The sequence below is a fragment of the Mobula birostris genome, chromosome 2 (genome assembly GCF_030028105.1).
Source record: "Mobula birostris isolate sMobBir1 chromosome 2, sMobBir1.hap1, whole genome shotgun sequence".
NCBI classification, from domain to species: domain Eukaryota; kingdom Metazoa; phylum Chordata; class Chondrichthyes; order Myliobatiformes; family Myliobatidae; genus Mobula; species Mobula birostris.
Genome location: NC_092371.1, coordinates 202,674,119 through 202,818,297, shown reverse-complemented (window position 1 = coordinate 202,818,297; position 144,179 = coordinate 202,674,119). Strand labels below are relative to the sequence as shown.

Here is a 144,179-nt window from a genome sequence, read left to right as displayed (position 1 = left end):
TGGAAGGGTTTTACCCATAATGTACTGTGCCAAATCCATTACCTTTTGTAGTTTTTTCCACGCAAAGGCATTGGTGCTCCTATACAAGGCCATATTGTAGCCAGTCAGCACACTTTCCACCACACATCTATAGAAGTTTGCCAAGGTTTTTGATGACATGCTGAACCTCTGCAGATAGCTGAGGAACTACAGACACTGTCGTGCTTTCTTCACAATAATATTTATGTGATAGGTCCTGGACAGGTCCTTTGAGAAAGTGGCACCCAGGGATTTAAAGTTATTAAACCTCTCCACCTCTGATTCTCCGATGGTTACTGGCTCATGGACCTCTGGTTTCCCTCTCCTGAAGTCTATAATCAGATCCTTGGTTTTATTAACATTGAGTGAGAAGTTGTTGTAATTACACCACTCAGCCAAGTTTTCAATATCCCTCCTTCCTGTATGCTGATTCATCATCCCGTTTGATACAGCCCACAGCAGTGGTGCCATCAGCAAATTTGTATATGGTGGTGGAGCTGTACTTAGCCACACGGTCATCAGTGTAAAGTGAGTAAAGCAGGGGGCTAAGTACACACCCCTGTGGTATTCCTTTGCTGATGGAGATTGTGGAGGAGGTGTTTTTGCCGATCTGAACTGACAGGGGTTCTCAAGTGAGGAAATCCAGGATCCAATTACCCAAGGGGGTATTGAGGCCCAGGACTTGGAGTTAACTGATTCGTTTTGAGGGGATGATGGTATTAAAAGCTGATGAAGAGCATCCTGATGTATGCACCTTTGTTGTTCAGATCTTCCAGGGTTGTGTGAAGAGCCAATGAGATAGCATCTGCTGTGGACTTGTTGCTTAGGTAGTTGAATTGGAGCAGATCCAAGTCACCATTCAGACAGGAGCTGATATGCTTCAACACCAGCCTCTCAAAACACATCATCACTGTGGATATCAGTTATACTGGGTGTTAGTCATTTAGACATGTTCTTCTTGGGCACCGGTATGATTGAAGCCTGCTTGAAGCAGGTGGGTACACATACTGCCAGAGTGAGAGGTTGAAGATGTCCATGAGTACACCAGGTGGTTATTTGCACAGGTCTTCAGAACTTAGCCAGCTATTCTGTCTGGACTGGATGCTTTCATTGGATTCACTCTCGTGTCATCTTCAGATACTGAGACCAAAGGGTCACCGGAAGATATGGGGGTTCACAATGGTTCCTCCTTGTGCTAGTGGTCAAAGTGAGCATAGAATGCATTAGGTTTATCTGGAAGTGAAACTCTGCTGTCCTCCATGTTGCAAAATTTAGCTTTGTAGGAGGCTATAGCATTTAAACCCTGCCACAGCTGTTAAGCATCCCTGATTGATTCCAGTCTAGTCTGGAATCTCCACTTCACCCAAGAGATGGCTTTCTGGAGATCATACCTGCACCTCTTGTAGCATTCTTGATTTCCAGTCTTGAATGCCTCTGATCTGGCTCTCAACAGGTTCTGGATTTCATTGTTCATCCAGGGCTTCTGACTGGGGGAAACCCTGAATGATTTCATGGGGGCACACTCATCCACAGCTGTTTTAATAAAGTCTGTAACAACCATGGTATAGTCATTCAGGTCCTCAGATGAGTTCTTGAACATGGTCCAGTCCAGTGACTCAAGGCAATCCTGTAACCATTCCTCAGCTTCCCTCGACCACCTCTTAGTTGTCTTGATCTCTGGAGCCTTGATCTTTAGGCTCTGTCTGTATGCAGGTAGTCAGAGTATAGCCAATGATCCGACTTGCCAAGATACAGTATCAAGAAGAAATAATAGGCATTCCTTATAATGTAGCAGGGGTCTAGTGTGCTGGGACCTTTGGTGTAACAGGCTATGTGCTGATGATAATTGGGCAGGGCTTTCTTCAAACAGGCCTGGTTAAAGTCATCGACTATAATTTGAAATGTGTCGGGATGGGCCATTTCTCGTTTGCATACAGCATCGTGCAGTTTCTTGAGTGATTATAATCGAACGCTGCTGGTATGCAAACTGTACTCAGGATCACGGATGAGAAATCCGGAGGCAAGTAGAATGGTCTACATTTAATCATTAGTTGTTCTAAGTCAAAAAGCTGACATAACCCCAACATCCGTGCACCAACGAGAATTGACTGAAAAGCACCTTTTTGCTTGCCAGAATTCCAGGTTCGATCCATTCTGAAAATCGTAAAATCTTCTGGTCGGATAGCAGCATTCTGTCATGTTCGCTGTTAACCAAGTCTCAATGCAACTAACGATTGAGATCAGCCTCATCTGCCTCTGATACAGTAGCCTTGCCCTGAGACCATCAATCTTATTTTCAAGTGACTGTACACTTGCTAACAAGATGATAGGCAGAGGAGGCCTCATCCGCCTGCACTTCAGCCTGCTTTGAATACCATCCATCCTGCTGGATTTTCAGCCTTGGCCTTGGCCTTGGCATTGACACTTAGAGGGACCACACTTAAATACACCACATTTAACTGTTGAACATGAGATCTGACGATCATTTATGTAATTTCATAGTCCATCGTTAAGAGGAAATTTACATGCTGCAGACTGAAGAAAAAGTAGTTCAAAAGGAGTACATTTAAGAGGAAAACTGGTACAATTTCCTGCAGCCCACAGAGAATCGCCGAAGTACACTGGCACCATCTCTACAGTGGTACAATACCACAAGACCATAAGACATGGCCTAATTCTGCTCCTTTGCCCGAAGAGTCTGTTCCGCCATTGCATCATGGCTGATTTATTACCCCTCTCAAGCCCATTCTCCTGCTTTCTCTACTGTACCTTACAATTTTTAATATTAATACACTTTAGTTTATTATTTATGTGTGATTCATCTGTAGATTTTATTACTACCTTCTTTAAGTTATTGTGTGTCATGCGTACCACTGTGTTTTACACCCTGGTTCGGAAAAACATTGTCTCATTTCTATACACATGTCATGGTTATACACAAAATATACATGCATATTATGTAATGACAATAAATTTGACTGGAATTTCTAAGCATGATAGCTATACAGGATGAACTCGTACATGACAACTGTGTTGCCCAGCAAACTAGTCACATCTGCTTTCCTTTGCCACACAACCCTATAAACCTCTCCTATCCATGTACTTTTCTGGATAGATTTTAAATGTTGCTGAAGTGCCTGTTTCTGGCTGATCATTACAAATGTGCGCCACCCTTTGCATAAAGAAACTGCCCCGATGTCTCTTATAAATCTCTCACCTCTGATCTTAAACCTATGGCCTCTTGGTTTTAGCAACCTCTCCCTGGGAAAAAGACTATGTGCTTTCACTTGTCCATGTCTCTCATAATCTTATACAGTACATCTCTATCAGGTCACTCCTCAATCAAGGAATGAAGTCCTTGTCTATGCAAGCTCTCCTTATAACTCGGGCTCCCAAATCTAAGTGAAATCCTGGTAACTTTTCTTGCATTCTTTCTAGTTCAATAATTTCTTTCCTATAATACGATGAGAAAAACGGTGCACTGTGCTCAATGTACAGCCTCACCAACATCTTATATAACTGTAACATAACTTATTAACTTCTGTACTCAATACCCTCACTGATGAAGGCCAATGTTCCAAATGCCTTCTTCAGCACCTGATCTGTCTGTGACATCACTTTTAGCAAACCATACACTTTCACTCCTAGGCTCTTTGGTTCTATAACAGTCACCAAGTCCTTATCATTTGCTGTATAAATCCTACCCTGATTTGATCTCCCAAAATTCAATACCGCACACATTAATTGACACAACTAGTTGTAATAAGTGAAAGTTGTATATACCACTACACTGCACAACCGAAGAATTAAATTCTGATTTTGCCATATGAAGACTTCCTGAAGGAATTGTGTCAGGTAATGTTCAATAGTACAAATTGTTTTATGTACAAATGATTCATACAGAACAATGCAATAAAACACTATTTCACTTGTCCAGATGGGAAAGGTTAAGTTGCATGGTGAAGCGGACACTGAAGAAACAGGTTATGAAAGAGGTTGACTGAAGTTTATCATGAATATTGATGTAGCACTTTTCTTATGCTATAAGACAACACCATACTCCACAGCAAAATATATGGTGGCTGAAATGATATTGAATTATGGACTCAAAAATGATTGACCCTTATCAGTCCTAGTATGGATGAGAAAATGGAAGAGCCACAATTAAAATAGAAAATGCATTACAACCAAGCCACAAATAGAATAACTTCAACCTGCATGTTGGAGATTGTGCATGGAATCCTCACAGCAGATCAGAGAGGAGAATATGGAAAATCAGAAAATAGTAAGTAAAGGAATTACCTGTAAAAATTAGAGAAAAATTCCCTAAAATTCATGTAAATCATTCAATCCTTAATGCAAAGGATTCACCAGGAGAATAGCAAAGACTGCAAAGCTCCCTTCAAATGAATCAAATGTGATATTTCTAATGAGAATTGAAGTCAAAGTACATTTCAATTCCAGAGATAGATGCCACTTAAGCAGAAGTGGTGAATCTGCAACACCAGCACACCTGTGAAGATCAAAGTGCAGAAACCAATGCCTCAGTTATATTAATACCATATTAAATCAATTTAAGTTTATTAAAAATAAAACAAGGGAAATAAAGTGCATGTGCTCAATAAGTTCTTAAGCTGTAGCAAGATCCATTACACCATACGTCAAAGTATGAGTGTTTATTCAAAGGCTTTTCATAGACTGTGGAACTTTGTAAAAAATATTGTTGCAATCCACAGAGCTTTCAGTCATGCAATACAAACCTTAAATCACTAACAGAAAAAACAATCACAATTCACAATAAGAGATAGATAAATAGATATAATAACTTAGTATTCTTGAACAACAACTTAGGCAGGTAGTCACACTGGGACCTGGGGAGACAGATAAGTGGGTAAAAGTCAGGAGAGGGAAGGGCACGAGTCAGAGGCTAGAGGCTGAGAGCATGCCTGTGGCTGTACCCCTTGTCAAAAATTACACCTGCTTGAGTACTACTGGGGGGACAGCCTACCTGGGGGAAGCAACAGTGGCCGTGCCTCTGGCATAGAGTCTGGCTCTGTGGCTCAGAAGGGTAGGGAAAGGAAGAGGATGGCAGCAGTGATAGGGGACTTTATAGTTAGGTGGTCAGACAGGGAATTTTGTGGACACAGGAAAGAAGCACAGATGGTAGTTTGCCTTCAAGGTGCCAGGGTCCGGGATGATTCTGATCGCGTCCATGATATCCTGAAGTGGGAAAGAGAACAGCTAGAGGTTGTGGTACATATTGGTACCAACAACTTAGGCAGGAAAAGGGAGGAGGTCCCGAAAGCAGAATACAGAGAGTTAGGAAGAAAGTTGAGAAGCAGGACCACAAAGGTAGTCATCTCAGGATTGCTGCTTGTGCCATGTGACAGTGAGTGTAGGAATAGAGTGAAGTGGAGGATAACTGCGTGGCTGAGGGATTGGAGCAGGGGGCAGGGATTCAGATTTCTGGATCATTGGGACCTCTTTTGGGCCAAGAGTGACCTGTACAAAAAGGACGGGTTGCATTTGAATCTCAGGGGGACCAATATCCTGGCGGGGAGGTTTGCTAAGGCGATTGGGGAGAGTTTAAACTAGGATTGCTGGGGGTGGGAACCAAACTGAAGAGACGAAGGAAGAGGCAGTTGGCTCACAAACAGAGAAAGCTTGGAGACAGTGTGAGGGGTGTTGGGATAGGCAGGTGGTAGAGAAGGGACACGCTCAGAATGATGGTTTGAGATGTGCCTATTTTAATGCAAGGAGTATTATGAACAAAGCAGATGAACTTAGAGATTAGATCAGTACTTGGAGCTATGATGTTGTGGCCATCACAGAGACTTGGATTGCTCAGGCAGGAATGGTTACTTCGAGTGCCAGGCTTTAGATGTTTCAGAAAGGACTGGGAGGGAGGCAAAAGAGGTGGGGGAGTGGCACTGCTGATCAGAGTTAGTGTCACGACTACAGAAAAGGAGGAAGTCATGGAGGGATTGTCTACGGAGTCTCTGTGGGTGGAAGTTAGGAACAGGAAATGGTCAATAACTCTACTGGGTGTTTTTTCAGACCAGTGGTCCCCAACCACTGGGCTGCGGTCTGGTACCGGGCCGTGAGGAAACAATATGATTTGGCGACATGACTGTGTTGCTGACTTGCCAGTTGCCGCCTTCTTGCCCAGACTTTCGGCGGCAGAAATATTGCCAAATATAACTGACCAAAAAACATTTTTCTTAAAGGAAAATATTTTAGAAAAAGGATTTTATGTAATTTTCATGCAGATAATTTCAGCATGTAAAAAGCCAGGAAAAAGCCAAAAACCCAAATGAATTTCCTGACGCCGACCAAATTGGAAAAAAGTCAGATTTCTGGAATTTGACGCCAAAAAAGCCAATCTGGTAACCCTGTTATGAGTCAGCTGCACTTTTCCTCATTCCCTGTCATACCCTCTGTTGAACGCACGCAAGGTCATTACGCACGTGTCATCCATGTCAGCACAGGAAGTAGATCAACTCCTCAAGCTTGCAAATGACGATGGGCTGAAATGCTTGACATAACATCTCTGCCGGCATTCTGGATCAAAGTCAAGTCTGAATATCCTGAGATAGCCACGAATGTACTGAAAACGTTGCTTCCATTCCAACATCATATCTCAGCAAAGCGGAATAGACTGGACATAACGAACCCCTTCGAGTATCACCCCTCGATGGGATCATCTTGTTGCAGGGAAACAAGCCCAGGGATCCCACTGATTCAGCGATATTGCTGCGTTGCAATGATTTTATATGTTCACACGTGGAAAATATGTGCTGTGTGATTAATATCCAAACGTTACTTAAAATGTTATGATACTATTGACTTATAAGTGACATATCATAGTCATAGTCATACTTTATTGATCCCGGGGGAAATTGGTTTTCGTTGATCACTATAATTGACTTATCACTATATTCATGCGAGAAAAATATGCACCATGTATTTAATATTAAATTCGTTAGATAAACCCTTTTAGAAACAAAATTGAGTTTATTAGCCACTTATAAGTGACTTATAGTTAGAACATAGAACATAGAACATAGAATAGTACAGCACAGTACAGGCCCTTCGGCCCACAATGTTGTGCCGACCCTCAAACCCTGCCTCCCATATAAGCCCCCACCTTAAATTCCTCCATATACCTGTCTAGTAGCCTCTTAATCTTCACTAGTGTATCTGCCTCCACCACTGACTCAGGCAGTGCATTCCACACACCAACCACTCTCTGAGTAAAAAATCTTCCTCTAATATCCCCCTTGAACTTCCCACCCCTTACCTTAAAGCCATGTCCTCTTGTGTTGAGCAGTGGTGCCCTGGGGAAGAGGCACTGGCTATCCACTCTATCTATTCCTCTTATTATCTTGTACACCTTTATCATGTCTCCTCTCATCCTCTTTCTCTCCAAAGAGTAAAGCCCTAACTCCCTTAATCTCTGATCATAATGCATACTTTCTAAACCAGGCAGCATCCTGGTAAATGTCCTCTGTACCCTTTCCAATGCTTCCACATCCTTCCTATAGTGAGGCGACCAGAACTGGACACAATACTCCAAGTGTGGCCTAACCAGAGTTTTATAGAGCTGCATCATTACATCGCAACTCTTAAACTCTATCCCTCGACTTATGAAAGCTAACACCCCATAAGCTTTCTTGACTACCCTATCCACAAGAGAGGCAACTTGCAGGGATCTGTGGACATGTACCCCGAGTTCCCTCTGCTCCTCCACACTACCACATTACCTGCCATTTACTTTGTACTCTGCCTTGGAGTTTGTCCTTCCAAAGTGTACCACCTCACACTTCTCCGGGTTGAACTCCATCTGCCACTTCTCAGCCCACTCCTGCATCCTATCAATGTCTCTCTGCAATCTTTGACAATCCTCTACACTATCTACAACACCACCAACCTTTGTGTCATCTGCAAACTTGCCAACCCACCCTTCTACCCCCACATCCAGGTCGTTAATAAAAATCACGAAAAGTAGAGGTCCCAGAACAGATCCTTGTGGGACACCACTAGTCACAATCCTCCAATCTGAATGTACTCCCTCCACCACCATCCTCTGCCTTCTGCAGGCAAGCCAATTCTGAATCCACCTGGCCAAACTTCCCTGGATCCCATGCCTTCTAACTTTCTGAATAAGCCTACCATGTGGAACCTTGTCAAGTGCCTTACTAAAATCCATATAGATCACATCCACTACACTACCCTCATCTATCTGCCTGGTCACCTCCTCAAAGAACTCTATCAGGCTTGTTAGACACGATCTGCCCTTAACAAAGCCATGCTGACTGTCCCTGATCAGGCCATGATTCTCTAAATGCCTATAGATCCTATCTCTAAGAATCTTTTCCAACAGCTTTCCCAGCACAGACGTAAGGCTCACTGTTCTTTAATTACCTGGACTATCCCTACTACCTTTTTTGAACAAGGGGACAACATTCGCCTCCCTCCAATCCTCCGGTACCATTCCCGTGGACAATGAGGACATAAAGATCCTAGCCAGAGGCTCAGCAATCTCTTCTCTCACCGCGTGGAGCAGCCTGGGGAATAGTCCGTCAGGCCCCGGGGACTTATCTGTCCTAATGTATTTTAACAACTCCAACACCTCCTCTCCCTTAATATCAACATGCTCCAGAACATCAATCTCACTCATATTGTCCTTACCATCATCAAGTTCCTTCTCATTGGTGAATACCGAAGAGAAGTATTCACTGAGGACATCGCTCACTTCCACAGCCTCCAGGCACATCTTCCGACCTTTATCTCTAATCGGTCCTACCTTCACTCCTGTCATCCTTTTTTTCTTCACATAATTGAAGAATGCCTTGGGGTTTTCCTTTACCCTACTCGCCAAGGCCTTCTCATGCCCCCTTCTTGCTCTTCTCAGCCCCTTCTTAAGCTCCTTTCTTGCTTCCCCATATTCCTCAATAGACCCATCTGATCCTTGCTTCCTAAACCTCATGTATGCTGCCTTATTCCACCTGACTAGATTTTCCACTTCACTTATCGCCCATGGTTCCTTCACCCTACCATTCTTTATCTTCCTCACCAGGACAAATTTATCCCTAACATCCCGCAAGAGATCTGTAAACATTGACCACATGTCCATAGTACATTTCCCTGCAAAAACATCATCCCAATTCACACCTGCAAGTTCTAGCCTTATAGCCTCATAATTTGCCTTTCCCCAATTAAAAATTTCCCTGTCCTCTCTGATTCTATTCTTTTCCATGATAATGTTAAAGGCCAAGGAGCGGTGGTCATTGTCCCCCAGATGCCCACCCACTGAGAGATCTGTGACCTGACCCGGTTCACTACCTAGTACTAGATCTAGTATGGCATTCCCCCTGGTCAGCCTGTCCACATACTGTGACAAGAATCCATCCTGGACAGATTTAACAAACTCTGCCCCATCTAAACCCTTGGAACTAATCAGGTGCCAATCAATATTAGGGAAGTTAAAGTCACCCATGATAACAACTCTGTTATTTTTGCACCTTTCCAAAATCTGCCTCCCAATCTGCTCCTCAGTATCTCTGCTGCTACCAGGCCGCCTATAGAATACCCCCAATAGAGTAACTGCTCCCTTCCTGTTCCTGACTTCCACCGATATTGACTCAAAAGAGGATCCTGCAACATTACCCACCCTTTCTGTAGCTGTAATAGTATCCCTGACCAGTAATGCCACCCCTCCTCCCCTTTTTCCGCCCTCTCTATCCCTTTTAAAGTGCTGAAATCCAGGAATATTGAGAACCCATTCCTGCCCTGGTGCCAGTAAAGTCTCTGTAATGGCCACTACATCATAATTCTATGTATGTATCCAAGTTCTCAGTTCATCACCTTTGTTCCTGATGCTTCTTGCATTGAGGTACACACATTTCAGCCTTTCTGCCTTACTGTCTTTACACCGTTTATTCTGCTTCTCTTTCCTCAAAGCCTCTCTGTATGTTAGATTTGGCTTTACTCCATGCACTTCTTTCACTGCTCTATCGCTCTGGGTCCCATCCCCCTCATAAATTAGTTTAAACCCTCCCAAACCATGCTAGCAAACCTACCTGCAAGGATATTGCTCGCCCTCGAGTTCAGGTGCAACCCATCCAATCTGTACAGGTCCCACCTTCCCCAGAAGTGATCCCAATGATCTAAAAATCTAAAACCCTGCTCCCTGCACCAACTCCTCAGCCACGCATTCAACTGCCATCTCCTCCAATTCTTACCATCACTGTCACGTAGCACTGGCAGCCATCCTGAGAACGCCAACCTTGAGGTCCTGTTCTTCAGCCTTCTGCCTAGTTCCCGAAACTCACACTTCAAAACCTCATCCCTCTTCCCAACATGTATCACGACTTCTCACCTATACACCTATATTCCGGTTGTGACTAACGACACCACCCCACCCCCCCGTCGGCCGGTCATCAGTGCAAAAAAGTTTGGGGACCCCTGTTTTAGACCACCCAATAGTAACAGGGACATCGAGGAGCAGATAGGAAGACAGCTTCTGGAAAATTGTTATAATAACAGGGTTATTGTGGTGGGAGATTTTAATTTCCCAAATATTGATTGGCATCTCCCTAGAGCAAGGGGTTTAGATGGGGTGGAGTTTGTTAGGTATGTTCAAGAAGGTTTCCTGAGACAGTATGCAGATAAGCCTACAAGAAAAGAGCCTGTACTTGATCTGGTATTGCGAAATGAACCTGGTCAGGTGTCAGATCTCAGTGCGAGAGCATTTTGGAGATAGTGATCACAATTCTATCTCCTTTACCATGGCATTGGAGAGGGATAGGAACAAACAAGTTAGGAAAGCATTTAATTGGAGTAAGGGGAAATATGAGGCTATCAGGTAAGAAATTGGAAGCATATTGGGGCTCAGACCTTCTCACAATACTCCAAGTGAGGCCTCACCAATACTTTAAAAAGTCTCAACATTGCATCCTTGCTTTTACTGAATATTCTAGTCCTCTTGAAATTAATGCTAACATTGCATTTGCCTTGCTCACCATAGACCCAAATTAACCTTTAGGGAAATTAATCTTTAGGGAAAAATATACAAGGTCGCTCAAGTCCCTTTGCATCTCAATTTTTTGTATTTTCTCTCCACTTAAAAAATAATCATCCCCTTTATTTCTTCTACAGAAGTGCATGACCATATACTTCACAACATTGTATTCCATTTGCCATTTCTTTGCCCATTCTCCCAATCTGTCTAAGTTCTTCTGTAGCCTCTCTACTTCCTCAAAACTACCTGCCCCTCCACCTATCATATCATCTGCAAACTTTGCAACAAAGCCATGAATTCCATCTTCCAAATCATTGACATATAGCATAAAAAAAACTGGTCCCAACGCAGACCCCCGTGGACCACTAGTCACCGGCAGCCAGTCAGAGAAGGCTCGCTTTATTCCCACTCTTTGCCTCATGCCAGTCAGTCACTGCTTTATTCATGCCAGGTAGAGAAGATGAGTGAAGGTGAAGTTGCAAGAGTGTGGCAGGTGAATTAAAGACAGAAGCAGGCAAACCGAGAGAATAAAAAGAGGAAAAAAAACAGATGGAGCAAAGTGGAGTGAAGGGAGTGTGAAGATGGGAGACAGCTGATGGAGGAAGATAAGCAGGAACACAAAGCACTACCAGAGCTGGATTCTGGTAAATAAAGGAGATGAGAATGACAATCATTAGAGGAGAAGAGAGCAGTGAATGAAAATTGAAAGTATATAGGTGTGGTTAGAGACGATTCCTGTGTGAGAGTGAGTGCACAAAACCAGGACGGGGGCAGGAAACAAAAATGGGTGAGAGGGACAGGGGGGTAGTTTGGGAAGGTGAACAAAAGGGAAGACTGGATAACCTGAGGAGGGGGGAGAGAGGAGAGGGTTGTCAAAAATTGGAAAGCTTAATATTCATGCCATTGGGTTGTACAATACCAAATGGAATATAAGGTTTTGCTTCTTCAGTCAAGACCAGGGATAGACTAGTCAGTGTGGGAATTGGAATGAGAGATGAAATCGTCTGCAAATGGGACATCAGGGTGTCCACTGCAGACTGAGTGTGGTTGTTCTGTGACACTGCAATATTACTTCCTGAGTCTAGAACTCTGTGCACAACTAATAAAAGGAAGCATTCCATTGCCTTCTTTATGGTTCTGTTGGCTTTTGTGGCCATTGCCAGAGAGCATTAGACTCAAGATTCCTCTGTGATCAATGCTAGTGAAGATCATCTCTGCCTCTATGCACTCTTCTTCAGCAAGGATTCCCATTCTGCTTTGATAATCCCTTCTCCCACCTCAAGTACTTGTTGGATCCTGATGCTTTTATGATCCAAAGGTTCTACAGAAGAATGAGGCATAAAATTTATTGCTTATGATAATTTTATTAAGACTAAAAAGTAGTGTATTCTGCTCATACAAGACTACTGACAACAGAAATTCTGTTGACAACAGTTAACCAATAGGATTTTCAGATTCAAGTAATGTGACACCTGCCACTGAAACCAAAAAGTTTCCAGTAAGGTACAGGCACAACTACATCCATTGGAAAACTCACTGAAGAATTCCATGTATATACTGTAGGTGATGATATAAAAACTCAAACAAGCATAGGGAAGTTAAACTACAAAAAAAATAACAATTCTACACCCCAATCCAACACACTCCTTCTGCTCTTAGACCAAAAGACCATAAGACACGGGAGCAGAATTAGGCCATTCAGCCCATCAAGTCCGCTCCACCTTTCCATCATGGCTAATTTATTATCTCTCTCAAGCCCATTTGCATGCCTTCTCCTTGGAACGTTTGACAGCCTGACTGATTGAGAACCTATCAAACTCAGCTTTATACTTGGTCTCCACAGCCACCTGTGGCAATTAATTCCACAGATTCACTCACCAAGGCTAAAGAAATTATTCCTCATCTCTATTCTAAATGGATGTCTCTATTCTGAGGCTGTGTCCTCTGTTCTTAAACTCCCCCATCATAGGAAGCATCCTCTCTAAAACTACTCTACTGAGCCCTTTCAACATTCGACAAGTTTCAAAGAGATTCCTCCCTGATACTTCTGAATTCCGGTGAGTACAGGCCCAACACCATCAAATGCTCCTCATATGATTAGCCTTTCAATCCCAGAATCATTTTTGTGAACCTCCTTTGAACCCTCTCCAATGTAAGCACATCCTTTCTTAGATGAAGGGCCCAAACCTACTCACAATACTCCAAATGAGGCTTCCTCACCAGTGAAGCCCTAACATTACATCCGTTTCTATTCGAATCCTCTCAGAAGGAATGCTAATGTTGCACTGGCCTTTGTTACCACTGTCTCAACCTGCAAGTTAAACTTTAGAGAATCCTGTACAAGAACTCCCAAGTCCATTTGCACCGCTGATTTTTGACCATTTAGAAAATCAGTCTACTCTTTCATTTCTTCTCGTAAAGTGCGTGAGCATTTACTTCCCTACACTATATTTAATCTGCCACTTCTTTAACCATTCTCACAATCTGTCTAGGTCCTTCCGTAAACTCCCTGCTTTCTCAACACTATCCCCTCCACCTATCTTCATATCTCCCACAAACCTGACCACAAAGACATCAATTCTGTAATCTGACCTTCAGCCAGAATAAGACCCATCCACCACTACACCACAAACTTCTATGGACAAATGAATTCTGAATTCCCTCTGACACCTTTCCCACCATTGCTGTGAAACTTACCGGCTTATAATTTCCAGGATTATCCCAATATCTCTTCTTGAACATCAGAACAACATTAGCTACTCACCAGACCTCGAAGATCTAGCTCTGTCAGTAGACATGGCACAAAAGAATATGGTCAAAGCCACAACAATCTCTTTCTAAAAGTTTGCTTTCTCCTTCTTTTCTCCAAACTATTAAAAAACAGAGAAGATAACATTTATAAATGTTTTGGAGCTAAGGATAAAATTAAAAATTGAGATTAACTGATATTCCAGTTATTAACAATCCATAATACAACAATAACCATAATAAATTAAATGAAAAACCACACCAATTGGATGTTCAACCAGTGTGCAAAAGTCAACAAACAGTGAAAACACAGAAAGAAAGAAATAATAATAAATAAATAAGCAATAAATTTCGAGAACATGAGAGGAAGAATCGTTGAAAGTGAGTCAATAGATTGTAGAAACACTTCAATGATGGAGCTAGTGAAGTTGAGTGAAGTTATCCACTTTGGTTCAAGAGCCTGATGTTTGAGGGATAATAGCTGTTCCTGAACCAAATGGTGTGAGATCTGAGACTCCTGTACCTTCTTCCTGGTGGTAGCAGTGAGAAGAGAGCATGGACTAGGTGGTGGGGGTCCCTGATGATGGATGCTGTTTTTCCTCAATACTGCTCCATGTAGATGCACTCAATGGTGGGAAGGGCTTTACCCATGATGGACTGGGTCATGTCCAATACTTTTCGTAGGGTTTTCCATTCAAGAGCAATGATGTTACTATACCAGGCTGTGAGACAGCCAGTCAATATACTCCCCACCACATGACTATAAAAGTTTGTCAAAGTTTTAGGTGTCATGCCAAATCTTCACAAACTCCTAAAAAAGTAGAGGTGTTGCCATACTTAATTCATAATTGCACTTACGTGCTGGGGCTAGGACCAGTCTTCTGAAATTAATACACCAAAGAATTTAGTTACTGACCCTCTCCACCTCTGAACCCCTGATGTGGACTGGTTCATGGAGTTTTGGTTTCCTCCTCCTGAAGTCAATAATCAGCTCTTTGGTCTTGCTAACATTGAGTAAGAGGTTGTTATTGTGGCACAATTCAGCCAGATTTTCAATTTCCCTCATATACGCTGATTCATTACCTCCTTTGAATTGGCCTAAAATAGTGGTGTCATCAGCCAACTTGAAAATGGCATTGAATCTGCAATTAGCTACATAGTCAAAGGTGTAAAGTGACAAGAGCAGGGTTTAAGCACACAGCCTTGGGGTGCATCTGTGCTGATGGTCACTGTGGAGGAGATATTGTTGCCAATCAGAAAAACTGGGGTCTGTAAGTGAGGAAATTGATGATCCAATTACACAAGGAGATATTGAGGCCAAGGTCTTGAAGCACATTGATTGTTTTTTAGGCCATTATAGTATTGAATGCTGAGCTGAGTCAATACAGAGCATCCTGATGTTTGTATCTTTGCTGTCCGGAAGTTCTAGGGTTAAGTAAAGAACAAATGAGATAGCATCTGCTGTAGACCTGTTGTGCAAGTAGGCAAATTGGAGCGGATCTAAGTCACTTCCCTGGCAGGAGTTGATATGTTTCATCACCAGCCTCTCAAAACATGACATCACTTGTGGATGTAAGTGCCACTGGATGATAGTCATTGAGTCAGGTTACCACATTCTTCTTAGGCACTGGTATAAATGAAGCCTGTTTAAAGCAGGTGGGTGCCTCAAACTGCCAAAGCGAGAGGTTAAAGATTTCAGTAAGCACTCCAGCCAGTTGACTAGCACAGGTCTTTAGTACTTGGTGAGGTACCCCGTCTGGGCCGGATGCTTTTCATGGGTTCACTCTCCTGAAGGGTGCTCGCATGCCAGCCTTAGAAACAGAAATTCGAGGATCATTAGAGTCTGTGGGATGGTCAAAACAAGCATAGAAAGCATTCATCTGGAAGCAAAGCCCAGTTGTCCCCTATGTCACTTGATTTTACTTTATAAGAGATGATAGCATTCCACCCCTGCCATGACTGTTGAACATCCTTCGTTGATTCAAGTTTAGTCTGGAATTGCTACTTCTCCCATGAGATGGCTTTCCAGAGATTGTACCTCAACCTCTTACAACTTTCTTGGAAACTTGAATGCTTCTGATCTGATCCTCAACAGATTGCATTCTCATGGTTCATCCAGGACTTTTGATGGATAAGATTCTGAAAGATTTTGAGGGGAAACACTTACCTAAGTCCATGACAACAATTGTGTATCCATTAAGATCCACAAATGAGTCCTTGAACACAGCCCACTCCGCCAACCTGAAGCAATCCTACTGCCTCTGACTCCCATGATTAACTCTTTATTGACCTAATATCTGGAGCCTTGCTGTTTAGCCTCAGCCTGTATGCAGGTAGGAGAAGGACAGCCAAGTGATCAGATTTCCTGAAATGTGGTTTGGGCATCAATTAATAGGCATTCCTTATTTTGACCTGGTGTGTTGGGACCTCTGGTGCTACAGGTATATGCTGATGGTAATTGGGCAGGGATTTCTTCAAACAAGCCCCAACTATGGTTTGACATTTTTAGTTTCTAGGACTTTTGTTTTTTTATTAGAGTTTAGCAAAATCAGTTATTCTTGGCTACTAGAGGTATGTAGTAGTAGTGGTCATACTTTATTGATCCCGGGGGAAATTGATTTTCGTTACAGTTGCACCATAAATAATAAATAGAAATGGTAATAGTAATATTACTATTAGTAAATAGTAGATAGTAATAGTCCTGGAAATAATAAATAGTAATAGAATAGTAATAGAAAATAGTAATAAATAGTTGAATAGTAATTTGTAAATTATGCCAGTAAATTATGAAATAAGTCCAGGACCAGCCTATCAGCTCGGTGTCTAACCCTCTAAGGGAGGAGTTGTAAAGTTTGATGGCCACAGGCAGGAATGACTTCCTATGACGCTTTGTGCTGCATCTTGGAGGAATGAGTCTCTGGCTGAACGTAATCCTGTGCCCACCCAGTACATCATGTAGTGGCTGGGAGATATTGACCAAGATGGCATGCGACTTAGACAGCATCCTCTTTTCAGACACCACCGTCAGAGAGTCCAGTTCCATCCCCACAACATCATTGGCCTTACAAATGAGTTCGTTGATTCTGTTGGTGTCTGCTACCCTCAGCCTGCTGCCCCAGCATACAACAGCAAACATGATAGCACTGGCCACCACAGACTTGTAGAACATCCTCAGCATTGTCCGGCAGATGTTAAAGGACCTCAGTCTCCTCAGGAAATGGGGACGGCTCTGACCCTTCTTGTAGACAGCCTCAGTGTTCTTAGACCAGTCCAGTTTATTGTCAATTCGTATCCCCAGGTATTTGTAATCCTCCACCATGTCCACACTGACCCCCTGGATGGAAACAGGGGTCACCGGTACCTTAGCTCTCCTCGGGTCTACCACCAGCTCCTTAGTCTTTTTCACGTTAAGCTGAATTAATATGAATTTTCACATTCATATACAGTCAAGAGATACAGTATGTCAATTCAGCATGTACAAGGTGCAACTCAATTGAAATTAGAAATAATATTTTAAAAACATCAGATTCGTATTACCTTATTAACATTTAGTGCTGTTTATTCTATTAATACTACCACCATCACCTTACTGACTTCTAGATCCCACAAACGAATGGAAGTGTTCAGTTTGAAAGACGCAAGCAGTATTTTTAACATTTTTGGTGCATCACAAATATCAATTTGTCACATCCTCAAAGAACTCCAATAAATTAGACAAAGAACTCTTTCCTGTAAGCTCACATTAATTCTGCTCAATCTGATTATTCTTTTCAAGAGTTTTGTTATCATCAACTTCATTATAGATTCTATTATTTCTGCTATCACTGATGTTAGTCTAACAGTGTAATGGTTCCCTAACTTCTTCCTTTCTCACGTTTGTTGCCCTCCAATCCATAGGAACAATGTTGGAACCTTGGTGGAAGATAATCTAGTAACTGTACCACTACTTCTTTTAAAACTCTGGAAAGTAGATAATCAGGATCTTGAGATTTATCAGTTTAAGATCGCCAACTTCTCTAGTACTATCCTGTTACCGGTGTAGGCTTGGGACATGGACTGTTCTACGTAGCCAACAAAAAAGCAGGAATAACTGGGGCCTATGCAAGTGCCTGTGGCATCTTCATGATGAAAGGTCTTGGCCTGAAATTCCCTCCATAGTTGCTGCTTGACCAGCTGATTTCCTCCGGTATTTTGTGTGTGTTCACAATATATTAGCACATTGTTAAAGGTGTATCCCTACCACTTAGTGTGCAGTTCAAGACAGCTCTGTTTTGTCATTTAATATATTCTGGCTAGTTGTGTATTCAGGGAGCCATCCCTCAACACTGTAACAAAATGGGTATATTGAGGGCTGAAACTAAGCAGTGTCTGATATACTGTGGGAATTACTTGACTCAAAGGCTGAAGGTGCTTGGAAATTTGCATGCCAATTTTGCTCTAATCTTACTGAATTAATTCCTGGATCTTAAGCAAAGGAGAGAAAAAAATGCAAGTGCTTCAGGGAGTCTTAAATTCTTCTTTGATGTATCTATATTCATGTTGCAAGTCATTGCAACTTGGCAAAGAACGTGTGGGTAAATAACATGAGGATTTCTAGATGTTTTGAATCTGCACTTGCACGTGTTTTGGTTTTTGAGGAGCCGTGAGCAGACAAATGTGTTGGTAGATACTGGGAAAAAAGATCAGATTGCATCTTAAATGCTCTAGTACACTGCTTCCAATATTGTATGTATGAGGCCATTCCTTATATCTGGACATGCAAAGAGCAAGATTTCTGAAAAAGTCTTTAATAATATTCTTGTAGCAAAGTTTCTAGATTTTCAGTGGGTGTGAAGGTTATGAAGTTGATGAAGACAATCCTTCCATTTCTTTTCCAGAGCTCTCTAATTTATCTAAAAACATCAATAGGATTGTAATGCTGCAGCACAGTGGATACAGAATGTAGTGACCAAACCAAAACCAAAACAACTGCCGCTGCCAGCGACTACAGATTTGTTATACTTACATAATGCGCCCTCACTCGAATAATAACTGCTCCAAAGGTTGAGGATATGCATTCATTTCCTTTATTGACAATTAGCAATCATACAGTTTTGAAGTGATGAAACCTAAGCATACCCAAGTATAAACTAAGTGTAACTAAGCGTTATTGAGTGTGCAGCAAAAGATATGACATCCACCATTCCCCAGGCTATCAACTGCCATGAACAAAGCAAGAATACATGATTTATTCACTTCAATTTTGCTGCACCCCTACTCATGTCTAGTTACCATAAATAACTTAAAAAATGCATAACATAAAACGCAACGCAGATAAAGAACAGATGCATGGCTTCCTATATTCCTGCCCCCCTATTATTATACTAGAATAATTACAGCTACATGCTACCAAGACACAGGAAACATGAAATCTCAACATTTACACAAATGTCCTCTTTTGGCAAGCAGCCTATGCTCGATCGAAATCTTCTACTGACAAACCAGGTTGTTCCTCTTGACTGCATTCAGGAAAATCTGTCTTGAATTGCTGCTGCCAAAGCTCATTTAAGTTCTAAACTGAAGTCACATTAACTGCCAGCTCTAGCTGAGTTTTGTCTCTTCTACCACCATGGTTGCCTTTCAATGGTCCATTAGTAGTCCAACCCAGCATTAACTTGATTGTATAGGATCCATCATTAAAATCATGAATCACTTGCAGCTGCACTAATGCCTTAGGTGCATTCATCCCTATCAACAGCTCAATTTCTGACTCAATTTCCAGCAAATAAGCATGCTTCAGGTGAGACCATTCCTTAAGATCTCTGTGATAAAAAATGTTCCCTTTATAGATGGGCATACATTCCCCTGTATACACGTTAGACAGCTCACAATAATTTTCACTAAGCCAGACACTTCCAATCCTGAAACGACGTAGCTACTCACAACGTTCTCTTGATCCATGGTGTATAAGAACATTAGAAAGTTTTTGACAAGAACTGGCCATTCGGCTCAACAAAGCTTGCCAAATTCCTAATCACATTGTGTATTGAAATAACTACTGAGTTTAGATTTCAAAGTCTCTAAGGTACTACTCTCAGCTACACAACTAAGTAGTTTGTTCCATGTGTCTGCAACTCGCTTTGTAAAGAAGTGCTTCCTGATGTTAGTCTGAAATCTCCCCTTTACCAGTCTCTACCTATGGCCCCGTGTCCTTGATGATAAATTAATTTTGAAGTAGCAGCTGGCATCCACTTTATTTATACCCTTAATGATTTTGAACACATCTAACATGTCTCCTCTTATTCTAGGTCTACTTAGGCCAAAAAGATTTAATTCTTTTAATCTTTCTTCGTAGATCATACCCTGCAAACCTGGAATGAGTCTAGTCACCCTTCTCTAGACTCTCTCCAGTGTCTTCACATCCCTTGCACGAATGGAGACCAAAACTGTAAACAGTATTCAAAGTATGGCCTCACAAGCATATTATACAGATTAAGGAAAATGTTTCTTGATTTGAACTCCACAGAGCCCAGCATTCTATTAACTTTCTATAATTGCTTTTGTCCATTGTCTAGATATTGATAGTGATGAGTCTACCAGGATATCCAAATTCTTCCCATACAATGAACTTTCTACCTCAAGACCCTGCCCCCATTGTATATTTATATCTAATATTCCTACTCCTTATATGTAATACATTACATTTACTTACATTAAATTTCATCTGCCATTTATCTGCCCACATTTAGATTTTGTTTAGATCTAACTGTATTGATTCTGCTGCCTAAATGTTATTACCCCATGCCCCTAATTTTGTGTCATTGGCAAACTTTACTAATTTATTTGTTATAGAACATAGAACATAGAAATCTACAGCACATTACAGGCCTTTCGGCCCACAATGTTGTGTTTACCATGTAACCTACTCTAGATACTGCCCAGAATTTCCCTAGAGTATAGCCCTCTATTTTTCCAAGTTCCATGTACCTATCTAAAAAGGGTCTCTTGAAAGATCCTATTGTATTCACCTCCACCACTGTCGCTGGCAGTACATTCCATGCACACATCACTCTCTGTGTGAAAACTTACCCCTGCTATCCCCTCTGTACCTACTTCCAAGCATCTTAAAACTATGCCCCCTCATGTTAGCCATTTCAGCCCTGGGAAAAGGCCTCTGGCTATCCACATGACCAATGCTCCTCATCATCTTAATGTGCTTATCCAAATCATTAATGTAAATTAAAAACAGCAGTGGCCCCAAAACCAATCCCTACAGAACCCACTATTAACATCTTCTAGGTGTGAAAATTATTCTCTCACTATAACTTGTTGTCTATATTTGAAACAATTCTGCACCCATTCACACTCCTTACATTGAATGTCTATCTTTTGTAATTTGATTATTAACCTCTTGTGGGATACCTTGTCAAAAGCCTTCTGAAAATCCAAGTAAATGATATCAATTGCTCTACTGTTATCATAAATTTTAGTTGTCCCGTCATAGAACTCGAACATATTAGTAAAACATTATTTCCTCTTTCTAAAACCATACTGGCTTTCTGCTAACATGCCTGTTCTTATCCGCTGCTTTTCCACCTCATTCTTTATTATTGTTTCCATTATCTTGCCTGTGATACACATTAATCTTACTGGTCTATAGTTACAGAATCAGTGTAGTCGCCCTTCTTATATACTGGGACAACATTAGCCCATTGGCAGTCCTTAGGGATTTCACCAGTCTTCAATGACTTTTGAAAAATATATGTTAGGGGTTTGTATATATAATCACAGACCTCTTTATGTACGCTTGGATATATGTTGTCAGGCCCTGGAGATTTATTAACTTGCAGCCGATTCAGCTGAAGCAGGTGCTCACTTTCTAAGATCTCGAAGTCACTTAAAGCAATCTTACTTTTCTTTACACTTACTAGCATCTTCACAGGTGAATACTGCAGCAAAATCTGAGTTAAGAGTATCCACTACATCCTTCGCTGCATAACTTGACACTATTATTCCAAATACACTTGACTTCCTCCTTAACTTTTCTTCCACTGCTAAAGTATTGAAAAAAATCTCTTAATGTCAATCTTATCTTTCTCAATCTGCCTTTTGGAAATCAAAATTTCCCTCTTGACCAATGCTCTCATATTTTCATACACCCTACAGTTAAGAGCATTACTATTTTTTCTGTATTCTTTATATAGCTGTCTTTTCTTCAATAATTTTTATGATTATCTTTATTCATCAATGTAGTTGATCTACTGTTTTTATTGCTTCTCCAAACTTGGGGTAAGAACATTTTCTGCACTGTGTGTATTACCCCCATGGCTCATCAACTGACTCAACGTCAAGCAGTTCCCTCCAGTTTACTTTCTGAAGTTTTTGCTGTATCTGCATAAACTTTGTCTTTCTGAAATTCAATTCAATGGCTTTGGTTTTTACTGATATACTCTCCCAAAAAACTTCAAGACTAACAATGTTATGATCAGTAGTTCTGAAAGGTTCAACAACTTCTGCACTCAAAATTCTATCCAGATTGTTACAGAATATCAAATCTAGACAGGCCTCCCCTCTTTCTAGTGCACTAATATACAGGGTCAAAAAACAATCATTCGCTAACTCAATGAATTCACTTTCCTGTAATCCATTAGTCACTAGGTTCTCCTATTCAATATTCCGGAAATTAAAGTCACCCATAACTATAACATTACCCTCCGAACTTGCTTTTTTAATATTTTAATATCATTGTTTATTGAAATCACTGTTAGCATTAGGTAGTCTATAATATACACCCAATGTTATTTATTTTTCCTTATAGCTTTCAATTCTCACCCAGATATCTTCAGTAAGTCTCAATTCATCTCCTATCATAAGCAGCCTCACGTTTAAATTCTCTCTTATATATATGGCTACTCCTCCACCTTTACAATATTGCCTATCTTTGCTAAGTACTGTATATCCATTAATATGAAATTCATCACCATCCTTTAAGGTCAGTCAGGTTTCAGTCATTGGTATTATATCATACTTGCATATGGTTCCGGATCATTTATTTTATTCTTAGTACTTCTTGCATTTACATAGGCCATCCTTAGTCTAAATATTACTGATGTTATTTATCCCAATTCCGACGCATTTTTTTATATTTTTGAAGCCTATAATCAGTTTATATCCTAATATGTTTTTCTCCACTAAGGTGTTTAAACAGATGAGCCTGGCCTGTTCTAAGTTCCCTGCACCATGGCTCCCCCCACCCCCATTCCCTAGTTTAAACAGAATGCAATGAGCTTGTTCATGAAGCTCAATGTGCAGAACACTGCGATCCTTTCTTGATCGAGGAAAGCACAAGTAACCACTGCTTTGTTTCCCTTCTTAGACTTCACTTGAACTGCATTTATAAGAAGTTTACAATCATGATCACCAGTACCCGTAAAGCCATTAAATACCAAGGTGGTACTTGCTGCAGTGTTTACTTTATTAACGGCTTGTTTCGAATCTGCATCCTTTTCATTAGAGCGCATATGAAGTATGCTGGGATGTTTGCCACCACACACCTTGTATGAAAGATGCTTCTTGCAATCTTGCTTAAGTGTCTTTTATACAAACAACAAAAGCAGATGCCATGTTCTTTCAGAAAGGTAACCTTCTCCTTCTGAACCTTTTTTTTAACCAACTTACACCACGAATCCAAAGCATATTCACCCTGGCAGTAGAGGCAAACTTTATCATTAATTCCAGGCTCAGTTTTTGCTTTACTTTTAACAGGAGCCACAGTAGTGACAAAGCTGCTTCCTTTAACCTTAGAACAAATTCATGGTCTAGTTTTGTTCATACCTTTACTTACTGGCGGCGATGTTGCCTTGTATACTTTCCCAAACACTGGGTGTGTAGCAATCTTTACTTGCCTTTCAATAAAATCAACAATGCCAGTGAAAGTATACTTACGGTTGTGCCTTTTTTGTAGTTTACAGTCCACCAATCTCCATTTTTCCCAAAGTTTATCGGGCAATTTATTTATGACAATCCTCATATTAGCAGGCATGTCCAACTCACGATTGTCCTGCACGTCTTCCATGGCATTGCAAAGCAGCCTCTAGGAAGAAGACTGTAGTCTTGAAGAGCTTTCACATCTTCCAATTGAATATGTCACCAAGAAAAAGCCTTTTCCATGTGGCTGCAGCAATTTTGTGCTCATCACCACAATATTCCTGGAGTAAAGCTTGGGCATTTAGATATTGTTGCTCTGAGCTGGCCCACTGGCAACTTTTCACAAGCTCTCTAGGGTAACCTTCAGTGAACTGTTTGAGAAAATAGAGATGGTCACCATAATTATCAGTCTTGCCTTCAATGCTATTCTTGAAAGCCCTCTTAAATGAATCATAATGCAATGGATCGACATCAAAGACATGAATCTCTCTTTTAGGCAGAGCTGCAATGATTTGTTGTTGCATCACTATGCATGTTATTTCTTTTTACGTCCTTATGGCCTCCAGCGCAGCATTTAGACGCCGCGCCCCAGTGGACTCAATGACTACAGACCGGTGGCATTGACCTCCCACATCATGAAGACCCTGGAGAGACTTGTTCTGGAGCTGCTCCAGCCTATGGTCAGGCCACAATTAGATCCCCTCCAGTTCACCTACCAGCCCCGACTAGGAGTTGAGGATGCCGTCGTCTACCTGCTGAACCATGTCTACACCCACCTGGACAAGCCAGTGAGCACTGTGAAGGTCACGTTTTTTGACTTCTCCAGTGCGTTCAACACCATCCGCCCTGCTCTGCTGGGGGAGAAGCTGACAGCAATGCAGGTGGATGCTTTCGTGGTGTCATGGATTCTTGATTACCTGACTGGCAGACCACAGTATGTGTGCTCGTAACACTGTGTGTCCGACAGAGTGATCAGCAGCACTGGGGCTCCACAGGGGACTGTCTTGTCTCCCTTTCTCTTCACCATTTACACCCTGGACTTCAACTACTGCACAGAGTCTTGTCATCTTCAGAAGTTTTCTGATGACTCTGCCATAGTTGGATACATCAGCAAGGGAGATGAGGCTGAGCACAGGGCTACGGTAGGAAACTTTGTCACATGGTGTGAGCAGAATTATCTGCAACTTAATGTGAAAAAGACTAAGGAGCTGGTGGTAGACCCGAGGAGAGCTAAGGTACCGGTGACCCCTGTTTCCATCCAGGGGGTCAGTGTGGACATGGTGGAGGATTACAAATACCTGGGGATACAAATTGACAATAAACTGGACTGGTCAAAGAACACTGAGGCTGTCTACAAGAAGGGTTAGAGCCGTCTCTATTTCCTGAGGAGACTGAGGTCCTTTAACATCTGCCGGACACTGCTAAGGATGAGTCTGTGATGGCCAGTGTGACCATGTTTGCTGTTGTGTGCTGGGGCAGCAGGCTGAGAGTAGCAGGCACCAACAGAATCAACAAACTCATTCGTAAGGCCAGTGATGTTGTGGGGATGGAACTGGACTCTCTGACGGTGGTGTCTGAAAAGAGGATGCTGTCCAAGTTGCATGCCATCTTGGACAACGTCTCACATCCACTACATAATGTACTGGTTGGGCACAGGAGTACTTTCAGCCAGAGGCTCATTCCACTGAGATGCAACACAGAGCATCATAGGAAATCATTCCTGCCTGTGGCCATCAAACTTTACAACTCCTCCCTTGGAGGGTCAGACACCCTGAGCCAATAGGCTGGTCCTGGACTTATTTCCTGGCATAATTTACATATTACTATTTAACTATTTATGGTTTTATTACTATTTAATTATTTATGGTGCAACTGTAACAAAAACCAATTTCCCCCCGGATCAATAAAGTATGACTATGACTATTTTATCATCTGAAGCATGAATGTCATCATACTGTAAAGTAATCTTTTCTGAAACACATTGTGCTATTGGATACGGATATTGGTACAGGCTGAGGGTGAGCATCCTGAACTACCTCTTGGGGTTCAAAACCGTGGTCCACATGCATTTGTTCTTCAGATGTATCCATGCTGACATCAGGAAATGCAGGATTTTCTCTGTTCCATGTCAACTTAGGAACAGTGAGTGGATTTAACACCTCACTGGACAGCCACTTGCTAGATTTTTTTTTTGTTTTTGGCACCATTCTTTGTAAACTCCAGAGCCATAAAAATCCCAGGAGATCAGCAGTTTTTGAGATACTCAAATCACCCTGGGTGGCACCTAATTAATTAGCTTGTTTATTTCGGCTTCTTTCTTAAAGAGGTGCTGGACGCGCTCCGGCTAGCACTGCACCCCTGGATGTGCTGTCTTCATCTTTACATGTAGACACAGCCTGTTCTGTGGTTTTATAAATATTTCATTTCCTCCAGCATCCTGACCTTCAACCACACGATTGTTTCAACCATTGTCCAGCCTCTACTGTGACTCTATTAATGAGTGTATCAATGCTTACAAAATTTTCAGTCTGCTTATCTTGTTCAGAGATAGGCGTTAAAGACAACAGCAAATTATGTTGCTTAGCAACATCCTCATGAAGAATTTTTAAATCATCTAAATGAGACTGCACTCCTAAAATATCTTGTTGCCTTTCCTGTTAAAGATTTATCTTTAATGGCAATAAATCTTTCATCCTCTTAACAATTTTATTATATTCCTTTTGAAGGTTGTTTTCAAAGCGCACGAACCAGACAAAGCAATTGAAATTTAATTCAGCATTTCAACAGAACCAGGGGTTGAACTACTCAGACAAACACCAGTATACAGTTTTCAATCCCCAACTGGACAGGCAGGGCATTGAAAACTCTGTTTCAAACCCAGACACACAGCATGAACCAACAAAAGGTCATTACTTGCTGCAAACTGCTCCAGGCTGTGGTGCTTCTAATTTCACGGACACATCTAAATGCTGATGTTGGTTTGGTATAACTGTCAAAAACATTTGCTGACCGAATATTGTGACCAAACCAAATGAAAACCAAAGCAATTGCTGTTGCTGTTGATCCTACAGAATTGTTATACTTGCACAACATGACCTCACTCCGTTAAAGACTGCTCCAAAGGTTGAGGATATGCATTCAGATCCTTTATTAGCAATTAGCAAACATACAAACTTGAAGCAATGAAAGTTAAGCATACGCAAGTGTAAGCTAAGTGTAATTAAGCATTAATGAGTGACCAGCAAAATGTACGACATCCACTATTCCCCAAGCTAAAAACTGCTATGAACAAAGCATGAATATATGACTTACTCCCTTCACTTTTAACTCGCCCCACTCATATGACTAGTTACCATTATAAATATAATAAACACGCAACACAGAATACAATGCAGATTGAGAATAGATGCATGGCTCCAACACAAGACTGAACATGAAGTGGAAAAAGATAGCATCAGCAAACAACATGACCAAGAGCAAAATCCTTCACAAAATTGTTGGAAGTGTGATCTACATTTTGGCCATGTGTTTTCAGGCTGATTGAGTGATCTAGGACTTTGTTGTCTTTGAAGGTGTTCAGCGAGGTTTCCGGTGAAGCATGAGGCCTTGAGGCCAAGGAGCCTGAAGACCAGTGCTGTTGGAGAATTGTGTTGGAGGCCTGGGTGTTGGGCAGGGTTTAATCAATGCAGTTTGTGGATTGAATTTTGTGTTTCTGGTTTCTGGTTTCTCCTTTTTCATCACTATTTGGGGCAGATTTGACCGGGGCAGATTCCTAAGGTTGTCATAGCTGGGCTGGTAGTAGAGATAAGCTCCCACTACTTATAAAGTGCTCCAAATGGCGTGCGAGTCTAACAGCCTCTGACAACCAAGTCCAACTCTTGGCCTTCAAGTGTGGCTTAGTTACTAGGCCCGGCAGAACTGTTTCTACTGACAAGGGGCAAAGACACCTCAAAACCAGTTGCTTCAGGCAGGTGGAGCTCGTCAGCCTTGGATGGCAGCCTGCCTAGGAGAAGGAAAACTCTGATTTTTAAACCTCCATACCCACCCATGGGAGAGGCTTTGGGAGTAATCTCCGAGGAAGAAATCCGGAACTGGTCCCTAAGGCGGTTTGATGTTGTTTACATTTTCACTCTGGCAACCTCTGTGACGACAGTGGTGTCAAGCTGTATCGGTGCTTGCCCTTCCCTTGGACTACATCAGTGACATGGAGAGGGGGAACCTGCCGCATGGACAACATCGGGTTCTTCAAATCTTTCCGCCCAGGCTTGCACCCTGGGGAAGACACAGTTCACCAGAGGCACAAACCCACGATCCCCTGGGATCGATGGCTGGCTACGATCAGGGCAGTCTGCAGATAATGAATGATACAGTGCTACATGGAACTGAACTGAGTTGAACTGAATATACCTGGACTTTTTCGAGTTTGTGTTTTATATTCTGTTTTTTTTCTGCCCGTTTTTTGCTGCTTACATGATTTTTTTGTGTACTGGGGGTCAGGGTTTGATGTTTTTCTTGGCTTTCTTTGTTTCATGGCTATCTGTGAGGAGGACAAATCTCAGGGTTGTATACTGCATACATACTTTGATATAAATGTACTTTGAACTTTGAGCTTTCCTCACAACCTTTTCAACTCTTTGTGTTTTATGTTATCTGCCACTCTAAATGATCTTCTTAAATACACAGTAAGTTATACTATGAACGAGAGTCAACATTAATATGTATACTGGAGATCATTTTCTGAAGCAATGTAACAGTCTATTTTCTGTTGACTGCATAACTTAAAAGACTCTAAGAAACTTTTCTTGATAGTTCAACCATTTATAAGTAATATATTAAACATCTCTTTAATAATTTTCAATAAATGGATCCATATTTTAAGTAATAGCAAATAGTTGGAGATTAGGAGATTACATATCAAATGCACATTATGCAACAAGTATCAGTTATGCTATGTCATTTAGATGTACTCTCAAATAAGTCAGAAAGTTCTAGAATCAATTCCTGTTTTAGTGACTTGAATATAAAAGCAGTAACTGTGATATAGTGCAGAACTCAGAAGTATAGCATAGTGGGAAATCTTATGTTTCGGATGAGACAGCATTGCCTGCTCCTTCAACTGGATGTAAATAGCACTAATGTGAAGATGAATGTCTGAGTTATCCCTGTAGTTCTGGCTAATACAAATCCTTCAATCTGCGCTTCAACTACAGATCACCTGTTTGTAGGACATCGTTCTGCACAACTGACTGTTGTATTTTGTCATTACAACAGTGAAAAGTACTCCATTCACTCAAGGTTGAATATGAAAGATTTATGCAACTTTTCTCATTTATATCTAGATCCAAACTATTGTACTGCAATCTGTATATTAAATCTATCGGTTTCACTGAACAGAACTCTGATGTCCAATTTGAAGCAAGTAAAAGGGGACAATTTGAAGGGGACATTCATTGTAGTTAAGACAGCCGCTGAAAAAAACTACTGATGATATGATAGATGGCAGAATGAGGGTGAAAGAAGAGATTTAGAGGCATTTGTTTCTGATATCTTCCACTTGCAGAAGGCCAAGAGTGAATACAACTGACCAATGTCACCAACAGTCAATTTTTGTTGCTACCCATCTTTGTAGTGCCATCCTTTCCCATTACTGCCCACAGCTTGTCTGGGACTTGTCAGGCACAGACTGGATTGTTTTTCATGCTGCAGCGAAGCTAAGGCTTCCCCCAGACAACTTATACAGTATGGCTATGATCTGCAGTGGGAGAGGTGACATTGAGTGACTGGATAGAAGAATTTGTCAATCAAAAATCACCAGCAGTCTTTCCTTTATGAACATTGAATTTTCCGATATCAGGCAACCTTAGTTCTTCCTCCTCCTCTCTGATCCTTCTCCATTCCCCTTATTTGTCCCCTTTCCCACACTCCCCCACCTTCAGCCATTCATTTTCATTCCCATGCTAGCCACCTACACATCAGCTTTTCCCCATCTGGTCCTGCTTAAACCTGCCTTTTGCCTCTCTTCTAATGGTCTCTATTATTTCTTTCCTTCCTTATATTCCAGCAATAGTAGCCTCTATGTTCCTGTTAATTATGCTCCATCCCTGCCTCCTCCCAGCTACACGATTTCTGTCTGCCACCTAATAGTAGATAATAACCTTCCATCTCCATCCCACTGCTCCTCTACCTGGCACAAACTGCCATCATCTTTTCACTGCCCTCCAGTCCACTTATCACCTACTGCCTTTTGTCTCACCCCATCCTCATCTACTCTTAAATATTTTTATTGGTGCGCCATATGGACCATTCTATCTGGATGTATTATGGTTGGTATGGCAACTGCTCTACGTCAGTGATAGCAAAAAAAACTGCACAGAGTTGTGGACAAAGCTTAGAACATTATAGAAAACAGCCTCCACTCCATGGACTCTGTCTATCCTTCTCGGTGCCTCAATAAAGCAGCCAGCATAAACAAAGACCCCAGCCACCGTGGACATTCTCTCTTCTCCCCTCTCCCGTTGGGCAGAATCAGAATCAGGTTTATTATCACCGGCATGTGACATGAAATTTGTTAACCTAGCAGCAGTTCAATGCAATACATAATCTGGCAGAGGGAAAAAAATAATAAAATAAAAATAATAATAAACAAACAAGTAAATCAACTTCATATATTGAATAGATTTTTAAAAAATGTGCAGAAGCAGAAATACTGAATATTAAAAAAAAGTGAGGTAGTGTCCAAAGATTCAATGTCCACTTAGGAATAGGATGGCAGAGGGGAAGAAGCTGTTCCCGAATCACTGAGTGTGTGCCTTCAGGCTTCTGTACCTCCTACCTGATGGTAACAGTGAGAAAAGGGCATGTCCTGGGTGCTGGAGGTCCTTAACAATGGACACTGCCTTTCTGTGACACCACACCCTAAAGATGTCCTGGATACTTTGTAGGCTAGTACATAAGATGGAGCTGTCTAGATTTACAACCTTCTGCAGCTTCTTTCGGTCCTGTGCAGTAGCCCTCCCCCCCCGCCCACCCCATGCCAGACAGTGATACAGCCTGTCAGAATGCTCTCCACAGTACATCTATAGAGGTTTCTGTGTATTTATTGACATGCCGAATCTCTTCAAACTCCTAATAAAGTATAGCCGCTACCTTGCCTTCTCTATGACTACATCGATATGTTGGGACTAAGTTAGATCCTCAGAGATCTTGACACCCAGGAACTTGAAGCTGCTCACTCCCTCACTTCTAATCCCTCTATGAGGATTGGTATGTGTTCCTTTGTCTTACCCTTCCTGAAATCCACAATCAGCTCTTTCATCTTACTGACATTGAGTGCCAGGTTGTTGCTGTGGCACCACTTCACTAGTTGACATATCTCACTTCTATACGCCCTCTCATCGCCACCTGAGATTCTACCAACAATGGTTATATCATCAGCAAATTTATAGATAGTATTTGAGCTATGCCTAGCCACACAGTCATCTATATATAGAGTAGAGCAGTGGGCTAAGCACACACCCTTGAGGTGCACCAGTGTTGATCGTCAGCGAACTTCCGGTGAGGAAGTTGAGGATCCAATTGCAGAGGGTGATATAGAGGTCCAGGTTCTGCAACTTCTCAATCAGGATTGTGGGAATGATCGTATTAAATGCTGAGCTATAGTCGATGAACAACATCCTGACGTAGGTGTTTGTGTTGTCCAGGTGGTCTAAAGCTGTGTGAAGAGCCATTGAGATTGTGTCTGCCGTTGACCTATTGTGGCGATAGGCAAATTGCACTGGGTCCAGGTCCTTGCTGAGGCAGGAGTTCAGTCTAGTCATGACCAACCTCTCAAAGCATTTCATCACTGTCGATGTGAGTGCCACTGGGCAATAGTCATTAAGGCAGCCCACATTATTCTTCTTAGGCACTGGTATAAGTGTTGCCTTTTTGAAGCAAATGGGAACTAGCTCCCATTGCAGTGAGAGGTTGAAGATATCTTTGAATACTCCCGCTAGTTGGTTGGCACAGGTTTTCATGCAAAAACATGTACTACCAGGCTCAAGGACAGCTTCTATTGAATGATTCTCAAGTACTATAAGATTGAATTTTGATCTCGCAAGCAAACTTGTTATGATCTAGCAACACACATCAAAGTTGCTGGTGGGCCAGGCAGCATCTTTAGGAAGAGGTACAGTCGACTTTTTGGGCCGATGCTGCCTGGCCTGCTGCATTCACCAGCAACTTTGATGTGTGTTGTTTGAATTTCCAGCATCTGCAGAATTCCTGGTGTTTGCGTTGTTATGATCTAGCACCTTACTGCCGATTGATTCCCAAGTACTATAAGATTGAATTTTGATCTCACAAGCTAACTTGTTATAACCTAGCATCTTACTGTCTACTTGCACTGCACTTGCTCTGTAGCTATTATACTTTTTTTCTGGACTCTTATTATCTTACCTTGTGCTATCTCGGTGCACTATGTGATGAATTGATCTGTAGGGACAGTACAGCTTTTCACTGCATCTCGGTATAGGTGACAATTATAACCCTAAACCTATTTATCTCCGGTCGGCGCTCCGCGTCCAGGTGCAGACCCGACACAAAGGATGCTCGATTCTAGACAATTACCTGTTGGTCCTCCGCGTTCAGCTGCTCGCGCCCGCCAACCGGCGGCGCGCAGGACCAGAGCGGTGGGCGCGGGAGCGGTCGCGGCCCCGACCCCGAACCCACCCGGTAAGGAGGCAGAGCAGGTGGTGCGTCGGCGGGAAGGGGAGTTTGCGCATGCGCGGGTAGGGCAGGCGCCTGATCGCTGAGACTGAGCGAGGTATTGGCGGCACGAACGTGATGAGAGGAGGAAGGTAGAGAGAGCTGGGGAGTAACGAAGTGAGTTAAATTCCTATTCCCCATAAAGATTTCGAGTGGTGGAGAAGCTTGGCGATGATTATTTTTCCTCCGTTAAATGTTATTATTGTATTCCTTTTTGACAACTTATGGTTGGACAAATAGTTATGAATGGCAAAATGGCTGAAGATTGGGTGGCCCTGCTGAAGGGTTTCAGCCCGAAACGTCGACTGTACCCTTTTCCATTGATGCTGCCCGACCTCCTGAGTGTCTCCAGCATTTTGTGTGCGTTGTTTAGATTTCCAGCATCTGCAGATGTTCTCTTGTTTGTGAAGATTGGGTGGCCCCACTTTATTGTAAAAATATCATTATTAACCTACGACAATTTATCCTCGTTGGGCACTTTTTGACAATTTAACCGAAGACATTCAAATAAGTAATCCCTACAAGTTTCACGGGTTTGCTTTACCAAAAGAGAACATGGCTTTCATAAGACTTAAGATGATAAAATTCTTTGTCTCCTCTTAATTTCAATTACGTCTATACTATTTTGTATGTTAATCTGCCAAACACGTTCTTATTAAAGAAAGGCCTTTGTTTAAAACATTAATTTCAAATATGTTCCTGACCTGAAGTTGCCAACATATGTACTTGTGCAGTTTTTTTTTCAAACTGCTCGATCTGTTCACGAGCAACTGATGTTTCTTTAAAGTTATTGCTCGTGAAATTGAATCACTTCAGATTTCGTGCATTTGCAACGAAATGCAAATTTACAGTACGAGAGCACAAAGTATCCGCCTGATCTTAAAAATATGCAGGGAAGTGAGGGTATGAATGACCTTAATGTATCCGATTTCCTGACCTACAAATATGGATGCAACTAAAGATTGCCATAGTTTTAAGATCTCGTTTTTAAATGGTAATTTCAGTAGTGAAATGTACTACATGAAGGAATGAGAATATATATAACTGAAGGTACAATTATTAGTCTGTTTTAATTGGGTGAAAACTTTTAAAGTGGATTTGAGTTATGACTCATTTATATAATTTACAGTTTTGCAGTAGCATTACAAGTGCACACTATACAAGTATTAATAAGTAAGAAATAATTTTAAAAATTACCTCAAACAGTCTAACAGGTTGGGAGGAGGTCATCACTTCCCCAACTATAGGTTGACTCATTATAGAGCCTAAAAATGGCAGAGGGTAAGAATGACCTCATGTAGCACTCTTTAGAGCAGCACAGTTATCTTAGTCTATTACTAAAAGTGCTCCTCTGCTCAGCCAAGGTGGCATGCAGAGGATGACAAACATTGTCCAGAATTGCCAGGATTTTCCATAGGTTCCTTTGTTCTACCACAGCCTCCAGTGTGTCTGGTTTAACTCCTATAACAGAGCTAGCCTTTCTAATCAGTTTATTGAGCCTATCGGTATCACCCATATTGATGCCATTGCCCCAGCACATCACCGCATAGAAGATTGTACTGGTGACAAAGACTGGTAGAATATGTGAAGGGGAGGCTTGCATACTCCAAAGGACCTCTGTCTCTTCAGGAAGCAGAGGTGACTGAGGCCCTTGTACATAGCCTCTGTGTTGGTCTGTTTGCTGTCCGTATTCATGACACCAGGCATTTAATTTTAAAGCTCTTGTCAGTGTTAATTTTATTTGGAATCCATGTTGCGTCCCTTTCTACTTTTCTCATTTGAAGCACTTTCTTTACTTTGATTCTTTTCTTAATAGTTTTATTTTTGGAGATGCGAATGCCTTAGGTAAGACTATTTCTGGCCCTTATTAACCGTGAAAACATGGAAGTGAGCTGCCACCTTAAACTGCTGCAGTGCTAGTAATCACAGTGTTGCTTAGCAAGGAGTTTCAGATTTTGAGCAGTAATAATGAAGGAGTAAGAATTTATTGCAAAATCAAGATGGTGTGTGACTTGGAAAGGAACCTGATAGTGACTGTGTTTGTGTGTTCCTGTTTTTGTTCTTTTTGATGTGGGTTTGGAAGGTCCTGTTGCAGCAATCAAGGGAAATAAGTATACAGTATACATTTGGTTGATAGCAAACAGTGTCTGCAGTGTGTTTTGGTGGTGGATGGAGAGATTTATTGAGTGGTGCCAATTAGTTGGGTTGCTATTTCCTGGATAGTACTAAGCTTTTTGAATGTTAGTGCTGTACTTAACCTGATAACTGGAGAGTATTCCATCTTCCTGCTGGCTTGTACTTTGTTTTCCATGTCATTTGGTGGATGCCAGTGTTTTTGTTGTTTCAGAATAATTTTCTGAGAGGTTCTGCACTCAGTTTGAGGTCCTGAGAGACAGGAGGCAGAGCAGCAGTGGGAAGTATTTGAAAAAGAAACACCTTTCTGATTTGCTAATAAACAGAAAGGGTTTGGGCATCAGAATGTGAGTTGTTCACTGTAGCAAACACAAACTCTAACTTGCACTTAATGCCACTGCGTGAGGTACATTTGAAATGCTAGTCAATAGTGACCCTCACTGTTGATAGTGAGGGACTCTGATAATGCCATTGAATGCTTAAGTTAAGTAGTTGGACTTGCTCTTGTTGGAGATAATAATGGTGTGTTGATTGAATGTTGTCTGGGTATTTGTGCAAACTTGTGCTGCTTCCTTTTATGAGGAGTTAAACAGAGAATTGGCCATTGTGCAATGGCTTATGGACATCTCTACTTCTAATCTTGTGAATAGAAAGTAATTAAGTAGCCAAAGAAAATTGCCCCAATCTCTTACAATGCCTGATTGAGCTCCAATTGCAAGCAACTTGCTTTGTGTGAAGTACAACAAAACCCTGGGAACACTTTCCTTTTCCATGCCCTTTAATTTAAGTTTTTCCAGAATTCATTAATGGAAGTCTTTCTCAAGTTCATTAGTGACATAACTGGTCATTAGACGACCTTGTCAATCTTTAGAGCTGGAATAATGATGACTAAAAGAAAATCTTCCGCTGTCCATCAGTTTTAATGTTGACTGTATTTTACATGCCTTGCATGGTAATAAAATAGATGGTGTCGTACCCCCACCATACAGTCTGTCTGGGCTTCCAAATCTGATGCTAAGTGGTACACAGGAGTGTAACAGACTTCGCGGATAAGGAAGCTGCCCCGCAGTGACAACTAACCAGTCTAGAGATGCCATCCGTTGACCAGCACTCTGGTTTCTCCGCATGCCACCAAGGTGCCTGCACCATTGACCCTTTTGGATCTATTTGCCACAGGCGCCCTGCTGCCAGTGTCCTCGATGGGTGCAGCCTTTGCCTGAAGAGGCAAAACCTACAAAGTAGCAAAGGCATGCTTACCTCCTTGACTTAGCTAGCCATGATCCTACTACTAGATCTAGTCTAGTAGTATACCGATGGAACATCTCCTTCACGGCTAGGTTAGACCTGCCAGAGAACGAATCTCCACCGTACTTCGCTATGTTCGGCCGGTGTCACTCCTACGCCACAGTGAGGCACCAAGGTAGGATTTTGTAGGAGAAAATATGGTTCTTGTAAAACTCAACCAGGTTGGCAAGTAGCTTCTAAAAGTCACTTGATGACATTACTATTTACATCTTCTGTTATTTTAATGATTGGAGATTTTTTTTCTGTATTTGTTTCTTGAGGACAGTGTGTACCTTGGGTAGTTTTCCATGTCATTGGCTGGATGCCAGTGTTTTTGTTGTTTCAGAATAGTTTTGTAAGAGGTTCTGTGCTCAGTTTGAGGTCCCGAGAGACAGGAAGCAGAGCAGTAGTGGGAGTGTTTTTAAAAAAAAAGCACCCTTCTGAATTGCTAATAAATCTTTTCAGAAAACCATTTCTTATTGGCTAATTGTGAGACCTCAACCAATACAAAGAAAGCAGGTTCTTGCAGAGTGGCCATTGTGAGAGTAGACCAATGTTTGAGCAGTAACTTAAATAATCTATGGCTTGCAAGTCAGAGACACATGTCAAGTTCCTTGAATTTCCTCGGAGCATTCAGATGGCATTTAGGGCAATAGCATGCTCCTACAGGATGTGGGAGATCAGGGATTCTTCCAGCCTGTGGACTTCAGCTCTGGGAGGTGTGTCCAGCTGCAGCTCCTAATTAACCATGTAAAGGAGCTGAACTTGGAGCTAGGTGTATTCAGTCATTCAAAATGCTGAGTGTTTCATATCAATGAATTTTTTTGTGAATTGGTCACAACTAAGTTACAAGCAGTAAATAGTCTGGTAACTGCTAGGAAAGGAAAGAGGAGTATGCAGATCGTAGAAGATTCTCCTCAAGCTAATGCATTATTTTCGATATAGTTGTAGTGGTTGGGGGTGGGGGTGATGTCTCTTCAGAAAGATAGTAGCCAGATTGTGGCGCCAGGTCTGACACTCAGGTCCAGTGGGGAAGGGTGAAGCAAGAAGGACTACAGTGACAGGAGATTTGATAGGTTGGCCTTCAGGGAATTCTGTGGCTGCAAAAAGATTTTCAGAATTGTGTTGCCTCCCTGGTGCCATGGTCTAGGATGACAAAAAGAAATTACAGAGCATTCTCAAGAGGGAGGGTGAACAGCTAGATGTTGTGCATGTTGGCACAAATGATATAGGTAAAGAAAGGTATGGGTCTTTTGGAGTGAATATAAGGAACTAGGGGAAAAGTTAAAAAGCAGAACCTGGAGGTAGTAATCGCCAGATTACTTTGCTACATGCTTGTGAGGGTAAGAAAAGGAGGATATGACAAATTAATATGTGGTTGAAAAATTGTAGGTGGTTGAGATTCAGAATTTTTGGAGCATTGAGATATTTTCAGGGGCAGAATGACCTGAACAAGAGAGATGTGTTACATGTGAACTGGAGGGGCAATGATACCCTGGCAGGCAGATTGGCTAGTGCAACTGGGATCGGTTTAAACTGGATTGGCAGTGGTTGGCATCTCAAGAATCGGGTGGGGTGCGTGAGATGCCAATCACTGCCAATCCAGTTTAAACCGATCCCAGTTGCACTAGCCAATCTGCCTGCCAGGGTATCATTGCCCCTCTGGTTCACATGTAACACATCTCTCTTGTTCAGGTCATTCTGCCCCTGAAAATATCTCAATGTTCCAAAAATTGAGATGTAGTGCAGGAGTCAGAAGTTCTATAGTTATTACAGACAGTCTGTTGGATTAAATTGCATTTATTTCACTGCAAGGGCTGGGATGGATAAGGCAGACAAATGAGGCTTAGATAGCCTTGAAGGACTGGAGTATTATAGACATTATTGAATCATGGCTAAGGAAGGGATGGGACTAGCAGCTGAATGTTCCAGATACAGGTAATTAGGTTAGGATAGAGCTGGAAAAAAAGAATTTTGAATAAGGGGAATGTCACAGCAGGAGTCAGATGTAATATTACTGAAGGATCAAACAGTGGAACTTTATGGATGGAGTTGAGAAATAAGGTGATGATTACATTGTTGGGATTGTACAATAGGTCTCCAAATTAGACAATGGGAATTAGAAGAACAAATGTGCAGAGATGCAAAGTTGCAACAATAGTAAGGGTGTTATAGTTGGGAATTTTACCATTCCTAACATAAACTGGGTTTAGATGGGGTGGAATTTGTTAAATGCATTCGGGAAACCTTCCTACTAAGGAGAGTGCATAGCCTGACTGTTCTGGGGTAATAGGATGATGATAGTGGGGGATCTTGGAGATTTATCTACCTTCTTTGTTTTTTAAGACATGCAGCACATGGTTTACTGTGATGCAGACTAACTCCAAGAACTTCTCATACTATCAAAATTCACTTCGCTCTAATCTGGAACTGTGGTTCAGTTCTGCCCTTTCCATAAGTATTTTAAAGCTACTAGGACTACCGTCACTTGCACAAAGAATGATATCTGTGGAATCAAGTTGAATCATCTACCATAACTTTTAAAAGACAGTTGGACAGGTACATGGATGGAAAGATTTATAGGTTATATACTAGTAAGTAGGACTAGCTTGGATGTAGCATAAACAAGAGAAAATCTGCAGATGCTGGAAATCCAAGCAACGCACGCAAAGTGCTGGAGGAACTCAGCAGGCCAGTCAGCATCTATGGAAAAAAAAAGTACAGTCGATGTTTCACCTGGTGGTTCTCTCTCCCTTCCCCCCAGCTTTGAAATCTACTCCTCAGCTTTTCTTCTCCAGTCCTGCCGAAGGGCTTCAACCAGAAACGTCGACTGTACTTTTAAATGCTGAAATTGTCTTCCCTTTCTCCCACCCATGCCTACCACTTTCTCTAGCAGTTTGTTCCAATACCCGCCACCTACTTTAGATAAAAGATACCTCTGATTCATTTTAAATATTTTCTTTACACCTGAGCCCTATAGGTTTAGACCCCTACCCCTTTTTTTTAAAAGAGGGTTGGGGAGATTGTGACATTCACCTTCTTTATACTCCTCATGATATTTATGTACTTTATAAAGTTACCCTTCAGCTTCCTACACTTCAGGGGGGGAAATTCCCAGCCTGTCCAGTCTCTCCTTATAGCTTAAGCCCTTCTGTCCCAGTAAAGTTCTTGTAAAAATTCTTTCTGCACTTTTCCCAGTTTAGAGTGACATCCTTCCTATACCTAGGTAACCAGAACTGCACACAGAATTCCAAGTGTGATCTTACTAATGTCTTGTATAGGTGTAACATGGCATCCCAACTCTTGTAGTTGATGCTTTGATTGATGAAGTATGGCAAATGCTGTCTTCATCACTGTTTTCCTGTGTCTCCACTTTCAGCAAACTATATGCCTGTACCTGCAGGGCCTTGTCCAAGTCCTGCTCTGTTTCACTTTCCAAAATACAGCACCTTGCACTTGTCTGTGTTAAATTTTATTTACCAGTCTGGCCCACTTCCTAAGTTGATCTAGCTTGCTTTGCAAACTTGGATAACCATCTTCACTGACCATTACACCACTAATTTCATTGTTGTTCACAAACTTACTATGTTAACAACATTGAAATCTAAATTAACACTAATCAATAGTGGACTCAGCGCCAATCCCTGTGGCACACCATTAGTCACAGGCATCCAGTTTGAAAACCAGTACTCCACCTTGCCTCTTGCCTTCTCCCACCAAGCTAATTTTTATCCAATTAGCTAGTTCACCTTGGATTCTGTATGAGGTAACCTTCCAGACTAGCCTGCCAGAGCAAGGACCTTATCGAAAAGTCTGCTAAACTAGTGGTCCCCAACCACGGGGCTGCGAAGAAACGATATGATTTGGCGATATGAAACAATATGAGTCAGCTTCACCTTTCCTCATTCCCTGTCACGCACTGTTGAACTTGAACATAAGGTTGCCAACTGTCTCGTATTACCCGAGACATCCTGTATATTGGACTAAATTGGTTTGTCCCATATGGGACCGCCCTTGTCCTGTATTTCCCCTGGTAAGGTAGAGCATTCCTATGAAACCGTTCCTAAGCCAAAATGGTGTAAAGCGCAGAAGCAATTACCATTAATTTATATGGGAAAAATTTTCGAGCGTTCCCAGACCCAAAAAATAACTACCAAATCATACCACTAACACATAAAACCTAAAATAACACTAACATATAGTAAAAGCAGGAATGATATGATAAATACGCAGCCTATATAAGGTAGAAATAATGTATGTACAGTGTAGTTTCACTTAACAGAATCGGGAAGATTAAGCCAAAACCGATTTGTAGAAAAAAAATCAGCACATACACGCATGCACACGTCACCTATGCGCACGCAGGTGCCCGTGCAAGGCTTCATGGTCATGGTAGTCTTTCTTGGGGTAAGCACAAGTGTCCCGTATTCGACTGCTACCTTCGTCCCTTATTTGGGAGTGAGAAAGTTGGCATCCCTACCTGAACACCGCCCCCCCCCCCCCCCCAAGTCCGCCGGTCTGTAAGAATATTGTCAATATTAAACCGGTCCGCGATGTAAAGAAGGTTGGGGACCCCTGTGCTAAACTACGTGTAGACCATGTGCACTGTCCACCCCCTCTTTAATTCTCTTGGTTATCTGTTAAAAACAAAACTCAGTCAAACCTGTGAAGCATGGTTTCTCAAACACAAATCTGTGCTAAACATCCCTGATTAGTCCTTGCCTTTCCAAATGCTGGTCAAGCCAGTCCTGCAGAATCCCCTCTAGTAGCATTCCAACTGTAGATGTTAGGCTCACTGGCCTCTAGTTCTTTGGTGTCCTTGCAGTCTTTCTCGACTAAAGGCATTAAGTTAGCTTTAATCCAATCTTTCAGTACCTCACCCATGACTAGATGCAAGAGCCCTGGCAGCAGAGATATTTGTAATTTCATTTTTAGCTTCCTGCAATGCCATAGGATGTATTTGGTTAGGCCCTGGGGATTTGCCCACCTTAATATGCTGTAAGATTGCTGGTACTTGCTCTTTTGTAATGTTCTACTTTCTGAGACCTTACTAATCATAAAGCTTATTCCTTTGTTTGTATAACCTCCTCCATAGTAAATACGTAAGGTAAATATTAATATCTTGCACATTCCTTATGGCCCCCTGCATGGATGACTATATTGATCCTTAAGGAGGACTTATTAGCACCCTTGTTACATAAGAAATAGGAGCAGTAGGCCATCCAGCCCATTGAGCCTGCCCCCCCCCATTCAAGAAGATCATGGCTGATCTGTCTGTAAACTCAGCTCCATATACTTGCCTTTTCCCCATAACCCTTAATTCCCCTACTATGTAAAAATCTCTCTAACTGTATATTAAATATATTTAGTGAAGAAGCCTCAACTGCTTGCCTGGGCAGAGAATTCCACAGATTCACCACTCTCTGGGGAAAAACAGTTTCTCCTCATCTCCATCCTAAATCTTCTCCCCTAAATCTTGAGGCAGTGTCCCCTAGTTCTAGTCTCACCTACCAATGGAAACAAATTTTCTACTTCTATCTTATCTATCCCTTTCAAAATTTTGTATGTTTCTATAAGGTCCCCTCTCATTCTTCTGAATTCCAGAGAGTATAGACCCAGGCGACTCAATCTCTCCTCATAGTGACTAGTGGGGATCCCAGTTGTTTACAATATATATTAATGACTTAGACGAGGGAATTAAATGAAGCATCTCCAAGTTTGCGGATGACACGAAGCTGGGCGGCAGTGTTAGCTGTGAGGAGGATGATAAGAGGATGCAGGGTGACTTGGATAGGTTAGGTGAGTGGGCAAATTCATGGCAGATACAATTTAATGTGGATAAATGTGAGGTTATCCACTTTAGTGGCAAGAACAGGAAAACAGATTATTATCTGAATGATGGCCGATTAGGAAAAGGGGAGGTGCAATGAGACCTGGGTGTCATTGTACACCAGTCATTGAAAGTGGGCATGCAGGGACAGCAGGCGGTGAAAAAGGCGAATGGTATGCTGGCATTCATAGCAAGAGGATTCGAGTACAGGAGCAGGGAGGTACTACTGCAGTTGTACAAGGCCTTGGTGAGACCACACCTGGAGTATTGTGTGCAGTTTTGGTCCCCTAATCTGAGGAAAGACATTCTTGCTATAGAGGGAGTACAAAGAAGGTTCACCAGATTGATTCCTGGGATGGCAGGACTTTCATATGATGAAAGACTGGATCGACTAGGCTTATACTCTCTGGAATTTAGAAGATTGAGGGAGGATCTTATTGAAACGTATAAAATTCTAAAGGAATTGGACAGGTTAGATGCAGGAAGATTGTTCCCGATGTTGGGGAAGTCCAGAACGAGGGGTCACAGTTTGAGGACAAAGGGGAAGCCTTTTAGGACCGAGATGAGGAAAAACTTCTTCGCACAGAGAGTGGTGAATCTGTGGAATTCTCTGCCACAGGAAACAGTTGAGGCCGGTTCATTGGCTATATTTAAGAGGGAGTTAGATATGCCCCTTGTGGCTAAAGGGATCGGGGGTATGGAGAGAAGGCAGGTACAAGGTTCTGAGTTGGATGATCATACTGAATGGCAGTGCAGGCTCGAAGGGCCGAATGGCCTACTCCTGCACCTATTTTCTATGTTTCTATAGGTTAACCCCTTCATCCCTGGAATCATCCTGGTGAACCTCATCTGCACTGCCTCCAAAGCCAGTATATCATTCCTCAGGTGTGGAGACCAGAACTGCACACAGTACTCCAGGTGCGGCCTCACCAGTGCTCTGTATTGTTGCAGCATGACCTCCCTGCTCTTGAATTCAGTCCCTCTCGCAATGAAGGCCAACATTCAGTTTGCCTTCTTAATACTGTAACCTGTTGTCCCTGCAAGCCAACTTTTGCAATTCATGAAGAAGCACTCCCAAGTCCCTCTGCTATCTTTTATCACTTAAATAATATTCTGCTCTTCTATTATTCCTTCCAAAGTGGATGATCTCGCATTTACCAATGTGGTATTCTATCTGCCAGACCTTGGCCCACTCACTTAACCAATCTATGTCCCTCTGCAGACTCTCCACATCCTCTGTACAGTTTGCTTTTCCACTCAGTTTAGTGTCATCAGCAAATTTTGCTACACTACACTCAGTCCCCTCTTCCAAATCATCAATGTAAATGGTAAACAGCTGCGGGCCCAGCACTGACCCCTGTGGCACCCCACTCACCACTGACTGTCAACCGGAGAAACACCCATTTATATCAACTCTTTGCCTTCTATTGGTTAAATCCACTATCCATGCCAATACACTTCCTCCGACTCCATGCATTTATAAGTGTCCTGTGCAGCCTTATCGAATGCCTTCTGGAAATCCAAGTATACAACATCCACCTGTTCCCCTCTATCCACTGCACTTATTATGTCCTCAAAGAACTCCAGTAAGTTTGTCAAACAGGCCCTGCCCTTTCTGAATCCATGCTGCATCTGCCTGATGGAACCACTCCTTTATAAATGTTCCGTTATTTCTTTCTTAATGACAGCTTCAAGCATTCTCCCGACTACAGATGTTAAGCTCACTGGCCTATAGTTGCATGTCTTTTGCCTACATCCTTTTTTAAAAAGTGGCGTGACATTTGCTCTCTTCCAATTCGCCGGGACCTGCCCAGAGTCTAGAGAGTTTTGATAAATGATTACCAACGCATCTACTATAACCTCCACCAATTCCCTCAGCACCCTGGGATGCATCCCATCAGGACCAAGGGACTTATCTACCTTCAGGCCCTCTAGTTTACTCATCACTATCTCTTTAGTGACAGTGATTTTATCGAGGTTCTCACCTCCTATTTCATCCATAACATCCTTCTTTGGCATATTAGATGTGTCCTCCTCCGTGAAGACCAACATAAAATAATCGTTCAACGCCACAGCCATTTCCTTATCACCCAATATCAAATTCCCCTTCTCGTTTCCAAGGGACCTACGTTGACTTTAGCCACCCTCTTCTGCTTTATATATTTATAAAAACTTCTGCCATGTTTTTATATTTTGTGCTAATTTACTTTCATACTTTATTTTCCTTTCCCTTATTTCTTGTTTAGTTGTTCTTTGTTGCTTTTTAAAGTTTTCCCAATCCTCCAGTCTCTCACTACTCTTTGCAACTTTGTACACATGAGTTTTTAATTTGATACTATCTTTTATTTTCTTAGTTATCCAAGGCTGGCTCTCCCCACACTTACTGTCCTTACTTTTGACTGGAATATATTTTTGTTGAGCACTGTGAAAAATCTCTTTGAAAGTAGTCCACTGTTCCTCAACTGTCCTCCCAAATAGCCTGTGCTCCCAATCCACATTAGCCAACTCCTCCCTCATCCCGTTGTAGTCTCCCGTGTTCAAGCATAATACACTAGTTTTAGATCTATTTCATCCTCCATCTGTATGCAAAATTCAGTCATACTACGATCACTCTTTCCAAGAGGATCCCTGACTACAAGATCATTAATCTTACCTGCCTCATTGCACAGGACTAGATCTAAGATGGTATTTTCCCTTATAGGTTCACTAACATGCTGCTCAAGAAAGCCAAGTGGATACATTCTATGAAGTCCTCCTCAAGGCTTCCTTGACCAACCTGATTCACCCAATCTATGTGGAAGTTAAAATCCCCCATGACAACTGCCGTTCTGTTCTTACAAGCCTCAGTTATTTCTTGGTTAATCGCCTCTGCCACGGCAATATTTTTATTAGGTGGCCTACAGATAACACCGACCAGTGATTTTTTTTCCCTTTGCTATTCTTAATCTCTACCCAGATGGACTCAACATTCTGCTTCGTAGATCTTGTATTGTCTCTCACAATCGCCCTGATCTCATCCCTAATCAAGACCTCCTCTGCCTTCCTGCCAATCTTTCCGTATTACCTGTTACACTTGGATATTTAATTCTCAGTCATCGCCACCTTGCAGCCAGGTTTCTATAATGGCCGCTAAATCATATGCCTTGGTACTGATCTGTGCCACGAGTTTGCTAACCTTGTTTCTAATACTGTAGGCATTTAGGTAAAGTGCCCACATACTCATTGTCCTTTTAGAATCTAGTGACCTATGCGATTTTTGCTTTTTACTTTTATGCTCTCTACTCTTACTTTTGTCTTCACGAACTAGCTATGGTCTCTGCAGCACTTCCCTCTTCATTTCTGTGTGGGTTACCCTTTTCTTCTTAATATACTGGTGGAATCTTTAAGGATTCTCCTTTTATTTATTTTGTGGCAGTCTGCAGGAAGATAAATCTCAGGGTTATATACTGCATACATACTTTGATAATAAATATACTTTGAATCTTTAAGTTATCTGCCAGAGACAACTTGTGTTGTCTTCTTGTCCTCCTGGTCTCTCTTGTGAGCTTTTAAATTTCTTATACAAAAGGGTTCATTTCATCCCAGCTGCTTAAACTACTATTACATCTTTTTACCATCAGAACCTCCCTATCCTTCGTCAGCCAGAGTTGCCTAAACTTGCAAGTCTTGCTCTTCTCTCTAAACAGGAATAAGCTGCACTCTCTGCATCTTACTTATAAAAGCCTCCCGTTGCTCCCAGTTGTGCCTTAACTGAATGGAAGAATAACTCTATGATGATAGGGATCTTGAAGAAATCTGAGATAGATCATGTGCTTGGTCCTTCTGGCTAGACATTGTTGCAGATGTTTATCTTTTAGTACCCGAGTGGCCACCTTCATTTCTAAACACAGTTCTTTGAGCTGCTATAAAGGTTCAAGTAAGTTTATTGTCAAAGTACATATGCCACCATATACAACCCTGAAATTCATTTTCTCGTGGACGTGCTCAATAAATCCATAATAGTTATTTGAAGTTATTTGTTTTAATATTTTTACTGATGTGGCAGGATTGTAGGGCTTTGACTGTTTGACTGGGCTTAAATATTTTTACAGATTGCCACTACTTTAGTTGTGAGTATAATTGATCCAACAGGATGATGGAAAGACACAGGATTTGGATGGTGTAGTCATCTGTGTTAAAAATTTACATGGGCTGAAAAAAGCGGGAGGGTTAAGTTATGTTTGTGATGATCACTTTGAATGGCATTGAACAGTTTCCTGACTGGAAGATTGAAGCACCTTCAATAACTCCAAAAGACTGAAGTTGGGTAAAATACTGACAGGCTTTTATTCGCTGTACAATACGACCTCCATGGTGAGTGTCTGCCCGGGAATGAGGAGGAGGGGCAAGGCGAAATCACCTATGTTCAGGGGTCTGTGGGGGGAGCCACAGGGGCAGTCTGCAGAGAGGCGTGTCCAGACAGTTAACCCAGTTACAACATATATATGGTTTACCACATTCACCCTTCCTTTTTTTTAAAAAGAGTCCCACGGGGTGAAGTGACTGACAATATTTAAAGCAAGTATATTTACAGGTCAAGTGTATCAGGCGGTCGAGTCCGTCGCTGTGATCTACGTAGCACCGGTGGTGATTGCATTGGCGACAGCGGTTGTGCTGGCTCCGGCCTGACTTGAGGTGCCAGCACGTTAGACGTTGGTAATCCCTCGTGCGTGTGCGTCGCGCCCGGTATGGGAGTGTCATGTGGTGTCTGTGTAGGGCTTGGAGTGCGCAGTGTCTCGTGGGTACATATATCGGTGGGTACGGGGTCAATGGTCACCACGGAGTGTTCAGGGTAGGGGCCCGGTGCTCCTGCGGGCGCCAGGTCGCAGATGGAGACCGTGTCCTCCTGCCCATCAGGTAAAACCACGTACTGGGGGTTCGCATGAAGTAAGTGAACCCTCTTGACCATCGGGGAGTATTTATTGCTCCTCACATGTTTCTGGAGCAGCACTGGCCCCGGGAATGTCAGCCAAGTTGGTAGGGTGGTCCCAGTGGTCGACTTTCTGGGAAAAGAAAAGAGCCACTCATGAGGGGTGGCATTGGTGGCCGTGCATAACAGGGAGCGGATGGAGTGGAGTGCCTCGGAAAGGACCTCCTGCCAGCGGGAGACCGGCAGTCTCTTTGACCTGAGGGCTAAGGGTGTGGCTTTCCATACTGTGCCATTCTCCTTCTCCACCTGTCCATTTCCCTGGGGATTATAGCTCGTGGTCCTACTAGTTACAGTTCCCCTAGCTGGTAGGTATTGGCGCAGCTCGTCACTCATAAACGAGGACCCTCTGTCACTGTGGATATAGCATGGGTATCCGAATAGAGTGAAGAGCTTGCGCAGGGCTTTTATAACTGATGTGGTAGTGGTGTTGGGGCAGGGGATGGCAAAGGGCAACCGCGAGTACTCATCGATAACGTTAAGAAAGTACACATTGTGGTCAGTGGAGGGAAAGGGACCCTTAAAGTCAACACTCAGTCGCTCAAAGGGCGGGCGGCCTTGATGAGTTGTGCCTTTTCGGGTCCGTAGAAGTGCGGTTTGCACTCTGCGCAGACTTGGCTGTCCCTGGTCATCGTCCTGATCTCCTCAAGGGAGTAAGGCAGATTCCGGGCTTTCATGAAAGCTGGGTGACCCCCGGGTGGCAAAGATCTACATGTAGGGCGTATAGCCTGTCGATCTGAGTGCTGGCGCACGTTCCCTGGGATAGGGCATCGGAGGGCTCGTTGAGCTTCCCAGGCCTGTACATGATATCATAGTTGAAGGTGGAGAGTTCGATTCTCCACCTCAGAATTTTATCATTTTTGATTTTGCTCTGCTGTTGGTTACTAAATATGAATGTGACTGAGCGCTGGTCAGTTAGCAGGGTGAACCTTTTGCTGGCGAGATAGTGCCTCCAGTGCCTAATAGCTTCCGCTATGGCCTGGGCCTCTTTCTCCACCGTGGAGTGTCGAATCTCAGGGCCTTGAAGAGCACGGGAGAAGAACGCCACTGGTCTTCCCGCCTGGTTGAGGGTAGCAGCCAGTGCAAAGTTGGAGGCGTCACTCTCTACTTGGAAGAGAATGGCCTCATCCACCGCATGCATTGCTGCTTTGGCAATGTCCCCTTTTATGCGGCTGAAGGCCGAGCAGGCCTCGACTGAGAGGGGGAATGTGGTGGACTTGACCAGGGGGCGGGCCTTGTCTGTGTAGGTAGAGACCCATTGAGTGTAATATGAAAAGAAGCCCAGGCACCTTTTGAGGGCTCTGAGGGTGTTGGGAAGAGGGAGTTCCAACGGGGGCACCTACGGTCGGAGTCAGGGCCAATGACTCTGTTCTCCACGACACACCCAAGGATAGCAAGTCGGGTGGTCCCGAATACACACTTGTCCTTGTTATAGGTGAGATTGAAAGCTTTGGCTGCTTGGAGAAATTTTTGGAGGTTGTTGTCATGATCCTGCAGGTCGTGACCGCAGATGGTGATGTTATCCAGATATGGGAACGTGGCCTTCAGTTGGCACTGGTCTGCCATCCGGTCCATTGCCCTCTGGAAGACAGATACACCATTTGTGACACTGAAGGGGGACGCGCAGGAATTGATAAAACATGCCGTCCGCCTCAAAGGCGGTGTAAGGGCGGTCCTCCCGGCGGATGGGGAGCTGATGGTAAGCAGATTTTAGGTCTGTGGTCGAGTACACCTTGTACTGTGCTATCTGATTGACCATATCCGCGATGCAGGGTAGAGGGTACGCGTCGAGCTGCGTGAACCTATTGATGGTTTGGCTATAGTCCACGACCATCCTATTCTTCTGCCTGTTCTGAACAACGACCACCTGCACCCTCCAAGGACTTCTGCTTGCCTCAATGACCCCCTCCCTGAGCAGCCGCTGCACCTCCGACTTAATGAAAGCTCTGTCCCCTGCACTGTACCTCCTGCTTTTAGTTGCCACAGGTTTACAGTCGGGGGTCAGGTTGGCGAACAGCGGTGGGGAAGGGATCTTGAGGGTGGAGAGGCTGCAAGTGGCGTCAGTAGTGTGGCAGTTGGCATGGTGTTGGGTGGGATGTGCGTGTCGGTGTGTGGGGGTGGTCGGTAGTGGGGTATGTGACGTATCCCTACAAAACTGGTGAGTTACGACAGTAATTGGTGGGAGGGGCCCATCATACTTCATTGTCACGCTTTTCAGGTGGCTCTGGAAGTCGAGCTCCAGTAGCAAAGGGGCACACAGTTGAGGCATGACCAGTAATGTAAAGTCTCGATATTCTGTGCCCTGCACCACTAGCGTCGCTACACAACCCCCCCGGATGTCTGTTGTATGCGATCCGGAAGCCATGGTGACCCTGTGACTTACTGGCCGTATCAGGAGTCCGCAATGCTGCACCGTGTCCGGGTGGATAAAACTCTCAGTGCTGCCTGTGTCAAACAGGCAGCTTGTCCTGCGCCCCTCCACCAGGATGTCCATCATTGACCTTGCGAGCTGGTGGGGAGCGCTTTGGTCAAGGGTCATGGAGGCCAGGGTTGAGTCGCTGTCTTGATCTGGCGTGGTGGGGTGCCCTGTGAGCACCCGTTGGTTGTAGGCGGTGGGAGGGGGCACCGACCAAAATGGCCACCCCCATGTCTCAGACATGGTGGCGACGTGCAGGCAAGTTGGCGACCCCCATGTCTCACACACGGCATTGCTCGATCCCGCTCGCAGTTTGGACTTACAGACCTTGATGAAGTGGCCCTTCTTTCCGCAGCTGGAGCAGGTAGCTTGTCGAGCCGGGCAGCATTTCTGGGGGTGCTTTTCGAGTCCGCAGAAGTAGCACTTCGCGGACTCACGACTGGCGGCAGCCTAGGTCGATTCACCGGCGAGTTGCAGGGTCTGCAGCGCCCACGAGGCCATCGGAAGATTGCGTACCTGGAGAGCCTCAGAGTTATGCAGAGCGGCCTCCAGTATGTCGGCCAGCTCGATCGCCGAACTTAAGGTAAGATCGGCTTTTTCCAACAGCCGCTGGTGCACATACACTGACCTGATCCCCGTGACGAAGGCGTCTCTCACTAGGAATTCTGCATGCTGCGTCGCCGTCAGCTCCTGGCAATTGCAGGCTCCCACGAGTGTCCGTAGGGCCTGGACGAACTGAGCACTTGATTCCCTGGGCCGTTGTTGCCGTGTCGCTAAGCGATGCCGAGCATAGACGCTGTTTATCGGCCGCAGGTATTGTCCTTTGAGGGTGCTCATCGCACCGTCGTAGCTCGGCTGGTCTCTGATCAGCGAGTAGACCCGTGGACTGACCCTGGAGAGTAGAACTCTGCGCTTCACTACGGGGTTGGTCGCTTTAATTTCCTCTAGGTACGCTTCAAAGCAGGCCAGCCAGAGTTCGAAAGCATTTCCAGCTTCAGGCGTTTGTCGATCGAGGTCTAACTTGTCAGGTCTCGGAGTGTGTTCCACGCTTTAAAATTTACAGCGAATAAAACTGAAGCCCCTTCAATAACTCCAAAAGACTGAAGTTGGGTAAAATACTGAAAGGCTTTTATTCGCTGTACAATACGACCTCCATGGTGAGTGTCTGCCCCTGGACTGAGGGGGAGGGGCAAGGCGAAATCACCTGTATTCAGGAATCTGAGAGGAGCCACAGGGGCAGTCAGCAGAGGGGCGTGTCCAGACAGTTAACCCGGTTACAACATATATATGGTTTACCACAAAGGTAAAACAAATTTTAGGAAAAAGTGGTTATGAATGTGAGAGGCTTCATTCTCGGCTGTATAGTTTGTTATATACAGTGGATTCTGGTTAATTGGGACCAGTACATTTTGGCCCAATTCAGTGGCTGTTCCAATTAGCCGAGGTTTCATGGAAATAGTTAAGGTATTAAAAAAAAAGACAAGCTACTTTTTGAATACAGAACAAATTAGAACCTCACCAAAATCACTGGTAGGTGTCTGTCTTATTCAATGATCACAAGACAAGACAAAGGAGCAGAAGTAGGCCATTCGGCCCATCGAGTCTGCTCTGCAGCTCCCCCATGAGCTAAACTATTCACCCATCTAGTTCCAATCTCTGGCTTTTTCCCCATATCCCTTGATACCCTGATTAATTAGATACCCGTCAATCTCCTCCTTAAATGCCCTCAATGATCGGGCCTCCACAGCTGTATATGGCAATGAATTCCACAAATCCACGACCCTCTGGCTAAAAAAATTTCTCCTCATCTCTGTTTTAAACTGGGTACCCTCTAATTCTAAGACTATGACCTCTTGTCCTGGACTCACCCACCAAGGGAAACAACCTTTCCACATCTACTCTGTCCAACCCTTTCAACATTCGAAATGTTTCTATGAGATCCCCTCTCATTCTTCTATACTCTAATGAATACGGTCCAAGAGCCGACAAACGCTCCTCATATGTTAGCCCCTGCATTCCAGGAATCATCCTCGTAAATCTTCTCTGAACTCTCTCCAACATCAGTACATCCTTTCTAAGATAGGGGGCCCAAAACTGCACACAATATTCCAAATGAGGTCTCACTAATGCCCCATAGAGCCTCATCAACACCTCCTTACTCTTATACACTATTCCTCTTGAAATGAATGCCAACATAGCATTCACTTTCCTTACCGCCAATCCAACTTGGTGGTTAACCTTTAGGGTATCCTGCACGAAGACCCCCAAGTCCCTTTGCACTTCCGATTTTTGAATTTTCTCCCCATCTAAATAATAATCTGTCCGATTATTTCTTCCAAAATGTACAACCGTACATTTGTCAACATTGTATCTCATCTGCCATTTCTTTGCCCACTCTCCTAAACTGACCAAGTCTCTCTGCAACCTTTCCGTTTCTTCAACATTTCCTGCTCCTCCACCTATCTTGGTGTCATCCGTAAACTTAGCCACAAAACCATTTAATCCATAATCCAAATCATCGATATACATCGTAAAAAGCAACACCGACCCCTGCGGAACACTACTAGTAACCGGCAACCAATCAGAATAGGATCCCTTTATTCCCACCCTTTGCTTTCTGCCTAGCGGCCAATGCTCCACCCATTTCAATATCTTTCCTTTAATTTCATGGGCTCTCATCTTAGTGCGCATGCGCCAGTCGTGCATACAGCCTGGTACAGCCGTTCCGATCTATTCTTACTTTCTTCTTCTTACTTTTTAATTTACGTTATTTTTTGTATTTTTTTTCTCATGGTAACACGTCGAAGCTGCATCCTCTCTTAACATGCTGGTAGAGAGAGTTTTATTTGGGTTTTCTTTAACGCTGGAACTGGTTACATCCCGACACGCGGGACAGAAGCAAGGTCACATTGTGTATTCCACGGACCAGCAAATACCGGCTGGCTTAGCGAACAGAGCAATGGACACCCCTGCTGAAATCCGGAGGAAAACACACAGAGGGAGATCACAAAGCCGAGGAAAGAGGACCGGGTCGAGACAACAGAGGCTTTTGGAGAAGAGGAGTTCAGTGGGCAATACTGTTCCAGCTGACCGGAAGTGCACTGAGAGCAGTAAGCGTGAAGGAGTTCGGTGCTTACTGTTCTGGCTAACAACAGATGGTGCAATCTGGGGTATATTACGATCAAGGAACGTGTTTGCAGACTGGATATTGAACTTTTTACTGTTGGACTTCGGCCACATTCCACCGTGATACAACACTTAGCGGCACGGGAGGTCGTTCCTGCCTGTGGCCATCGAACGTGCAGCTCCTCCCATGGAGGGTCAGACACCCTGAGCCAATAGACTGGTCCTGGACTTATTTTCCATCTGGCATAGTTTGCATTTTGGTGTTTGATTGTTGGGGTTTTTTTGTACTGTTAGATTTATGCTCTATTCTTGGTTGGTGAGGCTGTAACGAAACCAAATTTCCCTCGGGATTAATAAAGTATATCTGTCTATTAAGCAGCCTCATATGCGGCACCTTATCGAAGGCCTTTTGAAAATCCAAATACACAACATCCACAGCCTCTCCCTTGTCAATCTTATTCGAGATTACTTCAAAAAATTCCAATAGGTTGGTGAGGCAGGATCTTCCCTTTATGAAACCATGCTGGCTTCGGCCTATCTTGTCATGCACCTTGAGGTATTTCATAACCTTGTCCTTGAGAATTGACTCCAATATCTTTCCAACTACCGATGTCAGATCTGTAATTTTCTTTTTGCTGCCTCCTTCCTTTCTTAAATAGCGGAATTACATTTGCGACCTTCCAGTCCTCCTGAACCATGCCAGAGTCTATTGATTCCTGGAAGATCATTTTCAATACTTCCACAATCTCCAAAGCCACCTCCTTCAGAACCCTTGGGTGCACCTCACCTGGACCGGGAGACTTATCTATTCTTAGGCCACTTAGCTTCCCAAGCACTTTCTGTCTAGTAATCTTGACTGTACCTAATTCTATTCCCTGATACATCTGGCTATCAGGTATATTGCTCATGTCTTCCACTGTGAAGACTGATGCAAAATACTCATTCAGTTCCTCCGCCATCTCTTCGTTATCCATTATAATTTCTCCAGCATCATTTTCAATCGGTCCCATACCTACCCTTGTCACTCTTTTACTCTTCATATATGTAAAAAAAAACTCTTAGTATTTTTTTTATGTTAATCGCCAACTTCCTTTCATAATTCATCTTTTCTTTCCTAATGACTTTCTAGTTTCCTTCTGTAAGTTTTTAAAAGTCTTCCAGTCCTCATTTTTCCCACTAATTTTTGCTTCCTTGTATGCTGTTTCTTTTGCTTTTATTTTTGCCTTAACCTCTCTTGTTAGCCACATTTGTGCCAATTTTCCATTCATGATTTTCTTTTTTCTTGGAATATATTTTTCCTGCATTTTCCTTATTGTAGGAATTTCATCCAATTCTGCTCTGCTGTCCCTCCATTTAGCTTACTTTTCCAATCGACTTGGGCCAGTTCCTCTCTCATACCACTGTAATTTCCCCTGTTCCACTGAAATATCGATACACCTGATACCAGCTTCTTTTCAAGTTTGAAACTGAACTCAATCATATTATGATCACTACTTCCAAGAGGTTCCTTTACCTCCAGCTCCCTAATCGCCTCAGGTTTGTTACACAGCACCCAAAACAGCCGGTTCCCTGGTGGGCTTCCGGACAGGCTGCTCCAAAAAGCCATCCTGTAGGCATTCTACAAGCTGAGATCCATTACCTTCCTGACTTTCCCAATCCACTTTCATATTAAAATCCCCCATAATTATCTTGACATTTTCCTTCTGACATGCTTTTTCTATTTCCAGCTGCAACTTGTAGTCCACATCCCGGCTACTGTTTGGAGGCCTGTATATAACTGCTATTAGTGTCTTTTTACCCTTGCCATTTCTTAATTCTACCCATAAGGATTCTACCTCTTCTGATCCTATGTCCCTCCTTTCTATTGATTTGATATTGTTACTTACCTTCAGGGCCACGCCACCTCCTTTACTTATCTTTCCTATACACTGTGTATGGTCCTGGTGCAGGTCGATGGGAGGAGGCAGTTTGAATGGTTTGGCATGGATTAGATAGGCCAAAGGGTCTGTTTCTGTGCTGTATTTTCCTATGACTCTAATCACAGTTAGTGGAAATAAGGGAGCCAATTTGCCCACAACAGGTTTCTATAAATTTATTGTAATAATGATCAGATATGTTGTTTGGTGATGTTGATGGATAACTCAGCAGCATTTACAGTCGTAGTTATATAGCACAGAAACAGGCTATTCAGTCCAGTCAAGTTGTCTATCTCAGATAGCCAAATTTGTCTGGCTCTTATCCCTCAAGCTTTTCTATTTGTGTACCTGTCCAAAAATGTTTTAAGCTATGTAATTACTTCCTTTGGTGGTTTGTTCTGTATTTTTGCCACCTTGCATGTGAAGATCATTGCCCCTCAGGTCCCTTTTAAATCTTCCTTTTTCATCTTAAACTTAAGTCCTCTAGTTGTAGACTCTTCTACCCTGGAAAATAGATTAACACTATTTACATTATCTATACCCCCCACTCCTCTGTCAGGTCAATATTCAGCCTCCCACGTTTCAGGGAAAAATGTTGTAGCCTGTCCAGTCTCACCTTGTAACTCGAGCCCTTGAATCCTGATAATATCCTTGTGAATCCTGGTAATAGCTATAGTGTCAGCGTACAACGCTTCCTCGGTCAATGTCTACGAGATAGCCCATGGAAATGTCTACTTTACCACTTTTAGTTTGGATTTTCATCTTAAATGTGTTTCTGAAATTGTTACAGCTCACGATTTGCAGTCTGGGGATCATTTGAGTGATCCAGTGCTTCATTGTCTTCAAGAAAGTTCCAGGAATCAAGTACGTACTCAGACAACCTCAAGGCGAAGAAACTTCGAGATGGCACGAGGCAATGTTTGACTCCTTTTCGCCGATCAAAGTGTCTGATCACAGATTAGAGAGTCGAGGAAGATTGAGACAGAAAGGTGAATACGGAAGGTGAGCGAGAGTTCAGCGCCAACTGCCTGCTTTGTGATCGCTGCCAGAGAAGGAATCTTTGTGTGGTGTATTGCTGTGTGGCAGGTGGGTAGCCCTCTGCACTCGTGTGGTCTCTCTCTTTAGATGATGAAGGAGGATCATACTGTGGTTCTACGTTATGGATTGCACTAGTGTATTGCGTTTATGGACTGTGGGCTTTTTTCAGTCAAGTTTTTTTTCTGTGTGTTTTGCCAATTTCTTTCCATTTTGCTGTGCGTGGAAAGGGAGTTTGGGGGCTGATGTTCTCGTAATCTGTAAGGTTTTTGTGCGGGGAGGAGGATATGGGGGTTGATGTTCTTGTTCTGTTTTATGTGGGGAGGGCAGTTTGGGGGTTGATGATTGGAATGCTGTTCTTTATTGTGTGGGGGTGGGTTTGATGTTTCTGAACAACTTTCATGTTCCTTTGTTTCATGGCTATCTGGAGAAGATGAATCTGAGTTGTATACGGATACATACTTGGATAGTAAATGAACCTTTGAATCTTTCTTGTACCCTTTCCAACTTAATGGCAACATTTTATTTATAGCTGGATGATCAGAACTGTAGACAACACTGCAAGTATGATCTCACTGATGTACCTTTGTAATATGATATCCCAGCTCTTGTACTCAATACCTGAATGATGATAAATACGTCAAACGCCTTCACCCTGACTGCATGTGCTTCTACTTTCAGAGAGCTATGTAACTGTACCATCATTCTCCAGGTCCTACCATTTACCGTATCATGCTAACTGGTTTAACTTGTCAAAGTGCAACGCCTTGCACATGTCAGAGTTAAATTCTGCCTTCCATTTTGTGGCTGACTTTCCCAGTTGATCTAGATCCCATTTGTGATTTTGGTTATCCCTCTGTACTGTTTACCACCAATACCACCAGTTATCTGGAAACTTAATAACCATGCCAATTATATTCTCGACCAACTTTTTCTCTTGATGTATGTTTTTGTCTTAATAAAGCAAATGGGGATAAAGTTTAACTAGAAACTGTGCTGGAAGAACTCAGTAGGTCAAGCAGTAGCTAATAAAAGATGTAAGTTATTATTTTGGGTCGTGAACCTGCATCAGGACTGAAGAACAGGAAAGATTGCAGAATTGGGGGGGGGGGGGGGGGGGGGTTGCCGGTAGTGAGTTGGAGGCTGGTAGGTTATAGGTAGAACCAGACTGGGATTTCTGAGATTCAGTTTAATATTTTGTTTGAATGATGGTTCTTCTGGCAAAGCAGTGGAAAATGGTGAATGCAGAAGGTGAGTGAGAGTTTCAGTGCTGACTGCATGCCTTTGGATTGCTGCTAGTGAAGGAATAGTGAGTGACCTATCGCTGTGGCAAGTAGGTAAGCTATGAATGTTGGTGATAGTGTATGATGGTATTGTGGTTCTGCGTTTATGGATTGGACTAATGTGTTTATGGACTGTGGCCTTTTTCAGACTTCTGGATTTTATATTCAGGGGTGTTATTTTATTTCCCGTTCCCTTTCTGTGTTGTGCGAGGGGAGGGTGTTTGAAAGTTGATGTTCTGTTAGCTTTTTTTGTGCAGGTTGGGGTTTTTTAGGGATCGATGTTCCGTTTTGTGCAGGAGAAGGGGTTTTTTGTGGATTTAATGACTGAGACAACATTCTTTTTTGTGTGGGGCGTGGGTTTGATGTTTCTCTCTGAATTACTTTCATGTCCTTTCTTTGTTTCGTGGCTATCTGGAGAAATACAAATTTCAGAGTTTATATGGATACATGCTTTGTTAATGACAAATGAACCTAGGAAGTGAGTGCTATTAATTGTTACTTTTGAATAAAATACACTGTCATTCATTTTCTGAACTGGTGTGAGAAGTTGGCCACTATGGTGTAATTGTATAGTCACTTTACGAACAGTAGAACAGTCCTTTTTACTCACTGTCTCCCTCTCCCCTCTCCCCTCTCCCCTCTCCCCCCCCCCACACAATCTGTTTAGTAAGACATTTGCATGAAAATTGACCAGAAAATAGTTAAATTTTCAACAGGTATTATTATTGTCATTTATTTCTTTTCATGAATTTTAACAGAATCAGGTTTATCACCCGCATGTAACATGAAATTTGTTGACTTAGCAGCAGCAGTTCAATGCAATACATAATCTAGCAGAGACAGAAAAAAATAAAACATAAGAATAAATAAACAAGTGAATCAATTACATATATTGAATAGGTTTTACAAAATGTGCTAAAACAGAAATACTGTTTATTAAAAAAAAAGTGAGGTAGTGTCCAAAGCTTCAATGTTCATTTAGGAATCGGATGGCAGAGGGAAGATGCTGTTCCTGAATGGCTGAGTGTGTGCCTTCAGGCTTCTGTGCCTCCTACCTGCCATATGTCATAGTGCGGCATATTTTAATGGTTATGTATAGTTTCATTTCAAAGTAGTGACCTTGATTTATTTATATACTAAGGTAGATCTGGAGAGAAAAGACAGCCATTAATTACAGTGCAGGAACTTGAGGATAATACAAAGGAATGAAAGAAGTTGGGAGAAATCGACATGACATATAGCTGTGAATGAGAGTCAGTGGGGGGGGAATGGATGAAAAAAAAGGAGCTATCTTATGCCAACTATTTTTATCTGTAAAATACCACAAATTCAAAACTCCTAGGGCCAGCTAGCAAAAATATTTAACTACAAACAATTGGACTGTTGTCTGCCTTTCATAGAGCCATAGAACAATGCTGGCCCTTGGCCCGGTAAGTCCATGTCAACCATGGTGCCCATCCAGCTAGTTCCACTTTCTTGTGTTTGGCCCATATCCCTTTAAGCCAGGGGTTCTTAAACTTTTGGCTATGGATCTCTTTGGCAGTCTGGTGAAACCTATAGACCCTTACTCAGAATAATGTATTTAAGCATAAAATACATAGGATTACAAAGGATACAAATTATTCTGAAATGCAGTTATCAAAATATTAAAGCAAATTTGTGATATAATAATATGTGCTTCTTTATTAACACATTAAATAACAAGATTATACATTTAAGATCTAGGCAAGCTAGCTGTGTACATACATGTACTGATGCTTCTGGCCACACCTTCAGTGATGTTCCTGGAATCATCAGGTGTTTCGGGTCTTTCAACATCATACAACCTCCTCCAGATGAGCTAGCTGGGGCTGATCAGACCCCAGCTTGTGTCCAGATGGCTAGCTACTTCATGGCTCCCCTCTTTTGAGCCACAGCCACCTTGAGGCCCTCTCTGCCGCATCGGTGATACTGCGGATGGCTCTCCTCTTCCTCTCCCGCTCGATGCCCAAAATGCTGAAGGCTCTAACTAAAGAATGGGCTACGAATCCCCTACAACCAACCTCCACTGGGAGACACCTCGCTCTCCATCCAGCCTGCTGACAGTTGCTGACCAGTCCTGCGTACTTGGAGAGCGTCCTTTCAAAGGCCTTTTCCCATGGGACTGTCAGCTCCAGCAGCACCACTTGCTTAGTAGACTCAGACACTAGGACAATGTCTGGTCGCAGGGTGGCGGCTGCGATATGGTTGGGGAACTTCAGCTGCCCTTCGAGGTCCACCAACAGCTGCCAGTCCCTTGCAGAGGTCAGAATGCCTGCAGATGTTCTTTTGGCAGGTATTGGCTACTCCCCAGCTCTGACAAAGGCAATGGTCTGCTTGGAGGGTCGGGACCGCTTCGCCCACTCAACTCCTGCGCTGACGGCTTCAGCGATGGTCTTCAGGACCTGATTATGCCTCCACCTGTACCGTCCCTCACCAAGTGCCCTTGCGCAGCCGCTGAGGATGTGCTCCAGGATTCCTCGCTTGGAGCACAGTGGGCACGCAGATGACTCTGCCTTGCCCCATGTGTACAGGTTTGATGGGTTTGGAAGCACATCGTACACTGCCTGGATGAGAAATTGGATGCGGTGTCGTTCGGCTTTCCAAAGATCAGCCCAGGTCACTTTCCTCTCAACCGCATTCTCCCATCTTGTCCAAGTTCCCTGTTGCTTCATTTCCACCGCCTTGCAGGCTCTCATCTCCTCTACTACTGCTCTCACCTCCTCCTGAACTAGACGACGCCTTTCCTTCCCTCTGGTGTCCATTTGGGGAGTTGGAAAGGATCCTAGCCCAGCTCGGCCTCATGTGACCACTTCTACCAGCCTCCTGTGACGCAGCCTCGCCTCTGCTTCCTGAACAGCTTCCTCTGCCCTCCACTTCCTGCCAGTAACTTGGATCCCTGCTGTAGCCACCTTCGGGTCACTTGAGTCCCTATACTGTAGCACTTCTCTGGCTCTTGTTGTCTTGAATTCTTCCTCCAAGGATTTGAACGGCAGTTGCAGTTTGTTGTGGTGTCCATACAGTGCGATGCTGCTCAGGCTCTTTGGCAGCTCCAACCATCTTCTGAGGTGGTTGCTAACCCTCCTCTCTAAGGTTTCGACTGTCGAGATTGGAACTGCATGGATGAGGAGGGGCCACAGGATTCTGGGAAGAATGCCATGCTGATACACCCAGGCTTTAAACTTCCCAGGTAGGCCAGACTTGTCCACAGATTTCAGCCAGCCATCCAACTCGATGCAGGTTGCCTGAATGGATGTTGTGTCCCTTAAAGAGCTGTCAAAAACTTTGCCTAAGCTCTTGACTGGCTTTTCTGTGATGGTTGGGATGGCTGTGCCTGCGATGCTGAACCGGAACTTGTTTTCCACCTTCCCTTTCCTCAGCACCATCGATCTTGATTTGGCAGGTTTGAACCGCATCCGGGCCCACTCCACCAGCTTTTCGAGCCCTTGTAGAATCCTCCGGCAGCCTGGGACTGATTCTGTGGCGACTGTGAGGTCATCCATGAACGCCCTGATAGGTGGTTGCTGTTGAGCGGAATTCATTCTGGGCCCTCTGCACTCTGGTTCAGTAGACTTAGTGAGCATGCTCATGGCTAGGGAGAACAGTGTCACTGAGATAGTGCACCCTGTGATGATGCTGATCTCCACCTTGTTCCAGCTTGATGTAATTGCTCCTGAAGAGACCCTCATCCTGAATTTGCTGTAATAATCAGTGATAAGGTCTCTGATTCTGCTGGGGACGTGATATTTGGTCAGTGTGAGCTGCACCAGCTTGTGCGGAATGGAGGCCACATGCATTTGCCAGGTCGAGCCACAACACTGACAGGTTGTGCTTGTTCTCTTTGGCCTCCCTGATGAGCTGTGTCACCACACCGATGTGCTCCAGACAGCCCGGCGTCCCTGAAATGCCACCCTTCTGGACTGATGTATCGATATAGGTGTTCTTTGCTAGGTAGGTGCACAGCTGGTTAGAAACTGCACTGAAGAAGATCTTCGCCTCGACACATAGCAGGGAGATGACGCGAAACTGATCTATCTGGGTGGCATTTTCCTCCTTCGGGACCCACACCCCTTCAGCCACTCTCCACTATTCTGGGATTTTCCCCTTCTCCAAAAGGTTCTCAGGATCTTCCACAGACGCAGCAGGAGTCTGGGGCAATTCTTGTACACTTTGTATGAGGTGTTGCTTGGTCCTGGAGCCGAGCTTGCCCTTGCTTTGCAGACAACCTCCCTGACTTCCTTTAGCTGCAGCTCTGACATGTCGAACTGCACATCCAGTTCAGATGGGTCTATTAGGATGTCGCACTCTCCCAATTCCTGCTCTCTTATGAAGGCTGTTGCTTAACTAGGAAAAGAAATTTAAATTGTGGGGTGGTCTTTGACAAAGCAACATGCATGTCATGTTGGACATCCAATCAATATTGATCTTTTGCTTTAATGGTTGCATGTTGAAATTCCTGATTCGCAAAGATATATTGTAAATGAAATTAAAGCTTGCATAGCACGTTTCTCAAGGTGAGGGTAGGCTTTTCTTAAGGAACACCAGAATTCTCCATTGATTTTTGTGTTAAACTCCAGTTGTAGTGAGTTTTTGCCCTAGATTTTTGATCTTTGGCTAGATCAACATTTTCAATAGAGCTTGTATCAGAAAGAAAAGGGTTGCTGATCTAGGGTTCAACTATAATGCCAACAAGATTGAAAGAGCCCTGAAGTGCTTCCAGGTTTTCACAGATGTCTCTCTTCAAAGAAATTGACAGAGAATTTTGTATCTCAATTCCATCGTGGTAAACTCTTGATCCAGCATTTAAAAGTTTGCAAAGATGTCGGCCTCTACTCTGTTCTTCCATATCAGCAGCTTAAAGGTTCAAAGGATCATTTATTATCGAAGTATACAATTCTGAAATTTTTCAATTCTCCGGGTAGCCATGAAACCAAGAAAGAAAAGAAAGACAGTACGATTATCAACCCCTAAATCCCACCTCACAACAAAGCGGAACAGGCGCATCAACCCCCAATCCGTCATCCTGCAAAAAAAAAGCCGAGCAAAACAGATCAGGCACATTGACACCAAATCTCCCTCCCCACACAAAAATAACCGAGAAGATCAGGCGAAAAACACAGAATGTAAAACTGAAAAAAAGTCCAAGTCCATATCCAAAAGCAGAAAAGACCTGGACAATGCTCTCTGGGCACAGAGGCAGGCTGTCCCCTCTCTGGTGCAGAGCAACCAATCAAAAGGCAAGCAGCCGACACTCACCCTCTGCACTCGCATTGATGCTTCAATCCCCCTTGCTGCATTAATCAATGAACAATAGAAGCTATAATCGGCAAAATGGGGTCAAACATCAGCTTGTGCACCATCCTGCAGCATTCTCGCCACACGGTTCACTCATGCTATCTCTGCCTCCCGGAATCCTCTTGGAGACTGCAGAGTGCTGAAGCTCCCAAACAATCTCCAAACAGTAAAAGCCAAGAAAGCTTGTAATTTTTCAGTAACATTCATAATGGTGACTTCAAGATCTTGAATTAAAAAATTTATTTCATTCATTTGGTTACAAATATCTGCTGGATAAGCAGATATGGATACAATCCTTTTTTGCAAACTCTTCCAAGGGTGGGTTTTCTTTTACTTTTTAGAAAAAAGTGAAACTCTGTCCTTATTTCGACAAGTGCTTCAAGACTTGTCCTCCTAAAAGCAAGGGAACATCTGTGTGCTTGAGAAGCACTTCATTTTCTTCATCCATTGACAAAGTTTTTTAAAATAATTATTCAGAGACCTTTTAATAAAGTGGATGACTTTTATGCTATCTGTATTTAAAAAAAACAATGATTAACATAAGGTGAGGTGCTTCATTTTTATGAAAGTAGTAAAACCAGATCTATTACCAAGCATCATAGGAGCTCCAGCTGTGTAAAAAGTATGAAGTTTTACCAATTAAAGTTCTGTTTGGTTTTAAAAAAAAAGCTTTTTACCATTTGCAAAACATCAACAGCCCTTGTAGTTTCTACAAATGACTCACAAAATAAGAATTTTTCTTTGGCATCAGCATGTGCATAATAAACAAAAACAATGAGCTGATTACATTGAGAGATGTCTGTAGTTTCATCCAGTAATATACTGAATGAGAATTGTGAGGTGACCAACTCCTTAATGACCTGCTTTGAAAGAAATATCAACTATTACCACTTGCAGTTTTTTTTTTCCCCCTGTTCCAGTTCACACACCAACTCAACCATTTCCAATGCACGTAGCTTTACTATTTGCAGCTGCTTCTGTTTGGCAATCTAGTAAGCAACTTTATAGGATGCTTCAAAAAGGTTTTTGTGAAAAGGCAAATCCATGTTTTGGAAGTGCCGCAACTTTTTTCAAATTGAGCTTTCTTTGCACAAAAAAACCCCACATCTTTGGATGGATTTTCAGGATGACCAGACATGAGATGTTCTTTCAGTTTTGCTGGCTTCATACTTCCTCTCAATTTTTTTTTCTGCACGTAAAACACTGGCTCTTGTATCCCATTACATCCATTAATGGAAGTGAAACCATTTCATACATAGTTTTCATCATACCTACTTTTATTTGACTTCCAACTTTTTAAAAAAGTGTTGCATTTTACTTTCCCCTGAACTAGAATTCCCAGTAGAGATCTTCAAACCATCATTTCTAGGATTGTCTCTGTTATCACTGGAGATTTTTCCTCCACATTCTTTGGTGTTTTGCTTGTGTAACCCCCACCAATAACTTTCAACCTTTGTCCTTTAGTCCCATAGACAATTTCCAGACTGATATGGTGTGCATTGTGTATCAGGCTAATGCTATCATCAAGCTACTATCAGCAGCAAGCTGCGCACTCTTGATAGTAATTTAAGTCATGCACAAACTGTCCTTCTGTAGTTTTATCTTTTATGACCTTGTGCTTTCAAGCTGGTCTAATTGTTAAGGCATGACCTTTGGAAGGGTGCTACTGGGGTGCAGTGATATAGGGAGAACAATTTCTGCCCAGGAAATAGCTGGAAAAAGAATTGTTGTCAAAAAATGATAAGTTTTTGAATATCTCTAAAAATGGAAGAATATTCAAAAGTATTAAAAATCAAATTTTGAAAAAATAAATATTTTAAGCAATTAACATTAATAGGCAATTATTCAAGTAGTTAAGTTAAAATACTTGTAAGCAATTTAAATTCAATTCAAAAATTCTAAATTGAAGATGTGACTAAACACATTGTTGAAGGTAGAGCAGTAGATGTAGTGTTTATGGATTTCAGCAAGGCATTTGACAAGGTACCCCATACAAGGCTTGTTGAGAACGTAAGGAGGCATGGGATCCAAGGAGACATTGCTTTGTGGATCCAGAACTGGCTTGCCCACAGAATACAAAGGATGGTTGTAGACGGGTTATATTCTGCATGGAGGTCCGTCACCAGTGGTGTGCCTCAGGGATCTGTTCTGGGACCCCTACTCTTCGTGATTTTTTATAAATGACCTGGATAAGGAAGTGGAAGGATGGGTTAGTAAATTTGCTGATGACACAGAGGTTGGGGGTGTTGTGGATAGTGCGGAGGGCTGTCAGAGGTTACAGCGGGATATTGATAGGATGATAGGTTCAACCCAGGTAAGTCTGAGGTGGTTCATTTTGGTAGGTCAAATATGATGGCAGAATATAGTAGTAATGGTAAGCCTCTTGGCAGTGTAGAGGATCAGAGGGATCTTGGGGTCTGACTCCATAGGACACTGAAAGCTGCTGCGCAGGTTGACTCTGTGGGTAAGAAAGCATACGGTGCATTGGCCTTCATCAATCGTGAGACTGAGTTTGGGAGCCGAGAGGTAATGTTGCAGCTATATAGGACCCTAGTCAGACCCCACTTGGAGTACTGTGCTCAATTCTGGTTGCCTCACTATAGGAAAGATGTAGAAACCATAGAAAGGGTGCAGAGGAGATTTACAAGGATGTTGCCTGGATTGTGGAGCATGCCTTATGAGAATGGGTTGAGTGAACTCTGCCTTTTTTCCTTGGAGCGACGGAGGATGAGAGGTGACCTGATAGAGGTGTACAGGTGTCCCTCGCTTTTCAAACGTACGCTTTACGAAACCTCGCTCTTACGAAAGACCTACATTAGTTACCTGTTTTTGCTAACAGAAGGTGTTTTCACTGTTACGAAAAAAGGCAGTGCGTGCCCCGAGCAGCCAAGCTTCTCCCCCGGAACTGCATTCTAGCCGGCATTGCTTAAACACGTGCCTGTGAGCAACCGTTAGCAAGATGAGTTCTAAGGTATCGGAAGAGCCTAGAAGAGCTCGTAAGGGTGTTACACTTAGCATAAAACTAGACATAATTAAGCGTTTCGATCGTAGTGAACGAAGTAAGGACAAAGTGAGTTTGGCTTGTGGAAGTTGACGAAGATGATGTTGAAGAGGTTTTGACATCCCATGACCAAGAACTGATAGATGAAGAGCTGATACAATTGGAAGAGGAAAGGATAACAATCAAAACCAAATGCAGTAGCGAAAGTGAAGTCATCCTGGAACTGAACGTGAAGCAACTGCGTGAGATTTTCACTGCAATGATAAAGTACGACTTTAATTTTGAAAGGGTACGTCGGTCTAGGGCATATTTGCAAGATGGTTTGAGTGCTTACAAAGAACTATGATAGAAAAATGCGCGAGGCTAAGCAGTCAAGTATACTACAGGAATTCTGCAGATGCTGGAAATTCAAGCAACACACATCAAAGTTGCTGGTGAATGCAGCAGGCCAGGCAGCATCTCAGGAAGAGGTACAGTCGACGTTTCAGGCCGAGACCCTTCGTCAGTCCTGACGAAGGGTCTCGGCCTGAAACGTCGACTGTACCTCTTCCTAGAGATGCTGCCTGGCCTGCTGCATTCACCAGCAAGTTTGATGTGTGTTGCAGTCAAGCATACTGTCGTTTTTCAAGCCTTCCACATCAGCCACAGCAGACGATGAACCTCGACCTTCGACATCGAGGTGGGCAGTCATAGAAGAAGATGACCTGCCTGCCCTGATCGACGATGAGATGGCACCCCCCGTGTCCCACCACCCCAGTGGTCCCAACCCCCGGGCCGCGTACATTCGCGGAGAATGCAGCGATAGCCGGGAGGCATCCAGCACATCTTTAAGAAAAAAGCCGAAATAAACAAGCTAATTAATTAGGTGCCGCCCGGTACGTAAATGTCGGCCCAGATCAGAGGTGATTGCCGATTGCGTCGCCTCTGATCTGGGCCGAAGTTTACGTGCCGGGCAGCACCTAATTAATTAGCTTGTTTATTTTGGCTTTTTTCGCAAAGATGTGCTGGGTGCGTCCCGGCCACTGCTGGACTGCTGCATTCTTCGCGGATCAGTATCGGTCGGCGGCCTGGAGGGTGGAGGCCACTGCACCACCCCAACCTCCGACGACTCAGTCTAACACACCATCATCAGTGTGCTCGACGCTGTCTTCCCGATTCCCGTAAGTGATATTACACTGTACATACATTATTTCTACTTTATATTGGCTGTGTATTTTTACGTGTTATTTGGTATGATTTGGCAGCTTCATAGCTTAAAGGTTACTGGAGAGCACTTGGGCCATGTTTCTGCTGAGAGCGCTTGCGTGAGATTTTCGCCACGGAGAACAGTGCAGGCAATCGTTGTAGAGAAGTATTTCTAATTTATATAGGCTATGTATTTATCATATCATTCCTGCTTTTGCTATATGTTACTGTTATTTTAGGTTTTATGTGTTATTTGGCATGATTTGGTAGGTTATTTTTGGGTCTGCCAACGCTCACAAAATTTTCCATATAAATAAATGATAAATTGCTTCTTCGCTTTACGACATTCCAGCTTACGAACCGTTTCATAGGAGCGCTGTACCTTCGGATGGCGGGGGAAACCTGTATATGATGATGAGAGGCATTGATCATGTGGATAGTCAGAGGCTTTTTCCCAGTGCTGAAAGGGCACAGTTTTGAGGTGTTTGGAAGAAGGTACAGAGGAGATGTCAGGGGTAAGTTTTTTACGTAGACAGTGGTGAGTGCCTGGAATGGGCTGCCAGCGACTCTGATGGAGGCCAATACGATAGGGTCTTTTAAGAGACTCCTGGACAGGTACATGGAGCTCAGAAAAATAGAGGGCTTTGGGTAACCCTAGGTATTTTCTAAGGTAAGGACATGTTCGGCACAGCTTTGTGGGCTGAAGGGCCTGTATTGTGCTGTTGGTTTTCTATGTTTCTATTAATACAATTTTGAACTAAAAGATTTCAATGTTTCTGAAGTAATATGACTTGTGCATCTTTGCAGTAGTGCTTGTCTATTGAGATGAATCGTTTTGTAGTTCCTCTGATTGATCTGCCATGATGTAGATCTAGTGAGCAAATTACGTAAGCAGGCAAAGTTTGGAGTAAAATCCAGAACTGACTGGCCTTCATTTGGGAGTTCAGAATTCATGTGTGTTACATCCTAGCTATATGCAGTATATGTGCGTAAGACTTTTGCACAGTTCTATATATTTTGTAACTGCAGAAACTAATCAAAAGAAAAACACAGGACCCTTGTCTACATCGCAAACACGAGGAACTCTGCAGATTGCTGGAATTTCAAGCAACACACATAAAAGTTGCTGGAGAACGCAGCAGGCCAGGCAGCATCTGTAGGAAAAGGTACAGTCGATGTTTTGGGCCGAGACCCTTCATCAGGTCTAACTGAAAGAAGAGCTAGTAAGAGATTTGAAAGTGGGAGGGGAGGGGCAGATCGAAAATGATAGGAGAAGATAGGAGGGGGAGGGATGGAGCCAAGAGCTGGACAGTTGATTGGTAAAAGGGATATGAGAGGATCATGGGATGGGAGGCCAAGGGAGAAAGAAAGGGGGAGGGGGGAAGCCCAGAGGATGGGCAAGGAGTATAGTGAGAGACAAGGAGAAAAAGGAGAGAGAGGAAAAGAATATATATAATAAATAACGGATGGGGTACGAGGGGGAGGTGGGGCATTAACGGAAGTTAGAGAAGTCAATGTTCATGCCATCAGGTTGGAGGCTACCCAGACGGAATATAAGGTGTTGTTCCTCCAACCTGAGTGTGGCTTCATCTTTACAGTAGAGGAGGCTGTGGATAGACATATCAGAGTGAGAATGGGACGTGGAATTAAAATTTGTGGCCACTGGGAGATCCTGCTTTCTCTGGCGGACAGAGCGTAGGTGTTCAGCAAAGCGGTCTCCCAGTCTGCGTCGGGTCTCGCTAATATATGGAAGTCCACATCGGGAGCACTGGACGCAGTATATCACCCCAGCCAACTCACAGGTGAAGTGTCGCCTCACCTGGAAGGCCTGTCTGGGGCCTTGAATGATAGTGAGGGAGGAAGTGTAAGGGCATGTGTAGTACTTGTTCCATTGTCTCAGCTTGCTCCTGCCTCACCGAACTCATTTCTGCATACCTCGACACTGTTTTATTCCCCCCTTGTTCAATTCCTTCCTACCTATGTTCGTGACACTTCTCACGCTTTGAAGTTTTTCGATGATTTTAAGTTCCCTGGCCCCCCACCACTTTGTTTTCACCATGGATGTCCAGTCCCTATATACTTCCATCCGCCACCAGGAAGGTCTCAAAGCTCTCCGCTTCTTTTTGGATTCCAGACCTAACCAGTTCCCCTCTACCACCACTCTGCTCTATCTAGCGGAATTAGTCCTTACTCTTACTAATTTCTCCTTTGGCTCCCCCCACTTCCTCCAAACTAAAGGTGTAGCCATGGGCTCCCGTATGGGTCTCAGCTAGCCTTCCTTTTTGTTGGCTTTGTAGAACAATCCATGTTCCAAACCTATACTGCTATCTGTTCCTGAATTTTCCTTCGCTACATCGTCGAGTGCATTGGCGCTGCTTCCTGCACGCATGCTGAGCTTGTTGACTTCATTAAGTTTGCCTCCAACTTTCACCCTGCCCTCAAGTTTACCCGGCCCATTTCCGACACCTCCCTCCCCTTTCTAGAACTTTCTGTCCCTATCTCAGGAGACAGCTTATCTTCTGATGTCTACTATAAGCCTACGGACTCTCACAGCTATGTTGACTATTCCTCTGCTCACCCTGTCTCTTGCAAAAGTGCCACCCCCTTCTTGTAATTCCTCTGTTTCCGCTGCATCTGCTCTCAGGATGAGGCTTTTCATTCCAGGACGAAGGAGATGTCCTCCTTTTTTAAAGAAAGGGGCTTCCCTTCCTCCACCATCACCTCTGCTCTCAAACGCATCTCCCCCATTTCACGTACATCTGCTCTCACCCCATCCTCCCACCACCCCACTAGGCATAGGGTTCCCCTTGTCCTCACCTACCACCCCACCAGCCTCCGGGTCCAACATGTAATTCTCTGTAACTTCCGCCACCTCCAACGGGATCCCACCACTAAGCATATCTTTTCCTCCCCCCCCCCCCACCACTTTCCGCAGGGATCGCTCCCTACACGACTCCCTTGTCCATTCGTCCCCCCCACCCCCCCCAACCCTCCCCACCGATCTCCCTCCCGGCACTTATCCCTGTAAGCCGAACAAGTGCTACATATCCCCTTACACTTCCTCCCTCACTACCATTCAGGGCCCCAAACAGTCCTTCCAGGTGAGGCGACACTTCACCTGTGAGTTGGCTGGGGTGATATACTGCGGCCAGTGCTCCCAATGTGGCCTTCTATATATTAGTGAGACCCGACGTAGACTGGGAGACCGTTTCACTGCACACCTACGCTCTGTCTGCCAGAGAAAGCAGGAGATATATATATATTATGTGTATTCTTTCTCTCTGTCTCCTTTTTCTCCCTCTGTCCCTCTCACTATATTCCTTGATTCCTTGCCCATCCTCTGGGCTTCCCCCTCCTCCTTTCTTTCTCCCTAGGCCTCCTGTCCCATGATCTTCTCATATCCCTTTTGCCAATCACCTGTCCAGCTCTTGGCTCCATCCCTCCCCCTCCTGTCTTCTCCTATCATTTTGGATCTCCCCCTCCCCTTCCCACTTTCAAATCTCTTACTAGCTCTTCTTTCAGTTAGTCCTGACGAAGGGTCTTGGCCCGAAACATCGACTGTAGCTCTTCCTAGAGATGCTGCCTGGCCTGCTGCGTTCACCAGCAATTTTTATGTGGACCCTTCTCTACATAGTATTTTTCCCTTTTATAGTGAGGTGCTCATATATGGCGTGGATGCATAATGACGTATGGCATTCACATGCTACTTGCATTTAATCCATAACAAATTATGTAAACAATAAATGCTTAAAGCAATATATTTTCAATATTGCTCAAATATTAGTGAAATATTAAACACTACAATGTGGGAATTCCAAGCTGTGGTTCATCAGAAGTAACCACATTTCATAGGAACTGTCTGTTTTTCTCTACACATTGCCCATGTTCATGAATTGATACTTAACCATGGTGCTTAATTTGTATATCCGTGGAACTTGTATATGCGTCAGCTATGAGCCGTGGGTCATCCTTTTTTCTTTGCTCTGAAATATTGTGACTGTGCTGTCTTCTTGATCTCAGCAAGTTTTTCAAAGTGAATAATAAAATCTCTCTATTTTATCATGCAGCATCAGTGTATGATAGATTTATATTTTATTTGATGTTTGTAAATTTTCTATGACTCATCAGTTAAAGAACATCAAAAGCCATAATTTGGGTTGTGGGTGCACAATGGGGCCTACCAGTATGGATCAAATGTTTATTTTGTAGAGGCTTTCTTTTTACATATTGCATTAAATATCTATTTTTAACAAATGTCATACAAGCCCTTGGAAATATTCCTTCATGTTTCTGCACATTCAAACATTTGTCAACAATGTACAGTTAATTTCCATATTTCTGATTTTATAAACAATACAGTGTAAATTAATTAATTGTTATCTGTTTCCAAGTTAATTTTCCTTATTCTCAAATTTCAATTTTGCTTTTTGGATTTTTGCTTCAGATTTTATTAAAACTGTTGTAACAAATTACTTTTCAATAGACCCTTTAGAAGAATGACACATCCCAAGATACTTGAAAAAAATATAAATTGAAATTTGGACAACTGAACAGAAGTTGTTGCGAGAGCTGTCTGATTGCCAGATCAGAGGTAGGTTTTGAGGGGGTTTTTGAAATGTGCCGAAATTTAACAGGTAAATAATGTTTAAAAAGTGAATTCAAGAGAACAAGACATTTCTACGTGGATGCCATGGTATGGAAGTTATGTCTACTTAATTTCTGAATGCAATATTCAGAGGAGGATCATGTTGAAATTATACCATGCATCCGCGAAGTCTAAATGTCAGCCAGACTCTTGGATATCTACTGTATGTATCTAAAATACTGCAAATGTTGAAGATCTAACACAGGGGTTCCTAATCTTTATTATGCCTTGAACAAATACCATTAAGCAAGGGGTCTGTGGACCCTTATTGGGAACCCCTGAACTAATATAAAAACATAAATAGACTCCAAGTCATAGAGTAATACAACATTGAAACAGGCCATTCACCTCAACTGATCTATACTGACCACAACATCCTCCCTGCCTCCCTAATTGACCACTTTCAAAGCCTCCTGACGAAGGGTCGTGGCCTGAAACATCGACTGTACCTCTTCCTAGAGATGCTGCCTGGCCTGCTGCGTTCACCAGCAACTTTGATGTGTGTTGCTTGAATTTCCAGCATCTGCAGAATTCCTGTTGTTTTAGTCCATGCATAAGGTGGGTGGGATCCTTCATGATGTAACTGGCATTTTTCCAGCAGCTTTCGTGTATATGTCCTTGAAGGTGGGTAGACTGGTACTGATGATGTGTTGGGCAGTTTTAACTAACCTTTGTGGAACCTTCCTGTCCGCTGCACTGCAGCTTTTGTATCATGCAGTGTTTCAGGATAACATGTTAAACCAAACACTGGTTATATTCTGTGTTAAGAAGAGCAGGAGTCCTTTTTTCACATTGTACTGCCAATTTTTATCCCTCAATAATTTTTATCTCCAAATTAGGACATAAGTGTAAATGTAGTGCCATGCTTTCCAGTGTAACATAATAAATCCAATTAGTAGGGCAGGATGAGGGATGCCCTAGAAATTGCAAGTTATAATATCAAAAACATTAATTCAAGCTCTGTAATTCATTGTGCAGCAATCTGCTATATAGTATGTAACATTTCTGAGAACTAGGTGGACTACTAAAGGGAATTAATAATATATCATATGCAGGGGATTCCAATTAATTCGGGCACATCGGGACCAGTAATATTTTGGCCCAATTAAGTGACTGCCCCAATTAGCTGAAGTTTCATGGAAATAGTTTAAGAAGGTACAGGAAATGCAAACTACTGTTAACTGAATAACAAATTATGTGTTTAAATGAAATACAGAATCAATTAGAATACTACCAAAACTACTGCAGCACAATGAAAACTGTATTAGTTCTTACAGTTATCAGAGAAATTCATTCAGTGTATGCTGATCTGTTCTTTTGATTGTAAATGAACAAAATCAAACATACACCTTGTGGAGATTGTGGTCTGTCTTCAAACAGTGCTTTCGACAATTACGTTCTCTAAATCTTCATTTTCATCATAATATTCCAGATGATTTTCAAGAGCTTCAAATTTTTTGTGCTTCCACACTTGGAATATTGAAATTGTTTAATTTTCACTTGCAGACGTTTCTGGCATGTCCAAACCTGAATGCTTGAAACTACAGTGAACCAAACAGTCCTTACTGTTTATCACTCAGTGACAAAAATCACTGTTTTTTGAATTCAAACATACAAGTGACACTGTTTAAAAATTATTCGTAATCTCTAACTGCATTGTAATCTCTAACTGCTATATGATGTGCACGCAACTAACGTTTGTCACAAGTCTCCTGCCGCAATTAAGTAGAACAGCGTCCCAAATAAACAAAGGGTATCCCAGCTATTTTCTGGATTTTTTTTTAAGAATTGTTCCAAACAAGTGTCTGTCACTATTAACCGATGGCTCAATTAATCGGAATCCACTGTGTATTTTGATATTTGAATGGTTTCAATCTGTACATTTAACTTTTAAGTTCTGCAGCCAAATCCTCAAGTATATAAATCTTTTGAGTATAAGACAAGGTGACATTCCTGACAAAGTGTGTGCTGTTATGTTATGCTTGGTAAGATTTAATTTAATTTTTTTTTAAATCTTGTGCTTTTAGGCCTTATGTGGTCAAATTTTACTCCATCTTGTATGGTGCACCTGGATCTGAAATTAACCCGCGTGGAATGTCATCCAGAGAAAATACTGGTATATTTTTGGGGGCAGTACTGCAATGCATATGAATTGGATTATCATATACTACAGGCTGAAATACAGACTGCAGCAAAGACGAAAGCAGATGTTGCAGTTGATGAGTTGTGTTTTGTGGAGGACACTTACCGTGGTGAATGGTATCGAGGAAGAGTTATAAGAAAAAAAGAAGAATCATATGATGTATTTCTCATAGATGTTGGAATGGTCTTGACTGTTGATGCTGGGCACGTTGCTTCTGCCTCTAAAAAATTGTTTCAACTTCCCCCAAAAGTAGTATGTGGCATATTTGCCAATATAATTCCTATAAGAAGAAAATGGTCATCAATGGCTGTCAAATATTTTGCATCATTGGCATCTATGCAAATCAAAGGTTATGTTGAAGACGTCTTAATGAACCAGATAGTTTTAGAAGTTCCCATTGTTAACCAAAAGCTCCTTAAGCTTGGCTTGGCAAAAATTCTTGATGGCAGCACTTTCCATTTCCTATTGGAAATATCTGAAGATTTGCCAAAATACCTTGGTTGTGAAAATGCTAAAATGAAATCCATGAATAAACAATGCTGGAGACCTATGCTGGATAAAACCATTATACAATCACATAGTTTCAAACATATTGTGGATGTTTTCAGTCTAAATTTGCAAACTGATGTTATAGAATCAGTCAGAATTACATGTGCATCAGGACTTCATAACTTTTACTGCCAGCTGAAAAAGATGACCTCAGAGCTCGAAGCAATGACTAACGATATGCATGATTACTATGAAAACAAAGAAAAAGAATTAAATGATGAACATATTAATAATTCTGGTGCACTCTGTGCTGCAAAATGTAGAGATGGAAAGTGGTACAGGGCAGTTGTAAAACAGCTGTTAACTTCAGGGCACGTGGAAATTTGGCTTATGGATTATGGAAGTATAGCAGTTGTATTACCCCATCATATTAAACAATTGATGCCAGATTTTTTTATGATGCCAGTGATGTCATTTCCATGTGCAGTAACTGATTTAGAAAAGCAAACAAAACATTGGGTAAATTTACAGATGGAAATTTTCAAGCAATCATTGTTTGAGGAAGAATTAAATATTTTAATTGATTCCTACTCCTGTATAGAACATCTGTACTATGTTACACTCTGTAATCCCCAAAGCATTAACGTCCATCAGTTGCCTGAAACATTGTCAGGAATGAATTGGAAGATTAAATGTGCCCCTGATGAGAAAGCAAGTGAGGATGTAAGCAGGCAGTTTGGAAAATCAAGTGGAAAACTGGCCAGTAACTCAGTGCATTATAGTTTAAGATCTGCTGAAATGAAAGTAAATGCATCCTATGTTGGATTTGTTGAATATGTTATTAACCCATCTGACTTTTGGATTCGTACATCAGAATACAGTCATGATTTTGAATGTTTAATGAACAGTATTTCAGATTATTACAGCGAAATTGGTGTAAGTGAAGAACTTATTCAGAAACCAGCACCTGGCTTGTTTTGTTGCGCAATGTATAGTGGAGACCAGCGTTACTACAGAGCAGTTATTACTGATGTATTTGATGGTTACCTAAAAGTTTTCTTTATTGATTATGGGAATACTGAAATTGTAGACGTTACTGCTGTAAAATCCCTTCTTCCTGTGTACACACACTTGCCACCTTTGGCTATGAACTGTTCTATTGCTCGCATTTTTCCTACTGAAGGAGTGTGGACAAAAGATGCTACCAACTTCTTTAAGAAAGCTGTATTTAACAAAGAACTTTCAATTGAAGTAGTTTCAAAAGAAGGAGGCAGATATATCATTGATGCTCGTGACAAAGAATGCATGGAACAGCCAGCTGTTAGCACACTGATGCTTAAGTCTGGGTATGCTGATTTTTGGATTGTAAAGGCAGATAATAATTTGCCAAAACAAAATTGTAAATTGAAGCATTCAGGAAATAAAGCAATTAGGTTCACAAAAAGTGGAAACAGAACATACATAGTTAAAAATTCTAAGTTGAAAAATAGGTGCGCTGTTTCAGTTTCACCCAACAAGCTGTCTACTCTGTACTTTCCAACTCTACCTCCTATCATGTCAAGACGAACTGAGAAGTCCTTGTTAGTATCTCCATTCAGGCAACAGGTGTTTAAGCTTGGATCTGTTTTTGATGTGAGAGTGCCTCATATAAAATCTCCAGCAGAATTTTGGTGCCAACTACAAAGTAAATCTGATGAACTTGAGTTGCTTATGAGAGAGATCCAACTTTATTACAGTATTCCAAGGGAAGCTTTTCAACCTGAACATACAGGATGTGTTGCAAAATACTCCAAGGATGGACAGTGGTATAGAGCAACAGTTATTAAAAGAAATATTCCAAAAGAAGTTACTGTATTGTTTGTTGATTATGGCATCCAACAAAGAACTACTCTGAAGAATCTTTGTGCTATTAATCCAAAATTTGTTCATCTGGAAGAGCAAGCTTTTAGTTGCACTATTAACGGCATCATTCAATCTGTGAACCAAGACCCTACTGTTTGGGATCAAGTTTCCTACAACACATTTAAACAGTTTATTGACAAAACATTGACATTAGATTTGACTCTTAAATGCACAATATTTGCAAAGGCTTTGAAAAATGGAAAGGATCTGTGTAATGTGGTAGACCTTTACACTCCATATACTAATTTATGCCAGCTATTTTTGAACATGGGGTTGGCCACAAATGTTAAATCACCATTTTCATTTAGTTCATCAATTCAGTTATATACGTTTTATTATAGTGATCATGACATAAGAATCGGAAGTGAAGAAAAAGTCTATGTAACACATGCTTCTGGTTTGTCTGAATTCTATTGTCAATTTGAAAAAAATACTTCGGTTGTGCATAAACTTATGACTGATGTCACCCACATTTGTAAACAAATGCAAGGACAGAAGTTGAACTTTAACAAAACTTGTATGTGCTTAGCAAAATATTTTGGAGATGGTCTGTGGTACCGTGCTCTAGCCTATTCTGTGCAATCACCTGCACATTTTAAAGTATTTTTTGTAGACTATGGAAACACAGAAATAGTTGATAAAAATGATGTGATTCCAATTCCTCTGGAGGCATTAGAACTGACTTCAATACCTATGCAAGCAGTAAAGTGTTGCTTGTACCTTCCCCTTCAGAAAGTGCCTGATGATTTCACTTTGTTTAAAGAAACTGTGATGGAAAAGCAACTGAAAGCCTTTGTGGTAGCAAAGAAATCTGATGGCCAGTTGGTTCTTGACCTTTACGATGGAAATGTCAAAATTAGTGATGAAATAACACAGCAACTTTATGGAAGTGGAGTGAGATGCCTTGATGACACACAGTGGCAAAGTAGAAATTCTTCCTCCCGAACAAATATAGTCACTTCTTCAAAACAGATACGTGAGCATTCCGTAAAAGAAACAAAAGGATCAATCAGTTCTGATTTGAATGCAGACCTGTGGTATAAAGGAAGAAAAAACAAAGACCAAAATGGGGCTTTTAAAAATATAAAAGTACCTTGTAATAGAAGTGGAAAAAATACAACTTGCTTGCAACTAAAGAAATTTGTCCCTGGATATAATTTCCATCAAACAAACTTGGGGAAAGCCTGCAACACAAGGAACCCAGGCAAAGCAGTCCATCCAGATAAGACTAGATTCTGTGTATGGAAGACCAAGATGATACCCCATATAATTGATCCCAGAGAAATGACAACACCATCTGTATTCAACTCTCCTGTGCAAAACATTGCTGCAGTACCAAATGCAAAAGACAGTATTGAAATTATTTGTAGAAGTAAGAAGAAAACTGCTAGGCAGTTTCCTCAAGTATGTATCCATTTTATTCAATTTGATCTCGCCACCTAATTATATATATTTTGTGTGAATTTCTTTTTTCAGATTTCACACACGATGAAAATGTGACCACTGATACCACAAATGAAATCAGTGATTAAGCAATAATTGAAGTGAACTGAAGCATTAAGAAATTTATAAATTGGTTTGTTTATTGTAACGTGTACCATGATACAGTGAAAGCTTATCTGTATTGTTCATACGGATAAATTCATTGCAGCAGCACATTGATATAGTACAAGGTAAAACTGACAGAATACAGAGTGAAGTGTTACAGTACAGTTCAGGTCGACAATAAGATGCAGGGTCATAAGGTAGATTAAGGTCAAGCGCTCAGTAACAGTGGAATAGAAGCTGTCCTTGAGCCTAGTGGTAGGTGCTTTCAATTATTAGTATCTTTTGTTCAATGGGACTGGGAAGAAGGGAGAGTGCCTGGGATAGATAGGATCTTTGATTATGCTGGCTGCTTTACCAAGGCTGCAATGTAGATAGTCCATGGAGGGGAGACTGGTTTCACTGATATGCTGTGCAGTGTCCACAACTAGATCATGAGATCATAATACCAAAAAATAGAGGAGCAGAATTAGACCACTTGACCCATTGAGCCTGCGCCACCATTTCATCTTGGCAGATCCATTTCCCTCTTAGCCCCAATCTCCCGCCTTTTCCCTGTGTCTTTCCGTGCTCTGACTTGTCAAGATTCTTTCAACCTCTGCCTTAAACATACGCAATGACTTGGCCTCCACAGCCACCTGTGGCAATGAATTCCATAGATTCACCACTCTCTGGCTAAAGAAATTCCTCCTTATCTTCTTTCTGAAAGGACATCCCTCTGTTCTGAGGCTGTGTCCTCTAGTCTTAGATTCCCCCACCTTAGGAAACATCCTCTCCAAATCTACTCTGTTGAGGCCTTTCAACATTCAACTGTTTTCAATGACAAAACCCCTCTCATTCTTTTGAAGTACAGCCCAAAGCAATGAAAAGCTCTTAATATGATAAGCCTTTCAATCCCAGAATCATTATTATTTACCTCATTTGAACTCTCTAACGTAAGTACATCCTCTCTTGGATGAGAGGCCTAAGCCACCTCACAATGCTCCAAATGAGGCCTCACTAGTGCTGTTAATAAAGCCTGAGCATTACATACTTTTATATTCTAATCCTCCTAAAATTAATACTAACATTGCAGAAAGAGTGCAAAGAAGATTTACAAGGATGTTACCTGGATTGGAGGGCGTACCTTATGAGAGTAGGTTGAATGAACTAGGCCCTTTCTTCTGGGAGCAACAGAGGATGAGAGGTGACCTGATAGAGGTGTATAAGATGATGAGGGGCATTGATCGTGTGGATAGCCAGAGGCTTTTTCCCAGGGCTGAAATTGCTAATACGAGGGGCCATAGTTTTAAGGTGCTTGGAAATAGGTACCAAGGGGATGTTACGGGTAGGTTTTTCACACAGAGTATGGTGGGTGCATGGAATGCACTGCCGGTGGCAGCGGTGGAAGTGGACACAATAGGGTCTTTTAAGAGTCTTAGATAGGTACATGGAGCTTAGAAAAATAGAAGGCCATGTGCTAGGGAAATTTTAGGCAGTTTCTAGAGTAGGTTGCATGGTCGGCAAAACATTGTGGGCTGAAGGGCCTGTAATGTGCTGTAGATTTCTATGTTCTATGTTCATTTGCCCTCTTCACCACTAACTCAACCTGCAAATTAACCTTTAGGGAATCTTGCATGAGGAGTCCTTTTGCTACTCAGATTTTTGCAATTTTTCTCCATTTAGAAAATAGTCTGTGCTTTTATTTCTTATACAAAGTGCATGACCACTGAAGTACACTTCGCGACACTATTCTATCTGCTACTTCTTTCCCCTTTTCTCCTAATCTGTCTAAGTCCTTCTGTTGCCTTGCTGCTTCCTGAACACTACCTGCCCCTCCATCTATCTTCATATTGTCTGCTTCGAATTGATAGCCATAAAGCTATCAATTCCATCATCCAAATCATTTACCTATAATGTAAAAAGAAGCAGTTCTTGCACAGACCCCTGTAGAACACCACTAGTCACTGATAGCCAACCAGAAAAGGCTCCCTTTATTCCTCCAGCCAATTTCGTATTCATGCTAGTATCTTTCCTGTAATACTATGGACTCTTGTGAGGCAGCCTCATGTGTGGCACCTTATCAAAGGCCTTTTGAAAATCCAAGTACACAACATCCACCTATTCTCCTTGTTCTTTCTTCAAAAAATTCCAAGAGGGTTGTCAGGCAAGATTTTCCCTTAAGGAAACCATGCTGACTTTGGCCTATTTTATCCAAGTACGCCAATATCACATAGACTCGAACATCTTTACAACTACTGAGGTGCAACTCGCTGGCCTGTAATTTCCTTTCTTCTGCCTCTCTCTTCTTGAAAAGTGGAGTAACATTTGCAATTTCCCAGTCCTCCAAAACCATGCAAGAATCCATTAATTCTTGAAAGATCATTATTTGTGACTCCTCAATCTCTTCAACTATCTCCTTCAGAAAACTGGGGCGTAAACCATCTTGCCCAGGTGATCTATCTCCCTTCAGACCTTTCAGTTTCTTATGCGCCTTCTCCCTGGTAAAGGCAATTTCACCCACTTCTGCCCCCAGACACTCTTGAACCACCGGCATACTGCTAGTGTTTTCCACAATAAGGACTTACGTAAAATACGTATTTAGTTTGTCCACCATTTCTAACTCTCCAACATCATTTTCCAGAGGTCTGGTATCTACTCTCACCTACCTTATTCTTTGGATATCTGAAGAAACTTTTGGTATCCTCTTTATTATTGGCTAGCTTACCTTTGAATTCCATCTTTTTTGCATTTATGACTTTTTTATTTGCCTTCTGTTTGTTTTTAAAAGCTTCCCAATCCTCTAACTTACCATCATTTTTTGCTTTATTTTATGTCCTGTTTTTGGCTTTCCTGTTGACTTTGACTTCTCTCTTTTGCCAAGGTTGCGACATCCTGCCTTTAGAATACCTTTTTGGGATATATCTATCCTGTGCCTTAATTATTCTTAGAAACTCCAGCCATTGCTATTCCTCCTTGGGTTCTAGTGTAACCTGTCCCTTGTTGTACATGTCGTACCTCCCCCAGAAGAGATCCCAATTATCCAGAAATCTGAAACCCTGCATCCTGCACCAGTTCCTCAGCAACTCATTGAGAATCAGGTTCAATATCAGCGGCATATATCATGAAATTTGTTAACAGTGGCAGCAGTGCAATACAATACATGATAATATTGGAAAAAAATAAGTCAATTACAGTATATATAAGTTAAATTAAAAATAGTACAAAAACAGAAAGAATAAAAGTGGGGTAGTGTTCATGGGTTCAATGTCGAATTAGGAATCTGACAACAGAGGGGAAGAAACTGTTCCTGAATAGCTGTGTGTACCTTCAAGCTGCTTTTCCTCCTTCCTGATGGTAACAGTGAGGAGAGGGCATGTCCCAAGTGGTGGAGGTCCTTAATGATGGACACCATCTTTCTGAGGCACTGCTCCTTGAAGATGCTTTCATCTGCTAAGTCATCCCATTCTGACCCTCTTTCTACCTAGCTCCCTAAAATCTCTTTAGGACCTTCTCATCTTTCTTACCTATGCAATTGCTGCCCATACGTACCAAGACTTGTGGCTGCTTACCCTCCCCCTTTAGAATGCTGCGGACATGATCCAAAACATCCCTGACCCTGGCAGCCTATCATTTGGGTGACTCTTGCGCTCACAGAATCTCATCTATGTTCCTCTGACTATGGAATCTCCTATCACCACTGCAGTCCTCTTCACCTCTCTTCTCTTCTGAGCCACAGCACCCAACTCGGTGCCAGAGGCCCCGTCACGGCCCCCTCAACAGTATCTGAAGTGGCTTGGCAATCATTGTCTTTGAGTCAGTAAGCTTCATTCTCAAGAACTAAAATAAAAATTTATTTCTAAGATTCAAATCATAAAGAGATTCTGTAGGTGCTGTAAATGCAGCACAACACACAAAATCCTGGAAGAATTCATCAGGACTATGGAAATGATTAAACAGTCAACATTTCAGGCTGAAATTCTTCAGCAGTCCCCCAGGTGTAGCATTTCTTCCTCATTCATCTGCTCCCTAAGCTTCATTCAGGGCCCCAAACAGTCCTTCCAGATGAGGCAACATTTCACCTGTGAATCCAATAGGGTCATCTGGACATCCTCTGTACTTATTGCTCCTAATATGGCCTCCTCTGCATTGGTGTGAGACCGGACATTTGCTGAGCACCTTTGCTCCATCTGCAAACTAGCAGGATTTTCAGGTGGTCGAGCATTTTAATTCCAATCCACATTCCTATTCTGACATGTTGGTCCACGGCCACCTCTACTACCATGATGAGGCCACTCTCAGGTTGAAGGAACAACACCTCATTCCGTCTAGACAGCCTCCAACCGGGTAGCGTGAGCATTGATTTCCCCATCTTCTAGTGATTTCTCCTCTCCCCTTTCCCTCTTTAATACCCCACTCTGCCCCCCTCACCTACCTATCACCTCTCCCTGGTGCCTATTCCTCTTCCCTTTCTCCCATGGTTCATTCTCTCCTGTCAGATTCCTTCTCCAGGCCTTTACCTTTTCCATCTAACACCTCCCAGCTTCTTACTTCATGCTCCCCCAACCCATCTGACTTTGTCTATCACCTTCTAGCTTGTACTTCTCTCCCCACACCATCTTAATTTTGGCTTCTTCCCTCTTCCTTTTCGTTCCTGATAAAGGTTCTCAGCCGGAAATGTTGACTGCAATCATTTCTATGGATGCTACTGAGTTCCCTGCTGAGAGTTCCTCCAGCTTTTTGTGTGTGTGTTATTTCTAAGCTGTTCTTGTGTTTCTGATTCTTTTGTTACATACTGCTATCAGAATGTGAAGAACTGCAACAAAAATTGTCTTGAGTAATAACAAAACAGTAAGTTTGATTTTTGCACAGATAAAATATAATTAGTTGAGTATTTGGAGATAATTGCTGTATTATTAAAGTTATTTTTTTAATAAATGTTTTAAGTGTGAGGTACTGTCCTTTACCTGTTCGGAGAAGAATTTTAACAGAAAAAAATTAAAGTAAGTATTCTTGGTAAGGTTCAATCTATGTATTAAGCCATTGATAAACTATTGAGAAGATAATATGTATTGATAGGCTTGTAATGGTGATACTATTTTTCAGTCATAAAATACAGAGGTTAAATATTTTAAACATTATGTTCTAGAATATATTGGAAAAGAAAGACAACTATTGAAAGGATGTCTAACATCTCATAATTCTATTTGAACAGGATTTCACCAAATTGTTTGGAAGGTTCAATTCTGGCATTTGGAAGATTGATGCTGCCTCTGTTTCTGAGAAACACAAAGTGTTCCATGCAAGTGATGCTGTTATTATATTGAAAGGCTTTTTGTTTGATTTGGATGGATGGATGAATAAAATGGCTTGTGCAGATGTGAAAATTGCTTCAGCTAAACATGTGTCATTAAAATCTCTGCTTCCTGGTGAGAGTGCCAGACAATGCTTATCAGCGTTAAATTTAATAGCATGTGGCTCTATCCAGCCAGCTAAAGAATACAGTGGCTTTGTTAGTTCTGTGATTGATCCATCAGAATTCTACATTCAGCTAGATGATACATTTGAAACAATGATAAATCTCAGTTCATTCCTGGCTGAGCTACCAGAGAATCTTCAAACATTATCTCTCAATTCATTGAAAGTTGGGGTAGCTTATCTAATCAAATGTACCAGCAGTAATCATTGGTGCAGGATTGAAATTTGTGCAGTGTCACAACAGTTCGTTCTTGCTAGAGCCGTTGATTATGGACATTATATCTTCATTCAGCCTTCAGATTTTAGCAGAATATGCGCACTTCCTCAAGAACTTGCTGACTTGCCACGTTTAACTAATCGCTGCATTTTAAATGGAGTTGTGCCTGCAAAAGGGGACTTTTGGACAGATGAAGCTATTGTTTTCTTTCAAAAGTCTTTGAATAAGCAGAATTTGACTGTCATTTTCAGACAATATTTTGCTCATTTGGTGTGGGAAGTGGACGTTGTCATAAATAACAAGAGTGTGGCAGGAGATTTAGTTGCTGCTGGACATGCTGCATTTCTGAAAGAAATTGTTAACTCCTCCACTGAAGACACACTCAGTTCTTTAGAAGTCTCTCGGATTCTGGCAGGACCCATCTCAAACCAACATATAATAAATATGGTGAGCTGCAGTCCATCAAGGAGAAAACCCATCGATGAGCAATTTGAAGCCAGTTACTGAACAAAATGTGAGTTTTCATTTTCCAACATGATTGTTTTGCAATGAGTGGTATTTCCTCATGATTTTCGTAAGTACAATAGAAATGCTGTATAGACTGAGTTGAATAATTAAAAAAGAAACTAGTATGCAGTCATTTCAATTTGATAGTACCTATCATTTAAACAATCTTTTAGCTTTAATTGCCATATAATTTCTCCAAGAACTTTATTGTATATCAATTCCCAACTTCCTCTTTCGCTTCTGTACTCTATCCTCTTTCTCTACCTCCTGATATTTTATTATTTTGTTATTTCACATACTTGCTGGTGCCTACAAGGGCATCATGGAAATCTAAGTGGGCATAACTCTTTCCTTTTAGGGTTGACTATCTTGAGGAAAATGTAGCAACAGTAACAATGATAGCAATCGTGTGGGTTAAAGGTCAAGCAAGCAGGTTAATGTCTTTGAGAAAATACAGATCAGGGTAGACAGAAGAAAATCTGATGTTGTATACTTGGATTTTCAGATGGACTTTCATGCCACACATGAGACTGCTTAGCAAAATAAGAGTTCATTTTATTGCAGGAAAGATACTAGCTTGGATAGAGTATTGGCTGATTGGTAGGAGGCAAAGAGTGGGAATAAAAGGAGCCTTTTCTGATTGGCTGTTGATGACAAGTGGTGTTCTGCAGGAGCCGGTGTTTGGGCAGCTTTTTGCATTATGTCAATGATTTGGGTTATGGAATTGATGGCTTTGTGGCCATGTATGCGGATGATACAAAATTAGGTGGAGAGGCAGTGCGTGTTGAGGAAGCAGGGAGGCTGCAGAAGGACTTGGATAGATTAGGAGAATTGGCAGAGAGGTGGCAGATGGAATACTGCTTTGGGAAGTGTATGGTCATGAGCCTTGGCAGAAGGAATAAAAGCATAGACTATTTTCTAAATGGAGAAGATTTTAAAATCTGAGGTACAAAGGGATTTGGGAGTCCTCATGCAGGATGCCCTGAAGGTTAATTTACACATTGAGTCAGTGGTGAGTAAGGCAAATGCAATGTTAGCATACATTTTGAGAAGACTAGAATATGAAAACAAGGATGTAATGCTGAGGCTGTATAAGGAACTTGTGAGGCCTCACTTTGAGTATTGCAAATATTTTTGGGCCCCTTAGCAAGAAAAAATTCTGCAGACATTGGAGAGGGTTCAAAGGAGGTTCACAAAAATGATTCTGGGAATAAGAGGCTTTACATATGAGGAGTTGTGATGGCTCTAGACCTATACTCACTGAAATTTACAGGAATGAGGGGGGATCTCATTGAAACCTATCGAATGTTGTAAGGCCTAATAGAGTGGATGAGCAGAAGATGTTTCATATAGTGGGAAGTCTAGGACCGGAGAGCACAACTTAGGGAGTTCCATTTAAAACAGAGATTAGGAGGGACTCATTTAGCTAGAGTCTGGTGCGTCTGTGGCACTTGTTGTCATAGGCACCTGTGGGTGACAGGTCATTGGGTATATTTAAGGCGGAAGTTGATAGATTCTTGGTGAGTCAGGGCATGAAAGGTTATGGGGAGAAGGCAAAAGAATGAGGTTAAGAGGGAAAATGGATAAGCTAGAATGAAATGGTGGAGTGAACTCAGTGGGTCAAATGGCCTTTTTCTGTTTTTATGCTTTATGGTCTAATAAAGGCCTCACTGATTTCTGCTATCAATATGTTTCTGTTATATGAAAATATTTTCATAGATTTGTTATTCTTTGATTAACTAAGAATTGCCTGTCACATTAATCATTGCAATATATATGCATGCACACGCATGTGCGCGCACACACAATACGTACATATGAGAAGAGATGATGCCCTGGGTGATGGGGGTCCTTAATGATGGATACTGCCTTTTTGAGGAATTGTGTTTTGAAAGTGTCCTCCATACTGGAGCTGGATGAGTTTGCAACTTTTTTTGAACTTGTGCAATGGCCCCTACATTTCAGAGAGTGATGCAACTAGTTAGAATGCTCTCCATGGTACAAATGTAGAAATCTGTGAGTGACTTGGGTGACATTCCAAATCTCCTGAAACTCCTAATAAAGTTGTGCCTTCTTTATAATTGCATCGATATGTTAGGCCCAGGATAGATCTTCAGAGATGTTAACACCCTTTATCTTGAAACTGCTCACCCTTTCCACTGCTAATCCCTCGGAGAGGACTGGTGTGTGTTCCCTTGACTTTCCCTTCCTGAAGTCCACAATCTATTTCTTGGGTCTTACTGACAGTGACTGCAAAGTTGTTGGTGCAACACCACAACTAGCTGATCTGTCTTGCTCCTGTACACCACCTCGTCACCATCGGAAATTCTGCCAATGATAGTTTTGTCATCCTCAAATTTACAGATGAAATTGGAGCTGTGCCTAGCCACACACTCGGGGGTGTGAACAGAGTAGAGCAGTGGCTAAGAATGCATCCTTGAGGTGCGCTAGTGTGGATTGTCATCAAGGACGAGATGTTATTTCCGATCCACCCAGACTAGTTTCTCAGTGGAGAGGCCGAGAATCTGGCTACGAAGGGAGATACAGAGGCCTGGGTTTTGAAGCTTACTGATTAGAACTGAGGGTATGATTGTGAAGAACACTAAGTTATAATCAATAAACAGTGGTCTGACGTAGGTATTAGGTGATCCAAGGCTGAATGGAGAGCCAATGAGACTGCATCCGTTGTAGACCAATTGCGGTGATAGGAAAATTGCAGAGAGTCCAGGTCCTTGGCTGGAAGTTGGTTCTGGCCATGATCAACCTCTCAAAGCACTTCATTACAGTAGATGTGAGTGCCACTAGGCAATACTTGTTGAGACAGCTTACCCTGCTCTTCTTGGGCACTAATATGTTTGTCGCCCCTTTGAAGCAGGTGGGAACTTCTGACTGCAGCAGTGAGAAATTGAAGATGTTCTTGAACATTCCCTGCAGTTAGTTAGCACAGATTTTAAGAGTCCTACCAGGTACACCATCAGGATCTGATGCCTTGTGAGGGTTCACCCTTTTGAAAGATGTTCTGATGTCGGCCTCCGAGAAGAAATCAGCGTGTTACCAGATGCTGCAGGGATCTGCACAGGTGTAGGTTTACAGTATTCTCCCTATCAAAGCGTGCATCAAAGGCATTTAGCGCATCTGGGAGTGAAGCTTCATGGCTATTCATGATATTATGTTTTGCTTTGTAGGAGATAATGGCCTGCAAACCCTGCCAGAGCTGAATTCTGTCTCTGTCCTCAATCAGAATTGTTTTTTCACTCTTAAAATAGCCTTTTGTAGGTTATACCTGAACTACTTGTATACTTGTAGATCACTGATCTTGAATGCGACAGATCTAGTCCTCAGCATACTAAACATCTCCTGTTTCATCCACAGTTTTTGGTTTGAGTACATCTAGTATGTTCACAAAGGCACACACTCATCCATGCGGGACTTGATGAAGTCAGTGACATCTAGCGTATTCATCAAGATTCAAAAATGGCTCCTAAATGTTGAATATTTGGATTTCCAAAATTGTATTTCATATCTAAACCATAGATTATCCCATCTGTGTAGTGTTCTAATCCAGGATCCTTAATTTGGCAAGTTCAGTTTGTACCTATAATATATAGCAAGCATGCACAGTGCATTGTCAAATTTGATTCCTGTTTAGTCAACGAAGTGTAGTTCAAATCTCTGTATTTCGACAAATGCCATTTATGGCAATATTTGTCATAATAAATTATTGAATAGTTTTTGAATCAATATTGTGAGTTCACCCTTAGTTTGGGCCATTACATTTTCCAGTGACATATTTGTTAATTGTTGCATTTTTTAAGCAAGGATGTGTGATAAAGCATCTGCTTTACCTTCATTGATTTTATTAAACAGTAACTGGATTTTTCCTGTCTGCTTAGTCGGGACAACATTTTAATTTTGTGTTTAAAGGAAATTTTATCGGAGGGTTGAAAATGTCAATGTTTGCAAGTGCATCAACTGTTTGACTTCGGACAAGATGTATTTCATTTCCCCTTTATACCAAGAGGTGACAATGACCCAGTGTGTGCCCTGGCCATCTAACTTAAGTTAAACAAAGTTCATTGAGTAAGAGAGCTAAAACAGATAATTAAATATTATTTTGCTCTGTTATGTACTAGAGGCAATTGTATGAAACTTGTTGATTTTTTCCAATTAAGTTCAATTTAACTGAATTATTTCAACTTTTGAACTAAAATGACAAGCAAAGTAAAGACAAAAGGAGACAGGAATAGTAGTTCTAATATTGCTTGGATAAGGTTGTCAAAATCTAGGGTAATCTTGCATTTTCTCTCCATAGTTTTTTCACAATTCACGTCATCTTTGGTGATCTCTTTTCTGTACTTTATGTAGTTAGGCAAGGTGCAATAAAAACAATCAGTCATTTGAATCGACTGAAACAGGAGAAGGAAAATTGGAAAAATAATCCATACCTTTTTTTGCTTTAGAGCTTTTTAATTTATTTGGTGTTCAATATTTGGAATGTTTCTGAATACCAGGAGATCTGTTTTGCTGGTTTTCAGCTGGTTTTCAGATTTTTATTTGGCTGTCTTGTGAGCATCGCATCATCAGATCCACCCAAGTATCTGGATTATATCATACCTTTTCCTTTCAGTAAACTTTTAATTAAGAGCTGCAAAAATCAAGTTTACATTTTGACTGTGATTCATCATTTAGCATAGGTAGCTCATCGCACTTGTTAATATTTTGGAGCAGAATTTCCCGTAAGTGGTTAGAGTATGGACTTCTCTCCAACATATTTTGCTTCAACAAGCCATGGTAGTTTTGTAGTTTGCACATCACTATTACAGTTCAGCGGATCAGCAGCATCTGCAAGAAGTTTGTATGTTCCTTTCTGTCATACATGTGGGTTTCTTCTGGGTGCTTTCGTTTACTCCCACGGCCCAAAGACATACTGGTTAGTATGTTAATTAGCCATTGTACATTGTTCTGCAATTAAGCTGGAGTTAAATAGGTGGGTTCTAGGTTGGTGGATTGGAAGGGCTGTTCCACACTGTATCTCGAAATAGAAATAAAAATAAATAAAAGAATGAGTTAAATAAGTACTGAATTGATGGGCTAGATGGTATTTTCTGTTCTAATTTGCTATTATTTCATTAACTTCCGATGACTAAATAATAATAAAGAGGAATGCCAGGCTAATTGCAGCCAAATTCATAAAAGAGAAAAGTTGCAACGAGTGGCTGAGGTGTGTGCTTGATGTGAATTAAGTTAGTCAGAAAGAATCCGTGCAACTCATTCCATGCAGTAGAACTTTCAAGATTCTAAATTTTTTCAAATATTATCAAAGGGTAAAATATTAATTTACAGTTAGATTTGATGGCTTCTGCTGAAAATTGATATACCTGTGGGTTTACTGAAAATTTTAACAGACAGTGCCATCTAGAGTATATTTAGAAATACTATTGCTTCCGTTTGCTGTATTAGATTTAATTTGGAGTAATGTTTGTTTTAAAGCAATAAACTGTTGACCTAGCATTTTTAGATGGGATCAGTTGAATTAAAATACATTTGAACTCCCATTGTCAAAGTGCTTATCAATTTAGGAGAATAAATGGTTTTCTACCTTGGCATCTTTGAAAGATTTGACCCAACATAGAAGCAGAATTTACTGTCAACATTTTTCTGGTTTGAGTCTCTGAGTAGAGATGAGTAAGATAGTGAGCTCTTCAAATCTTACGCCAGAAAAGAGATTCAATAATGGATAAACTTTGAATATTATATCAAAGGAGTTTTTTGTACTGTCAGGTATGCATTCATCAGATGAGGTATGAAACTGAGGCCCTATTTTGCTTTTTTAAAGTGAAAAGCATTACAGTTCTTAGATTCCAAGTTAAAAGTTATCACTGATCTGCCACGGTGCATTATAAACAGTTGAAACATTGCTGCTTGTGGAACAGTGTCTTTGGAAAAGTAAGTGACTCACACTTCAAAAGTTGAGCAATATAGGTTGTGAAATGCAGTTCATATCTGGTCTTTTTTTAATAGACAATAGGTGCTGGAGTAGGCCATTTGGCCCTTCGAGCCAGTACCGCCATTCACTGTGATCATGGCTGATCATCCACAATCAGTATCCAGTTCCTGCCTTATCCCCATAACCTTTGATTCCGCTATCTTTAAGAGCTCTATCCATCTCTTTTTTGAAAGCATCCAGAGACTTGGCCTCCACAGCCTTCTGGGGCAGAGCATTCCATATATCCACCACTCTCTGGGTGAAAAAGTTTTTCCTCAACTCCGTTCTAAATGGCCTACCCCTAATTCTTAAACTGTGGCCTCTGGTTCTGGACTCACCCATCAGCGGGAACATGCTTCCTGCCTCCAGCGTGTCCAATCCCTTAATAATCTTATATGTTCCAATAAGATCCCCTCTCAGCCTTCTAAATTTCAGAGTATACAAGCCCAGTCGCTTCAATCTTTCGACATATGACAGTCCCGCCATCCCAGGAATTAACCTTGTGAACCTACGCTGCACTCCCTCAATAGCAAGAATGTCCTTCCTCAAATTTGGAGACCAAAACTGCACACAGTACTCCAGGTGTGGTCTCACCAGGTCCCTGTACAGCTGCAGAAGGACCTCTTTGCTCTTATACTCAATTCCCCTTGTTATGAAGGCCAGCATGCCATTAGCTTTCTTCACTGCCTGCTGTACTTGCTTGCTTGCTTTCAGTGACTGATGCACAAGAACACCTAGATCTCGTTGTACTTCCCCTTTTCCTAACTTGACTCCATTAGATAGTAATCTGCCTTCCTGTTCTTACCATCAAAGTGGATAACCTCACATTTATCTACATTAAACTGCATCAGCCATGCATCTGCCCACTCACCCAGCCTGTCCAAGTCACCCTGCATTCTCATGACATCCTCCTCACATTTCACACTGCCACCCAGCTTTGTGTCATCAGCAAATTTGCTAATGTTACTTTTAATTCCCTCATGTAAATCATTAATATATATTGTAAACAGCTGCGGTCCCAGCACTGAACCCTGCGGTACCCCACTGGTCACCGCCTGCCATTCCGAAAGGGACCCGTTAATCGCTACTCTTTGTTTTCTGTCAGCCAGCCAATTTTCAATCCATGTCAGTACTCTGCCTCCAATACCGTGTGCCCTAATTTTGCCCACTAATCTCCTATATGGGACTTTATCAAAGGCTTCTGAAAGTCCAGGTACACTACATCCACTGGCTCTCCCTTGTTCATTTTCATAGTTACATCCTCAAAAAATTCCATAAGATTATTCAAGCACAATTTCACCTTCGTAAATCCATGCTGACTGGGAACAATCCTGTTACTACTATCCAGATGTGTCGTAATTTCATCTTTTATAATTGACTCCAGCATCTTTCCCACCACCAACATCAGGCTAACTGGTCTATAATTCCCTGTTTTCTCTCTTCCTCCCTTCTTGAAGAGAGGGACAACATTAGCCACCCTCCAATCCACAAGAACTGATCCTGAATCTATAGAACATTAGAAAATGATTACCAATGCGTCCATGATTTCTAAAGCCACCTCCTTAAGTACCCTGGGATGCAGACCATCAGGTCCTGGGAACTTATCAGCCTTCAGATCCAACAGCCTATCCAACACCATCTCCTGCCTAATATAAATTTCCTTCAGTTCATCCATTACCCTAGGTCCTTTGGCCACTATTACAGCTGGGAGATTGTTTGTGTCTTCCCTAGTGAAGACAGATCCAAAGTATCTGTACAACTCATCTGCCATTTCCTTGTTCCCCATAATAAATTCACCCGCTTCTGTCTTCAAGGGCCCAATTTTGGTCTTAACTATATTTTTCCTTTTCACATACCTAAAGAAGCTTTTACTATCCTCCTTTATATTCTTGGCTAGTTTACCTTCGTACCTCATTTTTTCTCCACATATTGCCTTTTTAGTTACCTTCTGTTGCTCTTTAAAAGTTTCCCAATCCTCCGGCTTCCCACTCGTCTTTGCTATGTTATACTTTTCTTTTACTTTTATACTGTCCATTACTTCCCTTGTCAGCCACGGCCTCTCCTTACTCCCCTTAGGATCTTTCTTCCTCTTTGGAATGAACTGATCCTGTACCTTCCGCATTATTCCCAGAAACACTTGCCATTGCTAGGGTATTGTTCCATTGAACTTTGGCCAGCTCCTCCCTCATAGCACCATAGATTCCTTTGTTCAACTGTAATACTGACACTTCCGAGTTTTCCTTCTCCCTCTCAGATTGTAGATTAAAACTTATCATATTATGGTCACTACCTCCTAATGGCTCCTTTACCTCGAGGTCCCTGATCAAATCCGGTTCATTGCACAATACTAAATCTAGAATTGCGTTCTGTCTGGTAGGCTCCAGTACAAGCTGTTCTAAGAATCCATCTTGGAGGGACTCCCCAAACTCCCTTTCTAGGGGTCCAGTACCAACCTGATTCCTCCAATCTACCTGCATGTTGAAGTCCCCCATAACAACTGTAGCATGACCTTTGCGACATGCCAATTTTAACTCTTTTTCCAACTTACACCCTATATCCAGACTACTGTTTGGGGGCCTGTAGATAACTCCCATTAGGGTCTTTCTACCCTTAGAATTTCTCAGTTCTATCCATACTGACTCTACATCTCCTGATTTTATGTCCCTCCCCTCGCAAGGGACTGAATATCATTCCTCACCAACAGAGCCACCCCACCCCCTCTGCCCATCAGTCTGTCCTTTCGATAGGACGTATACCTTGAATATTCATTTCCCAGACCCTGTCCACTTGAAGCCATGTCTCTGTTATTCCCACAACATCACACTTACCAATTTCCAACTGTGCCTCAAGCTCATCTACTTTATTTCTTATACTCCGTGCATTCATATATAATACTTTTAATTCATTACTCCCCTCACCTCCCATATCAATTTCTATTTCACTTGGCCATACTGTACGATCCCTTCTTGAGCTTTCTGCTCTGTTGATTCTGCTGTCATTCTTAACTTTTCTTATTCTCACTTTCCCTTTATCTCCATCCTTATGTTTCCAGTTCGTCCCCTCCCCCCCCCACAACTTAGTTTAAACACACCCATGTTGCAGAGACAAGCCTGCCTGCCAGAATGCTAGTGCCCCACTTATTAAGGTGCAACCCATCCCTTTTGTACAATTCATCCTTACCCCGAAACATACCCTAAATGGTCCAAGAATGTAAATCCTTGCCTCCTGCACCAGTTCCTCAGCCACACATTCAGATCCATTATCTTCCTGTTCTTGACCACTCCGGCACGGGGAATTGGAAGCAAACCGGAGATAACCACCCTGGAAGTCCTGCTTTTCAGCCTTCTTCCGAGTTCTCTGAAGTCACGCTGTAGCATGTCTTTCCTCTTCTTCCCCATGTCATTTGTGCCAACATGCACCACCACTTCTGGATGTTCACCTTCACTCACTTTTTTGGGAAGCACTGTGAATTCTGTTGGATCAGCTGAGAGAGCAGAGGAAGACTTTCTTTTAGACTAAGTCATAAAGTTTCCAAATTGAATTACTGTTAGATCTTAAGAACCACTCTTAACACTCCTGACCCCACAAGACAAAGAAGAAGCAATAGGTATGCTGTTTTCTGATGCTAAACACTGGAAATATTGAGTTAATGAGATTTAATATTGCATTAATGATTCTTGGTCTGGAGACCAAGAATGCTACAAGACGTGTCGGTATGATCTCCGGCAAGCCATCTCATGGGCAAAGTGAGATTCCAGACCAAATTAGAATCTGCAAGGAATGTTCAACAGCTGTGGCAGAATTTGAATGCTACAACCTCTTACAAAATTAAATTAAGTGACACGGGGGACAGCAGCGCTTCACTTCCAGATGAGCTCAATGCCTTCTATGCTAGCTTTGACCGTTAGAACATGGAGGAACCATCAGGACCCCCATATGTCCTGATGATCCTTTTATTTCCAGTATCTGAAGCTTGTGTGTGGGCTGCCTTCAGGAAGTGAATCTAAGAAAAGCATCCAGACTGGACAGGGTACCTGGCCATGTATTAAAGACCTATGTTGACCGACTGGCTAGTATATTCACTGATGTATTGAACTTCTTGCTTTGGCAGTGTGTGATATACACATGCTTCAAGTAGGCTTCAATTATATTGGACCCCAAGAAGAGCATGGTGACTTGCCTCAATGATTACATCCACAGTGATGAAGTGTTTTGAGAGGCTGGTGATGAAACATAACAGCTCTCTCTTGAGAGGTGACTTAGAATCCGCTCAGATTTGCCTACTGGAGCAATAGGCCCACAGCAGACGCCATCTCATTGGCTCTTCACTCAACCCTGGAACATTTGAACAGCAAACACATATACATCAGCATACTGTTTATTGAGAAGCTTATTGACAAACTTCTAAATGTTTGTAGTGGACAGTGTATTAACTGGCTGCATCTTGGCCTGGTATGGAAACGCCAGTGCCTTTGTATGGAAAAGGTAGTGGATTCAACCCGGTACATCACAAGTAAAGCCCTCCCAACCATTGAACATATCTATGAGAAACATTGTTGTAGGAAGCAGCATCCATAATTAGAGATTCTCACCACCCTGGCCATGCTCTTTTCTCATTGTTGCTATCAGGTAGAAAGTACAAGAGCCTCAGGACTAGCACCACCTGATTCAAGAACAGTTACTGCCCCACAACCACCAGGCTCTTGAACAAAAGGGGATTGCTACACTCACTTTCCCATTCATTGAGATATTCCCACAACCAGTCATCTCACTGAAAAGAGTATTTATCTTGTTATTTCATGTTCCTGTTATTTATTGTTACTTATTTGTATTTGCATTTGTATAGTTTATCTTCTGCACTCTACTTGATCTTTCATTGATCCTGTTATAGTTACTACTTTCTAGGTTTGCTGAATATGTCCACAGGAAAAGGAATCTCAGGTGACGTATGTGGTGACATGAAATATATGTACTTTGAAAATAAATCTTTGAACTTTGAACTTTAATACTACAGGTTCTGGTCATGTCATATTGTGATGAAGCCTCACAAAACATGACAAAGACTTTCTGCAACTGGAGAATATAGTAGACATCTTGGCCTGAAATGTCGACTGTACTCTTTTCCACAGATGCTACCAGGCCTGCTGAGTTCCTCCAGAATTTTATGTGTGTTGCTTGAATTTCCAGCATCTGCAGATTTTCTCTTGTTTGGAGTTCTAAATTAATTAGGTTGAACCAGAGGTGTATAGAACAACCATTATTTGCATTGCTGTAAAGCTGAACTGAACTTGATTAAATTGGTAGCTCACAATGATTATGATTGAATTATGTTGCTATGCTACCTGCAACCAATTTGGAGGATGTGTAAATTTACAATACATTTGAAAGCTGAATCACAGAACGTGGACTTGTTTTGGTAATTAACACCGTCAGTCATTATGTTGCCCACGTGTGAAATAAGATAGCTATGTGAAATGTTTATTCTGCTACTATGGCTATTCTGCAGTAGTAGTAACTTGGCTTTAAAAAAGACATAGATCTACTCATTTAGCCCCTCTTCTTATGACAATATTTTTGGTCATAGGGATCTAGAGCAGTATAGCAAGTATACTGGCTCTTCGGCCCAACCAGTCTATGCCAACAACGGTGTCTATCCAGCTAATTCCAATTTCCTGCCATCTTCTGAACCCATTGCTTTCGTATATCTATCCAAGCACTTAAATGATACTGTGTACTTGTCTCAACCACTTTCTCCAGGAGCTCATTCCATACACTGAATACACATGTTATGTAAAGATCTGCAACTAGCCACGTCAGCTATAATAAAAGATCTACAAAGTTATTCCTGTATATCAGTTAGTTTAACATGGATTTTTGGCAAGACATAAAAGTCAATAATCAGAAGAAATTTAGGAAAGAATTTATTCAAATGAAGTCAAAGTAGTTTCATGAGAAGTGAGTTTATATTTGACAAATTTGCTTATTTTTTTCAGTTTTAAGAATGTAAGAAGAAGAGTAGATCGAGGCGAATCTATGAATTGACGAATCTGAACTTTGACGAGGTGCTGCATAAAAACTTGTATTGGATGAAATATGTTGGCATAGATTAAAAATAGGGAAGTTTTGTTACAATTGTATAGAGTGGTGAAACCACACCTGGCGAATTGTGTGCAATTTTAGTCCACGATTGAGAATGGATATAGCAGCATTGAAAGCAGTCCAAAACCTGTTCGACAATGAAGATAGGGCAGTGGATGTTGTCTATTTGGACCTTATCAAAGTCTTTGACAAGATCTCTCATGGTAGGCTGGTCTGAAGGGTTAGGCCCCATGGAATTCAGGGAGAGCTAATTAGGTGGATTCACAGTTGACTCAAATGTAGGAAATAGAAGGTAATAGTTGAAGGTTGTTTCTCAGAATACAGGCCAGTGGCGAATGGTGTGCCACTGGGTTCAGTGTGGAAATCCTTGCTATTTGTCATATAAATGATTTGGATGCAAATGAACAAGGCTTGATCAGTAAATTTGCAGATTACCTTTATTCAGGAGCTGATGTTGATAGTGGAAAAACATTCTAGATCACAGGGATTTTAATCAGTTAGTGAGGAATGGCAAATGGATTTTAAGACAGCTAAATGCAAGGCAATGCTATTGTCAACGAATAACCGGACTCAAACGCTCACTCATTCCACAATCACACTTATTTGTTTACAGGAAGAACAGCATGGCCCATCACCAGACTGTTCTGAAGTTTGAACAAAAAAATGTCATTTTTATATATACATTGATACAGATATTGACTAATTGGTAACCTTGTATATGTTCAAATTCCTTATTTATATAATCACAGTACAATAATAGCCAATGTAATCTCCACATTAAAGTTTAATAATACTTCAGAAATACCAAAGTAACTGACGAATATTATGTTTCATCCCTGAATCTTTTATTTGCATCCTCATTTTGTATTGGTATGACAAATGCGCCCCCCCCCCCCCCCCACACTGCTGGCAAAGGAAAGCTATGCTCTTCAAAGACTTCTGGTTTATAAGGTATTTCTTGCCAAGGCTGATCGCGTGCTATCTGTAATCTGTCCTTGCGTGAAGGTTATATTAACCTCTAGCGTGCTCCAACTTTCACAAGCATTTTGAAAGGATTCGTACAATAAACAGTAGGGCACAAGATAATATAATGGAACAAAGGGGCTTAGGAGGTTAAGTGCGTAGTTCATTGACAGTGTTGTTATGGGTACACTGGCCTTCATAGATCAGAGCATTGAGTATAGGAATAGGGACATTATGCTGCAGTTGTATAATCATTAGTGAGGTTGCATTTGAATACTGTGCAATGCACACAAAATGCTGGAGGAACTCAGTAGATCAAGCATCTGCAGAATTTCTTGTGTTTATGATTTGAGTACTGTGTACAGTCTTGATCACCCTGCTATAGAAAAGACGTAGTTAAACTGGAAAGGGTACAGAAAAGATTTGAAGATGCTGCCAGGACTAGAGGGCTTTATTTACAGGGAGAGATTGGCCAGGCTAGGTATTTACTTCTTGGAGTGCAGGAGAATTGGTTAAAATGGTGAGAGACAAAGATAGTAGGTGGTAACATCTGAGGTCATGGCTCAACTTAATTGTGCTTTTTAGGTTTGTAGGGATGGGGACAGAGGGGTGTTCGGGGTCAGGTTAGGGTTTAGGAATAGGGATGTGGGGTTAGGGTTAGGCCAAAGTATAGACCTCTGCTCCATTCTTGAAGGTCAGCAAAGTTGATGTGTGATGAAGGATATCTGTAGCAGGATGTCAGGCCAGCAGACCGGTGAGGGCTAGTGGCCTAGAGGTTCTGGGATCGGAATTCCTTGTGGGCAGGAAATATGAGAGTCAGTGACCCCCTAAGTATGTGAGTCCGTGAGATTGGAGTTCGAGAACCAGTGTTTGGGATCTCAAACACTGGGCTGGGCTTTGAGGCCTGGAGTTCAGGATCCTCTTTCATCGTCATTGGTGAGTCGTGAGTCAGTACCAAAGATCGAAGCCTGAAATTTGATCAGAAATCTGAGAGTCAAGGCCTGATGGTCAAAGCTCTGAATCTGCTAGTCCACTGGGGAAGTCAAAGGTTCCATGTCTGCGAGTCTGCTGGAGGCCCAGAGACATCTGGTTTGCTGTTTTATTGTTGATCTGGTGGTGGTGTTGTTACTTGTGTAGTTCAGAGAACATGGAGGGCATGCTTTGCTGGTGCTAGAATGTGTAGCAACACTCCTAGCAAATCCTTGGATTAGGTTAGTTAACACAAATGACACATTTCATTATGTTTCAATATATATATGTGATAAATAAAATAAATGAAACTGAATCCTAACAGTCTTTACCCAGGTTAGGGGAGTGGAAAACTAGTGGGTAACAGTTCAGGTTGAGCTGGGATAGATCTAAAGGGTCCTGAGGGACAACAGTTTGACACGGAAGGTGGTTCACTATGTGGAATGAGCTGCTAGAAGATGTGGTAGAGACAAGTATCGATGCCGAGATGTTTTCTCTAGAGGGAGAATCGTTCAGTAGTCTCAAAAGGGTGGTGGAACTCAGTATTTCCTAGACAGTTGTGGAGCTCATTAGAAGTTTTTAAAGTGGAAGGAGAATTTTTTTTTCAAAGATAAGAGGAATTGAGGGCCAGGGGAATCCAACTGAGGACATAAGATCTGTGTTAGATCAACTGTGAGTTTATTGAATGTCTGAGCAACTTGAGGAGCCAGATGGATTTTGGTGTTAAAACAGCACACATCAAAATTGCTGGTGAACACAGCAGGCCAGGCAGCATCTCTAGGAAGAGGTACAGTCGACATTTCGGGCCGAGACCCTTTGTCAGGACTAACTGAAAGAAGAGCTAAGTAAGAGATTTGAAAATGGGAGGGGGAGGGGGAGATCCGAAATGATAGGAAAAGACGGGAGGGGGAGGGATGGAGCCAAGAGCTGAACCGTTGATTGGCAAAAGGGATATGAGAGGATCATGGGACAGGAGGCCCAGGGAGAAAGAAAAGGGGGAAGGGGGGAATAACCCAGAGGATGGGCAAGGGGTATAGTGAGAAGGACAGAGGGAGAAAAAGGAGAAAGAGAAAAAGAATATGTGTATATAAAGAAATAACGGATGGGGTATGAGGGGGAGGTGGGACATTAGCGGAAATTTGAGAAGTCAGTGTTCATGCTATCAGGTTGGAGGCTACCCAGACGGAATATAAGGTGTTGTTCCTCCAACCTGAGTGTGGCTTCATCTTTACAGTAGAGGAGGCCGTGGACAGACATATCAGAATGTGAATGGGACGTGGAATTAAAATGTCTGGCCACTGGGAGATCCTGCTTTCACTGGCGGACGGAGCTTAGGTGTTCAGCGAAATGGTCTCCCAGTCTGTGTCGGGTCTCGCCAATATATAGAAGGCCGCATTGGGAGCACCGGACGCAGTATATCACCCCAGGCAACTCACAGTTGAAGTGTCACCTCAACTGAAAGGACTGTCTGGGGCCCTGAATGGTGGTAAGGGAGGAAGTGTAAGGGCATGTGTAGCACTTGTTCCGCTTACACGGATAAGTGCCAGGAGGGAGATCGGTGGGGAGGGATGGGGGGGGGGAACGAATGGACTTCTCACACTCTTAAACTTTTCGATGATTTTAAGTTCCCTGGCCCCCACTGTTTTATTTTCACCATGGATATCCAATCCTTCCATCCCCCATCAGTAAGGTCTCAAAGCTCTCCACTTCATTTTGGATTCCAGACCTAACCAGTTCCCCTCTACCACCACTCTGCTCCGTCTAGCGGAATTAGTCCTTACTCTTAATAATTTCTCCTTTGGCTCCTCCCACTTCCTCCAAACTAAAGGTGTAGCTATGGGCTCCTGTATGGGTCCTAGCTATGCCTGTCTTTTTGGCTTTGTGGAACAATCTATGTTCCAAACCTATTCTGGTATCTGTCCCCCCACTTTTCCTTCGCTACATCGACGACTGCATTGGCGCTGCTTCCTGCACGTGTGCTGAGCTCGTTGACTTCATTAACTTTGCCTCCAATTTTCACCCTGCCCTCAAGTTTACCTGGTCCATTTCCAACACCTCCCTCCCCTTTCTAGATCTTTCTGTCTCTATCTCTGGAGACAGCTTATTTACCGATGTCTACTATAAGCCTACTGACTCTCACAGCTATCTGGACTATTCCTCTTCTCACCCTGTTTCTTGCAAAAATGCCATCCCCTTCTCGCAATTCCTCCGTCTCCGCTGCATCTGTTCTCAGCATGAGGCTTTTCATTCCAGGACGAGGGAGATGTCCTTTTTTAAACAAAGGGGCTTCCCTTCCTCCACCATCAACGCTGCTCTCAAACGCATCTCCCCCATTTCACGCACATCTGCTCTCACTCCATCCTCCCGCCACCCCACTAGGAATAGGGTTCCCCTTGTCCTTACCTACTACCCCACCAGCCTCCGGGTCCAACATATTACTCTCCATAACTATTGCCACCTCCAACAGGATATCCCACCACTAAGCACACCTTTCCCTCTCCCCCCCGCTTTCCGCAGGGATCGCTCCCTACGCGACTCCCTTGTCCATTCGTTCCTCCCATCCCTCCCCACCGATCTCCCTCCTGGCTCTTATCCTTGTAAGCAGAACAAGTGCTACACATGCCCTTACACTTCCTCCCTTACCACCATTCAGGGCCCCAGACAGTCCTTCCAGGTGTGGCGACATTTCACCTGTGAGTCGGCTGGGGTGATATACTGCGTCCGGTGCTCCCGATGTGGCCTTCTATATATTGGCGAGACCCGATGCAGACTGGGAGATCGTTTCGCTGAACACCTAAACTCTGTCCGCCATAGAAAACAGGATCTCCCAGTGGCCACACATTTTAATTCCATGTCCCATTTCCATTCTGATATGTCTGTCCATGGCCTCCTCTACTGTAAAGATGAAGCCACACTCAGGTTGGAGGAACAACGCCTTATATTCCGTCTGGGTAGCCTCCAACCTGATGGCATGAACATTGTCTTCTCTAATTTCCGTTAATGCCCCACCTCCCCCTCGTACCCCATCCGTTATTTTTTATTATTATTATATATATATGTATTCTTTTTCTCTCTCTCCTTTTTCTCCTTGTCCCTCTCACTATAGTCCTTGCCCATCCTCTGGGCTTCCCCCCTCCCCCTTTTCCTTCTCCCTGGGCCTCCTGTCCCATGATCCTCTCATATCTCTTTTGCCAAACAACTGGCCAGCTTTTGGCTCCATCTCTCCCCCTTCTGTCTTCTCCTATCATTTTGGATCTCCCCCTCCCCCTCCCACTTTCAAATCTCTTACTGGCTCTTCCTTCAGTTAGTCCTGATGAAGGGTCTCGGCCAGAAACGTTGACTGTACCTCTTCCTAGAGATGCTGCCTGACCTGCTGTGTTCACCAGAAACTTGATGTGTGTTGCTTGAATTTCCAGCATCTGCAGAATTCCTCATGTTTTGGTGTTAAAATGTTATTCTTTACTGTTCTCATTTCATCATGCATTTTTTGGTGGAGGACCTTGCCAGTAATGACTTTGCTAAAAGCCCATTCACTTTGAAAAGTTGTCAGTGATTTTGTTTTTTCGGTGTTCACAAATATTTTGAATGGAATCTCACAAGTGTAGTCCAGCTGGTTACTGTCATTATTTACCTTGCTGGTTAATGTTACAAAGAATAAAAGTCTGGTCAAAATTTTCTTTTAAGGAAGGCCATTTTTCTATTTTTATTGTTTACCATCGATGGCTTAGCTAATGTTTTAAGATCAGGGCTTGAATGGTTTTCCCAGGTTGATGTGGTAATTAAATACCATTAGTGTATTGGTATTTGTCATGGCTTTTGCTTCCATTATTGTCCAAGCTTGTATTGATTCCATGCAACAAGGTATGTTTTTAATAGAAAATCTTGTTCATTGATGTATTAGTTTTGCAGGGCATTGGGGAAAACTGATGTGATGCTGAGGTAATTTGATACATTTTTATGCAAATGAAGTGTTAAGATCATTTTAGCATTATAAACAGTATGCAATGTAAAATTTCACTGCCAGCTTCTTAGAGTCAACATTGTACTGACATACTGCTAATAATAAGCAAGAGCTGCTGCTCAACTCCCCATGCTATTGCTTCTAACTTCATACTCTCCCCTTCATTCATGTTCAACTAAACTGTTTGTGTATGTCATTATCTCGACTATAATCTTACTGAGCTATAAGCCAGCATTTTACTTGCCAATTTAATACACGTCTTTGCCATTTTCACAAGGTACAGCTAAATCTTCATCTCTTTTATTTTCTTTGTATTATAAGAGTAGTTCTGCAATATTTAATTTCTAGATACCGTAGGTGTGTAGATCAATTGATCCAAACAGAAAGCAGTGAGGCCTCTGATTATGTTGAAGGAAAATATATTTATTACTTGGAAGTAGAATTTCATAAAATGTTTAAAATTTTAAAAGAAACATTGAGCTGGTAGACCAGTTGATGACTCAGTTCATTATACAAACGAAATACAGCACATCAGAATTTCCCTCCATCTCAGAATTTTGCCTCATTGTATTATTGGTAGTGAAAATGCTGTTGTAAAATTGGTGATTTTGTATTAGAAAGTGAGGGGGGGGATCTCATTGAAACTTATTGATTATTGAAAAGCCTAGATACGGTGTGTGTGGAGAGGATGTTTCCTAAAGTGGGCAAGTCTAGGATCAGCGGAAACAGCCTCAGAATAGAGGGACATCCATTTAGAACAGAGATGAGAAGGAATCTCTTTAGATAGAGAGTAGTGAATCTGTGGAATTCATTACTACTGTGGCTGTGGAAGCCAAGTCATTGAGCATATTTAAAACAGAGATTACCAAGTTCTTGGTTAGTTCGGGCATCAAAGGAGAAGGCAGGAGAGTAGGATTGAGAGGGATAAAAAATCAACCATGATGGAATGGCAGAGCAGACTTGATGGGCCAAATGCCTAACTGTGCCCCTATGGTCTTAGCAAGCAGCATCAAGTTTTGAGTTTAATCATTATGGTATATGGATATTTTATTTTGGTATACAATACACTGTTTGGAAATATTTTTAAACTGATATATCGTGTACTACCAGTCTTTATTATATTCTATAAATAATAAATATGAGAAAGTCTGCAGATGCTGGAAGTCTAAAGCAACACACACAAAATGCTGGAAGAACTCAGCAGGTCAGGCAGCATCCATGGAAGTGAAAAATAGTTGACGTTTCGGGCTGAAATCATTCTTCAGTACTGGAAGGGGGAGGATGCCGGAATAAAAAGGTGGGGGGTGGAAGAGGGGCAAGTGGCTAGCTAGAAAGTGAAGCCAAGTGGATGGGAAAGGTCAAGGGCTGGAGAAGAAAGAATCTTGATAGGAGAAGAGAGTGGACCATAGGAGAAAGGGAAGAAGGCAAGGACCCAGAGGGGAAGTAAGAGGCAAATGAGAAAAGGTAAAATGTCAGAGAAATTTGTTTATACTGGAAGGAGAAATTGATATTCATGTCATCAGGTTGGAAGCTACTGAGACGGAATACAAGCTATTGCTTCCCTGTCCTAAGGGTGGACTCTGGGAAGTTCCACTTGTGGCAGATGAAGCAGATAAGCTCGACAAAGTGGCCCCCCAATGTACGATAGGTCTCCCATGCTGAGCTCATTAATTTTATCTCAGTTTTTTTGCCTCCACTGCATCTGTTCCTCAGATGTGGCTTTCCATTGCAGGATATCAGAGATGTCATCCTCCTTAAAGGAACAGGGTTTCCCTCCCTCCACTACTGATGCTGCTCTCACTTGAATCTCCTCCATTTCCTGAATATCTGTGCTCACCCCATCGTTCAACCACCTGAACAGTAATGTCATTCCTCTTGTCTTTACCTACCCCATTAGCCTCCACATCAAACATACTATCCTGTGCAACTTTTGCCATCTCCAAAGGGATCTTACCACTAAACATATCTTCCCCCACCACACTCCACTTTCCACAGGGATTGCTCTCTCCTTTCATTCCTACTCACTAATCTCCCTCCCTGCAAGCAGCCTAAGTTCTACACCAGCCCGTACAACTCCTCCCTCACCTCCATTCAAGGCCCCAAATTGTCCTTCCAGATAAGGCAACTCTTCACATCTCTTTCTTTCATAACCTTCTGTCCTCTCCTATTAGATTTCCCCCTTCTCCAGCCCTTCGTCTTGTTCACCAATCGACTTCCCAGCTCTTCTCAGTTTCACCTATCACCTTGTATTTCTTCCTCCCCTCTTTCTCTCTCTCTCCCCCCCCCCCGCCCACCTTATTCTGACTTAGTATCTTTTTTCTCCAATCCTGATGAAGGGTCTGGGACTGAAACATCCACTGTTTACTCTTGCCTGGCCTGCTGAGTTCCTCTAGAATTTTGCGTGTGTTACTTCACATGCGAACTGCTGGGGTCATTCATTGTGTGCAGTGCTCCCAGTGTAGCCTTCTCCACATTGGTGAGACCTGCTGCTGTAAATTGGGGGAACTGCTTCACAAAGTACCTCTGCTCCATCCACCACAAGCAGAACTTCCCGGTGGCCAAACGTTCCAATTCTGATTCCTATTCTAACATGTCAGTCAATGGCTTGCTTCTTCTTGTGCCAAGATGTGCCATCAACTTATTTTCCATCTGGATGGCCTCCAATCTGAAGGCATGAATATCGATTTCTCTTTCCGGTAAACAAATTCTTCTTCCCCCATTCCTCTATGCCCTATTTTGTCCTTTTACCACTTCTCACCTGTCTATTACTTTCCCTTGGGTTCCCCCCTCCTTCTCTTTCTCATATGGTCAACTCGCCTCTCCTATCAGATCCCTTCTTCTCCAGCCCTTGACCTTTTGCACCCACTTGGCTTCACCTGTCCGCTCCAGTTAGCCTCCTTCCCCTCTCCCCACCTTTTTATTCTGGCATCTTCCCCCTTCCTCCTCAATCCTGAAGAAGGGTCTCAGCTTGAAATGCTGACTGTTGTGCCATTTTTTTTTTTGGAATAGTTGACATGAGGAGTGATAATCAAGAAGTGTAAAATACTAAATGTCACATTGTGGGAATTTAGTATTTGAGAGGATTTTAAACATGACAGAATTTATTTTCCTTAAGCTCAGAAGTGATTTGGCCATTACCTATTGCATCATTGCATCAACAGCAGAGAAGTTGTGTTGTCTGTGGGGGGTGGGGTGAAGCTTTCAAATTAGGCTTTCTATATGCAATAAACAAAAGGCACATATACAGTAATAGTTCAATTACCTCAACATATAATTGATGTTAGCTTCAACCTTGTGAAGGTTTATACTTTAGTGACAGCCATTTATGATTGTTTCACCTCCCCCCCCACCCCAACTCACCCTTACAAGCAGCTGGATGTGCATCTCGGCCAGACCTTCTCGTACCTTGATATCAAATTGTTTGATGCTAAGGTAGAAAGTAAACTAGTCACTAATTATGGTTCGTAAAACTAACTTAAGGATGATTATTTCTCTGTATTCAATCTAGTGCAAAGAATTGTCTTTTGTTTTAATTCTGTTTCAAAATACTTACAGTGTGCAGTGATTTTATTATATTCAGTGGACTATGGCAAAAGGAATTGTTTTGTCCTGCATTACCTAACAGCAATCTGCATTGTGCACCTTGCTCAGATGAAATTAAATTACATGGGTGTGTCAATATTTGACTAAAATAATTAGATGGAAAAGCCAACTTGCTTTCAGTTGTAGCACAAACATGAGAAAATCTGCAGATGCTGGAAATCCAAGCAATACACATACAATGTCTGATTGAATTTTTGAGGATGTGACTAAACACATTGAAGGTAGAGCAGTATAAGGCATCCGTTAGTCTTGCGAGACCATGGATCTGCGCCTGGAAAGTCTTCACTCTCCAGGGCGCAGGCCTGGGCAAGGTTGTATGGAAGACCGGCAGTTGCCCATGCTGCAGGTCTCCCCTCTCCACGACACCGATGTTGTCCAAGGGAATGGCAAGGGCCAATACAGCTTGGCACTAGTGTCGTCACAGAGCAATGTGTGGTTACGTGCCTTGCTCAAGGACACAGCACGCTGCCTCAGCTGGGGCTGGAACTCGTGACCTTCAGGTTGCTAGTCGAATGCCTTAACCACTTGGCCACGTGCCCACAGTAGAGCAGTAGGTATACTATATATGGATTTCAGCAAGGCATTTAATAAGGTACCCCATGCAAGGCTTATTTGGAAAGTATGGAGGCATGGGATACAAGGGGACATTGCTTTGTGGATCCAGAATTGGCTTGCTCACAGAAGGCAAAGAGTGGTTGTAGATGGATCATATTCTGCATGGAGATCAGTATGCCTCAGGGATCTGTTCTGGGACCCCTTCCCTTGTGATTTTTATAAATGACTTGGATGAGGACATGGAGGGGTGGGTCAGTAAATTTGCTGATGACACAAAGGTTGGGGGTGTTGTGGATAGTGTGGAGGGCTGTCAGAGGTTACAGCAGGACATCAAAACTGGGCTGAGAAGTGGCAGTTGGAGTTCAACCCAGATAAGTGTGAGGTGGTTCATTTTGGTAGGTCAAATATAATGGCAGAATATAGTATTAATGCTAAAACTCTTGGCAGTGTGGTGGATCAGAGGGATCTTGGGGTCCGAGTCCACAGGACACTCAAAGCTACTGCACAGATTGACTCTGTGGTTAAGAAGACATATGGTGTATTGGCACTCCTCAACCGTGGGATTGAGTTTAAGAGCCGAGAGTTAATGTTGCAGCTATATAGGACCCTGGTCAGACCACACTTGGAGTACTGTGCTCAGTTCTGGTCACCTCACTACGGGAAGGATGTGGAAACCATAGAAAGGGTGCAGAGGAGATTTACAAGGATATTGCCTGGATTGGGGGGCATGTCTTATGAGAATTGGTTGAGTGCTGGAGGATGAGAGGTGACTTGATAAAGATGTATAAGATGATGAGAAGCATTGATCGTATGGATAGTCAGAGGCTTTTTCCCAGGGCTGAAATGGCTGACACGAGAGGGCACATTTTTAAGGTGCTTGGAAGTAGGTACAGAGGAGATGTCAGGGGTAAGTTTTTTTACGCAGAGAGTGGTGAGTGCGTGGAATGGGCTGCCGGCAACCGTGGTGGAGGCAGATATGATAAGGTCTTTTAAGAGACTCCTGGATAGGTACATGGAGCTTAGAAAAATAGAGGGCTATGGGTGACCCTAGGTAATTTCTAAGTAAGTACATGTTCAGCACAGCATTGTGGGCTGAAGGGTCTGTATTATGATGTTGGTTTTCTGTGTTCCATAAAATGGTGGAGGAACTCACCAGGCCAGGCAGCATCTATGGTAAGAGTAAGCAGTTGACTTTTTGGGCCGAGACCCTTCAGTGGGACTGATTAGGATTTTGATTTTACAGTGACAAAACACTTTAAGGTGCTTTATTTCATTATTTTGCCTGCTACATGTGAGCTGAAATGTGGGCTTTAATTTGATAATTTCCTGTTTGTCAGCTTTGAACAATAGCAGTCATTTAACTTTTTAATTTCTTTGAACACCAATGATTCACTTCAAAGTGAAGTGTCCTATTAACTAGGAAAAAACTATTTTAGGATTATTTACTTAAGCTTATTATCCCTACCGGGGAATAGGTCACCAATAGTAGTTTGAAGAGCCCTCTAACCTGGGCCAGTTTCAAGATGCCCTAGGTGTAGCTCATCTTCTTGGTGTAACCTCCTCTCTCAGGAATGAGGTCTTTGGAGCTTCTGTTGGTGTTTCTGTAGCACTGGGCTTGTACAGGATGGGGTTGCTAGCCCCATGTCCAACCCTCCTGCTTTCTCAGCCAGGCTTGGGGCTGTACATGGCAAAGTTTACTATAGGGTTATATTTGGGGAAAAGTTGTGGTCATGATACCTGTGTCACTTCGCACTTTGTCCCCTTCCTGTACTCTGACGAATTGTTATTTGAGGTTGAGCCTACTATGGTGGTATCATCTGCAGGACAAGAAAGGAAGATAGCAAAAGCCAGGATAAAAAAAAAAGAACGCCCCTTTCCTTTCTAGTACTGATGAAGGGTCTCAGCATGAAACATTCACTATTCACTTCCCTGCGTAGATGCTGGCTGACCTGCTAAGTTCCTCTAACATTTTCCGTGTGTTGCTTAAGATTTCCAGCATCTGCAAAATCTGTTTCCAGCAAACTATTTGCTTTTTTATTATCATTATGAGTTTTTAGTGTCAGTATTAGAAGCATCAAAGTATAAACTTTGTATATTTAGCTTCCAACTAATTAGCATTTAAAAAGCTTTTCCGTAAGAAACCGGTATTTCAATTTGGGCTTTATCTTTCAGGTAAAACGAAATTTAACTTGGATATTGTCATAATCATTTCTACTTGATCACCCTTCTAGTGTTTCAAGTTGGAATATTAGCTTTGATTCTAATAATTATTGGGCTACTGATTCAAACTAGGTTTTTATTCCAGGTTGTGTGATTGTCTGCCTTCTACAGACTCACTGAAACATATTTCCATATGACATTAGGAACTTTTTGGTTCTTATTTTTGTTTTTTTTTCAGTGTGGGGTGGAGAGGATGGTTAAAAATTACAAAATAGCACTTACTGTTTCTTATGATCTTTTATTTCCAGTGCCAGCTCCACCTGTCCTTCTGGAGCCCCATCCAAAATTGAAACCTTGTACTTTTCCACCTGAATCTAGTCACCAGCAACTTGGGATCTATTTCCAGTCACTTGGATACGTAACTTTTCTTTATGAATTGTGGGCCTTAGGATAATCTTCAAAATATTAACATGCTGTGTGGATGTGTGAGAGAAGATTTGTACGAGGAAAGATTTAGGAAAGCAGTCTTGAAAGACAGACATAGATAGTATGAGGAAATGTAAGAAGAGTATCAGAATCAGGTTTGTTATCAATGATGTTATGAAATTTATTATTTTGCAGCAGCAGTACAGTATGTGACTCATTCCACCAATAATCTTAGATAGGCACATCAATATAAGAAAAATGGAGCTTTGTGGGATGGGTAGGAGAGAAGCATTAGATTGATCATGAAGATTTATATAGGTCACCACATCATGGGCTGAAGGGCCTGTACTGAGCTAAGTTGTTCTGTTTTAATCAGTTCTTGAACATTTCAGTAGTACTGTATTTTAATTTCATTAAATTGATATCTAATACAACTAGTGCTATAGTTGAACCAAAATGATATGTGCTAACATTTGAAGTGGAAATATTTAGATTCATATTCACCTTCCATTAAATGTTTTTTTTCTTAAACTTGTACATTCTGGTAATTGACCATATAATATACAAAATTATGTGTGGGCTATTAATGCATGCTTTTCATTTTCTTAGATATGAACATAACTTAGTAAAGATGACGTCTCCCAACAAAGCATTGTCAAGACTGTTTTCCACTACTGTATACAATTTTTCACAGATGTGTACCACATTGAATCATCATCAAAATTAATTTGAGCTGAGATTTCAGATAAAAATGAAGGAACATGTCAAACATTTTGACAAGAATTTCCAGAAAATGTCTTTGAAGAATATCACAAATTCATAGACTTAATCGGGCAGACGATTAATTGAAAATCTAAGTTTAAACAGCCATTACAAGTTAATGAAAGCAAACAATCTGTCACCAAGACTGGAATGTGGAACAAGACTATTGTTTTTGAAACTGATTTTTATTGATTAAGTTGTTAAAGTTTGAAATTCAGTTTAATTATAGAGTAAGCTCCATGTTAAATTTTGAACAGACGTGTTTAAAATGTGCAATTGCTTTTGAAATATAATTTAAAATGTATTATGCCTTCATCTTGTATTATTTGTACATTGTGCACTTTTTATTTTCAGACAATCTAAACTAGATTTTGATTTAGTATGTTGAAATAGAAGTTGTGTTCTGGCATTGAATAAAGTAACTAATAGTTGTTGTGTTGAAAAATAAGAATAAACCTCAAGTTATGGACACAAGACATTCTGAATTGGCCAGAAAATAATAAACCTGTAAGCACAGCCTATGCACTGTTTGTATTGGTATTTTTAATTTTAGGTGCAGATGATTAAAGGCCATTTGAAATTGGCAGGAGTTTAATGTGGTCAATTTGACTCCATTGCAAAAAGTTGTTTTGCTCTTGATTTGGAATCTTCAATATTGCACTTCAAATATATTATAACTAATTTAGGTAATTATAAGTTCCTATTACTATCAATTAGTACTTTTTGGTAATTTATTCAAAAGTGATATAAAAGCAATGCTTTTTAAAGGTTGCATTCCTAGAATAGCGTCTATCACAATTTTCGATAACATAAAACCCTGTTTGCCCATTGATTCTCATGTTATAAGTAAAGATGTATCGTAAGACATGTTTTCCTGTCTGTGCTTATGAGTACCACAGCATGGTTAGGAGACACCATAGAAACCATAGAAACTACAGCACAGAAACAGGCCTTTTGGCCCTTCTTGGCTGTGCTGAAATATTTTCTGCCTAGTCCCACTGACCTGCACACGGACCATATCCCTCCATACACCTCCCATCCATGTATCTGTCCAATTTATTCTTAAATGTTAAAAAAGAACCCACATTTACCACCTCGTCTGGCAGCTCATTCCATACTCCCACCACTCTCTGTGTGAAGAAGCCCCCCCACTAATGTTCCCTTTAAACTTTTCCCCCCTCACCCTTAACCCATGTCCTCTGGTTTTTTTCTCCCCTTGCCTCAGTGGAAAAAGCCTGCTTGCATTCACTGTATCTAAACCCATCATAATTTTATATACCTCTATCAAATCTCCCCTCATTCTTCTACGCTCCAGGGAATAAAGTCCTAACTTATTCAACCTTTCTCCGTAACTGAGTTTCTCAAGTCCCAGCAACATCCTTGTAAACCTTCTCTGCACTCTTTCTACCTTATTTATATCCTTCCTGTAATTTGGTGACCAAAACTGAACACAATACTCCAGATTCGGCCTCACCAATGCCTTATACAACCTCATCATAACATTCCAGTTCTTATACTCAATACTTTGATTAATAAAGGCCAATGTACCAAAAGCTCTCTTTACGACCCTATCTACCTGTGATGCCACTTTTAGGGAATTTTGTATCTGTATTCCCAGATCCCTCTGTTCCACTGCACTCCTCAGTGCCTTACCATTAACCCTATATATTCTACCTTGGTTTGTCCTTCCAACATGCAATACCTCACACTTGTCTGTATTAAACTCCATCTGCCATTTTTCAGCCTATTTTTCCAGCTGGTCCAAGTCCCTCTGCAGGCTCTGAAAACCTTCCTCACTGTCTACTACACCTCCAATCTTTGTATCATCAGCAAATTTGCTGATCCAATTTACCACATTATCATCCAGATCATTGATATAGATGACAAATAACAATGAACCCAGCACTGATCCCTGTGGCACACCACTAGTCACAGGCCTCCACTCGGAGAAGCAATTCTCTACTACCACTCTTTGGCTTCTTCTATTGAGCCAATGTCTAATCTAATTTACCACCTCTCTATGTATACCTAGCGACTGAATTTTCCTAACTAACCTCCCATGCGGGACCTTGTCAAAGGCCTTACTGACGTCCATGTAGACAATATCCATTGCCTTCCCTTCGTCCACTTTCCTGGTAACCTCCTCGAAAAACTCCAATAGATTGGTCAAACATGACCTACCACGCACAAAGCCATGTTGACTCTCCCTAATAAGTCCCTGTCTATCCAAATGCTTGTAGATTCTGTCTCTTAGTACTCCCTCCAATAACTTACCTACTACCGACGTTACACTTACCAGCCTATAATTTTCCGGATTACTTTTCGATCCTTTTTTAAACAACGGAACAACATGAGCCACTCTCCAATCCTCCGGCACCTCACCCGTAGACAGCGACATTTTAAATATTTCAGCCAGGGCCCCTGCAATTTCAACACTAGTCTCCTTCAAGGTCCGAGGGAACACCCTGTCAGGTCCCGGGGATTTATCCACTTTAATTTTCCTCAAGACAGCAAGGACGACCTCCTTTTCGATCTGTACAGTTTCCATGATCTCACTACTTGTTTCCCTTAATTCCATAGACTTCATGCCAGTTTCCTTAGTAAATACAGATGCAAAAAACCTATTTAAGATCTCCCCCATTTCCTTTGGTTCCGCACATAGCCGACCACTCTGATCTTCAAGAGGACCAATTTTATCCCTTACAATCCTTTTGCTCTTAATATACTTGTAAAAGCTCTTTGGATTATCCTTCACTTTGACTGCCAAGGCAACCTCATGTCCTCTTTTAGCCCTCCTGATTTCTTTCTTAAGTATTTTCTTGCACTTCTTATACTCCTCAAGCACCTTATTTACTCCCTGCTTCCTATACATGTCATACATCTCCCTCTTCTTCTTTATCAGAGTTGTAATATCCCTTGAGAACCAAGGTTCCTTATTCCTATTCACTTTGCCTTTAATCCTGACAGGAGCATACAAATTCTGCACTCTCAAAATTTCTCCTTTGAAGGCTTCCCACCTACCGATCACATCCTTGCCAGAGAACAACCTGTCCCAATCCACGCTTTTTAGATCCTTTCTCATTTCTTCAAATTTGGCCGCCTTCCAGTTAAGAGCCTCAACCCTAGGACCAGATCTATCCTTATCCATGATCGTTGAAACTAGTGGTGTTATGATCACTGGAACCAAAGTGCTCCCCTACACAGACTTCTGTCACTTGTCCTAACTCGTTTCCTAACAGGAGATCCAATATTGCATCCCCTCTAGTTGGTCCCTCTATATATTGATTTAGAAAACTTTCCTGAACACATTTTACAAACTCTAAACCATCTAGACCCTTAACAGTATGGGAGACCCAATCAAAATATGGAAAATTAAAATCCCCTATGACCACAACTTTATGTTTCCTGCAGTTGCCTGCTATCTCTCTGCAGATTTGCTCTTCCAATTCTCGTTGACTATTGGGTGGTCTGTAATACAATCCCACTAATGTGGCCATACCTTTCCTTTTTCTCAGCTCCACCCGTAAGGACTCAGTAGACAAGCCCTCTAATCTGTCCGGCCTGAGCACTGCTGTAATATTTTCCCTAACAAGCAATGCTACTCCCCCACCTTTCATTCCTCTGCCTCGATCACGTCTGAAACATCGGAACCCTGGAATATTAAGCTGCCAGTCCTGCCTTTCCTGTAGCCAAGTTTCACTAATTGCTATAACGTCATAATTCCACGTGTCAATCCATTTAAGAGATTTGCTTTGAAAACTGATCGGTAATCTTTTAAGTGGCTCATAGCTTCATTTGAAGATAACTCCAGATGCTCATCACCTTCCACTCTTCAGTTTTAATACAGTAATTTCAAACATCAATCAAATAGAGGGAGGAGAAGATGGCGGCGCAACGCAGCGCGCGCGGCCTCTCCAGTGAATGATACCGTATTTGTAAGTAGAATGCCATGCACAATTCTGATTTGATGGAGACAGACGTGAGAAGCACGGCAGAACATCTGGAGAAACTTCTGAAAAGCCCGGTTCGCTACTGTGCGATCAAGAATCTCCGGAGGGGAAGGCCCCAAATCCTCGGCTTTGCCTGTTGCTGGCGTCTGGGGCTGGGGTCAAAGCGCTCAGCAGAGATGGTGCACGGTGTCGGAGGACTGGTCGGAGGCTCGGAGTTGCACTGTTGTAAGGTGCTTCCAGGGTGCTGCATCGGCAAGTTTGCGGTGCTGGAAGCTCATGCCAGGGAGAGTTTTCTTCCTTCAACCATCTGCCTGAGATGATGGGACTTACGAGAGACTTTGAGGCTTTTTTTTTACCATGTCCATAGTCTGCTCTTCATCAAATTATGGTATTGCTTGCACTGTTGTAACTATATGTTATAATTATGTGGTTTTTGTCAGTTTTTCAGTCTTGGTCTGTTTTGTGTTTCTGTGATAGCACACTGGTGGAACATTGTATCATTTCTTAATGCATGCATAAATGCATAAATGACAATAAAAGTGGACTGCGTGTCCTCATAATCTAATCTAATCTAATAAACAAGAGAATTTAATGATCTAACTCTCCGCAACTAACAGTGGTCGTTTAGGTTTACAACTTGCATCTGAACTTGCTGGCTCTTTCATATATCTTGATTGTAAATAGAAAAACTTCTTGGGGCGAATAAAAATGCTAGACAACAAAATGATCCCACAGTGCTTAACAAAAACCACATGTTTAAAAAAATTGGAATTTATCCCTTTTAGCATTTTAATGTTGATTCCATTATCTGCAGCCCTTTGTTACCTCACCTATCACCTTCCCACCTCTCAGTCTCTGCTGCTGTTGCTACTCTTTGTTCCTCCATCAACATATCATCCCACTTCAGTCCACTTATTATTGCCAGCTCCTGCTGTACCCATTCCCCAACCTCTTTATACTGTCTCCCCTGTTTTACAGTCAAGATAAAAAGCCTCAACCCAAATTGTTAACTTGTCCATTTCCTTCCAGTGATCTTGCCTGATCCACTGAGTTCCTCCAGCAGTTTGGTTTTTTTTGTGGTCGGATTCCAGCATCTGCAGTCTCCAGTGTTTCCAGAATACTAGAGGATCCAATTACTGGGAAAGATCTGAACCAATCTTAAATAAAAGAACTGGAAAAAAAAGTGAAATTAGTGCTAATTGAGATGTTAAAGTGCATGTTTAAAAAATAAGACCTAAAATATATTTTGGGATGGATTCATTTTATTTTTAATTTAGTTATTCACTTTCAGGATCTGTGTATTACTGATAACCTTGCCTTTGCTGTTCAATCCTGAGTGAAGGAGGAACGTTGTTTCATTTTTAGTGTATACTGTACCAGCAGTTTATGGTCAAAATGACAATAAAAAGCGACTTGACTTATTTCCCTTTGAATTGAATGGTTTGCTTGAAATGAACTACATTACTGAGTTTGACGTTACATCTGGACCAGCTCAGTTAAGGATGGCAGCCCTCTTCCTCTGAACTAAGAAAGATTTTACCAGTGACTTTGTGATTATCATTACTAATGACAAGTTTCAAGATTCCAAACTGTGAATACTATTCAACTTCCCTGACTTCCATGGTACTGTTTGACCTCGGGTGTGTGCAGTGTGAGGCCATACCGCTGTACCTCTGTTGTGTTTGCTCACTATATCTACTGATGTGACCTGAAGTCAGGAGAAAGAACAAAGCGGGAACCCAAAGTAACCCCCTTATTCAGTAAAACCACGCAACTACAAAAATCTCAAAGCTCAACAGTACATCCCAAAGCATGACTGTTTAAATGGTTTACCTCAGAATATTTAATACATTGATAGGAACAACAACCAATCAGTGCAAGTCAGCCTGGGATTGGGTGTCAGCTGACCAATAGGCATTGACTGTTTCAGCTCCACCATAACAATTTCTAAGTTAGTTACTGAGCCTTGACTTTAAAAAGGAAAGGAAGAAAATTGTGCAGTCTGATATACATTTTAAAAATGTTTGGTTAAAAAAATTATGTTAGAGAACTGGAAAGTTGCAAATGTGGCACTGTTGTATAAAAGGTGAGAAAGGAATATAGGGTGGGGGTAGAATGAGTTAGGTGGATTCAAAATTGCCTTGGAGGCGAGAAGCAGAAGGTGGTGCTTGAAGGTTTTTTTGGGATGGAGGCAGGTGATGCAAGATGTGGCGTACTCAAGGCTTGATCAGTAAGTTTTTGGAAAACAAAATTAGGAGGTGGTATTGACAGTGAAGAGGTTATCGTAGATTATCTGAGGATCTTCTTTAATTAAGAAAGTGTACCAGGAATGGCAAATGGATTTCAATGCAAATTGAATTGATTTTATTTCTTGCATCCTTCACATACATGAGTAAAAATCTTTATGTTCCGTCTCTGTCTAAATGTGCATTCGTAGTAATTTATAGTAAGTAGAACAGTCAATCACTCAGCGTGAGTTAATCAGTCTGATGGCCTGGTGGAAGAAGCTGTCCCGGAGCCTGTTGTCCTGGCTTTTATGCTGCGGCACACCGTTTCCCGGATGGTAGCAACTGGAATAGATTGTGGTTGGGGTGACTCAGGTCCCCAATGATCCTATGGGCCCTTTTTACACACCTATCTTTGTAAATGTCCTGAATTATGGAAAGTTCACAACTACAGATGTACTGGGCTGTCCGCACCACTCTCTGCAGAGTCCTGCGATTAAGGGAGGTACAGTTCCCGTACCAGGCAGTGATGCTGCCAGTCAAGATGCCCTTAATTGTACCCCTATAGAAAGTTCTTAAGATTTGGGGGGCCCATACCAAACTTCCTCAACTGTCTGAGGGGAAAGAGGCGCTGTTGTGCCTTTTTCACCACACAGCTGGTGTGTACAAACCACGTGAGTTCCTCGGTGGTATGGATACCGAGGAACTTGAAGCTGTTTATCCTGCTTTAGCTCTGCTGGCCCACCACCTTGAAGGAGTCTTGATCATAAGTGGGCCGAAACTCCTGAAGACAGGTGGCAGATCAACTGATGATCCCACTGGTGATAGCACAGGACAGTTAACATCTTAGTCCACGTGTATTTTTTTAACTCTTTAACTCTCAACCACTGTGTCAGAGAAATAACTTCTTCCCTGTAGGCCACCTCGTTATTGTAGTGTTGGCAAATTTAATTAGCAGATTAGAGCTGTGTGTAGTGACACGGTCATGATCTAAACTACAGGGAGTAAAGCAAGGCACTTAGTATACAGCTCTGAGGGGCTCCTGTATTGAGGGTCATCGGGGTGGAGGTGAGGGAGCCCACTCTTACCACCTGCCAGCAATCTGACAGGAAGTCCAGGATCCAGCTGCACAAGGCAGGGTCAAGGTCAAGGCCAAGGCCAAGGTCACTGAGATTCTTGTTGATCCTGGATGGAACTAAGGTGTTAAATGCTGAACTGTTTAAAGTAATGCATTTTGGAAAACCCAGCCAGCGTAGGGGTTGTGCTATAAGTGTTAAGGAATGAGGGAGTGTATTGGAACAGAGGGACTTTGGAGTACATGTGCTTGATAGTGACAGCGAATGTAGACAAGGTGGTTAGAAGTGTTAGCATGCTAGCCTTTATCAGTCAAAGCATTGAGTATAGGAGCTGTGACATAATGTTGCAATTGTGTAAGGGAATTATTGAAGATGTACATGTGTACATTACTGAAGTGGGAAAAACTTTGGTAAACATAGACCATCAACAGCACAGCACCAAACAGGCCCTTCGGCCCACAATATTTTGCTGACCTTTTAACTTTTTAAAATTGAAAGAGTGCAGTAAAGATTTACAAGGATGTTGCCAGGACAAGAAGGGCTGAGTTATAGGGAGAGTGGAGAGTAAGGGGTGACCTTATAGATGTGTTTAAAATTATGAGGGGCACAGATAAGATAGATGGTAACAGACTTTTCCATAGGATAGAGTCGTCCAAACTAGGTGACATAGATTTAGGGTAAGAGGGGAACATGTAAAAGCAACTTGAGGGGTAATTTTTAACAGGGGGTAGTGAGTATGTGGAACAAGTTGTCAGTGGAAGGAGCTGAGGCAGATACAATAGTAATGTTTAATGAGGACCTGGCTAGGAGAGAGGAGCTTAGGGAGATGTAGGTCGAATGCAGAAGCTTGGGACTAGCTGGATGGGCACCATGGTCAACATGGACTGATTGGATTTAAAGGGGTTGTATTCGTGTTATATTACTCTGACTTCAAGGGTGTAACTACAGTTCTTTCAATGTGATATCAGTGTTGAACAAATTATTGGGAAAAGATCGGGGTCCAGAATAAATCAAGCCACAAAGTCAATGTCTGGTGACTGTGCACCAGGTGTACTGCATAGTTTCCCATACTTTTGATGTCTATGATGTTTTAATGAAATGGAGTACAAGCAAGATAGTGCTGATTTAAGAACATATACCCACAAGGGCCAAATAACCTGTTTCTGTGGTGTAAATCTGTTTATGAAAGTGTGTGGTCAATACAAAGATTGTATTGGCAGGTAGAATTGATGAAGCAGAGGCTGCAGAAGGACTTACAGTATTCAGATTAGGAGAGCGGGCAAATAAGTGGTAGATGGAATCGAAAGTCAGGAAGTCTATGGCTATGCACTTTGGTAGAAGAAATAAATGTACAGACCATCTTCTAAATGGACAGCAATTTCAGAAATCTGAGGAGCAAAGGGAGCTGGGATTCCTTGTGCAGGATTCCCTAGAGTTTACTTTGCAGATTGAATCTGTGATGAGCAAGGCAAATGTAATGTTAGCATTTATTTAAAGAGGACTAGAATAAAAAAGCTAGGATGTAATGTTGAGGCTTTATAAGGCACTGGTGAGGCCTCACTTGGAGTATTTCAGCAGTTTTGGACCCCATATGTAGGAAAGAATGTTGTGACATTGGAGCATGATCAAAGGAGGTTCATGAAAATGATTCCAGGATTGAAAGTCATATCCTATGAGGATTGTTTGATGGCTCTGGGCCTGTTGTCACTAGATTAAGAAGAATGAGGGTTAAGCTCTTTGAAACCCATCAAATGTTGAAAGTCCAAGATAGAGTTGATGTGGAGAGGATGTTTCCTATGTTGGGGAGTCTCAGACTAGAGGGCAGCCAATAGAGGGGCATCCATTTAGAGCAGCGATGAAATTTATTTAGCCAAAGAGGTGAATCTGTGGAATTTGTTGCCACAGGCAGCTGTGGAGGCCAAGGCCTTAGGTCTATTTACAGCAGAGATTGATGGATTCTTGACTCGTCGTCGTCAACTAGTGAGAGCATGCAGGGTTATGGCGAGAAGGTAGGGGGCTGGGACTGGTAGGAAAATGAACCCAACCATGATGAAAAGGCGGTGCTGACTCGATGGGCCAAATGGCTTGATTCTGCTCCCATTTCTTACGTCCTTATTCAAAACTCAGCAATACCTTAAACTCTTTCTTCCTTTTCAAAATTTAGATCCTGTCAACTCTTTTCATCACTGGAGGGTAAGCCACTATAATCCTCAATGTACCGCTTATTTTTTCTTTCCCTTGAAACCACTCCTGTTGCCCGTTCGCCACCTCTGTTTTTCGTCACTTCCTGGTATCCCCCCCCCTTCCTGCCAAGCACTCGCAGACTCGCCGTGCCTCCTGCGGCAGCACTGAAACAGATACACCGTTGAAAATTCAGAGAAAGCTCAAAATCTTTCCACGGTCTGAATTCACGTCTCTGGGATAAATCCCAAAGGGTAGTCTGTGTTACAGTGCATGTGCCTATCCTATTGAGCTTGGCGATCTCTCGGTTGTGGAAGTTGCCCTGACGCTGCCTAGCCCGCTCCTCTGATTGGTTGTTATACGCAGCTCAGGCGGCGACGTAATGGTACACCGGCTTGGCTGTTCGGTTGTGTGGTTTGCTGGTGCCAGCATTTCCTACTCCTTGTTTTGTCTTCTCTGGTATCTTGCAAGGTAAGCATTTTTAGTCGTTGCATAATAAAGTTATAATATCGAAATCGAACGCCGATGTCCATTGTTTCCTTTGAAGTCTTAAATCCATGTTAGTGATCCCATCCGCACACGTCTTTTTGGAGCAGATTGAGGTGTCCGTGCTGCATATTTTTCCCTGCGTTTTTCGTTCTGTTAAATGCTGTTTATGAAAGGAGATGTTACTATTTTCATGCGTAATATCCAAATTTAGCAATTCAAATTCGGCATCAATAGGAGCAAAAGTTTGTTCCTTTTTACGGAATGCATTTGATGTGATAGCGTTGGGTTTCTCGATGCCCTATGAACTTATTAAAAATGCTTTGCTTCGAAAATATTAGGCGCCTTCTGCTAATATTAGACCCTGGAGTTTGTCAGATTTGGTCACAGCACCAACGAATCACAACATCTGACTTACCTAAAAACGCAAACACGAGGAAATCTGCAGATGCTGGAAATTCAAGCAACACCCACAAAAAATGCTGGTGAATGCAGCAGGCCCGGCAGCATCTATAGGAAGAAGAAACGTCGACTGTACTTATTCCTATAGATGCTGCCTGGCCTGCTGCATTCACCAACATTTTTTTTTGCGTGTTACCTGACTTACCTGCAATTTTGACCATAAGATATAGGAGCGGACTTAGGTCGTTCGGGCTATCGAATCTGCTCCCCATTCAATCTTGCATGATTTTCTTGTCTTCTCCCCGTAACCTTTGACGCCCGGATTAATCAAGAACCTATCAAGGTCTGCTTTAAATCAAAAATGCGGCATTGAATTTCACAGATTCACCATTAAAAAAAATTCTTCCTCATCTCTGTTCTAAATGGACGTCTCTTTATTCTGTCACTGTGCCCTCTGGTTCTAGACTCCCCGCACCATGTCTATGCTGTAATATTGATGTGACTCTTACACCGGTGTAGATTGAACAACCGACGTTTATTCACCAGACTTCCATTTTACTTCTCTACGTCCTGACGTCATACGCACTCTGATGCGACGAATACTCACACAATACATTACATTCCCCTTCTCAAGATTTTTTTTACAACACTGAATTACCAAAACAATGCCTCTAGATATGCCCTTCTCACAGTGCAACAATTATGACATAAACTAAAAAAAATCTTACCTTGTACTGTATTCTGCAGTGTATTTTCTTTTACCAACATAGACTAATAAACCTTTTATTTCACACCTTGGAACTTATGACATGTGTGACTTTGCCTCAAACTGTTATGTCTAGTCTCTGTATCTAGCTGGAAGTTTGACTTGTCTCCCAGACCGTGTGTGATACAACTGTGACTGTGCTTGACCTTCATCCGTGTCAGTCTCTCAAGTGACCTCTGTGTCTTTGGGGTCTGCATCATTCTTGGTCTCGTTTGTTTCCATGTCTGTATATGTGGAAATGTCCTGTGCATCTGTACGTGGAAACTCATTCTCGCCTGTCTTCAGCAGGTGCTTCCTGTTCCTCCTGTAGACTCTTCCATCCGGCGTGCAAACTATGAAGGATCTTGGTTGCTGATATCTGTTCACAACCACAGCTGGTTGCCAAGTGTCTCCTCTCTGTATTCTGACATTGTCACCTGTATGTAGATCTGGCAACTGTATTGTATGTCTGTCATAGTAGCTCTTTTGCTTTATTTGCTTGTACCCTTGCTTGTCATGTACTTGAGCATTACCTTCAGGAGTCAGTAGAGTTGTGGATGTTGGCAGTTTGGACTTCAGACGACGTCCCATCAACAGCTGCGCAGGAGAGAACCCCACAACCTCAATCGGTGTGTTGCGGTATTCAAGCAGAGCAATGTAAGGGTCACCGTTGCTGCTATGTACCTTCTTGAGCATGTTCTTGACAGTTTGTACAGTTCTCTCTGCTTGTCCGTTAGACTGAGCGTGCCCTGGACTGGAAGTAACATGTTGAAATTCCCAGCTTTCTGAGAACCCTCTGAACTCACCACTGGCATATTGTGGACCATTGTCACTAACGACGATATCTGGAATACCATGTCTTGCGAATGTCGACATCATTGTGGTAAAGACACCTCGACTGGACGTGTCACTTAACTTGGTGATCTCCAGATATTTTGAATAGTAGTCCATACAAAGCAGATATTCTGTACCATTGTAGTGAAAGCGATCTGTGCCAAACTTCTCCCATGGTCTTCCTGGTAGTGGGTGGGGAAGCAGAGGCTCTCTTGGATTGCTGTTTTTGTTTTCATTTCAGACAGCACACTGAGACACAATGTCTTCTATCTGAGTTGACATGCCTGGCCAATAGAGAATGTCTCTTGCTCTTTCTTTACGTTTCACTATCCGCAGGTGTGACTCATGAATTCTGTTGAGCATTTCCTGTCTCATTTGGTTTGGTACAATGAGTTTTGCAGTTTTGAACATTAGTCCTGATGCATAGCTGATTTCCTCTTTAAATGACCAGTATTTCTGCATTTCCTTTGGAACATCTTTTCTTTCTGTTGGCCATCCATTCATTGTAAAGTCTCTTAGCATTTGCATTTCAGGATCATCTGCAGTCGCTTTCCTGAACATGTTCAACTTCTCCTCAGAGATGGGTAGCTGAGGTGTAACCCAGTTGACCTCCAGCTCTCCTCCTAGCAACTCTTCCTTTTGCTCTTTGAGGTAAGCGCGGCTCAAAGCATCAGCGATGTGCAGTTCTTTTCCTGGTTTATGGATGACTGTGAGAGTGTACCTCTGTAGCCTGAGAAGCATCCTTTGCAGCCTCATAGGAGCTTGGTGGAGTGGCTTTTTGAAGATGCTCTCAAGTGGTTTGTGATCACTCTCAACCTGGATTTCTTTGCCATATACATATTGGTGGAACTTCTCACACCCATAAACTATGGCAAGTAATTCCTTCTCGATTTGAGCATATCGGCGTTGGCAGTCCGTAAGTGTTCGTGATCCATATGCCACAGGCCTCCCATCCTGCAGTATAACAGCTCCTATTCCTTCCAAACTGGCATCCACAGACATCGTCACCGGTTTATTGACATCATAGAACTTGAGTACTGGTGCTTGGTAACCAACTGCTTCAATGTGTCAAAACTTTTCTTTTGTTTGTCTTCCCAATGCCATTCAGTGTTGCTCTCTAGTAGCTTTCGGAGTGGAGCGCTGACCTCTGATAAGTTGGGAACAAATTTCGCAAGATACTGTATCATGCCCATGAACCTCAATAGTTCTTGCTTGTCTTTGGGTGGTGGTAGCTGTACCACAGCTCTAACCTTTTCATCATCTGGTTTAAGCCCATCAGCACTGAGCACATGACCTATGTATTTGATCTCTGTAGTTCTGATCTTACATTTACTTTTGTTCAGTTTTAGGTTGTACTCACGTGCTCTCTCCAGGAGCTTCCTCAGTCTCTGATCATGTTCCTCAATTGTATCACCCCATATCAGCAAATCATCAATGATGCTGACCACCCCGTCCAGGTCTTCAACCATTTGTGCCACGGATCTCTGGAATACCTCTGATGCAGAAGAAATCCCAAAGGGTAGACGCAGGAAACGATATCTCCCTATGGGCATGTTGAAAGTGCATAATTTGGAACTTTCTTCATCCAGCTTGATCTGCCAGAAGCCTTGATTTGCATGTAATACTGAAAAGTATTTTGCATTAGGCATGCGGGAGACAACCTCTTCAACTGTGAGCAGCGGATGGTGCTCTCTTTTGATGGCTTGGTTGAGATCTTGTGGATCCATGCAAATCCTCGTCTTTTTTTCTGTGACCACTGTCACCATACTATTCACCCAGTCGGTCGGTTCTATTTGTCTTGTTATGACTCCCATCTGTTCCATTCTGTGTAGCTCCTCCACTACTCGATCCCTGAGAGCTACTGGAATCTTTCTGGGGGCATGCACGACTGGTGCAATAGTTGGATCAATCTTGATGTTTTGTTTCCCTGGTAAACATCCTAATCTAGAAAACAAGTCACCAAAGCCTTTGAGAATGTTATTTTCTTTTTCAACACCATAGATTGGCTTCACCAGGCCTAGCTTTGTGCATGTTGCTTTGCCCAGTATTGCGGAAACATGTTGCTGCACTATTTCAAACTCGAACTTATATTTTTGACCTTTGCATACACAGGTGAGTGCTTTTTTGCCCAGTTGTGCCGTCTTGTGGCCGAAATATGCAACAAGCTTTCAGGTGGATTTTTCCAGTCTTCCTCTGATGTCCAGTGAGTTGAATGTTTCTGCCGACATTACATTGCACTTTGCCCCAGTGTCAAGCTTAAATGTCACTTTCCTCCTGTTTATTATCAGATCTTGGGTCCAATCATCTTCATCCTCCATCTCTGCATTGTCAATATTCTTGATGTATACCTCCTGTTCCACTTCAACTGTGCCAATGAACACGTCACTGTTGCCCTCACTCTGTTCCACGGCATGCAGTTTCCTTGCGTGCTCCTTCGATTTGCACATCTTTGCAAAGTGATTTCTTTTCTGGCATAACTTGCATGTCTGACCAAAGGCTGGACATTTTCTGTATCCATGTTTATAACCACACCTGTTGCAATTAACTTCCTTTTGATCATCCTGTGGAGCTGGTTTTGTCCTACTCTTGTTAGTTTTCACAGTTTTTACTTAGTGCACTTCAATCTCTTCATTGAGCACTTTGACCTGACTTGACGTGATCTCGCTGGCACGGCAAACATCAATTGCCTTTTCTAATGTAAGATCTGCCTCTCTCAATAGCCTGCCTCTCACTTGATCATCTTGTATGCCGCATACAATCCTGTCACGTATTAAAGAATCATGCAGTTGTCCAAACTCACAGTCTTTTGCCTTGCTCTTTAAATCTGTTACGTAGGCGTCTATGGTCTCCGCTGGTCTTTGAGCCCTCGTGAAAAACCACTGTCGGATGAACGGTAAGTTTTTTCTCGGTTCGCAGTAATCTTAAAACTTTTTTTTTCAACACTTCAATTTTTTCTTGCTCATCATCTTGGAAGACAAAAGTGTTGCAAACTTTTATTGCCTCTTCTCCCGCTACGTGCAGAAACGTAGCACATTGCACTTCCTTCGTCTTTTCAGCTAGGCCGCTAGCGGTGCAGAACAGCTCAAACTTCTGGATCCATATTTTCCAGTTCTCAGCAAGATTACCTTGTAGGCTTAAACTTGATGCTGGCTGTAACTGACATCTTTTACGTGTCTTCTCTTCCTTTTTATTTTTCGTGTTTTCTTCTGACACCATGTAATACTTCTGTGACTCGGACACCGGTATAGATTGAACAACCAACGTTTATTCACCAGACTTCCATTTTTACTTCTCCACGTCCTGATGTCATACGCACTCTGATGCTATGAAGACTCACACAATACATTACACATTCAATGTAGAATTTCAATGAGATTCACCTCCTCCTCCTCCCCACCCCCTTTTATTCTTCTGAACTCCAGCGAGTACAGAGCCAGAGCAATCAAATGCTCCTCATACATTACTATTACTTTGTTCCCTGGAGCTTTCTGGTAAACCTCTGAGCTCTCTCCAGTGCTAGCACCTCCTTTCTTAGATATCGGGCCTAAAACTGCTCACAATACTCCAAATGAGGATTCACCAGTGCTTTATTAAACCTTAGCATTACATTATTACTTTTATATTCTAGTCCTCTTGAAATGAATGCTAACATTGCATTGGTCTTCCTTACTACCACTCAACCTGTAAATAGGGAATCCTGCGATCGGACTCCCAAGTCCCTTCGCATCTCTGATTTCCACATTTTCTCCTCATTTAGAAAATAATCTACAGATTTATTTGTTCTACTAAAGTAAAAGGCCATACACTTCCCTGCATTGTAATCCCTCTGCTGCCACTTTGCCCGTTCTAATCTGTTCACGTCCTTCTACAGACTCCTTGCTTCCTCAACACTAGCTGCCCCTCCACCGAATTGTTTATCATCTGCAAACTTGGCCAGTATGTCAGTCTTCTTACCGTGCTAGTATCTGTCCTGTAATACCAGGAGTTTTTATCTTGTTTAGCAGCCTCATGTGGGAGACACCTGCAGTATTCCAGAAATTCAGGAGTTAGTGCTTATTACTATATATGGTGCTTGGGAAGCTGAAAGGTCTGAAGGTAGATAAGTCACCTGGACCAGATGGACTACACTCCAGGGTTTTGAAAGAGGTAACTGAAGAGATTATGGATGCATTAGTAGTAATCTTTCACGAATCACTGAATTCTGGAATTGTTCCAGAGAAATGCAAAATTGCAAATGTCACTCCACTCTTGAAGAAAGGGGGAAGGCAGAAGAAGGGAAATTATTGGCAAGTTAACTTGATTTCAGTGGTTGAGAAGATGTTGGGGAGTCCTTTGTTAAGGATGGCATTCCGGGGTACTTGAAGGCAGATGATAAGAGGCCGAAGTCAGCATAGTTTCCATAAGGGGAAACCTTCCTGACAAATTCTTTGAGAGGGATATTAGTCAGTCATGATGGAATGGTGGAGCAGTCTCAATGAGCTGAATGGTCTAATTCTGCTCCTTTATGTGCAGCACTTTGTCAAAGTCGTTCTGAAAATCCAAGTACACAACCCTCACTGACACTCTTTTGTCTGTCCCATTTGTTACTTCCTCAAGATATCTAGTTTCAAGCTCCTCTACCCTGGGAAAAAGATTATTACCATTCATGTCCTCAATCCTCCTCAATTTTATATGCTTCTATAATGTCACCCCTCAGTTTCTACACTACTGGGAAGAAAAGCCCCGGTACCTCTGTTTAACTGAAGCCCTCCAGTCCCAGTACCATCCTTATGAATATATTCTGCACCCTTTTTAGCTTAATAACATCCTTCTGGGTGACCAGAATTGCACACAAACTCTCAACTGTGGTGTCGCTAACATCTTGTAATTCTAACATAATCTCTCAGTGCTGTATGCCAACTGTCAAATGCATTCTTTATCACACTGTCTACTTGAGTTACCACATTCAGGGAAAAGTGTGCTTGTGCCCTTTTACAACGTTCTCAAGTTTCAAGGTGCAACACTTTGCATTTGGCTAATAAGGCTGAAGTGAGACTTGCAGACTCTTCCACGAACAGAGTAGAAGGTGGCTGACGTGATGGGTGGGTAATTTGTGAGATGTTTGCTCCCAGTCTATAGGCATGCGGTTTCCAGTTCCAAGCTGAATGCTGCTCCATTCTGAATGATCACAGCAAGGAACTCACAAGGGTTAGAGAGGGTGTTGCACGTGTTTCCTTGACTCCTTCCTTTTGTCTGCTGTTTCAGGCATCTTGTATTGGGCATGCTTAGTGTGCAGCTTACCAAATGGAAGTAATTGTGTGCAACAGAGGCATCATTGTTAGCTCTTGTCCCAAAAATGAATACTGACCATCTTTTGGATAAAAAAGAATCCTTGAACTCTAGTCCTTTTATTAACTACTTTCTAGGAAGTGTTCCCCTTAGTTTTTGAACCTTTGCTAAGGATTCCAGATTCCTTTTTTATTTACTATTTCCAGTTCCTCAATTAATCTCATATTAAATGTTGGCGTAACCTCCCTCTATACTTGGTTTTTCAATTAGAACAAGATAATTCCAAGACCTACGAAATTATGGCATTGAGCAAGTATTTATCTCACATTAAAACAGGCTATCAAGCCTTTAATCTCATTCCTGGATAGATATGCTGTGAGAGTATCCTGGAAATACTTCTGTAATACATGCTGTGAGATGCAAGATGCAGGGACGCGTTCTTCATTTTAATCAGCAGTGTAGTTAGTATTTGGACTGTTTTAGTTTGTACGTCAACATGGTCTGGAAAAATTATGTGGTGAATAAACTTATTTTAGTTTTACATGGTTAAACATATTTTTTATATTTAATAGACTTTTCCTTTCCTTGAACTTCAAAGCTAATGCATTTTATTCACTTACAATTTCACCAATGTTCATGTTGTGGATTTGTCTACAGCACCTTACTTCTCCTAATGAAAATGAAATTATTTTTTATTACTTCATAACAGTTAGGTTGTCTTTCCCTTGCAAAAGCTAGTTTTACATTGCATGTAAAAGCAAATAGGGCCAAATTGTGATGACCACATCCTTCTGGAGAGAAACGCTACACAATCTTCTGAGTCCCCAGTTGCCTAGTAGAGATAGAATGAATCTTAGTGGCTCAGGATATCCCTTTTTGTCCAGCAGATATTTACTGAAATATTTTTAATGAAAGCATGTTTTTAAATGCACTAATTGTTGAAGGTATTAAGCTGAAGCAAAAACATTGGGATATGAGAGGTGACCTGCCATGGACACCATCTGATAATTATGATATTACCTTGAAAGTCATTTGACCTTGTAATAAAAAGTGTTGGATACATTGAACACCGACACCATTGCCAGACTTCTTTTCACACATCCCTATACCAATCTGCTGTTCAGGCACCCTCTTTGTCAAAGCATTGCCTCTGCTTGGAACATTGCACAGGAGAGAGAAGTTACTTAGGCTATTATCATTCACTTGTGTTGTCTTACTAGATTTAACTGAGGAAAAGCCTGCATTATTTTTCAATTAATTATGTAATTGTTTTTCTCAGATAATGGGTTACTATTGTGTAAATAATGTTTCAATTTTCCAACATACATCAAAGTTGCTGGTGAACGCAGCAGGCCAGGCAGCATCTCTAGGAAGAGGTACAGTCGACGTTTCGGGCCGAGACCCTTCGTCAGAACTAACTGAAGGAAGAGTTAGTAAGAGATTTGAAAGTGGGAGGGGGAGGGAAAGATCCAAAATGATAGGAGAAGACAGGAGGGGGAGGGATGGAGCCAAGAGCTGGACAGGTGATTGGCAAAGGGGATATGAGAGGATCATGGGACAGGATGCCCAGGGAAAAAGAAAAGTGGGGGGGGGGGAACCCAGAAGATGGGCAAGGGGTATAGTGAGAGGGACAGAGGGAGAAAAAGAGAGAGAGAAAGAATGTGTGTATATAAATAACGGATGGGGTACGAGGGGGAGGTGGGGCACTAGCGGAAGTCACTGTTCATGCCATCAGGTTGGAGGCTACCCAGACGGAATATAAGGTGTTGTTCCTCCAACCTGAGTGTGGCTTCATCTTTACAGTAGAGGAGGCCGTGGATAGACATGTCAGAATGGGAATGGGATGTGGAATTAAAATGTGTGGCCACTGGGAGATCCTGCTTTCACTGGCGGACAGAGCATAGGTGTTCAGCAAAACGATCTCCCAGTCTGCGTCGGGTCTCACCAATATGTAGAAGGCCACATCGGGAGCACCGGACGCAGTATATCACCCCAGCTGACTCACAGGTGAAGTGTCGCCTCACCTGGAAGGACTGTCTGGGGCCCTGAATGGTGGTAAGGGAGGAAGTGTAAGGGCATGTGTAGCACTTGTTCCGCTTACAAGGATAAGTGCCAGGAGGGAGATCAGAGGGGAGGGATGGGGGGGGGAACGAATGGATAAGGGAGTCGCGTAGGGAGCGATCCTTGCGGAAAGCAGGGGGAGGGGAGGGAAAGATGTACTTAGTGGTGGGATCCCGTTGGAGGTGGCGGAAGTTACGGAGAATAGTATGTTGGACCTGGAGGCTGGTGGGGTGGTAGGTGAGGACCAGGGGAACCCTATTCCTAGTGGGGTGGCGAGAGGATGGAGTGAGAGCAGATGTGCGTGAAATGGGGGAGATGCATTGGAGATCCTACATCTGCAGACCCAAGAGCCTGCTGGCCTGGATGCTAGCAGGCATGAACTTCAGATTGCGGCCTCTGCCATTGATCTCGCCGGCTCCAGGGCATATTCAAAACCCGGACTTGTGCCTCATTGTGCTACTAATTTATTTTTTTTATTAGTTTCTATGGATGAAATGTTCAACTTTAATGTAACAACTCGTTAAACCTGGTTGTTATATGGAAATGTACATTTAGGAGCTATATTCCTGATTCCTTAACTGCAATTCACTGTATTTGATATCCAACATTGTTTTATAAACAGGTGGAAAAATGACAGCGGCTCCACACAACTTTTCCTGGATTGAACCAAATAAACTAGCAGGAATGGCCTTGCCACGTTTACCTGCCCATTATCAATATTTGTACGACAATGGCATTCGACATCTAGTTACACTTTGTGAAAGAAAGCCACCATATCATGACACCTTACCAGCAATAACAATTCACCATATAAGGATTCATGACTTTTGTTCGCCTTCTTTTGAACAAATCAAAAAATTTCTTTCAATTGTTGAAGAAGCCAATGCAAAGGGTGAAGTAAGTATTTATTGACTTTCTATATTGAATAGTTGGATGATCTACTTTTCCAAAGATGATTTGTTCACATTGTAATGAAAGAAACATAATTAAATCGTCATTTATTAAAGAGTGTGAATTTATCTTGCAGGACACATAGCACCCATGGAAAGAGAAACAGAATTAATGTTTCATCAAAGATCCTTCTTCCTGATGAAAACTCATCAGCAAGAACATTAACTTTTTTTCTCTCCACAGATGCCCCCTAACTTGTTGAATATTGCTAGCACTTTTTGTTTACAGCAACTGCAGTGTTTTCTTGTTAAAGTAATAATTATGATTCCTTTTACATTCCTTTATAGTAATACATCAAAGCTAAAACTTGTAAATATAGATTCGTGAAATCTTACTAAATATAACAATTTGTTCTTTGAATTTGTGCCTTTTATACTGCATTATTCTGACAATCTGGTTATAAGGCACATTGCTACTACACTGGGCTGAATACAGTTCATATTACCAGACAGCAAACTTTGTGAATTGAGTGTTGTGAGAAGATGGTGCAATGCATAGGGTTTAAAAAGATGCAAGCTTTTGTCATTCTGGAGTTTTGGTGCGGTGGGGGTTACTACTAAGAAATAAATACTGAACTTATTCCCCCAAGTTCAAATGAATAAGATATTAAGAAATGGTGGCAAGCAAGGAAAGTTTTTTTTTTAAATACACAGAAGATTCTGCAGACAGTGTAAATGCAGAGTAACACACAAAAAAATTGCTGGAGGAACTCAGCAGGTCAGGGAGCATCTACAGAAAGGAATAAAAAGCTGATCTTTTGGGCAAGACCTTTCATCCTTTGAAAATTTGGCTCTTTGTTCCTCTCTAGATGCTACCTCACCTGCCAAGCTTTCCATTATAGATTTTTGAGACCACAGAGTACACTTAAGGATTGAAATATAGTTCACTAATAGCTTAGAAATAGATGATGTAAATGACATAGAAATTCGGACATCACGCTGTGTGGGACTAAGACTGTTTCTCACTTTTTAATATACAGTATTTCTGTTTTTATGCACGATTTGTAATCTATTCAATATATGTATAGTGTAATTGATTTATTTATTATTATTATTTTTGTTTTTTTCTTCTATATTATGTATTGCATTGAAGTGCTGCTGCTAAGTTAACAAATTTCACGTCACATGCTGATGATGATAAACCTGATTCTGATTCTGATCATATGGAGGATAACAGCCCAACACCAGTTGGGCGAAATAGTCATTTCTTGTATAGAAATTCCATATTATTTTTGTGTCTTGTCTTAATATAAATTTAGTCTTGGTATTAGTGTTATTCATCTCCTTTACATTTCGTATTCATATTTAGTACTTCATATTCCCATAACTTCATACATAAATTTGTAATTTGTACACATTGCAAGTCCGTTAATGATAATTGCCAAAAATGTGAAAGTAAGCTGTCTGAAATGGAGCAATTTTCCAGACCTCAGACCTCAGGTTCTCTCTAGTGCAATGAAAACTTCTAGATTGTAAAGGGAACAGAGTGTCTCGGAACCTCTGAACTGCTGTGAATAGACGTAGAACGGCTAAGAATAGTCCAGTTGATAAACAATTAATCAAGATATTTTGTCTTTACATTTGAAATTAAATGAGGCACCGTAGTCTCTGGAGTACTTTTTGCTTTTCTGAAGATAAAATCATTGCTGATGTAAAGCTGATATGCTGTGTCCTGAATTTGCAGTAACTTGCAGATAAAAAATGTGGTACTAAGGTATTTGCATCCTGGACGATTGTGTCCCGGTGATTAGCGTCCCTGGACATTTGCATCCCGGTCATTTGCGTCCCACTATATGTAACTATTACTGCGTAACAAACCCCCTGTTATATATGCTAAGCCTCTTATCTCAGCTCAAAAAGCAACTGTCTAATCAATTAGGGTAATTTAGGCAAATGAGGGGTGCCTCATTTGCGATTGAGCTACTTGTAAACAAACCCACACGTTTCCTATGACAATTTGGCTTTAAATTTACTTTTTTTTCAGAAACTAAGCTATGTCACAGTTCTTGAGATCAAGCAAAGGTGGAAACATACTTGTTAGTCATAGTCATACTTTATTGATCCTGGGGGAAATTGGTTTTCGTTTCAGTTGCACCATAAATAATAAATAGTAATAGAACCATAAATAGTTAAATAGTAACATGTAAATTATGCCAGTAAATTATGAAATAAGTCCAGGACCAGCCTATTGGCTCAGGGTGTCTGACCCTCCAAGGGAAGAGTTGTAAAATTTGATGGCCACAGGCAGGAATGACTTCCTATGATGCTCTGTGTTGCATCTCGGAGGAATGAGTCTCTGGCTGAATGTACTCCTGTGCCCACCCAGTACATTATGTTGATGGAAATTATATCTATCACTATCATAAGAAAAATGGTGTGGGCACGAAAACGTACTGGAGATGTGTGGTACGATCCTGCAAAGCAAGAGTTCATACCGAGAGCGATGTAATAACAAAACAAATTAATGATCATAACAATGGTTCTTCTGCTGCTGCAATTAGAGCAAAAGGATCGACTTTAGAGTTGAAAGAAACTGCAACATCCTCACATGAACCAACAAGACATCTCATTGGAACAACTTTGTCAAAACATGATGAATTTTCAATGACAGAAATGCCCTCTGTCTCGGCAATAGGGAGAAATGTTTGTCGTTGGAGACAGAAAGCACAAAATACTGCATCTATACCAAACCAAAGATGTAATTACGAAATACCAGAAGAATATTGTATTCTCCCCATTGGACAAAGGTTTCTTGCAATTGATACTGGCATAAATCATGAAAATAGAATGCGCTGAAGAGGGTTTGGATGACTTTTCACGATTTCAGAATTGGGCAGCAGATGGCACTTTTAAAATTTGCCCACAAATCTATTATCAATTGTACTGCATCCATGTCCAAGATGGTACATTCAGTATTCCCCGTGTTTTTGCTCTTTGACCCAATAAAGACTGAAGAAACATATGACCGCCTATTCACTCTTTTGTTGCAAACTCGCCCTCAACTTAATCCCGAATTAGTGCTGACGGATTTTGAACTGGGAGCAAGAAAGAGTATAGCAGAAACATATCCTAATGCAACAATAAGCTCATGTATTTTCCATTTGTCAAAATTCATCTTTAAGAAGACATGCGACCTCAGTTTAAGACAACGGTATAATGAAGATCAAGAATTCAATTTAAAAATTAGATGTTTCCCTGCATTAGTTTTCCTTCCAGTAAATGATGTGGTAGCAGGCTCTTTTGATCTGAGTGGAGATCACGACTTATCTCCTGAATTCATCGCATACTTTGAAGTTACATACATCAGCCAAGCAAGGGGTAGAAGTGGGCACAGGATTGCAGCAACCTTTTCCATTGCATCTTGGAATGTTCATGATCGAACAACGAAGGACTTGCCTAGATCTAACAATAGTTTAGAGGGGTGGCATAATGCTGTCCAAAATTCAATTACTTGTCAACACCCTTCTGTTTGGAAATTAATTGATGCATTGAAGAAAGACGAAGCTATGGCCACAAAGAAGAAAATTGACTACCAAGAGGGATTATTGTCCAACCAAGAAATAAGAATATCAATAAGCGCCTTCAATCATTAATTGCACGTTACAATCCTGAGGACAAATTAAGTTTCTTATGAGGGGTTGCCCACAACGTGCGTACTTTTTAAGTTTGGACTTATAAATTAAATTTTTTAATGAATAAAATGCATGCCCTTTTTAATTAATAAAACTTTTTGATTAAAAAAAATTACATGAATAAGTAAAATTATATCTTTTATGAAATATACATATATTAGGACACAAATGTCTGGGACGCAAAAAAAAAACGGATGCAAATGTCCGGGGACGCCAGTGACCGGGACACAGTTGTCCAGGACACAATTGTCCTGTCACCAAAAAATGTTACTCCTGATGAGCAATAATAATTACCTGAAGGAGCATACTCTTTATCTGTGATGATGGACTGTAGAAACAAGTGCAGGTCTCACCCAGACTACTATATAACAGCACCATAAATCACTCATCCTTTTTGCATTACAGGCACATTGAAATTCACTGTTTACTTCTTGTGGACGAATACATGAGAGTCATAGAGTCACAGAAATTGGCCATTTGGCCTCTTTAGTCCATGCTGAATTGTTATACTGCCTCGTTCCATTGACCTGGATCTGGGCCATAGCCCTCCTTATCTTCCCACCTATGTACTTTTCCAGAGTTCTCTTAAACGTTGCAGTCAAACCTTACATCCACCACTTCCGCTGGCAGCTCGTTCCACGCTTGCACCACAGTCTGAGTAAAGAAGCTTCCCCTCAGGTTCCGCTTAGATATTTTACCTTTCACTCTTAACCTCTGACCTCTAGTCCTAGACTCCCCAACCTCAGTGGAAAAAGCCTGCTTTGCTTTTACCCAATGGATACATCTTATCAAACCTCCCTCATGTATGTGTATGTCAAAATATATATATCTCTATCAAACCTCCCTCATTCTCCTTTCTACTACTACTACTACTACTACGTCGACTCAGGCCTAGGGTCAGGACAGGGCCTTGCCTTGCTACTGGTACCACTTAGCCCAGCACTACTCGTCTCGGGTCGGGTTGTCGGCGACTCAACTGGCACACCCCCTGGTGTGCTTTAGTTAACCAGGGAGGAGGGTGTGTAGGCACCCAGCAGGACTAAAAACAAAACCTGTCAAAGGGCGGATGAACTCTTTGTGAGTCAACGGCCACCTACTGTCTGTGTGAGGAGTGGCGCGCCACACAGTCTTTCATTTCGCACCTTGTAAGGCATAGAAGGCATAAGGCATTCTCTTTTGCTCCATGGAATAAAGTCATAATCTATTCTTTCCGTATAACTCAGGTCCTCAAATCCCAGCAACATCCTTGTAAATGGTCTCTGTACTCTTTAAATCTTATTGATATCCAGCCTGTAGGTAGGTGAACAAAAAATGCACACAGTTCTCCAAATGTGGCATCACCAACACTTCATCCACTTCAATGTAACATCTCAACTCTTGTTCTCAGAATTCTGATTTATGAGGGGCGATGTGCCAGAAGATCTCTTTATAACCCTAACCTCCTTTGATGCCACTTTAAAGGAATTATGTATCTATATTCACAGATCTTTGTTCTACTGTGTTCCGCATTATCCTACTGTTCACTGTGTAGGTCCTACCCTGCTTTGTCACCTCAAAGTGCAATACCTCACTTTTCTATATAGTAAATTCTGTCTGCCATTTTTCGGCCCAATTTTCCAGCAAGTCCAGATCCTTCTGCAGGTTTTCATAGCCTTCCTCACTGCTCAGTACAACCCCAGTCTTGCGTTGTTCACAAATTTTCTGATCCAATTTACCGCATTATCATCACTCTGGAAGACACTAGTAGTGTGGTGGGAGTTCCAGGTGTCAGGGGGCATGAAGTGTGTGAAATTACCATGACTAGACAGAAGGTTCTTGGGAAACTGAAAAGTCTGAAGGTAGATAAGTACACCCCAGAGTTCTAAAAGCGGTAGCTGAAGAGATCGTGGAGGCACTAGTAATGATCTTTCAAGAGTCACTAGATTCTGGAATGGTTCCAGAACACTGGAAAATTGCAAACATCACTCCACGCTTCAAGAAGGGAGAGAGGCAGAAGAAAGGAAACCATAGGCAATTAGTCTGATCTCAGTGGTTGGGAAGATGTTGGAGTCGATTATTAAGGATAAGGTCTTGGTGTACTTGGAGGCACATGATAAAGAGCTCTATCAACCTCAGCCCACTCAACAGAATTGTCAGAATAAGTAGTAAAATAATTGGCCAGGAACAGGAATCACTCAACAGCATCCATGAGAGATGGACAGTAAAGAAGGCTCAGCAAATAGTTACTCACAGGAAATAAAGTGAATTGAAGAAAGAGGATAAAATAGGACGTAGTCAGCATGGATTCCTCAAGGGAAAATCTCACCTGACAGATCTGTTAGAATTATTTGAAGAAGTAACAAGTAGGATAGACAAAGGAGAATCGGTGAATGTTGTGTACTTGGATTTTCAGAAGGCATTTGACAAGGTGCTGCACATGAGGCTGCTAAACAAGTTGAGTACCCAGGGTATTACAGGACAGATACTAGCATGGATGGAGCACTGGCTGATTGGCAAAAGGCAAAGAGTGGGAATAAAGGATTTCTTTTCCAGATTGGCTGATATCCCACAGGGGTCTGTGTTGGGACCAATTAACCAATTATTTTTATGTTATATGTCAATGATTTGGATGATGGAATTGATGGCTGTGTTGCAAAGTTTGCAGATAATATGAAGATAGCTGGAGGGACAGGTAGTTTTGAGGAAATAGGCTACAGAGGGACTTCGACAGATTAGGAGAATGGGCAAAGAGATGGCGCATGGAATATGGTGTCAGGAATTGTATTGTCATGACTAATTTCTAAATGAAGAGAAAATACAAAACACTGAGGCACAGAGAGTCATGGGAGTCCTTGTGCAGGATCCCCTAAAGGTTAATTTGCAGGTTGAGTTTATGCTAAGGAAAGCAAATGCAATGTTAGCATTCATTTCAAGAGGACTAGAATATAAAAGAAAAGATATAATGTTGAAACTTTATAAAGCACTGATGAGGCCTCACTTGGAGTATCTTGAGCAGTTTTGGGCCCCTTATCTTAGAAAGGATGTGCTGAAACTGGAGGAGTTTCCAGGATTGAATGGCTTGTCATATGAAGAGTGTTAGAAGGCTCTGGGCCTGGATTCACTAAAGTTCAGAAGAATGAGGGGTGACCTCATTGAAACTTATCAAATGGAGAAAGGCCTTGATAGGTGGAAGTGGAAAGGATGTTTCCTGTGAAGGGAGAGTCTAAGACCAGAGGACACAGCCTCAGAGTAGAGGTGCGTCCTTTTAGAGTGGAGAGTTTTGCCAGAGAGTGGTGAATCTCTGGAATTCTTTGCCGCAGGCAGCTGTGGGGGCCAAGTCTTGATGTATATTTACGGCAGGGGATGGTGGATTCTTGACTGGTCAGGACATGAAGGGGTACAGGGAGAAGACAGGAGATTGGGACTGGAAGGAAAACTAGATCAGCCATGATGAAATGGTGGAGCAGATTCAATGGGCCAAGTGGCCTAATTCTGCTCCTATATCTTATGGGCTTATTATGAATATAAATGACAAACAATGGGTCCAGCCCTGATCCTTTGGCACACTACTATTTACAGGCCTTCAATCAGAGAGAGAACCATCACTCCCTGGCTTTTCTCGCTAAACCGATGTTGAAACCAATTTGCTATTTCATCCTGATTGCCAAGCGACTGAACCTTCAGGACTAGCCTGTTTCTGGAAGACCTCGCTAAAGTCCACGTAGTGACGTTCAACTTTTCTGGTAACCTCCTCAGCAAAGCTCTGGATGCTCACATTCTCCCTTGAGAAAGCTCTGGACTTGATCCAAGATGTCCCTGACCCTGGCAGCTAGGACGTAACATACTATCTGAGAATGGCATCCTGTCTGTTCCCCTAACTAATGAATCTCAATCTATAAATTAGCTGACGATACAACCATCGTTGGTAGAATCTCAGGTGGTGATGAGAAGACGTACAGGAGTGAGATATGTCAACTAATGGAATGGTGCCACAGCAACAACCTGGCACTCACTTCAGTAAGATGGAAGAGCTGATTGTGGACTTCAGGAAGGGTAAGATGAAGGAACACATACCAACCCTCATAGAAGGATCAGAAGTGGAGAGAGTGAGCAGTTTCAAATTCCTGGGTATCAAGATCTCTGAGGATCTAACCTGGTCCCAACATATTGATGCAGTTATAAAGAAGGCAAGACAGTGGCTATACTTTATTAGGAGTCTGAAGAGATTTGGTATGTCAACAAATACACTCAAAAATTTCTGTAGATGTACCATGGAGAGCATTCTGACAGGCTGCATCACTGTCTGGTATTGGGTGTTACTGCACAGAACCGAAAGAAGCTGCAGAGGGTTGTGAATTTAGTCGGCTCCATCTTGGGTACTAGCCTACAAAGTACCCAGGATATCTTTAGGGAGCAGTGTCTCAGAAAGGCAGCATCCATTATTAAGGACCTCCAGCACCCAGGGCATGTCCTTTTCTTACTGTTACCATCAGGTAGGAGGTACAGAAGCCTGAAGGCACACAGTCAGCAATTCAGGAATAGCTTCTTCCCCTCTGCCATCCAATTCCTAAATGGACATTGAACCCTTGGACACTACCTCACTTTTTTAATATATAGTATTTCTGTTTTTGCATGATTTTTAATCTATTCAATATACGTATACTGTATAAAGTATACTGAATAAGATTTACTTATCTATTATTATTTTATTTCATTTTTCTTCTATATTATGTATTGTATTGAACTGCTACTGCTAGGTTAACAAATTTCACGTCACATGCCGGTGATAATAAACCTGATTCTGATTCTGATATCACTACTGTTTGCCCCTTCTCCCCTTCCCTTCCTTTTTGAATCATAGAACCAGACACATAACTGCCGTGATTTTCCTCTGCTAGGTGCTCCCCCCCCCCCCACACACACACACACCCACACACACACACACACACACACACACACACACACACACAAGTAGTATCTGGAACAGTATACTTGGTATTGAGGGGAATGGCCACAATGGAACCCTGCACTGACTATCTATTCCCTTTCCCTCTCCTGACAGTCACCCAGTTACCTGTGCCCTGCTCCTTGGGTGTAACTACCTCTCTATAGTTCCTGTCAGTCTACCCTTCTGTCTCCTGAGTGAGCTGAAGCTGATCCCTACCTTGGTCTATACAAAGCTGCAGCTGGTTCACTTCTTGCAGGGGTGACTGTTAGATATACTGGAGGTCTCCCTGTCTGTCCACATCCCACTGTCCTTACTGTCAGTCCATCTACTCTCACTGCAAAAAGAATGAAAGACAGAAACTTACCTGTGCCTCTTGTCGAAGTCTCTTGAGTCAAAGCTTTACCTCCCCACTCTAACCTCATCCCACACCAACAATGGTCGCTCTGCTTAAACCTAATTTCTTTTGATTAGGCCTTGCAAGGTGCCAAATGAATAGCACAGTCTTAAGCTCTGGAGAAAGTCATGACCAGCCCTGCTAACTTTTTAAAACCGGTATATTTCTTTTTGTTAGTTTATGTAAAGTAGAATAGAGTAATGGAGATATTTTATATGCAGAATAAATGGTTTTAGATGCATTAGAACTTACTGCTAATGGTCAGTAATAATTCCAGCTCTTTAATATGATCATTTGGAAAATTTTATTCTTAAAGCCTTTAATAAAATACCTACTAAAGAAACTAATACAAATTTAAGCAGTTGTTCACTGACCTACTGCACTTAATTTATGTTGATTTGAAGAGTTCATATTCATCTACTGGAATTTTTGTATTACTTGACATTTGATCTTTCTAAGACATTTCTTGGAATGTTGAGAATAGGCTGTCTAACAATACAAATATTAATAAAACTTGTAATTTCTCCATGAATTATTTTGAAGTATCTTGTTCATCATATTGTGTTAACTGGTAAAGCCTAGGGAGTGCAGAGCTAACTGAGTCATTTCATGTGTTTCTAGGGAGTTGGAGTCCATTGTCTTCATGGTTTTGGGAGAACTGGAACAATGCTTGCCTGTTATCTTGTAAAAAGTAGGAAAATAACAGGCGTTGATGCAATTGAAGAAATACGAAGAATTCGCCGTGGTTCAATAGAAACTAGTGAACAAGAAAAAACAGTTATACAGTTTCATCACCATATAAAATAAGAATTTCTCATTGCCAGCCAAAGATTTTTATCTCTTACAAACTCATTCTTTGACCATATGGAAACCTTCAACCCCAGAAACTGGTCTAGCATTTTTTAAGATTGGACATTTCTAGTGCACTTACTTATATAAACCAAGTGACAGTTTTTAAAAATTAACTTCTTGTGGACTTCTGTATAAATATTACTTATTTTTGTGCTACAGTAAGATGCTTTGACTGGTTGCTTAATTTTTACATCAGAACAAAGCTCACTGCTGAAATGTGGCCTTCTGACCTGTAATGTTATTTGTTGTCTCCTTGCACTTGACGACACAGAAGCTTTCTAAAATTTGTTGTAAAATATGTAAATTAAATCGCTGTAAATGCTTTAATACATAATTATAGCCCAGAAAAAATGATTAAACATGCCAAGATAGTTCGCTTCCAAAGAGGCAATAAAATATACTTTGCTGGAATCCGAACATTTTAAATATATGTTTTTTTTTCTGCTTGAAGAACTATAGGGCAAATTAGAATAGAATACTTGCCACTGTTGCCATCATCACTTCATGCAATTCAACCAATGCTGAATTAAAGCTCTTTGTGTTAGTACTACCCTGATAATATGGTGCTTTGCAAAATACACAGTGTGTATAAAAAGCCCCCCCCCTCCCCGCCCCCAACCCTGGAAGTTTTCATGATTTTGGTGAATTGATTATGGGGAGCAAGGACATGGCAGACCAATTGAATAATTACTTTGGTTCTGTCTTCACTAAGGAGGACATAAATAATCTTCCAGAAATAGTAGGGGACAGAGGGTCCAATGAGATGGAGGAACTGAGCGAAATACATGTTAGTAGGGAAGTGGTGTTAGGTAAATTGAAGGGATTGAAGGCAGATAAATCCCCAGGGCCAGATGGTCTGCATCCTAGAGTGCTTAAGGAAGTAGCCCAAGAAATAGTGGATGCATTAGTGATAATTTTTCAAAACTCATTAGATTCTGGACTAGTTCCTGAGGATTGGAGGGTGGCTAATGTAACCCCACTTTTTAAAAAAGGAGGGAGAGAGAAACCGGGGAATTATAGACCGGTTAGCCTAACGTCGGTGGTGGGGAAACTGCTGGAGTCAGTTATCAAAGATGTGATAACAGCACATTTGGAAAGCGGTGAAATCATCGGACAAAGTCAGCATGGATTTGTGAAAGGAAAATCATGTCTGACGAATCTCATAGAATTTTTTGAGGATGTAACTAGTAGAGTGGATAGGGGAGAACCAGTGGATGTGGTATATTTGGATTTTCAGAAGGCTTTTGACAAGGTCCCACACAGGAGATTAGTGTGCAAACTTAAAGCACACGGTATTGGGGGTAAGGTATTGATGTGGATGGAGAATTGTTTAGCAGACAGGAAGCAAAGAGTGGGAATAAACGGGACCTTTTCAGAATGGCAGGCAGTGACTAGTGGGGTACCACAAGGCTCAGTGCTGGGACCCCAGTTGTTTACAATATGAATTAATGACTTGGATGAGGGAATTAAATGCAGCATCTCCAAGTTTGTGGATGACACAAAGCTGGGTGGCAGTGTTAGCTGTGAGGAGGATGCTAAGAGGATGCAGAGTGACTTGGATAGGTTGGATGAGTGGGCAAATTCATGGCAGATGCAATTTAATGTGGATAAATGTGAAGTTATCCACTTTGGTGGCAAAAATAGGAAAACAGATTATTATCTGAATGGTGGCCGATTAGGAAAAGGGGAGGTGCAACAAGACCTGGGTGTCATTATACACCAGTCATTGAAAGTGGGCATGCAGGTACAGCAGGCGGTGAAAAAGGCAAATGGTATGCTGGCATTTATAGCGGGAGGATTCGAGTACAGGAGCAGGGAGGTACTACTGCAGTTGTACAAGGCCTTGGTGAGACCACACCTGGAGTATTGTGTGCAGTTTTGGTCCCCTAATCTGAGGAAAGACATCCTTGCCATAGAGGGAGTGCAAAGAAGGTTCACCAGATTGATTCCTGGGATGGCAGGACTTTCATATGAAGAAAGACTGGATAAACTGGGCTTGTACTCATTGAAATTTAGAAGATTGAGGGGGGATCTGATTGAAACATATAAAATCCTAAAGGGATTGGACAGGCTAGATGCAGGAAGATTGTTCCCGATGTTGGGGAAGTCCAGAACAAGGGGTCACAGTTTGAGGACAAAGGGGATGCCTTTTAGGACCGAGATTAGGAAAAACTTCTTCACACAGAGAGTGGTGAATCTGTGGAATTCTCTGCCACAGGAAACAGTTGAGGCCAGTTCATTGGCTGTATTTAAGAGGGAGTTAGATATGGCCCTTGTGGCTACAGGGGTCAGGGGGTATGGGGGGAAGGCTGGGGCGGGGTTCTGAGTTGGATGATCAGCCATGATCATAATAAATGGTGGTGCAGGCTCGAAGGGCCGAATGGCCTACTCCTGCACCTATTTTCTATGTTTCTATGTTTCTATTTATTGTTTTACAACGGTGGATTTAATTTGGCTTTTTTGATACTGATCAACAGAAAAGGATTCTTTTGTGTCAAAGTGAAAGCAAATCTCTACAAAGTATTCCACATTAATTACAAATAGAAAACACAAAATAATTGATTGCATAATATGACACATCAAATCATAACTTGTGCAGCCAATTGGTTTTAAAAGTCACATAATTAGTTACATGGCGATTACCTGTGTGCAGTCAGGTGTTTCAATTGATTGTAGTGAAAATTCACCTGTATCTGGAAGGTCCAACTGCTGGTGAGTCAGTTTCCTGGCAAAAACTACGTCATGAAGACAACAGAACACTCCAAGCAACTCTGCAGAGATGTTATTGGAAAGCACAAATTGGGAGATAAATATGAGAAAATTTCCAAGTCAGTGAATATCCCTTGGAATACAGTTAAGTCAATCATCAAGCAATGAAAATAATATGGCACAGCTGTAAACCTACTTGGAGCAGGCCATCCACAAAAACTGATTGACCATGCAAGAAGGGGACTAGTGAGGGAGGCCACCAAGAGACCTATAATAACTCTGGAGGAGTTACAAACTTCAGTGGCTGAGATGGGAGAGACTGTGCAAACAACAGCTGTTGCCCAATTGCTTCACCGGTTGCAGCATTATGGGAGAGTAGCAAAGAGTTTTAAAAAAACACATGAAATCATGGTTAAAGTTTGCTAGAAGGCCTACAGAAGACTCTGAAGTCAGCAGGAAGAAGGTTCTATGGTCTGAAGAAACCAAAATTGAGCTTTTTGGCCATTAGACTACATCATCAAAACAACACCACGCCTACTGTGAAGCATGGTGCTAACTGCATCATGATGTGATGGTGCTTCACTGCAGCAGGCCTGGAAGGCTTGTGAAGATAGAGGGTAAAATGATTGCAGCAAAATACAGGGAAATCCTAGAGGAAAACCTGAGGCAGTTTACAAGAGAACTACAACTTGGGAGAAGATTTGTTTTCCAGCAAGACAATGACGCCAAGCATAAAGACAAAGCTACACAGGAATGCCTTAACAGCAACAAAGTTAATATCCTGGGTTGGCCATGTCAGGGTCCAGACCGCAATCCAATTGAGCGTTTGTGGCTGGACTTGAAAAGGGCTCTTCACTCAAAGATCCCCATGCAATGGGGAAAACTTGCAGTGTCCAGATGTGCAAAGCTGATAGAGACCTATCCACACAAACTCAAGACTATAATTGCTGCCAAAGGTGCATCTCCTTAATACTGATTTGAAGGGTGTGAGTAATTATGCAATTATTTTGTGTTTAGTAATTCTACTAAATTGAGACCAGTTTGTAGAAATTTGTTTTCACTTTGACATAAGACTATTTTCTGTTGATAAGTGTCGAAAAAAAGCCAAATTAAATCCACTGTGATTCAATGTTGTAAAGCAATAACATGAAAACTTCTGGGGGGGTGGGGGGAGGGTGTAAATACTTCATAGGCACTGTATTTTAAAGCAGTGTGTTCAGTGCAAGCTCACTTGGGTTTCATTAACTGATCTTTAATAATTGCCACTTAAAAATATAGCATTTATGAAATATCATCTGCCTGAAATATTAGCTGTGATTATGTCTTCATAGCTATTTGTTACAACATGGTTACAAGTATAATATTTCTTTGGAGCCTGTCTCCCACCACACTGAATAAAGGGAGTGTCTTCGTGCAAAGTCTATTGCATTCATAAAACAGATTTGATTACCAGTCAGGCCCTGCTCTTAGGCAGGCTCGCCATCTGATAAGGTATTTTAAAAGTCCGCAGTCAGTAATTATATCTCCTGCAACTTAAGCCCAATATCATTGGTGACTAAATGTGGAAATACAGCACAGGAACAGACCCTTTTGCTCATGATGCTTGCATTGAATTCACTGCCGAATTAAATTGAATCTCTTCCGTCTGTACGTAATATATATATTCCATATTCGCATGTCTGTCCAACAGCCTGTTTAGGAACTGCAATCATATCTGCTTCCACCCCTCACCTGGTAGCCTGCTCCAGTAAAACGTCAATTAAAATTAAACGTAAGATTCCGGTTGGAAAATTCTTAAATCATGATCCGCTGCTTACACATTTAGATGATATGCCAAAGAATAGGAGACTAAGGAGCTGGTGGTAGACCTGAGGAGAGCTAAGGCACCGGTGACCCCTGTTTCCACCCAGGAGGTCAGTGTGGACATGGTGGAGGATTATAAATACCTGGGGATACGAATTGACAATAAACTGGACTGGTCAAAGAACACTGAGGCTGTCTACAAGAAGGGTCAGAGCCATCTATTTCCTGAGGAGACTGAGGTCCTTTAAAATCTGTCGGAGGATGCTGAGGATGTTCTACGAGTCTGTGGTGGCCAGTGCGATCATGTTTGCTGTTGTGTGCTGGGGTAGCAGACACCCACAGAATCAACAAACTCATTCGTAAGGCCAGTGATGTTGTGGGCATGGAACTGGACTCTCTGACGGTGGTGTCTGAAAAGAAGATGCTGTCCAAGTAGCATGCCATCTTGGACATAATGTACTGGTTGGGCACAGGAGAACATTCAGCCAGAGACTCATTCCACTGAGATGCAACACAGAGCGTCATAGGAAGTCATTCCTGCCTGTGGCCATCAAACTTTACAACTCCTCCCTTGGAGGGTCAGACACTCTGTGCCAATAGGCTGGTCCTGGACTTACATATTACCAATTAATTATTTATGGTTTTATTACTATTTAATTATTTATGGTGCAACCAATTTCCCCCGGGATCAATAAAGTATGACTATAAGTTCTCAGCTCAGAGATGATGAAATCTTTGTGGGGAATTATATTTCCCCCTGGTTACTATGAATTACTGTTGCATCACCAGTGCTTGGTTATTAGTACTCTTCAGAATGGTTCTCATGGTTCTGTCAGGTTTGAATCGATATGTTGGACTCTTATTTGTGTGAAGATTAAATTGAATGGTTGCTCTCGCAGGATTTTCCCATTTTTATTAATATAGTCGCAGTTTATCCCACCTAACTCATCCACTTCTCTCAAGTTCAAGTCAATTTATTACCAATGTATGCGTATGCAATCAAAATCTACATTCAAATTCATCTTCTTGCAGGCATTCAGTGTAGAGCAAAGCAATACGATAGACTTGATGAAAGACTACTTACAAACAAGACTGACAACTGATGTGTAAAAGAAGACAAACTCCAAATAAATTTTTAAAAATAATAACAAATAAGTAAATAAATACTTCAATCATGAGTTGTAGAGTCCTTGAAAGTGAGTTCATAGGTTACTCTGGTGCTTAAAATTCCATTGTAGTTTTTTTTACTTAGCCATATTTTATTTCTAAATTATTGATGTTTTGATATGTAGTTTGAAAATGAGAGTTGAATAGAATTCATTCAGGCTAATTTTTTTCTTTGCTGTAGTAATTAATTAATATTAAAT

The 144,179-nt window shown here is 42.0% G+C and overlaps 2 protein-coding genes across 2 annotated transcripts; both read left to right on the top strand.

The window, feature by feature from the left end:
• The first annotated feature begins 32,280 nt into the window (after positions 1-32,280).
• tdrd15 (tudor domain containing 15) lies at positions 32,281-82,833 on the top strand. The gene is made up of 3 exons (XM_072280569.1): positions 32,281-32,407; positions 72,601-76,511; positions 81,847-82,833. The coding sequence occupies exons 1-3, from the start codon at positions 32,281-32,283 to the stop codon at positions 82,831-82,833; spliced, it is 5,025 nt and encodes a 1,674-aa protein (XP_072136670.1).
• A 35,036-nt stretch (positions 82,834-117,869) lies between these two features.
• dusp23b (dual specificity phosphatase 23b) lies at positions 117,870-138,717 on the top strand. Its single transcript, XM_072278754.1, has 3 exons — positions 117,870-118,220; positions 128,168-128,442; positions 138,070-138,717. Exons 2-3 carry the CDS (start codon positions 128,176-128,178, stop codon positions 138,253-138,255), a joined length of 453 nt encoding a protein of 150 aa, XP_072134855.1. The 5' UTR covers positions 117,870-118,220; positions 128,168-128,175; the 3' UTR covers positions 138,256-138,717.
• Positions 138,718-144,179: the final 5,462 nt, after the last annotated feature.

Bases quoted from the DNA above. Each gene is read 5' to 3' on its own strand.
- dusp23b (XM_072278754.1), top strand. From the start codon at position 128,176: ATGACAGCGGCTCCACACAACTTTTCCTGGATTGAACCAAATAAACTA. The intron at 128,443-138,069 runs GTAAGTATTTAT...ATGTGTTTCTAG, and splicing joins AAGCCAATGCAAAGGGTGAA to GGAGTTGGAGTCCATTGTCT.
- tdrd15 (XM_072280569.1), top strand. From the start codon at position 32,281: ATGCTCGATTCTAGACAATTACCTGTTGGTCCTCCGCGTTCAGCTGCT. The intron at 32,408-72,600 runs GTAAGGAGGCAG...TTGTGCTTTTAG, and splicing joins CCCGACCCCGAACCCACCCG to GCCTTATGTGGTCAAATTTT. The intron at 76,512-81,846 runs GTATGTATCCAT...CTATTTGAACAG, and splicing joins CTGCTAGGCAGTTTCCTCAA to GATTTCACCAAATTGTTTGG.